The following is a 144,179-nucleotide window of genomic DNA, read 5'->3' on the forward strand; positions in this document are numbered from 1 at the left end:
ACTGCAATAACTTTCAAACCGCGGGGCTTTTTGACCTGATTCTTTTTCTAGAATGCTCTAAATTAAAATTACATTCATCTGGCCAATTTACACCTTCTATTTTACCCAAAATGATGGCCCAATTACATACTCCTATTTTTTAAAGATTTGCACATATCCAAAGGTGTCCAAATACTCTATCTTAGAACACTGATAGTGGAACTGTGAGAGTTGAAACTTTTATTTGACCCAAATGGGTATCCAAAAATGCAAACACATGAAACAGAAACTAAGTCTAAGTACATTTTATTTTTGGGTGACACAGGATTGCCCTTATCCCTCTGCATGCTCCTGCATCATGTATCTATGGATGTATGCATGTATACATAAATGCATACATGTATCTATGCATCTATGCATGCATGCATAGATATATCTATGCATGTATGCTATGTATGTATGTATGCATGGATGCATGCATGTGTGTGTGTCAATACATACAAACATACATGCATACATGTATGTATCTATGTATACACATATACACATCCATACATACATGTATGCATACATACATATACGTATGGATGATGCATGCATGCATGCATGTGTGTGCATGCTTGTGTGTGTATCAATACATACATGCATGCATGTATGTATGTATGTATGCTTACATATATATACTTACATACATACATGTATTTATGGATGTATATATATGCATGCATACATATATGTGTATGGATGCATACATACATGCATGCATCTATGCATGCATGGATGCATACATCTATACATATATGTATGTATATAGATGCATACATATATATGTATGCATGCATGCATCCATACATACATATATCTATGTATACATTGGATGTATACATAGATATATCTATGTATGTATGCAACGTATACATAGATATATGTATGTATGGATGCATGTATATGCATGCATGCATGCATGCATCCACACACACACACACACACACACACACACACACATATATATGCAATCATTGCATACGCATAGATATGCATGCATACATATATATATATCTATGTATACATGCATGCATGCATAGATATATGTATGTATGTATGCAATGTATACATAGATATATGTATGTATGGATGCATGACTGCATATATGTATTTATGTATACATGTATGCATGCATGCATCCATACATACATGTATCTATCCATGCATGCATACATGCATGCATGTATGTATGGATGCATATGCATGTATGCATGCATGTATGTATGCATGGATGCATGCATACATATATACATGTATACATGTATATATCTTGTATGTATGCATATGCATGCATCCATACATACATGTATCTATCCAAGCATGCATACATGCATGCATGTATGTATGCGTGGATGCATGCATAGATACATACATGTATACATGTATATATCTTGTATGTATGCATATGTATGTATGACTCCATGCATATGCATGCATCCATACATACATGTATCTATCCAAGCATGCATAAATGCATGCATGTATGTATGCATGGATGCATGCATACATACATACATGTATACATGTATATATCTTGTATGTATGCATGCATCTATCCATGCATGCATACATAAATACATAGATGCATGCATGTATGTATGCATCCACGCATATGCATGCATGTATTTGCATATAGCCATGCATGCATACATACATACATGTATATATGTATATAACTTAATGTATGCATGCATGGATGCATGCATGCGTCTACATCCATGCATATATATATATATATTGCATAGAACTCTTGATCATAAATAGAATACTTCTTCTTTGCATCATTCAATTTTTCACTAAAATATGCAACAGGCTTACCTTTTTGGCTTAATACAGCCTCAATAGCATTGCCACTAGCATCACAATCCATCTGGAACACTGTTCTAAAATCTAGAAGTGCCAACACAGGTTGATCTATCACATTCTCCTTTAGCCTTTCAAAACTTCTCGTAGCTATTGCAGTCCATTTGAACTCTTTCTATCCCCTCTTATTATGTTAGTTAGGGGTGTACATATGCCACTGAAATTCTTAATAAACTTCTTGTAAAAACTAACCAGACCATGAAATGATCTTACCTCAGTAGCAGACCTTGGAGTAGGCCATTCCAAGATGGTTTTTACCTTCTCTGGATCCATTTTGAGACCTTTAGGTGATATAAAAAACCCCAAATAGAATAACTCCCTTTTTGCAAAGATACACTTCTTCAAATTAATTAGTAGTTTCTCTTCCCCTAACCTTTCAAGGACACTACGAATATGCAATAAATATTCTTCCAAAGTCTTGCTGAAACTTAAAATATCATCCAAATAGACAATAACAAATTTTCCCAAGAACTTCTTAAGTACCTCATTCATAAGCCGTATGAAGGTGCTTGGGGTGTTCATCAATCCAAAGGGCATGACTAACCACTCATAAAGACCCTCCTTGGTCTTGGAGGCCATTTTCCACTCATCTCCTTCTCGTACCCATATCTGATGATAGCCACTTTTGAGATCTTTTTTTGTGAACTACTGAGATCCACTCAAGCAGTCCATAAGATCATCCATTCTTGGCAAAGGAAATTGGTACTTGATGGTTATCCTATTTATAGCTCAAGAGTCTATACACGTCCTCCACTCTCCATTCTTCTTTGGTGCCAGTACTATAGGTACTGCACATAGACTCAGGCTCTCTTGAATCAAGCCCTTCCTCAATAGCTCCTGAACCTATCTATTTAGCTCCTCTGTTTTAGTAGGAGTCATCTTGTAAGCTGCCTTGTTAGGCAAACTAGCTCCTGGAATTAGATCTATCTGATGACTAATTTCAATTACTGGTGGCAATCCTTCTAGAACATTATCAGAGATAATATCTCCAAACTCTCCTAGTAAATCTAAAAGTTCAAGTGGTATTTTAGTACTACCTTTTTTATCTTTCCTAAGAATCAAAGCATAGCACATATGCTGATGTTTCACTCCATCTAAAAACTTTCTTCCATCAACAAGACAAATCCTAGCACTACTACATACCTTTTCACCTTCCTTTTTCATGGGCTTCAATTTGTGGTGAACTCCATCCTTTGTTAGAGGGTATGTGTTTGCATGACCATCATGTACTGCATGCCTATCAAACTGCCATGATCTACCAAACAATAGATGGCAAACAACCATTGGAATAACATCACAAAGAACTTCATCATGATAACTCCCAATTTTGAATTTCACTAGAAATTTTTCACTTACCAGGACCTTATGATCATCTTTCACCCAAGCAATCTGATAGGGCTAGGGGTGTTTCTCCCTCTTGAGCTTTAGCTTAGAGACCATCTCCTCTGACACCAAGTTGTCAGTGCTACCACCATCAATGATCACATCACAACATTTTTCCTTAGATTTGCACCTGGTATGGCATAAACTCCTCCTTTGTCCTAGTTCAATCTCACCACTTAGTAGGACCCTTTCATTCACTAAAGTCTCTCCTCTTTTTGCATCCTCTAAATGTGATGACTATGTATCCTCATTCACATGAGCAACCTTAGCTTGACCCCTAGCTCTCCTATCTGTCCTTCCTTATCATTGAGGGCATTCAAAGGCATGATGACCTTCTTCATTACAATGGAAATAGTTATCATAGAAGCCTCCCCTTCCTTTTCCATGTCCTCTACCTCTTCCTCTCTAATTTCCAAAGTCTTGATCATGGGAGCGGTTGAAACCCTCATTCCTTTTATTTCTGCTAGTACCCACATCTTCATTTTTCTTTTGGGTTTCATTTTGGCCTCTAGATGACCTACCACTTCCCCTTCCTCCTTGACCATGCCCTCTTTGTCCCCCTTCAAACCTTTTATTCAGCTTCTCTTCAACTCGTAGGAAAAATTGGCATGCCTCTTCAATGCTGGTCATTCTTAGCAGACTTGATTCCTCCTAGATGCTAGGTTGCAACCCACTGATATAATGAGCAACCTTCTCCTTATTTGCTTCTGCATGCCCTGCTCTAATAAAAAGTTGATAAAACTCTTCTGTATTCTTGGACTGATCTTCTTGCTTTCTTTAGCCCATGCATCTTCTTAAAAAAATCAAGCTCGTAGTCCATAGGAATGAACTGCTTCTTCAATTTGTCCACCATGCAATCCCACCTTGTGATCTTCTCCTTTCCTCTTCTGTTTCTTTCCAATTGAACCTCTTGCCACCAGATTTTGGCATGGCCTTTTAGTTTGGCCTTTGCAAACTTAACCCTATCTGGGTCCCTGATATCCTCATACTCAAAGTATTCTTCTAGTTCATTGATCCAGTCGATCAACTCATCTGATTTCAGATTTTCTGAAAATACACCCACATCAATTGTAGCTCTTTTTCCAAACTTAGTAATGGCCCTAATGATGGGGACACAACCCAAGAATAGAATGGACAAAATAGGAAAAAAATTGAAATTCTATTAACTAGAAAATAAGCTAGTACATTCAATACAGAGAAAATAAACTTCAAAACATGCCCTATGGGCTTACAATAGCATAAATCTGGAGATAATTTCTCCTTCAGTACCTCCTCTGAAACTCCACTCCGAATTTCATTTTACAATGCTAGAAATCTCCTTAAATAGACCCCGAAGGGTTAAGGACTAGGAATACATTCTAGAAAGTGCTAGTAGGCATCCACTGACCAAATAGAATTCTCCAGAAGTTGCATTAGAAGCTGACGCAAATGTAGAAGAATCCAGAAATGGTAACCGAACTTTTGGGAGGCATAACTTTTGAACCATAGCTCCGATTGACGAACCTTTTTTGGCCCTTTTTGAGGTCATTTAATGCCCCTAACTTGACTTTGAAGCATTCTTAGGAGGTCTCCAAAACCCCAAAAATTGCAATAACTTCCAAACCGTGGGGCCTTTTGACCTGATTCTTTTTCTGGAATGCTCTAAATTACAATTACATTCATCTGGCCAATTTACACCTTCTAGTTTACCAAAATGACAGTCCAATTACATACTCCTATTTTTTGGAATTTATACGTATCCCAAGGTGTTTAAATACTCTATCCTAGAATACTGATAGTGGAACTATGAGAGTTGGAACCTTTATTTGATCCAAATGGGTATCCAAAAATGAAAATCTATGAAACAAAAACTAAGTCTAAGTACATTTTTTTGGGTGACATAGGATTGTCCTTATACCTTTGGATGCTCTTGAATCACGTAAAAAGCCTTTCCTTTGCCTAATTCAGAACTTCCCTGTCAAATTTCCCTTCTGGTCTAATTTCTTCTTCTTCATTGTCATCCTCACTATTGTCACCTGCGACAACATTTGTTCCTCTATGGAGCTCCTCCTGCAATGCGTGTACCTGCCTTTGGAGGGCTCTAACCTCCTCAGGATTAACAGGTCCAACCCTTCCACCACGCTCTCTTCATGGAGGCATCTTCTTAACTCAAACCCACAATCACACAGTCCTGGTGCAAACTACCTCCTGGTGCAAACTGCCTCACAGTCGGTGCTCTGTCTACACACTCAGGAAAACTAGCTCTGATACCACTTGATGCAGACACCACCCAAGCACAAAATGGACATAACAGGAAAGGAAAATTTCATTAACTTTGTAAATAAGCTAATACTTCCAGTACCGAGATAATAGACTTCAAAACATGCCCTATGGGCTTACAATAGCATAAATCTGGAGATAATTTCTCCTTTCAGGACCTCCTCTCAAACTCCCCTTCAAACTGCCTTTTACAATGCCAGAAATATCCTTAAATAGACCCTAAAGGGTTAAGGACTAGGAATACATTCTAGAAAGTGCTAGTAGGTATCCACCAAGCAAGTAGAAGGCTCCAAAAGCCACGTTAGAAGTTGATGCAAATCTAGAAGAATCCAAAAATGGTAACCGAACTTTCGAGAGGCATAACTTTTGAACCATAGCTCTGATTGACGAACCCTTTACATTTTTAGAAAGCTCTCAAAGTGTTCTATAGCCTTGTGGATAGGCTCTGCTTATCTCCCATTTTTTAGTCCTTTTTGATGTCATTTAATGCCCCTAACGTAACTTTTAAGCATTCTTAAGAGGTCTCCAAAAATTTAAAAATAGCAATAACTTTCAAACCGTGGGGCCTTTTGACCTAATTCTTTTTTTGGAATGCTCTAAATTACAATTACATTCATCTAGCCAATTTAAACCTTCTAGTTCACCAAAATGATGACTCAATTACATACTCCTAATTTTTCAGCATTTACACGTATCCCAAAGTGTTCAAATACTCTATCCTAGAACACTAATAGTGAAACTATAAGAGTTAGAACCTTTATTTGACCCAAATGGGTAGCCAAAAATAAAAACACATGAAATAGTAACTAAGTCTAAGTACATTTTTTTAGCTGACACATAATTTTCTTTATACCTCTAGATCCTCCTGCATCACATACATAGATACATGTATGCATGCATGCATATATATATATATATATATATATATATATATATATCTACACATGTATGCATCAAGAAATACATGTATCTATGAACGCATATGCATACATACATATGCATGCATGCATGCATGCGTACATCCATCCATATATACATGTATCTATGTATGTATACATGCATGCATGCATCCATCCATACATACATGTATCTATGTATACAAACATATTGCATACATAGATATATGTATGTATCGATGCATGCATGCATACATAGATATATGTATGGATGCATGCATGTACATATACATACATGTATCTATGTATGGATACATGTATGCATACATCTATATGGATGCATAAATGTATACATACATAGATACATGTATGTATACGTAGATACATGCATGCATGCATGCATAGATATATGTATGCATGCATGTATTTATACATACATACATGTACCTATGTATGTATACATAGATAAATGCATGCATGCATAGATATATGTATGGATATATGTATGGATGCATGCATGCATGCATGCATGTATGTATACATGTATGCATACATATATATGGATGCATACATGTATACATACATAGATACATGTATGTATACGTAGATACATGGATGCATGCATGTATGGATGGATACATACATGTATCTATGTATGCATACATATATATGTATGCATACATGTATGCATACATATATATGGATGCATACATATATATGTATGCATACATATATATGGATGTATACATGTATGCATACATAGATACATGTATGGATGTATTCATACATGTATCTATGTATGTATACATGTATGCATACATATATATGGATGCATACATGTATACATACATAGATACATGTATGTATATGTAGATACATGCATTCGTACATAGATATATGTATGGATATATGTATGGATGCATGCATGCATCCATCCATACATACATGTATACATGCATGCATCCATACCTACATACGTAGATGCATGCATGTATACATGTATGTATGGATGGATGGATGCATGCATCCATACATATATCCATACATATATCTATGCATGCATGCATGTATCTACGTATACATACATGTATCTATGTATGTATGGATGGATGCATGCATGTATAGATATATGTATGGATATATGCATGCATGCATCCATCCATACATACATGTATCTATGTATATATACATGAATGCATGCATCCATCCATCCATACATGTATCTATGAATCCATATATATTGCATACATAGATATATGTATGCATGCATGCATGCATACATATATACATAGATATATGTATGGATACATGTATACATGTATATATATTATACATGTATACATGGATACATATATATATGTATACATGTAGATATATCTATGCATGCTTGCATACATATATATATGCGTGCTTGCATACATGCATATGCATACATACAATATATATACATGTAGATATATCTCTACATGCATGCATGCATATATATATATATATATATATATATATATATATATATATGCATGCATGCATGTATTCATACATACATGTATGTATGAATGCATACATGCATGCATGCATACATATATCTATGTATGTATTTAAGGATGCATGCATGCATGCATCCATAAATACATGTGTGTATACATACATGCATATATATATCTATCGATGCATGCATGCATGCATGCATAAATATATGTATGGATGTATGCATGCATGCATCCATCCATACATACATGTATCTATGTATCCATACATATTGCATACATTTATGCATGCATTCTTCCATACATACATGTATCTATGTATACATACATATTGCATACATAGATATATGTATGTATGTATGCATACATATCATCCATCCATACATACATGTATCTATGTATCCATACATATTGCATACATGTATGCATGCATTCTTCCATACATACATGTATCTATGTATACATACATATTGCATACATAGATATATGTATGTATGTATGCATACATATCATCCATCCATACATACATGTATCTATGTATACATACATATTGCATACATAGATATATGTATGTATGTATGCATAGATACATACATACATATAGATGTATGCATACATGTATACATACATAGATACATGTATGTATACATACATGCATGCATGCATTCATACATGCATATATCTATGTATGCAATATGTATGTATACATAGATACATGTATATATCTATGTATGCATGCATGCATGCATACATGTATATATCTATGTATGCATGCATGCATGCATACATGTATACATACATTGATGCATTCATGCATGCATGCATGCATGCATGCATGCATACATATATCTATGTATGCAATATGTATGTATACATAGATACATGTATGTATGGATGGATGCATGCATATCATGCATAGATATGTCTATGCATGCATGCATGCATGCATGTATATGCATGTATGCATACATGTCTATGTATGGATGTATGCAGACATGCATACATATCTATGTATGGATGTCTATGCATGCATCCATCTATCCATATGCATGCATGCATACATATATAGATACATGTATGTAAGGATGTATGCATGCATACATACATATGTATGTATGCATACATGTATACATACATAGATACATGTATGTATACATAGATGCATAGTCTCATAATTTCTCAAATTTAGTATTACTACAAAGACTTTAGAGAATAGAATCCTATACAACTTGAACAGGCAAAAAAGGAGCTCATATACAAAAGTTACGCTTGGTGAAAGTTTAGGTCAACGAGCAGACTAGAGGGCTAGATAAAGGGTGAAATTAGGCTGTCTCAAATCAATAATGGATTTCAAAATGAAGAGCCCGATGAGAGCTTTCCAATGACATTCATTTCATCAAAAAAGAAGATCAAATGTGAAAGTTATAATAGTTTGAAGTTTAGATAAAAGTGTGGATTTTGATGATGTTAGCATGACATCATAAAATCTTAAAAAGAGGGAAAATTTTCAAATTCAAATTTAAATAGTTATTTAATTCAAATTTAAGAAAAGGGATAATGGGATTTGAACTCCCAACCATTACCCTTCTAAAATTAAGGTCAACCAATAGGTTATTTATGGCACATGTAATTTTAGAGTAAGAGTTGTTATGTATCCATAAAAAAATCTGCCCAACCTTATTTAAATAAGGTTATTTGTTAAAACGAACCCCTATTCATGGAGTAAACTCACAACCATAAATTGGTAAAGGGGGAGATTCGAATTTATGTAACCAAAATAGGGGATTATGTTGGTTAATTTTTTTAGCCCATTTTTGGCTAAATTTCATGTATAAAAGGAGGGGATTTAGAAGAGATGAACAATTAGCTTGGAAGGAAAATTTACTGTTAGGGGAAAGTTTTGTAATTCTTGAGAGAGTTTGTAGGTGAGAGATTATTGTAAGCATGAAGTTATTATTTTCAAGTGCAAAAGAGAGAGAAACTGTAAAGGTTAAAGCTTGGATGTTGTAAGAAGGCGTGTTTTGCTTGGCAACATTAATAAAGCAATCCCCAAATTGAGAAGTGGACCCGGAGACATAGTCCTAACCCGAGCAACTATGTTATCAAATTGTTTGCATCTCTCCTATCTCTTTCTTATTTCTCTCATTTTTTAAAGTTATGTTCTTGATTTTATGTTATTAAAAAAATTGTTAATTTTGAGTGTTTAAAGCATAAATCTTCTTATAATTTCAACGATTTAAGATACAGAACCATGCAATTACTACCTAGATCGGGAATTAAATATGTAATTTGGAGAAATTGCATATGGTGAATGTTAACCAAGTTGAAGTTGAAGCAAGGAGAAGGTGAACTTGAAGAGTTCAATCCAAAAATTGGAAAAAGAAGGATTTTTTCTCAATCAGAGATGGAATCTGAACAACATGTTCTTGAGTTTGGTGCAGAAGCATTCCAAATATATTTTGTGGAATTTAAGGCTTTGGTCAACATTCTTCTCCAAGAGAGACATGAACAAAAATTAAGAAAGGTGGATAAGGCTAAGAAGAAAGAAGTTAAATCCTCAGCAAAAGATGGAAAAGGAAAAGGAGTAGGAAATGGTAGTGACCCTCCTAAACCTTCATCTCCATCCTCTTCATCTTCTTCATCGTCTTCTTCTTCTCAATCTAATTCTTCTAAAAAGAAAAATTCTATGAAGAAATCCTTCTTAAAGCTTGATGTAAAGTTTGATTTGCCTATATATAATGGTGAATTGGATGCTGAAACATTGGATAATTGGCTTAAGCAGATCGAAGTGTATTGCAAGATTCAAAATATTTTGGATGATTCTTCCAAAATTCAGCTAGCTACTTTGAGAATAGGAGGTACTGCATTAGTTTGGTGGGAGAGTAAAATCCAAGATGATCTTGCTACACATGGTAAAATCACTTCATCTTGGTATGAATTTACTTCTGTTTTAAAGAAATAGTTTTATCCATTGGGTTATATGCAACAAGCCATTATGAATTGGAAAAATCTTAAGCAAGGTAAAGGGCAGTCTGTGCAAGAGTATACACAGGTGTTTAGGAAGAAGGCATTAACTCTTGGAATTCCTCTTTATACCCAAGATACTTTATTAAAGTATATAGGTGGAATGCATTCATATTTGAAGCATACAATATTGATGTTTAGTCCTTCTAACTTTGATGAAGTATGTGTTCTAGTGACTCATATTGAAGCAAGTGGAGGAAATGTAAGTTTTAGTTCAAAGAAGGAATTTTCTCCCCCTAACAGCATCAAGAAAGGAAAGAAGGTAGCCATAGTGAAGAAAGAGGAAGTCTGACAAACCTACATGTTTGCATTGTTAGAAGAAAGGACATGTAGAAGAGAAGTGTTGGAAATTGCATCTGGAATTGAAACCAAAGTGGTTTAAGGATCATAAGGGTAAGAAAAAGTCTACGGTTGTTGTTCAGGATCTTGGATCAGATTCTAGTGATGAAACAACAATATTAGCTATGGGTTTGAAAGGTAAAATTTTTGTTGATTCTACCACTGATTTTTCATATAGTTCCACTTCAAAAAGTCATGTTGTTCTTGAAGATAGTAAAAGGTGTAAACTTCTTCATATAAGGGTGATTTCAAAGAACACTAAAATTGACACATTGATAGATAGTGGGTCCCAAGTTAATCTAATTTTAGAAGAAATTGTTAAACAATTGGGATTGGAAACTAAGTCACATAGAAGACCTTATCCATTAGGTTGGGTGTGCAATGATAATAGATTGTGGGTTACTAAGAAATGTAAGTTAAGATTTGCAATAACATCTAAGTTCATAGATGAGGTTGAATTTGATGTGGTTCCAATTGATATCTATGGGATTGTGTTGGGTAGCCCATACTTATATGATAGGAAAGCTATCTTCTATAGCGAACATAAAAAGTATCATTTGTTTAAAAATAGGATTGAATATAGTATAAGAGCTCATCACATGAAGAATGGAGGATCAATTGTAAATACAAGACATTTGAAAATGATTGTAAATGCAAGCAGTAAACTGACTCTCGTGTTTGTAGCAACTAGTGAGGATCAGGTGCAAGTAGAATCAAGTCTTCAACTAGTAATCGTAAAAGAGGATTTGAAAGGCTCATTTTCTAACAATGTTTCTGTACGAGAGGTTCAAAATGTTGATACTCTTTCCATTTCATCAGTTATTTCAATTTTGTTACTTCTACTTCTACTAGTTGATGCTATGTGGGTGATGGATGTAATAGTGGAAACTGGTGGATTTATGGTTGATTATGTCAAAAATGCTATCTCATATGTCTTTATGTTTGTGGTGGGTCATATGTTCAAAGTTCCAATAGGACATACAAATGATACTCGGCAAGTGGGGCAACATTGCCCTTGTTCAAAATGTACATAAAAATAGACTTTCGGAGGTCCAAAAGCTTCTCAGTGGGGAGCAATGATCCAGGTGGATCCAAAAGGAAAAAAATTCAATAGTTTGATAATCTCTCAAATTTAGTATCACTACAAAGAGCTCAGAGAATAGAACCTGATGCAACTTGAACAGCTGAAAAAGGAGCTTGTATGCAAAAATTACGCTCAGTCAAAGTTTATGTCAACACGCAGAGTAGAAGGTTAGATAAAGGGTGAAATCAGGCTATCTCAAAAGTGGTCAACAATAGATTTCAAAATGAAGAGCCTGATGAGAGCTTTCGAATGACATTCATATCATCAAAAAAGAAGATCAAATGTGAAAGTTATAATAGTTTGAAGTTTAGATAAAAGTGTGGATTTTGATGATGTTACCATCACATCATAAAATCTATCCATACATACATGCATGCACCTATACATGCATGGATGCATGCATGCATATATATTCATCCATACATATATCTATGTATGCATCCATATACACATATATCTATCTATACATTGCATACATACAAAGATATATCTTTGCATGCATGTATACATAGATATATACATGTATGTATGCATTCATGCATACATATATATGTATGCATAAATGTGTGGATGCATGCATGCATACATACATACATGCATGTATGCATTCATACATACATATATCTATGTACACATTGCATACATACATAGATATATCTATGAATGCATGTACACATAGATATATACATGTATGTATGCATGCATGCATACATAGATATATGCATGCATGCATTCATACATACATATATGTACACATTGCACACATACATAGATATATTTATGAATGCATGTACACATAGATATATACATGTATGTATGCATGCATGCATCCATACATATATATGCATGCATATATCTATACATGCATACATACATTCATACATATATATATCTATGTATACATTGCATACATACATAGATATATCTATTCATGCATGTATACATAAATATATATATGTATGTATGCATGCATGCATCCATACATATGTATGCATACATGCATACATACGTACATACATACATATATATATGCATGCATACATACATACATACATACATATACATACATACATACATACATATACGTACATACATACATACATACATATATATATATATATATATATATATATATATATATATATACATACATGTAGACATACATAAATACATCTATGTATACATGCATGCATGCATGCATAAATACACGTATTTATGGATGGATGCATGCATACATAAATAGATACATGGTTGTATGTATGTATGCATGCATACATACATATATATGTATGCATACATGTATACATACATAGATACATGTATGTATACGTAGATACATGTATGGATGGATGTATGGATGCATGCATCCATACATATATCTATGTATGCATGCATGCATCCTTACATACTTATATCTATGTATGCATGCAGGCATGCATGCATGCATACATACATATATCTATGTATGAAATATGTATATACATACATACATGTATGTATACATGTATCCATAGATGCATGCATTGATGTATGCATCCATGCATAGGTGCATGCATGTATGTATGCATCCATAGATGCATGCATATACATGTATACATGTATGTATGTATGCATGCATGCATATCTTTGTATGTATGCAATGTATACATAGATATATTTATATATGGATGCATGCATGCATACATACATATATGTATGCATCTATATACATACATACATGCATGCATAGATGATATTTGCATGCATGGATTGATGCATCCATGCACAGATGAATGCATGTATGTATGCATGCATACATAAAATATATATACACGTGTGTATCCATGTATGCATCCATGCATACATACATGCATGCATCTATGTATGACATAGATACATGCATGGATGTTTGCATACAAGCATGCATAGATGCATGCATGTGCATGGATACATAAATCCATGCATGCATCTATGTATGACATATATACATGCATGGATGTATGCATCCATGCATTCATAGATGCATGCATGTGCCTGGATGCATAAATACCTGCATGCATCTATGTATGTATGCATGCATGGATGTAGATGCATGCATGGATGTAGATGCATGCATCAATCCATGCATGCATTCATGTATGCATGGATAGATGCATGGATGGATAGATGCATGCATACATGCATATGCATACATACAAGATATATACATGTATGTATGTATGCATGCATGGATGTATGCATGCACATACATGCATGCATGCATATGCATGGATACATCCATACATGCATGCATCTATGTATGTATGCATGTATGCATAGATGCATGCATGGAGCATATGCGTGGATGCATCCATACATGCATGCATCTTTGTATGTATGCATATATGCATAGATGAATGCATCCATGCATGCATGGATAGATGCATGCATACATGTTTATGCATAAATACAAGATCTATACATGTATACATGTATGTATGTATTCATGCATCCACAGATGCCTGCATAGATGCATGCATGTATGTATCCATCCATGCATGCATAGATGCATGCATGCATACATGCATACATATATATATATATATATGTATGCATGCATGCAATATATACATAGATATATGTATGTTTGTATGCATGCATGCATGCATAGATATATGTCAGGATATATATGCGTGCATCCATCCATACATACATGTATCTATGTATACATACATGTATCTATGTATGTATACATGTATGCATGGATCCATCCATACCTACATTTATCTTGCATGAATTTATGCATGTATGGATGCATACATACATACATACATGTATACATGTATGTATGCATACATGTATCTATGTACATGCTTGCATATGTATGTATGTACATATATATATTTATGTATACAAGCATGCATGCATACATATATCTATGTATTCATACATTATCTATATATGTATGCATGCATGTGATACATGTATGTATGAATGTATGCATCCATCATGCATGCATGCATCCATCGATAAATCCATCCATATATCTATGCATGCATGCATATATCTATATATACATGCATAAATATATCTATATTTATGTATAAATTCATGCATGCATAGATATATCTATGCATGCATACATGGATGCATAGATATATGTATGTATCCATCATGCATGCATGCATGGATACATGTATGGATGCATGCATGTATACATAGTTATATGTATAGATATATGTATGGATGCATACATCCATATATACATGTATCACATGCATTTATACATGCATCCATCCATACATGCATAGATACATGCATGCATCTATGTATAGATGCATACATACATAGATACATAGATGTATGGATGTATGTATGCATGCATACATACAAGATATATACATGTATACATGTATGTGTGTATGCATGCATGAATGCACATACATGCATCCATGCATACATTCATGCATATGCATGGATGCATACATACATGCATGCATATGCATCTATGTATGCATGTATGCATAGATGAATGCATCCATGCTTGCATGGATAGACGCATGCATACATGCATATGCATACATAAAAGATATATACATGTATATATGTATGTATGCATCCATGCATACATACATGCATGCATGGATAGATACATATATGTATGGGTTGATGCATGCATACATGTATACATACATAGATACATGTATGTATGGAAGCATGCATATGCATGGATGTATACATTCATTCATGCATCTATGAATGTATGCATGTATGCATAGATGCATGCATACATGCATATGAATACACAAAAGATATATACATGTATACATGTATGTATGTATGTATGTATGCATCCATGCATACATACATGCATGCATGTATGCATGCATGGATAGATACATATATGTATGGATGGATGCATGCATACATGTATACATGCATAAATACATGTATGTATGGATGCATGCATGCATGCATCCATACATACATGTAGTCATGCATCCATACATACATATATCTATTTATAAATTGCATACATACATAGATATATCTATGGACGCATGCATGTATATATATATATATATATATATATATATATATATATATATATATATATATATATATATATATATATATATATATATATATATAGATATATATATATATATATGGATGTATGCCTGCATGCATATCTATGTATGTATGCAGTGTATACATAGATATATGTATGTATGGATGCATGCATGCATACATACATATATATGTATGCATGTATGCATAGATGCATGCATGTATGTATGCATCCATATATATATATATGTATGCATGCATATATATACATACATATATACATGTATACATGTATGTATGCATAGATGCATGCATGTATGTATGCATGCATACATGCATATGCATACATACAAGATATATAGATGTATACATGTATGTATGTATGCATCCATGCATACATGCATGGATACATAAATACATATATCTATGTCATACATAGTTGCACACATGTAGGCATCCATGCATGCATGTATGTATGGATGGATTTATACATACATACATCCATGTATACATGTATATATCTTTTATGTATTCATATACATACATACAAGATATATACATGGATGCATGCATACATACATGATATATACATGGATGTATGCATACAAGATATATACATAGATGCATTCATACATACATGATATATACATGGATGGATGCATACAAGATATATACATGTATACATGAATGTGTGTATGTATGCATCCATCCATACATGCATGCATGCATCTATGTATGACATAGATAATGCATCCATCTATGTATGAATGTATAGATGCATGCATGTATGCATGTATGGATGCATACATACATACATCCATGTATAAATGTATATATCTTGTATGTATGCATCCATGCAAATGCATGCATGTATGTATGGACGGATGCATACATACATACATCCAATTATACATGTATATATCTTGTATGTATGCATATGCATACATACAAGATATATACATGTATACATGGATGTATGTATGTATGCATCCGTCTATACATACTGTATGCATGGATGCATACATACAATATATATACATGTATACATGGGTGTATGTATGTATGCATCCATGCATACATGTATGCATATATGCATCCATGCATATATGCATACATGTATGCATGGATGCATACATACATACATCCATGTATACATGTATATATCTTGTATGTATGTATCCATGGATGCATCTATGCATCCATGCATGCATGTATGCATGGATGCATACATACATACATTCATGTATGCACGTATATATCTTGTATGTATGCATCCATGCATCTATGCATGTAAGCATGCATACATCCATTCATGAATCTATGTATGAAATAGTTACATGTATGTATGTATGTATGCATGCATTGTAATGTCCCATCTGGAGATCCCTGAAAACAAGGATGAAATACAAGCCAAGATTTTATGAATGCACATTACAACATCATACAGGGATCACAATGATCGCAATGGAAGACTTCACCACATTCTCGACAACCAACGAATCTCCAAATGCCACTACCAAACTGACACACACAAGCAAAGTCAACAAGGACAACGCACATGATGAGGGCTCAAGAAATGACCACTCATCAACAAAACACCAAGTTAGGGTAAATGCAGAATCCTGAAATTTGACTAAGCATGAAATCTTGAAGCCCTGAAAAATTGGCTAAGTCTGGATTTTTAAAGCCTTAAAATTTTCTAAAATCCATAACTTATCTCCCAGAGGTCTAAAACCTATCTCAAAAGATTCGTCGCATATATTAAAATATACTTAAACTTATACTTAAATGATATATTTTAAACCCCCAAGAGACTAAAATAGAAAAATGAAGTTTTATTATCTTAAGTTTTATTACCAGTCACACATTTTCTTTAATTATCACTTATTCAAGCTCCTCTCAGCCATACCCATGGCATAATGATCGTCGAGCTGCGAGATAGAAGCCCCCTCCATATGCTAACCTACCCTACCCATGCTCATCCTACGACAAGTGCTCATGGGCATGCATACTTCCATCCCAACCCCAATGATCATAACTTCTAACAAATCCACAAAAGATTGAGCCTCGCAAGTCACCCAACAAATGTACGTACACATATTGGTGTGTGGCATACCACCATCATGAAGATGATAACCTAAGGATAGGAATGAGAACACAATGCGAAGAAAACACCCAACCGAAAGCAACATAGGAAGGATGGATTCTACATGAATCTCAAAGCCAATAAAACCATACATCATTAAATCACTTAATCGACCTCAATCTGAGAGTATAGATTCTACATGAATCCCAATGATGCAACAAGAGCAAACATCATGAACTCACTCAACCAGCCTCAATCCGAGAGTATGGATTCTACACAAATCCTAGCATTCACAAAACAAAAGCAATGGTCTTAAAAAAAACATAACAGGTAACAAATCACTCAACCGAACACAAAGTCAGGAGTACGGGTATGACACGCATCCCAATGCAAAAAAGGTGATAAAGTGGTCTGACTGATATCCAAATGGATCATCCAAGTCTATGACCCACATTGTGCCAAGAAAACTCAAGAAAATAGCGTGGCAGGTGAAATGAGGTAGAAACTCCAAATTTTAGAAAAATTTCAAAATTAAAACCCATTTGACCTTCGGGTTCAAAAACCCTAAAAATTCAAAAATAAATAGAATCAGATACCATATGCAAAAATGGCCAGCATAACGGCATAAAATCCCAAACCCTCATCACAAAGAAAAGGAAATGTTCATACTCACCCTGTAGTGCCTCTCCCATTTGACTTTTGTAAGTCGTCCTAATGGATGCAACCTTGCTGATCTTTTGGTTGTGATGGGATCATGATTATGACCCTAAGTGGTCTACACCGTTGAGGTGTTTTGATTTTTGTTTCTTTATCAGTTGCTTAGATTATGCTTTTGACTGATCTCTAAGATTATGATGTGATTTTTGGTTCACTGAAGTTTGTGCTAGTGGTTACCAGGATCGATGTGGTATCATGAGGTTGTACCATGATTACCCTAAGATGTGTGCAGAGATTGCACTATGTTCTTTTACCATGCTACACTAGACTAGTTTCTTGTAGCAGTGGTTAGTCATGTTTATGACTGCGTTTGCTTATGTGTTTTAAATGCCTTTTTAATGTAGAGTAATAAATCATTATAATGCTTAAGTAATTAGAATGGATTGTTCTTGTTGGATTATTTGGTTATGTGCTGTAGACATTTACCTTGTTTTATTTTGATCTGAGAGATATCTATTCTTATGTGATGTTTTACATTTGAGATGACCTGAGGGTCAAATGTTACTCTTTGATTCCAGTATCATAGATATTAGACTATTATGATGTTCAGTTAATCATATTGCATGATGATGGCATTTTGAGATGACAGTGTGTTTTATGATGATATCTGGTTATCTGGTATTTGGACATACCTCTGATTATGTTATGTGATGGATTTAATGCTATGGTCATTTACTTCATTCCTGCATTGTTATGCTTTATGTGAACATGAGTGATGTAAATAGATTGTTTTAATATAATTAATTAAATGGTTAAATTAGGTGATTTAATGCATTTATTGCTTCGACTATGTTATTATATGCAATTGCACCTGATCGTGTTGTTTAGTGTGCAGGATTTATATCCCTGGCAGTGGCACATGGAGTTAGTGATTCAACCATTCATATTTTACCAATGTCATCCTTATATGGTCAACATATCCTTTATTAAAATGTTTAAATTAAACCTTTTGGTGATTATTAAATCCGAACTCATTTGCATTATGTGATTAGACCAGTAAGTGCATCTGTGCATTTAGAGGTTCGCATTGTCGCGAAAGTTATTAAGGAGATTTATGTGTTTTTGGGTTTTCAGGATTTTTAATTGATTTTTTTAATTTCTAGTAGCTTTTCCATAGATGAATTCCTATTTATAGGAATAGCCTGTTTTCATTTGGGTGGATTCAGGGTTTAACTAGATTGGTTGGTTAAATGCCCTAATCGATTATTCACTCAAAAAGTGAATAAGTATCCAAAGAGGAATTTAATTCCTCACTTCTCACTTTCAAATTGGAAAGTTGGAGAGTAAAACCCAAAATCCTCTTCATGAGGATTTACTGTTTTGTTTGTTGTGGGAGCTACGAGCGTGGGATCATCATGAGGTTGAGCTCATTGGATCCAACTCGGGGAAACCTTGGATTGCCACAATTTTCAACCACTTCTGCAGACGTTTTATTTTTTGGTTTAGTTTTTTGTTTTGCCCTTTTGGCTGTGAGGTAGGGCTTTCCTGTTTTATTGTTTCTGCTCCATTTTTGCTTCTATTTTTGGTAGCTGTTTGTTTGGCGGCTGAGAACTAGTGTTCCCCTTCGTTTCTATATGTTATTTTTACCCGGTTGGGTGGGTATGAACATTTTCCTATTTTTTGGGATGAGGATTTGGGATTTTGCACCGTTATGCTGACCATTTTTGCATACAGTGTCTGATTCTATTTATTTTTTTATTTTTGGGGTTTTTGAACCCAAGGGCCAAATGAGTTTTAATTTTGAAGTTTTCTAAATTTTTGGGCTTTTTACCTTGTTTTGTGTGTTACATCATTAGGATTTATGTAGAATCCATACTCTCATATTGAGGCCGGTTGAGTGATTTCATGATGTATGATTTTATTGGCTTTGGGATTCGTGTAGAATCCATTCTTCTCATGTTGCTTTCAGTTGGGTGTTTTCTTTCCATCGTGTTCTCATTCTTGTTCTTGTGTTATGATCTTCGTGATGGTGGTGCAGCACACACGAGTACATGTGTGTACATTTGTTGGGTGACTTGTGAGGCTCGATCTTTCGTGGATTTTCCAAAAGTTATGATCATTGGGGTTGAGATGGGAGTATGCATGCCTATAGGCACTTTTCATAGGATGAGCATGGGTAGGGTAGGGTAGCATATGGAGGAGGCTTCTATCTCACAGCCCGATGATCATGGCATCATGGGTTGGCAAAGGAAGCTTTATATAAGTGATAATTAAATAAAATGTGTGAATGATAATAAAACTTAAGATAATAATTTTTTTTGGGGTGCTAGAGCCTTTCCATTGAAGGATGTTGAATCTACACAAGTTCTAGCTTGTGCTTTTTGATGCTAAGTGACTCTCCATGATGTTAGTCCCTACTTAGTAGCCTTTTGAGTGTCTGACCAGGACTTGTACTCCTTGCATTGTCTTAGGTTCTTGGTTGCAGCCATCATACTATTTGGGGTGAGTCTTAGCCTTGGATGTTATTTTGTGTGTTTGTGGTTGGATCATTATCTCCATTAGCATGGCGGGTTTGGACCTATGGATGCCACGTGGTTGGGAGGCATAGCTACCTTCACCACTACTAGGGATCGATGTATAGAGATGATCTTTTGTCCTAGTGCGACCGTTGTTGGATGTCTTCACTTGGTACTTCAGGTTTTAGAGTATGCTTTCTTATGATTTATGCTTTCATTGGGATGCTTGTATATCATTCTTAGATGATGTTATTTTATTTGACGCATTCCCTTATTATGATGTTTAGCATATGATTGGATGATGTAATTTTCTTTAGTAGTATATCTATTGTTTACTATTGTTTAGCATGTGATAGGTGATATTATCTACTGTAGGATTATCTTATGCATTATCACTAGCACGTTAGATTTTCTTATGTTGTTATTGTGCATGTTTTAATAGTGATGTCCCTATTACAATAGTACCAATGATCTATTCAGTGGCTTGGGATGTTACATGCGGGGGATGGCTAGGATCCATGATGGTCTTATGATGTTATTGACAAATGGGAGGATCTGCGTACTTAGCTTGGTTGTTTTGTTCCTGAGATTTATTTCTATACATTTCAATGTTGCTTTTGTTCTCTTCGATGTTTATTTTAGTATGTTCTTTACTGTTATGGTTTAGATGGATAGATGTTCTCTTTTCTATGTTGTTCTTGCACTCAAGTGTTTATTCCTCAAGCCTTTGTGGATCCGGTACTCCCTGGTGTGGAGGTTCTTTGCTCTTTTTTTGGTCCTTTTTTACTTCTGGGAGTGTTTTTGTGTTTCTATGGGTGACATTTATTCAGGATGGTGTGACACTTTAAAAAGTATCGCATGCCCATGCCAACTATGTTATGGATTCTAGGAAATTTCTAGGGCTTCAAAAATCTGGGAATAGCCAATTTTCAAGGCTTTAGGATTTCAGGCTTAGCTAAATTTTCAAGTTTCTGCATTTTACTCCAACTTGGTGTTTTGTTGATGAGTGGTTGTTTCTTGTTCCCTAATCATGTACATTGTTGTTGTTAGCTTTGTTTATGTCTGGCAGTTTGGTAGTGGCATTTGGAGATTCGTTGGTTGCTGGGATTGTGGTGAAGTCTTCTGTTGCAATCATTGTGATACCTGTATGATGTTGTCATATGCATTCATACTTGTAAAAAAAAATTCTTGGCTTGTATTTCATCCTTGTTTCCAAAGATCTCCTAGCAGGGCATTACACGCCCAACTGGGTAGAACTAGCATACAGAAATAGAGGGGAACACTAGTTCTTAGCCTCCAAACAAACGGCTACCAAAAATAGAAGCAGAAATGGAGTAGAAACAATAAAACATGAAAGCCCTACCTCACATCCAAAAGGGAAAAATGAGAATCTGAACCATAAAATAAATATCTCGTAGAAGTAGCTGAAAATCATGGCAATCCAAGGTTTTCTCGAGCTGGATCCAATGAGCTCAACCTTGCAACAATCCCACGCCCGTAGCTCCCACAATGAACAAAATAGTAAATCCTCATGAAGAGGATTTTTGGTTTTACTCTCCAACTTTCCAATTTGAAAGTGAGAAGTGAGGAATTAAATTTCTCTTTGGATACTTATTCACTTTTTGAGTGAATAATCGATTAGGGCAAATAACCAGCCAACCTAGTTAAACTTCGAATCGACCCAAATGAAAATAGGCTATTCCTATAAATAGGAAGTCATCTATGGAAAAGCTGCTAGAAATTAAAACAAATCAATTAAAAATCTCGAAAATTCAAAAACACAAAAATGTCCTTAATAACTTTCGCGACAATGTGAACCTCTAAATGCACAGACATGCTTACTGGTCTAATCACATAATGCCAATGAGTTCAGATTTAATAATCACTGAAAGGTTTAATTTAAACATTTTAATAAAGGATACATTGACCATATAAGGACGACATTGGTAAAATATGAAAGGTTGAATCACTAACTCCATGTGCCACTGCCAGGGATATAAATCCTGCACACTAAAAAACATGATCAAGTGCAATTGCATATAATAACATAGCCGAAGCAAAAAATGCATTAAATCACCTAATTTTAACAATTTATTTAATTATATTAAAATAATCTATTTACATCGCTCACATTCGTATAAAGAATAACAACACAGGAATGAAGTAAATAACCATAGCATTAAATCCATCACATAACATAATCAGAGGTATGTCCAAATACCAGTTATCATCATAAAACACACTGTCATCTCAAAATGGCATCATCATGCAATATGATTAATTGAATAGCATAGTAGTATAACATCTATGATACTAAAAAACTAGGTATACTATCTAACCCTTAGGTCATCTCAAATGTAACATACATGAGTAACAAATATCTCTCTAATAAAAAATATAACAAGGTGAATGTCTGCAGAACATAACCAAATAATCCCACATGAACAATCCATTTAGTTACTTATGCATTTAATAATGATTGATTACTCTGCATTAAAGAGGCACTTAAAACACAAAAGCAAACATAGTGATAAACATGACTAACCACTGCTACAGGAACCTAGCCTAGTGTAGCATGGTAATAGAACATAGTACAATCTCTGCACACATCTTAGGGTAATTACGGAACAACCTCATGATACCACATCAATCCTGGTAACCACTGGCACAAACCTTAGTAAACCATAAATCACATCATAATCTCAAAGATTAGTCAAAAGCATAATCAAAGCAACTGATAAAGAAACATAAATCCAAACACCTCAATGGTGTAGACCACTCAGGGTCACAATCATGATCCCATCACAACAAAATATTAGCAAGGTTGCATCCATCAGGATGACTTATAGAAGTCAAATGGGAGAGGCACTACATCATCTCCCCCAAAGACTATGCTTACTCCTAGAAGCCTACAATCCATGAATAGAAACTAAACACACAAAGAACAAAAATCCAAAGTGAGCAATAGAAATGACTCAACAACTCTCTACAAGTCAAACCCAAATCACTCCAACATTCTCAAACCATCATGTTAACCCCCAAATAGGTTAACCATGAGAGAATGGGTGTCACACAGACACAAGGTCCTCCAACAAGGAGACTTCTATGTGCTACAAAGAACCCATCTAGCCATAGAGTCAGCAATACAAGGTAAGGAAAAACCCTCTCTACCTCATCAACAGGTGCCCAACTACAAGATGCAACAACTACCATAACACAAACAAGGTCAAAACAAGACACACTTCCAACAAGATTTGGAATCTCGAGGAAAAGCCATCCCAAAATTTTCAAGAATACTGTCATGTCACACATGATCATTTTGGAATCCATGTAAACTCACCCTTAGAAAAAAGAGGATGAAATTTTGCCAACAAAAGGACACACTCCAAAATACTGCTCACCACCAAGCGTAGGAGCACAACACCTCACCAAGGCACAAAAGCTCAACTACCACTATAAACTAGGGTAACATAACCCAACTAGACAAGATATGACCTTTCCACAAGGTTGCACAGACTTTCGTCAATGGACAAAATCATCAAATGCCTGCATACCAACTCACGAGATGGTAACATGTGTCCAATGATACTACAGAGTATTAGGACTAAGAGGGAGTCTCTCTCTCAACCTCTACACTAACCAGTCCATGATGCATTAGGAAATTCACAATTTCACCAACCATCAACATACTCACCTGAAAATAATAATTGAGCTAGTGGCATAGCCACACTAGCCTACTCTCACAAGAGAGAAAAGGATACAGAGGTGTGCCCAAGACAATGTCCAAGAAGGAGAATCTAAAATCATCAAAGAACTAAATCACTCCCAAAAGACAAGGCAACATCAACCCTAAGCAAGGAATGCTCACAAACCACACTACACCTCACAAGGGTAGTTCAGTGCAATAGGAAACACAAAAACCCAAGCACAAACCCCAACAAGTACCTAGTAGATTATGAAGACAAGATAACTCTTCCATTATGAATAACATGAAGAGTTAAACTTCTCCAATGGCTATAAATATGATATATCATGATTGAATTGACCTCTACTCAAGAAGGTACTTGGAACAATGATCAGCAACTCCAAAAGCCATAGCTTCATGTCTGGACTCAGATTGGCTCCATCAGAAAAGCGCCAGAAAGACAATGACAAAAACTACAACAAGTGACAGAAAAAATGTCCAAATCCACACAAGAGCAAACATGCCTAAAACAACACAAGACATGGAATGAAAGGTAGTTCACACATTGAAACCATCATTACTCTTCTTTCATAATTTCATTAATTAAACATAATATAAGCACTAATGCACGATGAAACTTAAAGATTTTCAATCAAGGGTCCAAGAGTCACCATAAAACAAGCACATACCTTTGAATTTCTTTAAGAATACACTACATTTACTCATCTTTTAAACCATTCAATAACAATAAAAACTTTAAATCTAACCAAGACACACTAGCATGTTCTCCATGATATTATCCCTTGAACGTACTACCAGATGTTCGAGATGAACATGATAGAGTTACAACACACAATTGGGTAGCATAAAAATACATCCAAAATAGTCATCATGAACAAAATCAAAAGCCAAAATGGGGGAAATTATCAATTCCAACAGTAAGTACCAAAAAGAGCTCATTTCAACAATAAGTCAAATGTGACAACTATCACAAAGAGAGCAATAGATAAAATTTGATGACTGCTCCAAGAGAGGAAAATACTAAAAACCATTGCTAGCCCAACAACATGAGGAAAATACCTCCAGCCAAATAAAATAAGGCATCAAAAAAATCACATTACAGGTGATGACTGAGTACAGTCACACAAGAGGGATAAGTCACTGCACAATGCTAAGGAATACATCATCCTAGAAATGTTAGAGAACACACTCACACACATCAAACAGTATACCATCAGTAACCTCATGCATATGTAGACAACAATAATTTCCATGCAATGCAACATTTAGATATCCATAAAATTAATATAGTTTTACATAAGCTTAAGAAGCAATCAAATTGGGGACCATTTGATCGCCCTAAAGATGAAACATAGAATCACAAATAAGATTCATCTATATACTTGCAATAAGGAGAAAAATAGGGAAACAATGCACCTTACTCTACAAGGAGAAACAAAAAGCAACACTCAAAGCCAAAACATGGACACCAATAAGTGGTTCCATCCAAAAAGGGTCACACAAGCAACCAACAAACAAGGCACACCAATTCCGCTCACAAAATCAGGAAGACTCACTTCCTTCTCCACATACTACTCTAGTCACATCTACTAGACAAGAAAATCCATCACAAGTAGATACCAAAGCAACAAAGATCACGAGTTCTCACCAAGACACTCTCACTCAACCAACGCAGCAATAACTACAAGGGCAACATACATACAAAGATCCTAATGTTTGAACATGGGCTCTGATACCTGATGTAATGCCCTACCTAGAGATCCTTGGAAACAAGGATGAAATACAAGCCAAGATTTTTTTTTTTACAAGTATGAATGCACATGACAATATCATACAGGGATCACAATGATCACAATGGAAGACTTCACCACAATCCCGGCAGCCAATGAATCTCCAAACGCCACTACCAAACTGACACACACAAACAAAGCCAACAATGACAATGCACATGATGAGGGCTCAACAAATGACCACTCATAAAAAAAACACCAAGTTAGGGTAAATGAAAAATCCTAAAATTTGACTAAGCCTGAAATCTTGAAGCCCTAAAAATTTGGCTAAGTCTGGATTTCTGAAGCCCTGAAATTTCCTAGAATCCATAGCTTATCTCCAAGAGGTCTGAAACCTATCTCAAAATATTCATCGCATAAATTAAAATATATCTTAAGTATAAGAAATTTTCTTATACTTAAACAATATATTTTAAACCCCCAAGAGACTAAAACAGAAACATGAAAAATTGATTCAAGAGAAATTAATAGAATTCAAAATGCAACAACATAGGGTCGAAGAACGCCCAAAAGGGTATCCAAAACAACTCTCAAAAAGTTTGGATTATGAAGAAAAGTCCTTGCTGATGGCACACATAGGTTTTTTACAAAAATTGTGTGACACTTTTTACTAAGAGAGGGCGACACTTCTCCTTAAGGCATGCGACACTCTTCCAGTGTCGTACAACATTTCTCAAGAAGGCATGCAACACTTTCCCGCATCATACGACATTTTGCAAGAAGGTGTCTGACACTCTTACAGTGTCGTACGACATTTCTCAAGAAGGCATGTGATACTTTACAGTGTCATGCGACATAGTTTGCATGGGTGTGCGGTACATTTTTTATGTCACACAATGCTGACAAAATGTCGCCTATAGAAACACAAAAACACTCCCAGAAGCAAAAAGGACCAAAAAAAGAGCAAAGAACCTCCACACCAGGGAGTACCAGATCAATAAAGGCTCGAGGAATGAACACTTGAGTGCAAGAACAACATAGAAAGAAGAACACCTATCCATCTAAACTACAGCAGTAAAGAACACACTGAAATAAACATCGCAATGAACTGAACAACCAAACTAAGTGTGCGGTTCCTCCCAACCATCAATAGCATCATAAGACCATCGTGGGTCCTAGCCATCCCCCGTGCATAACATCCTAAGCCACCAACCAGATCGTAGGTACTATCGTAATAGGGACGTCACTACTAAAAATATGCAACAATATAAGCATAAGGAAATCTAAAATGCTAGTAGTAAAGAATAAGATAATCCTATAGTAGATAACATCACCTATCACATGCTAAACAACAATAAGCAAAAGATATGGTAATACAACAATTCACAACATCTAATCATATGCTAAACATCATAATAAGAGAATACATCAAATGAAATAATATCATCTAAATATGATATACAAACATCCCAATGAAAGCATAAATCACAAGAAAGCATACTCTAAAACCCGAAGTACCAAGTGAAAACATCTAGCAATGGTCGCACTAGGACAAAAGACCATCTTTGTACACCAGTCCCTAGCAGTGGTGAAGGTAGCTATGCCTCCCAACCACATGGCACCCATAGGTCCACACTCGTCATGCTGATGGTGATAATGATCCAACCACAAACACACATAAAGCACAACATCCAAGGCTAACACTCACATCAGACAGTATGATGGCTGCAACCAAGAACCTAAGACAATGCAAGGAGTAAAGGTCTTGGTCAAACACTCAAAAGGCTACTAAGTAGGGGCTGACATCATGGAGAGTCGCTTGGCATCGACAAGCCCAAGCTTGGATCATATGTGGAAACACTTGCAAGGTACTTCCCTCTCGAGGTACTCCCTTGGAACCATCACACAAAGTTTTATTTTCTTAAGTTTTATTACCAGTCACACATTTTAGTTAATTATCACTTATTCAATCTCCTCTCAGCCATATCTATGGTGTCATGATCGCCAGGCTACAAGATAGAAGCCCTCTCCATATGCTACCCTACCCTACCCATACTCATCCTACGACAAGTGCCCATGGGCATGCATACTCCCATCCAAACCCCAATGATCATAACTTCAGACAAATCAATGGAAGATCAAGCCTCGCAAGTCACCCAAAAAATGTATGTGCACATACTAGTGTGTGGCATACCACCATCATGAAGATTATAACCCAAGGATAGGAACGAGAACACAATGCCAAGAAAACACCCAACCGAAAGCAACACAGGAATGATGGATTTTACACGAATCCCAAAGCCAATAAAACCATACATCATTAAATCACTCAATCGGCCTCAATCCGAGAGTATGGATTCTACACGAATCCCAATGATGCAACAAGACCAAACATCATGAACTCACTCAACCAGCCTCAATCCAAGAGTATGGGTTCTACTCGAATCCTAGCATTCACGAAACAAAAGAAAAGGTCCAAAAGAAAACATAACAGGTAACAAATCAGTCAACCAAACACAAATTTGGGAGTACGCATGCAACATGCATCCCAATGTAAAAAAAGGTGTAAAAGTGGTTTGACTGATATCCAAATGGATCATCCAAGTCCACGACCCACATTGTGCCAAGAAAACTCGAGAAAATAGGGCAGCATGCGAAACGAGGTAAAAATTACAAACTATAGAAAATTTTCAAAATTAAAACCCATTTGACCTTTGGGTTCAAAAACACTAAAAATCTAAAAATAAATGGAATCGAACATTGTATGCAAAAATAGCAAGCATAATCGCATAAAACCCCAAACCCTCATCTCAAAAAATAGGGAAATGTTCATACCCGCCCAACCGGGTAGAACTAGCATACAAAAATGGAGGGGAACACTAGTTCTCAGCCTCCAAACAAATGGCTACCAAAAATAGAAGCAGAAATGGAGTAGAAACAATAAAACAAGAAAGTCCTACCTCACAACCAAAATGGAAAAATAGGAATCTGAACCATAAAATAAATATCTCGCAGAAGTAGCTGAAAATCGTGGCAATCCAAGGTTTTCCTGAGCTGGATCCAACGAGCCCAACCTCGTGATGATCCCACGCCCATAGCTCCCACAATGAACAAAATAGTAAATCCTGATGAAGAGGATTTTGGGTTTTACTCTCCAACTTTCCAATTTGAAAGTGAGAAGTGAGGAATTAAATTCCTCTTTGGATACTTATTCACTTTTTGAGTGAATAATCGATTAGGGCAAATAACTAGCCAACCTAGTTAAACTCCGAATCGACCCAAACGAAAACAAGCTATTCCTATAAATAGGAATTCATCTATGGAAAAGTTGCCAGAAATTAAAACAAATCAATTAAAAAGCCCAAAAATCCAAAAACACAAAAATCTCCTTAATAACTTTTGCGATAATGTGAACCTCTAAATGCACAGACACGCTTATTGGTCTAATCACATAATGCAAATGAGTTTGGATTTAATAATCACTAAAAGGTTTAATTTAAACATTTTACAAAAGGATATGTCGACCGTATAAGGACGACATTGGTAAAATATGAAAGGCTGAATCACAAACCTTAGTGAACCATAAATCACATCATAATCTCAAAGATCAGTCGAAAGCATAATCAAAGCAACTGATAAAGAAACATAAATCCAAACACCTCAATGGTGTAGACCACTCAAGGTCACAATCATGATCCCATCACAACAAAAGATTAGCAAGGTTTCCATCAAGATGACTTACAAAAGTTAAACAGGAGAGGCACTACATCATCTCCCCCAAAGACTAGGCTTACTCCTGGAAGCTTGCAATCCATGAATAGAAACCAAAGACACCAAGAACAAAAATCCAAAGTGAGCAATAGGAATGACTCAAAAACTCTCTACAAGTCAAACCCAAATCACCCAACATTCTCAACCCATCATGTTAACCCCCAAATAGGGTAACCACGAGAGAATGGGTGTCACACAAACACAAGGTCCTCCAACAAGGAGCCTTCTATGCACTACGAAGAACCCTTCTAGCCATAGAGTCCACAATATAAGGTAAGGAAAAACCCTCTCTACCTCGTCAACAAGTTCCCAACTACAACATGCACCAACTACCAGACCAAAAACAAGGTCAAAACAAGACACACTTCCAACAAGAGTTGGAATCTCGGGGAAAAGCCATCCCAAAATTCCCAAGAATACTATCATGTCACACATGATCATTCTAGAATCCATGTAAACTCACCCTTAGAACAAAGAGGATGAATTTTTACCAACAAAAGGACACACTCCAAAAGACTGCTCACCACCAAGCGTAGGAGCACAACACCTCACCAAGGAAAAAAAGCTCAACTACCACTAGAAACTAGGGTAACATAACCCAACTAGACAAGATATCACCTTTCCACAAGGTTGTACAAACTTTCGTCAATTGACACAATCATCAAATGTCTGCATACCAACTCACAATATGGTAACATGTGTCCAACGATACCATGTCCCTCTAGCACCATGCTAGGAAAACTACACCCAATCTATCACTAAACTCAATCTCTAGCCTTAAGTCAACAGTTAATGAGAAAACTTGACTAAGACAATCCGCCTAAAGATATAAGCTTAGGGAGAAGGATACTATAGAGTATTAGGACTAAGAGGGAGTCTCTCTCTCAACCTCTACACTAACTAGTCGATGATGCATTAGGAAACTCACAATTTCACCAACCATCAACATACTCACCTGAAAATACTAACTGAGCTAGTGGCATAGCCACACTAGCCTACTCTCACAAGAGAGAAAAGGATACATAGGTACGCCCAAGATAATGTCCAAGAAGGAGAATCTAAACTCATCAAAGAACTGAGTCACTCCCAAAAGACAAGGCAACATCAACCCTAAGCAAGGAATGCTCACAAACCACACTACACCTCACAAGGGTAGTTCAGTGCAATAGGAAACACAAAAATCCAAGCATGAACCCCAACAAGTACTTAGTAGATTATGAAGACAAGATAACTCTTCCATTATGAATAACATGAAGAGTTAAACTTCTCCAATGGCCATAAATATGATATATCATGATTTAATTGGCCTCTACTCAAGAAGGTACTTGAAACAACAATCAACAACTCCAAAAGCCATAGCTTCACATCTGGACTTAGATTGGCTCCATCAAAAAAGCGCCAGAAAGACAACAACAAAAACTACAACAAGATGGAGCTTCGAGAGTCCTAAGACCCAAGATCTGAGTCACCACTCAAAACAAAACCACAAAGGCAAAACAACAATCTTGGCCACCAAGACAAGTGACGGACAAAACGTCCAAATCCACACAAGAGCACACATGCCCAAAATGACATAAGACATGGAATGAAAGGTAGTTCACACATTGAAACCATCATTACTCTTCTTTCATAATTTCATTAATTAAAAATAATATAAGCACTAATGCACAATGAAATTGAAAGATTTTTAAGCAAGGGTCCCAAGAGTCACCATAAAACAAGCACATACCTTTTAATTTCTTTAAGAATACACTACATTTACTCAAATTTTAAACCATTCAATAAAAATAACAACTTTAAATCTAACAAAGACACACTAGCATGTTCTCCATGATATTATCCCTTGAACGTACTACCAAAGGTTCGAGATGAACATGATAGAGTTACAACACACAACTAGGTAGCAGTAAAACACATCCAGAATAGTCATCATGAACAAAATAAAAAGCCCAAATGGGGGAGATTATTAATTCCAATAGTAAGTACCAAAAAGAGCTCATTTCAACAATAAGTCAAATGTGACAACTATCACAAAGAGAGCGATAGATAAAATTTGATGACTACTCCAAGAGAGGAAAATACTGAAAACCACTGCTAGCCAAACAACATGAGGAAAATACCTCTAGCCAAATAAAAAAAGCCATCAAAAAAATCACATTACAAGTGATGACTGAGTATAGTCACACAAGAAGGATAAGTTACTGCACAATGCTAAGGAATACATCATCCTAGCAATGTTAGAGAACACACTCACACACATCAAGCAATATACCATTAGTAACCTCATGCATATGCAGACAACAATAATTTCCATGCAATGCAACATTTAGATATCCATCAAATTAATACAATTTTACATAAGCTTAAGAAGAAATCAAATTGGGGACTTAAGTAATTAACCCAAGGATATAATGCAAACCTACTCTTTGCAATGATTCACAATAAACACTCATTTTCAATGAAAGGAACCATTTTATCACCCTAAACATAAAACATAGAATCAAAAATAAGATTCATCTATATACTTGCAATAAGGAGAAAAATATGGAAACAATGCACCTTACTCTACACAGAGAAACAAAAAGCAGCACTCAAAGCCAACACATGGACACCAATTAGTGGTTCCATCCAAAAAGGGTCACACAAGCAACCAACCAAACAAGGCACAACAATTTCGCTCACAAAATGAGGAAGACTCGCTTCCTTCTCCACATACTGCTCTAGTCACATCTACTGGACAAGAAAATCCATCACAATTAGATACCAAAGCAACAAAGATCAAAAGTTCTCACCAAGACACTTGCACTCAACCAATGCAACAATAACTACAAGAGCAACATACACACAGAGATCCCAATGTTTGAACATGGCTCTAATACCAGATGTAATGCCCTACCTGGAGATCCTTGGAAACAAGGATGAAATACAAGCCAATATTTTTTTTTTTAGAAGTATGAATGCACATGACAACATCATACAGGGATCACAATGATCGCAACAGAAGACTTCACCACAATCCCGGCAAAAAAATGAATCTCCAAACACCACTACCAAACTGACACACACAAACAAAACCAACAATGACAACGCACATGATGAGGGCTCAAGAAATGACCACTCATAAAAAAAACACCAAGTTAGGGTAAATGCAGAATCTTGAAATTCAACTAAGCCTAAAATCTTGAAGCCCTGAAAAATTGGCTAAGTCTGGATTTCTGAAGCCCTAAAATTTCCTAGAATCCATAACTTATCTTCGAGAGGTCTGAAACCTATCTCAAAAGATTCGTTGCATATATTAAAATATATCTTAAGTATAAGAAGTAGAAATAAAATTTTTTTTCATATACTTAAACGATATATTTTAAACCCCCAAGAGACTAAAATAGAAACACAAAAAATTGATTCAAGAGAAACCAACAGAATTCAAAATGCAACAACATAGGGTCGAAGAACACCTAAAAGGGTATCCAAAAGAACTCTCAAAAAGTTCAAATCATGAAGAAAAGTGCCCTCTGATGATACACGTAGGGTTTTTACAAAAATCATGCGACACTTTTTACTAAGGGAGGGTGACACTTCTACTTAAGGTGTGTGACACTCTTCCAGTGTTGAACGACATTTCTCTAGAAGGCATGCACCAATTTTCAGCATCGTACAACATTTCTCAATAAGGTGTGCAACACTCTCAAGGTACTCACAAGGTACTTTCCTCTCGAGGTACTCCCTTGGAACCATCAAACAAAGTTTTATTATCTTAAGTTTTATTACCAGTCACACATTTTCTTTAATTATCACTTATTCAAGCTCCTTTTAGCCATACCCATGGTGTCATGATCGAAGGGTTGTGAGATAGAAGCCCCCTCCATATGCTACCCTACCCTACCCATGCTCATCCTATGACAAGTGCCCGTATGCATGAATACTCCCATTCCAACCCCAAAGATCATAACTTCCGGCAAATCCATGAAAGATCGAGCCTCACAAGTCACCCAACAAATGTATGCGCACGTACTGGTGTGTGGCATACCACCATCATGAAGATCATAACCCAAGGACAAGAATGAGAACATAATGCCATGAAAACACCCAATTGAAAGCAACACAGGAAGGATGCATTCTATATGAATCCCAAAGCTAATAAAACCATACATCATTAAATCACTTAATCGGCCTCAATTCGAGAGTATGGATTCTACACGAATCCCAGCGTTCACGAAACAAAAGCAAAGGTCCAAAAGAAAACATAGCAGGTAACAAATCACTCAACCGAACACAAAGTCAAGAGTACGGGTGCGACATGCATCCCAATGCAACAAAAGGTACAAAAGTGGTTTGACTAATATCCAAATGGATCATCCAAGTCCACGATCCACATTGTGCCAAGAAAACTCTAGAAAACAGGGCGGCACGTGAAACGAGGTAAAAGCTCCAAATTTTAGAAAAATTTCAAAATTAAAACCCATTTGACCTTTGGGTTCAAAAACCCTAAAAATCCAAAAATAAATGAAATTAGACACCGTATGCAAAAATGGCCAGCATAAAGGCGTAAAATCCCAAACCCTCATACCAAAAAATAGGAAAATGTTCATACCCGCCCAACCGGGTAGAACTAGCATATAGAAACGGAGGGGAACACTAGTTCTCAGCCTCCAAACAAATGGCTACCAAAAATAGAAGCAGAAACAAAGAAGAAACAATAAAACAAGAAATCCCTACCTCATAGCCAAAAGGGCAAAATGGGAATCTGAACCGTAAAATAAATATCTCACAGAAGTAGTTGAAAATCGTGGCAATCCAAAGTTTTGCCGAGCTGGATCCAACGAGCCCAACCTCGCGACAATCCCATGCCCGAAGCTCCCGCAATGAACAAAACAGTAAATCTTCATGAAGAGGATTTTAGGTTTTACCCTCCAACTTTCTAATTTGAAAGTGAGAAGTGAGGAATTAAATTCCTCTTTGGATACTTATTCACTTGTTGAGTGAATAATTGATTAGGGCAAATAACCAGCCAACCTAGTTAAACCCCAAATCGACACAAACGAAAATAGGCTATTCCTATGAATAGGAATTCATCTATGGAAAAACTCCCAGAAATTAAAACAAATCAATTAAAAAGCCCAAAAATCTAAAAAAACAAAAATCTCCTTAATAACTTTCGCGACAATGCGAACCTCTAAATGAACAGACACGCTTACTGGTCTAATAACATAATGCAAATGAGTTCTGATTTAATAATCACTGAAATGTTTAATTTAAACATCTTAATAAAGGATACATCCACCATATAAGGATGACATTGGTAAAATATGAAAGGTTGAATCACTAACTCCATGTGCCACTGCTAGGGATATAAATCCTGTACACTAAACAACATGATCAAGTGCAATTGCATATAATAACATAGCCGAAGCAATAAATTTATGAAATCACCTAATTTTAACCATTTATTTAATTGTATTAAAATAGTCTATTTACATCACTCACATTCGCATAAAGAATAACAATGCAAGAATGAAGTAAATAATCATAGCATTAAATCCATCAATAACATAATCAGAGGTATGTCCAAATACTAGATATTTTAATTGTTAGCAAGAATTTGGAAGAAAATTTATTGCATATTCATAGTGTCCTTGAAAGGTTGAGGGAAGAGAAACTATTGATTAATCTGAAGAAGTGTATCTTTGCAAAAAGGGAGTTAGTCTACTTGGGGTTTGTTATATCACCTGAAGGTCTCAAAATGGATCCAGAGAAGGTAAAAGCCATCTTGGAATGGCCTACTCCAAGGTCTGCTACTGAGGTAAGATCGTTCCATGGTCTGGTTAGTTTTTACAAAAAGTTCATTAAGAATTTTAGTGGCATATGTGCACCCCTGACAGACACAATAAGAGGGGATAGAAAAGAGTTCAAATGGACTGCGACAGCTACGATAGGTTTAGAATTGCTGAAGAAGAAGGTAACAGAACAACCTGTGTTGGCACTTCCAAATTTGAGAAAGGTGTTCTAACTAGATTTTGATGCTAGTGGCAGTGCTATTGGGGCTGTATTAAACCAAGAAGGTAAGCCTATTGCATATTTTAGTGAAAAATTGAATGATGCAAAAAAGAAGTATTCTGTTTATGATCAAGAGTTCTATGCAATAGTTTAGGCCTTAAAGAAATGGAGGAATTATTTATTGCCAAAGGAATTTGTTTTGTATACTGATCATCACACATTACAGTACCTAAATAGCCAAGGTAAATTGAATCAAAGGCATATGAAGTGGGTAGAGTTCTTGTAGAGCTATACATTTGTGTTGAAGCATAGAAATGAAAAATCTAATAGGGTTGTAGATGCACTAAGTAGGAGATAGATGTTTCTTATAGTAATGCAGGTTGAAGTAGTTGGGTTTGATGAACTCAAGAATCTGTACCCTAAGGATCTTGATTTTGCTGAAGCGTGGAAAGCTTGTAAAGAGCCTGTTGTTGTAGACAGAACTAAGTGGTTAGACTATCTGATTTAGGATGGTGTGTTATTCAAGGGCAATCAATTATGCATTCCAAAGAGTTCCATGAGGGAGAATTTAATTAAGGAGAAACATAGTGGAGGGATGGCAGGACATTTTTCTCGAGATAAGACCATTTCCATTCTCAAAGAACATTATTTTTGGCCTCAAATGTCACAGGATGTGAAGAAGTTTGTACAGACTTGTTAGATTTGTCAAGTTACCAAGGGATTTAGTCACAATATTGGACTATATCATCTATTGCTTGTTCCATCAAAGCCATGGGAGGACATAATTATAGATTTTGTTCTTGGATTGCCAAGGACACAAAGGGGTAATGACTTAGTATTTGTGGTGGCTGATAGGTTCTCCAAAATGGCACATTTCATTCCATGCCACAAAACTCATGATGTTGTCCATATTGCAAACTTGTTTTTTAGAGAGGTAGTAAGACTACATGGTCTTCCAAGGAGTATAGTTTCTGACAGAGATACTAAATTTGTAGGGTATTTCGGGAGAATATTGTGGAAAAGGTTGAGAACAGACTTGAAATTTAGTTCCACACATCACCCACAGACTGACGGCCAAACAGAAGTGGTAAACAAAAGTCTGGGAAATTTTTTGAGATTTTTAGTTGGGGACAAGCCCAAGGGATGGGATTTGATTCTACCACAAGTTGAGTTTTCTTACAATAACTCTGTAAATAGGAGTACTAGAAAATCACCATTCCAAATTGTATATGGAAGTAGCCCAAGGACTACACCAGAATTGAGGAAGATAGAACAAGGGGAGAGGACAAGTGCTAAAGTTGAAGAATTTGCTGAACATATCAAGTGTGTACATGAGGAGGTGGAAGCACACATTGTCAAGATGAATCAAGAATATAAAGCTAGGGCTGATCAAAAGAGAAGACATAAGGAATTCCAAGTAGGGGATCTAGTCATGGTACACTTTGGAAAAGAAAGATTTCTAGCGGGTACTTACAACAAGCTGAAAATGAAGAAATTTGGCCCCTGCAAAATTCTGAAGAAACATGACTCAGGAAATGCATATGAGGTGGAGTTGCCAGATGGTATTCATATTTCTCCTATTTTCAACATTGCAGACTTAACAGAGTATCATGATGATGGTGTAGATGAGGAGCTGATGTTAGAGCCATGTCCAATTCCTTCTTCTAAAAAGGAGGAGATAGAAGACATTCTAGATCATCGTGTGGGTAGGAGTACTAGAAATAGGTAGTATGAAGAGTATTTGGTCAAGTGGAAAGAACAGACGATAGAGGACTCAACTTGGATTTTAGTAGCTAAGGTTTCCCATTTGGGATTTCCTCTACCATTCATAAAGTGACAGGGTCACTTTTCAATCTACCCTGGGTGTCTGATGCAGGAGCATCCAGAGGTATAAGGGCAATCCTGTGTCAACCTAAAAAAAGGTACTTAGACTTAGTTTCTATTTCATGTGTTTTCATTTTTTGATACCCATTTGGGTCAAATAAAGTTTCCAACTCTCATAGTTCCACTATCAGTGTTCTAGGATAGAGTATTCAAACACTTTGGGATACGTGTAAATTCCAAAAAAATAGGAGTATGTAATTGAGCCATCATTTTGGTGAATTAGAAGGTGTAAATTGGCCAGATGATTGTCATTGTAATTTAGAGCATTCCATAAAAACAATCAGGTCAAAAGGCTGCACAGTTTGAAAGTTATCGAAGTTTTTCAATTTCTAGAGACATCCTAAGAATGCTTTGAAGTTAGGTTAGGGGCATTACATGACCTCAAAAAGGGCTAAAAAATGGAGAACGAGTGAAGCTGGTCCATAGGGCTATAGAGCACTTCAAGAGCTTTCCAAAAATGTAAATGGTTCATTAATCGGAGCTACAGTTCAAAATTTATGCCTCCTGAAAGTTCGGTTACCATTTTTGGATTCTTCTAGATTTGTGTCCACTTCTAATGCAGCTTTTGGAGCCTTCTATTTAGTCAGTGGATGCCAACTAGCACTTCTTAGAATGTACTCCTAATCCTTAACCCTCCAGGGTCTATTTAAGAACATTTTTGGCATTGTAAAAGGCAATTCAGAGTGAAGTTTGAGAGGAGGTACTAAAAGGAGAAATTATCTTCAGATTATTACTATTGTAAGCCCTTAGAGCATGTTTTGAAGTCTATTTTCTCTGTACTGAATGTAATAACATATTTACATAGTTAATACAATTTTTCCTTTCTTTTTGTATCCATTCCCTGCTTAAGTTGTGTCCCCATCAGTATGCATGGATGGATGCATGCATGCATACATATCCATGCATATATATATATATATATATATATATATCTATGCATGGATGCAATGTATGTATGTATGCATACATCATATATAGATGCATGTATGCATGAATGCATAGATATATCTATGCATGGATGCATTGTATGTATGGATGCATAAATAATACATAGATACATCCATACATACATGTATCTATGTATATGTATGCAATGCATATATTTATGCATGCATGCATACGTAAAAGCATGCATGCATAGATATATCTATGCATGGATGCAATGTATGTATGTATGCATACATCATACATAAATGCATGTATGCATGCATGCATGTATAGATATATCTATGCATGGATGCAATGTATGTATGTATGCATACATCATACATAGATACATGTATGTATGTATGTATGCATGCATATACATAGATACATGTATGTATGGATGGTTGCATGCATGTATGGATGGATGCATGCATACATACATATACATGCATACATACATGCATATATCTATGCATGGATGCAATGTATGTATGGATGCATATGTCATACATAGATACATGTATGTATGTATGCATGCATATACATACATACATACATACATGTATACATGTATGTATGTATACATAATGCATGCATATATATACATCCATACATACATATATACATGTATGTATGTATGTATGCATGCATGCATGCATCTATGTATACATGCATACATACATAGATACATGGATGTATGCATGCATGCATACATACATTGCATACATACATAGATATATCTATGCATGCATGCATTCATCCATGCATATGCATACATACAATATATATATACATAGATGTATGTATGGATGGATGCATGCATATACATAGATGTATGTATGTATGGATGGATGCATGCATAAAAGATACATTTATATACATAGATACATGTATGTTTGGATGGATACATGCATATACATAGATACATGTATGTATGTATGGATGGATGCATGTACATGCATACATACATAGATAGATACATGTATGTATCCATGCATGAATATCCATGGATACATGTATGTATGGATGGATGCATGTACATGCATACATACATAGATAGATACATGTATGTATGCATGCATGCATATACATGGATAGATGCATGTATGTATGGATGCATGCATATACATGGATAAATGTATGTATGAATGGATGCATGCATGCATATATATATATATATATATATATATATATATACATCTTTGTATATATGCATACATACATGTATCTATGTATACATACATATTGCATATATAGATATATGTATGTATGTATGAATGCATGCATATATAGATATATGTATGGACATATGGATGCATGCATGTATCTATGTATACATACATGTATCTATGTATGTATGCATACATATATATGTATGTATCCATGAATGCATGCATACATATATATATATATCTATGCATGCATAGATATATCTATGGATGTATGTATATGCATGCATGCATATATATATATATATATCTATGTATACATGCATGCATCCATCCATTCATGTATCTCTGTGTGTATGCATGCATGTATCTATGTATGTATACATGTATGCATGCATCTATCCATACATACATGTATAAATCCATCATACATATATATATCTATGTATGGATGGATGCATCCATACATATATATAGCTATGTATGTATGCATGCATGCATCCATACATACATGTATCTATGTATACATACATATTGCATACATAGATATATGTATGTATCTATGCATGCATGCATCTATAGATGTATGCATACATGCATGCATGTATCTATGTATGTATGCATCCATATATATATATATATATATATATATATATATATATATATATATATATATATATATTACATGCATGCATGCATCCATACATACATGTATCTATGTATACATACATATTGCATACATAGATATATGTATGTATCTATGCATGCATGCATGTATCTATGCATGCGTGCATGTATCTATGTATACATACATGTATCTATGTATGGATGCATCCATATATATATATTGCATACATAGATATATGATGGGGACACAACCCAAGCACAAAATGGACACAACAGGAAAAGGAAAATTGTTAACTATGAAAATAAGCTAGTACATTCAGTATAGAGAAAATATACTTCAAAACATGCCCTATGAGCTTACAATAGCATAAATTTGGAGATAATTTCTCCTTGTAGAACCTCCTCTCAAACTCCACTCCGAACTATCTTTTACAATGCTAGAAATGTCCATAAATAGACCCCGGAGGATTAAGGACTAGGAATACATTCTAGAAAGTGCTAGTTGGTATCTACCGACCAAATAAAAGGCTCTAGAAACTGCGTTAGAGGTCGACACAAATCTAGAAGAATCCAGAAATGGTAACCAATCTTTCGGGAGGCATAACTTTTGAACTGTAGCTCCAATTGACGAACTGATTATATTTCCAAAAAGCTCTTGAAGCGCTCTATAGCCTTATGGACCGGCTTTGCTTGAACCCATTTTTTGGCCCTTTTTGAGGTCATTTAATGCCCCTATCTTGACTTTGAAGCATTCTTAGGAGGTCTCCAAAACCCAAAAAACTGCGATAACTTTCAAACCGTGGGGCCTTTTGACCTGATTCTTTTTCTAGAATGCTCTAAATTACAATTAAATTCATCTAGCCAATTTACACCTCCTAGTTCACCAAAATGATGGCTCAATTACATACTCCTATTTTTTTGGCATTTACACATATCCCAAGATGTTCAAATACTTTATCCTAAAAAATTGATAGTTGAACTGTGAGAGTTGGAACCTTTATTTGACCCAAATGGGTATCCAGAAATGAAAACACATGAAATAAAACTAAGTCTAAGTACATATTTTTTTTTGGGTGATATAGGATTGCCCTTATACCTCTGGATGCTCCTGCATCAGACACCCAGGGTAGATTGAAAAGTGACCCTATCACTTTAAGAATGGTAGAGAAAATCCCAAATGGGAAACCTTAGCTACTGAAATCCAAGTTGAATCCTCTATCAGCCATCCTTTCCACTTGATCAAATACTCTTCATACTGCCTGTTTCTAGTACTCCTACCCACACGATGATCTAGAATGATACTTTGTTAAGTCTGCAATGTTGAAAATAGGAGAAATGTGAATACCATCTGGCAGCTCCCCCTCATATGCATTTCTTGAGTCATGATTCTTCAAAATTTTGTAGAGACCAAATTTCTTCATTTTCAGCTTGTTGTAAGTACCAGCTGGAAATCTTTCTTTTCATAAGTGTACCATGACTAGATCCCCTACTTGAAATTCCTTATGTATTCTCCTTTGATCAGCCCTAGTTTTATACTCTTGATTCATCTTGGTAATGTGTGCTTGAACCTCCTCATGTAGATGCTTGATATGTTAAACAAAATCTTTAGCTTTAGCACTTGTCCTCTCCCCTTGTTCTATCTTCCTCAATTCCAGTGCAGTCCTTGGGCTACTTCCATATACAATTTGGAATGGTGATTTTTCAGTACTCCTATTTACAGAGTTATTGTAAGAAAACTTTTCTTGTGGTAGAATCAAATCCCATCCCTTGGGCTTATCCACAACTAAACATCGCAGCAAATTGCCAAGACTTCTATTTACCACTTCTATTTGGCCATCAGTCTGCGGGTGATGTGTGGAACTGAATCTCAAATCTGTTCTCAACTTCTTCCACAATGTTCTCCAGAAATATCCCACAAATTTAGTATCTCTGTCAGAAACTATACTCCTTGGGAGACCATGTAGTCTCACCACCTCTCTAAAAAACAAGTCTGCAATATGGACAGCATCATGAGTTTTGTGGCATAGAATGAAATGTGCCATTTTGGAGAACCGATCAACCACCACAAATACTGAGTCATTACCCCTTTGTGTTCTTGGAAATCCAAGAACAAAATCCATACTTATGTCCTCCCATGGCTTTGATGGAATAGGAAATGGCTGATATAGTCCAGTATTGTGACTAAATCCCTTGGCAACTTGACAAACTTGGCAACTCCGTACAAATTTTTTCACATCCTTTGAAATATGAGGCCAAAATTAATGTTCTTTAAGAATGGCAATGGTTTTATCTCAACAAAAATGTCCTACCATCCCTCCACTATGTTTCTCGTTAATATGATTTTCCCTCATGGAACTCCTTGGAATGCATAATTGACTACCCTTGAATAGTATTCCATCTTGAATCAGATAGTCTAACAACTTAGTTTTGTCTATAGAAATAGGCTCTTTACAATCTTTCCATGCTTCAACAAAATCAGGATCATCAGGATACAAATTCTTGAGTTCATCAAACCCAACTACTTCAACCTGGATTACTGTAAGCAACAACTATCTCCTGCTTAGTGCATCTGCAACCCTGTTAGATTTTCCACTTCTATGCTTCAACACAAATGTATAGCTCTGCAAGAACTCTACCCACTTCATATGCCTTTGATTCAATTTAACTTGGCTATTTAGGTACTATAATGCCTGGTGATCAATATACAAAACAAATTCCTTTGGCAATAAATAATGCCTCCATTTCTTTAAGGCTTGAACTATTGCATAGAACTCTTGATCATAAACAGAATACTTCTTTTTTGCATCATTCAATTTTTCACTAAAATATGCAATAGGCTTACCTTCTTGGCTTAATATAGCCCCAATAGCACTTCCACTAGCATCACAATCCACCTAGAACACCTTTCTAAAATCTGGGAGTGCCAACATAGGCTATTCTGTAACCTTCTTCTTCAGTAATTCAAAACTTCTCATAGCTACTGCAGTCCATTTGAACTCTTTTCTATCCCCTCTTATTGTGTCAGTTAGGGGTACACATATGCCACTGAAATTCTTAATAAACTTCTTGTAAAAACTAACCAGACCATGAAATGATCTTACCTCAGTAGTAGACCTTGGAGTAGGCCATTCCAAGATTGCTTTTACCTTCTCTATATCCATTTTAAGACCTTCAAGTGATATAACAAACCCCAAATAAACTAACTCCCTTTTTGCAAAGATACACTTCTTCAAATTAATTAATAGTTTCTCTTCCCTTAACCTTTTAAGGACACTACGAATATGCAATAAATGTTCTTCCAAAGTCTTGCTAAAAATTAAAATATCATCCAAATAGACAATAACAAATTTTCCAAGGAACTTCTTTAGTACCTAATTCATAAGCCGCATGAAGGTGCTCGGGGCATTCGTCAATCCAAAGGGCATGACTAACCACTCATAAAGACCCTCCTTGGTCTTGAAGGCTATTTTCCACTCATCTCCTTCTCGAATCTGTATATGGTGATAATCACTCTTAAGATCTATCTTTGTGAAGTACTAAGCTCTAGTCAAGCAGTCCATAAGATCATCCATTCTTGGTAGAGGAAACCGATACTTGATGGTTATCCTATTTATAGCTCGAGAGTCTGTACACATCCTCCACTGTCCATCATTCTTTGGTGCTAGTACTGCAAGTACTACACATGGACTCAGGCTCTCCTGAATCAAGCCCTTCCTCAATAGCTCTTGGACCTATCTGTTTAGTCATCCTGTGAGTAGCCTTGTTAGAAAAACTAGCTCTTGGGATTAAATCTATCTGATGACTGATTTGCCTTACTAGCGGCAATCCTTCTGGAACATTATCAGAGACAATATCTCAAAACTCACCTAGTAAATCTGAAACTTCAAGTGGTATTTCACTACTACCTTCTTTATCTTTCCTAGGAATCAAAGCATAGCACATATGCTGATGTTTCATGCCATCTAAAAACTTTCATCCATCAACAAGACAAATCCTAGCACTTCTACATACCTTTTCACCTTCCTTTTTCATGGGCTTCAATTTGTGGTGAACTCCATCCTTTGTTAGAGAGTATGTGTTTGCATGACCATCATGTACTACATGCCTATCAAACTACCACGATCTACCCAACAATAGATGGAAAACATCCAATGGAATAACATCACAGAGAACTTCATCATGGTAACCCCCAATTTTGAATTTCACTAAACATTGTTCACTTACCAGGACCTTATGATCATCTTTGACCCAAGCAATCTGATAGGGCTGGGGATGTCTCTCCCTCTTGAACTTCAGCTTAGAGACAATCTCTTTTGATATCAAGCTATTAGTGCTACCACCATCAATGATCACGTCACAACATTTATTCTCACGCTTGCATCTGGTATGATACAAACTCCTCCTTTGTCCTACTTCAATCTCACCACTTAGTAGGACCTTTTCATTCACCAAGGTCTCTCCTCTTTTTGCATCCTCTGAATGTGATGATTCTGCATCCTCATCCACATGAGCAACCCTAGCTTGGCCCTCATCTCTCCTATCTGTCCTTCCTTGGTGTTGAGGGCATTCAAAGGCACGATGACTATCTTCAATACAATGTAAACAAGTACCATGGAGGCCTCCTCTTCCTTTTCCATGTCCTCTACCTCTTCCTCTTTGAGTTCCAAAGTCTTGATCATGGGAGGGGTTGAAACCCTCATTCCTCTGGTTCCTGCTAGTACCCACATCTTTATTTTTTTTTTGAGTTTCATTTCAGCCTCCAAATGACCTACCACTTCCCCTTCCTCGTTGACCACTCCCTCTTTATCTCCCTTCAAACCTTTTGTTTAGCTTCTCTTTGACTTGTAGGGAAAACTAGTATGCCTCTTCAATGCTATCATTCTTACCAGACTTAATTCCTCCTTGATGCTAGGTCGCAACCCACTGATATAACAAGCAACCTTCTCCTTATTTGCTTCTACATGCCCTACTCTAATCAAGAGTCAGTAAAATTCCTCTATATATTCTTGGACTGATCTTCCTGCTCGCTTTAACCCATGTATCTTCTTAAACAAATCAAGCTCGTAGTCCATAGGAATGAACTGCTTCTTCAATTTGTCCACCATGCGATCCCACCTTGTGATCTTCTCCTTTCCTCTTCTATTTCTTTCTAATTGGACCTCTTGCCACCAGATTTTGGCATGGCCTTTCAGTTTGGCCTTTTCAAACTTAACCCTATCTGGGTCCTTGATATCCTAATACTCAAAGTATTCTTCCATTTCATTAATCCAATCGATCAACTCATCTGATTTCAGATTTCCTAAAAATACACCCAGTTCAATTGTAGGTCTTTTCTTAAACTTAGTAATGGCCCTAAAAAGCCTTTCCTCTGCCTTATTTAAAACTTCTCCATAAATTCCACTTCTGGTCCAATTTCTTCTTCTTCATTGTCATCCTCACTGTCGTCACCTGGGGAAACATTTGTTCCTCTATGGAGCTCCTCTTGCAATGCTTGTACCTGCCTTTGGAGGGCTCTAACCTCCTCAGGATTAATAGATTTGGCCCTTCTAGCATGCTCTCTTCATGGAGGCATCTTTTTAACTCAAACCCACAATCACACAGTCCTGGTGCAAATTGCCTCACAGTTGGTGCTATGTCTACACACTCAGGAAAACCAGCTCTGGTACCACTTAATGGGGACACAACGCAAGCACAGAATGGACACAATAGGAAAAGGGAAATTGTATTAACTATGAAAATAAGCTAGTACATTTAGTATAGAGAAAATAGACTTCAAAACATGCCCTATGGGCTTACAATAGCATAAATTTGGAGATAATTTCTCCTTGTAGTACCTCCTCTCAAACTCCACTCCGAACTGTCTTTTACAATGCCAGAAATGATCATAAATAGACCCTAAAGGGTTAAGGACTAGGAATAAATTCTAGAAAGTGCTAGTTGGCATCCACCAACCAAATAGAAGGCTCTAGAAGTTACGTTAGAAGTTGACACAAATCTAGAAGAATCCAAAAATGGTAACTGATCTTCTGGGAGGCATAACTTTTGAGCCGTAGCTCCGATTGACGAACCATTTACATTTTTGGAAAGCTCTCGAAGAACTCTATTGCCCTATGGACCAGCTTCACTCATCCCCCATTTTTTGTCCCTTTTTGAGGTTATTTAATGCCCCTATCCTAACCTTTAAGTATTCTTAAGAGGTCTCCAAAACTCTAAAAATTGCGATAACTTTCAAACTGTGGGGCCTTTTGACCTGATTCTTTTCTTGGAATGCTCTAAATTATAATTATACTCATCTAGCCAATTTACACCTCCTAGTTTACCAAAATGATGGCTCAATTACATACTCTTATTTTTTTAGCAGTTACACGTATCCCAAGGTGTTCAAATACTCTATCCTAGAACACTGATAGTGGAACTATGAGAGTTGGTACCTTTATTTGACCCAAATGGGTATCCAGAAATGAAAACACATGAAACAGAAACTAAGTCTAAGTACATATTTTTTTCGGGTGACATAGGATTGCCCTTATATCTCTGGATGCTCCTCCATCAATATATGTATGTATCTATGCATGCATACATACATGCATGCATGCATGTATCTATGTATGTATGCATCCATTTATATATATATATTGCATACATAGATATATATGTATGTATCTATGCATGCATACATACATGCATGCATACATGTATCTATGTATACATACATGTATCTATGTATGGATGCATACATACATATATATATGCATGCATACATACATACATGTATCTATGTATGCATACATAGATATATGTATGCATGGATGCATACATCCATGGATACATAGATATATATGCATACATACATGTATAAATGCATGTATGTATATAGATGCATGCATGCATCCATACATACATATATCTATGTATACATTGCATACATACATAGATATGCATGCATGCATATATATATATATATATATATATATATGAATGCATGCATGCATAGATATATGTATGTATGAATGCATGCATGCATACATAGATATATGTATGGATATATGCATGCATGCATGCATGCATACAGACATGTATCTATGTATACATACATGTATCTATGTATGTATACATGTATATATCTTTTATGTATGCATACGCATGTATGCATGCATCCATACATGCATGCGTCTATACATGCATGGATGCAAAGATCCATCCATGCATCTATGTATACATGCATGCATACATCCATCCATACATACATGTGTCTATCCATGCATGCATAGATGCATGCATGCATGTATGCATGGATGGATACATACATACATACATGTATACATGTATATATCTTGCATGCATCCATATGCATACATACATGCATACATGTATATATCTTGTATGTATACATGCATGCATGGATGCATCCATGCATGCATGCATGCATGCATGCATCTATGCATACATGCATGCATACATCCATCCATACATACATGTGTCTATTCATGCATGCATATATGCATGCATGTATGTATACATGGATGGATATGCACATACATACATGTATACATGTATATATCGTGCATGCATCCATATGCATACATACATGCATACACATATATATCTTGTATGTATGCATATGCATGCATGCATCCATACATACATGCATGCATGGATGCATACGTCTGTGCATGCATGTATGCATAGATGCATGCATGGATGGATGAATTCATGCATCCATCCATGCATGCATCTATGCATACATGCATGCATACATCCATCCATACATACATGTGTATATCCATGCATGCATAGATGCATGCATGTGTGTATGCATGGATGCATACATACATTCATACATGTATACATGTATATATCTTGTATGTATGCATGCATGGATGCATACATCTATGCATGCATCTATGTATACACACATACATACATGTATACATGTATGTATGTATGTATATATATGCATGCATCCATATATATGTATGGATGCATACATGCATGCATGGATGCATACATCCATGCATGCATCTATGTATACATGCATACATGTATGTATGTATGTATATATATATGCATGCATACATATATATGTATGTATGCATGCATGCATCCATACATACATATATCTATGAATATATTGTATAGTCACATAGATATGCATGCATGCAGACATACACATATATATCTATGTATACATGCATGGATAGATATATGTATGTATGGATGCATGCCTGCATGAATGCCTACAAAGATATATGGATATATGTATGGATGCATGCATGCATGAATCCATCCATACATACATGTATCTATGTATACATACATATGGATGTATGTATTGATGCATGCATACATAGATACATGTATGTATGGATGTATGCATGCATACATACATAGATATATCTATGCATGCATGTATACATAGATATATATATGTATGTAGTAATGCATGCATGCATTCATATCTATGTATGTATGCAATGTATACAGAGATATATGTATGTATGAATGCATACATACATACATACATGTATATATCTTGTATGTATGCATATGCATGTATGCTTGCATACATACATGCATGCATCTATGTATACATGCATACATACATGTATACATATATGTATTTATGTTTATATATACATGAATACATATATATGTATGGATGCATACATACATGCATGCATATGCATGCATGGATGAATACATCCATACATGTATGTATGTATATAGATGCAGACATATATATGTATGTATGCATGCATGCATCTATACATGCATATATCTATGTATACATTGAATGCATACATACATATATCTATGTATGTAATGTTCTGCTTGGAGATCTTTGGAAACAAGGATTCAAATCAAGTCAAGAAATATTTTTTTTAACAAGTATGAATGCACATGACAATGTCATACAGAGATCACAAAGATCACAACAGAAGACTTTACCACAATCCCAACAACCAACAAATCTTCGAACGCCACTACCAAACCAGATGAGGGCTCAAGGAATGACGACTCATCAACAAAACATTAAGCTGTGGTTAAATGTAGAATCTTGAAATTTTGCTAAGCCTAAAATCCTGATGCACTTAAAATTGGCTAAGTCTGGATTTTTGAAGCCTTGAAATTTCTTAGAATCCTTAATTTTTCTTTGAGAGGTTTGAAACCTATCTCAAGAGATTTGTTGCATATATTAAAATATATCTTAAGTATAAGGAATTAAATATATGTCAACTTATACTTAAACAATATATTTTAAACCCAAAGAGACTAAAACACAAACATGAAAATTAGATTCAAGAGAAGCCAACAAAATTCAAAATGCAAAAATATAAGGTTGAGGAACGCACAAAAGGGTACCCAAAACAACTCTCAAAAAGTTCAGATCACGAAAAAAAATGTTCACTGTTGGGCTGTGCAAGTTTTTACAAAAATTGTGTTATACTATAATGTAGCATAGAAAAGTGTCGCACGACATTTCTCAAGGAGTGTGACACTTTGAGGGACTGGGCAATACTTTTCTTTAAGGCATGCGACACTTCAACAGTGTTGTACGACACTTCTCTAAGAGGTGTGCGATACTAAAAAAGTGTCACGCGACTCTTCTCTAAAAGGCATGCGATATGTCGCATGACATTTCTCAAGAATGTGTGCAATACTTTACAGTGTCGTATGATATAATTTGTATGGGCATGCGATACTTTTTAAATGTCACACATTGCTAAACAAATGTCACCCATAGAAAACAAAGACACTTCTAGAACTCAGAAAGGGGAACAATAGACCAAAGAACCTCCACACCAGGGAGAACTGGATCCACATCTCAAGGCATGAACACTCAAGTAAAAGAACAACATAGAACGAAGAACATCTATCCATCTAAACTAGAACAACAAAGAACATACTAAAATAAACATCACAATGAACTGAACAAACAAACTAAGTATGTGGTTCCTCCCAGCCGTCAATAGCATCATAAGACCATTGTGGGTCCTAGCCATCCTCCGCGCGTAACATCCCAAGCTACTAACCAAACTGTTAGTGCTATCATAATAGGGACATCACTACTAAAACATGCATAATATCAGCATAGGAAAATTTAACATGCTAATGAAAACGCATAAGATAATCCTACAGTAGATAACATCACCTATCACATGCTAAACAATAGTAAGCAACATATATACTACTAAATCAAATAACATCATCTAATCATATGCTAAACATCATAACATGGGAAAGCGTCAAATAAACTAACATCATCTAAACATGATATCCAAGCATTCCAATGAAAGCATACTCTGAAACCCGAAGTACTAAGTGAAGACATCCAACAACGGTTGCACTAGGACAAAAGATCATCTCTATACACCAATCCCTAATAGTGGTGAAGGTAGCTATGCCTCCCAACCACGTGGAACCTGTATGTCCACACCCATCATGTTGATGGAGATAATGATCCAACAACAAACACACAAAAGAACATCCATGGCTAACACTCATGTCAGATAGTATGATGGATACAACCAAGAACTTAAGACAATGCAAGGAGTACAGGTCTTGGTAAGACACTCAAAAAGCTACTAAGTAGGGGCTGACATCATGGAGAGTCACTTGGCATCAAAAATCCCAAGCTTGGATCGTGCAGATTTAGCATCCCTCAATGGAATGGCTCAGCCCAACATTTTACTATCTTAAATTTTATTACCAGTCACACATTTTCTTTAATTATCACTTATTTAAAACTTCACATCCTCCACTAACCCTTGGGGTAGAATGATCACCAGGCTGCGAGATAGAAGGCCACTCCATATGCTACACTACCCTACCCATGCTCATCCTATAACAAGTGCTCATGGGCATGTATACTCCCATCCCAACCCCAATGATCAAAACTTCCAGAAAAGACATGGAAGGTCAAGACCCACAAGTCCTACAAAAAATGTACACACGCGTACTCATGTGTGGTGCACCACCATCGTGAAGATCATAACACAAGGACAGGATGAGAACACAATGCAAAAAAAACACCTAATCGAAAGCAACTCAAGAGGATAGATTTTGCATGAATCCCAAAGCCAATAAAACCATACATCATAAAATCACTCAACTGGCCTCAATGTGAGAGTATGGATTCTACATGAATTCCAATTATGCAACAAGACCAATGATGCAGGACCATCCAAAGGGATAAGGGTAATCCTGTGTCACCCAAAAAAAAAAAAACTTAAACTTATTTTCTATTTCATGGGTTTTCATTTTTGGATACCCATTTGGGTCAAATAAAGGTTCCAACTCTCACAGTTCCACTATCAGTGTTCTAGGATAGAGTATTTGATCACCTTGGGATACATTTAAATGTCAAAAAAATAGGAGTATGTAATTGAGCCATCATTTTGGTGAACTAGGAGGTGTAAATTGGCCAAATGAATGTAATTAAAATTTAGAGCATTCCAAAAAAAGAATCAGGTCAAAAGGCCCCACGGTTTGAAAGTTATCACAATTTTTTATTTTTGGAGACCTCTTAAGAGTGCTTCAAAGTTAGGTTAGGGGCATTAAATGAACTCAAAAAGGGCCAAAAAATGGGATATGAGTGAATCTATCCATAGGGCTATAGAGCACTTTGAGAGCTTTCCAAAAATGTAAATGGTTCGTCAATCAGAGCTATGGTTAAAAAGTTATGCCTCCCGAAAGTTCAGTTACCATTTTTGGATACTTCTAGATTTGCACCAACTTCTAACATGCCTTTTGGAGCCTTCTACTTGGTCGGTGGATGCTTGCTAGCACTTTCTAGAATGTATTCATAGTCCTTAACCCTCTGAGGTCTATTTAAGGACATTTTTGGCATTGTAAAAGGTAGTTCGGAGTGAAGTTTGAGAGGAGGTACTGAAAGGAGAAATTATCTCCAGATTTATGCTATTGTAAGCCCATAGGGCATGTTTTGAAGTTTATTTTCTCTGTACTGGATGTATTAGCTTATTTACAAAGTTAATAAATTTTTTTTTTCTTGTTGTGTCCATTTTGTGCTTGGGTGGTGTCCCCATCAAGTGGTATCAAAGCTAGTTTTCCTGAGTGCGTAGATAGAACGCCGACTATGAGGTAGTTTTCACCAAGACTGTGTGGTTGTGGGTTTGAGTTAAGAAGATGCCTCCACGAAGAGAGTGTGGTGGAAGGGCCAGAGTTGTTAATCCTAAGGAGGTTAGAGCCCTCCAAAGGTAGGTACAAGCATTGCAGGAGGAGCTCCATAGAGGAACAAATGTTGCTGCAGGTGATGATAGTGAGGATGACAATGAAGAAGAAGAAATTGGACCAGAAGGGGAATTTGATGGGGAAGTTCTAAATCAGGCAGAGGAAAGGCTTTTAAGGGCCATTACTAAGTTTGGAAAAAGACCTACAATTGATGTGGGTGTATTTTCAGGAAATCTAAAACCAGATGAGTTGATCGATTGGATCAATGAACTAGAAGAATACTTTGAGTATGAGGATATCAGGGACCCAGATAGGGTTAAGTTTGCAAAGGAAAAACTGAAAGGACATGCCAAAATCTAGTGGCAAGAGGTTCAATTGGAAAGATATAGAAGAGGAAAGGAGAAGATCACAAGTTGGGATCACATGGTGGAAAAATTGAAGAAGTAGTTCATTCCTATGGACTACGAGCTTGATTTGTTTAAGAAGATGCATGGGCTAAAGCAAGCAGGAAGATCAGTCCAAGAATATATAGAGGAGTTTTATCGACTTTTGATTAGAGCAGAGGATGCAGAAGCAAATAAGGAAAAGGTTGCTCTTTATATCAGTGGGTTGTGACCTAGCATGCAGGAGGAATTAAGTCTGGTAAGAATGACCAGCGTTGAAGAGGCATACCAATTTTCCCTATGAGTTGAGGAGAAGCTGAATAAAAGTTTTGAAGGGAGAGAAAGAGGGTGTGGTCAAGGAGGAAGGGGAAGCAGTAGGTCATCTGGAGGCCAAAATGAAACTCAAAAGAAAAATGAAGATGTGTGTACTAGCAGGAAACAGAGGAATGAGTTTTTCAACCACTCCCATGATCAAGACTTTGGAAATCAGAGAGGAAGAGGTAGAGGATGTGGAAAAGGAAGAGGAGGCTTCTGTGGTACCTATTTCCATTGCAATGAAGAAGTCATCATGCCTTTGGATGCCCTCAATGACAAGGAAGGATAGATAAGAGAGCTGAGGGTCAAGCTAGGGTTGCTCATGTGGATGAGGATGCACAGTCATCACATTCAACTAGGTGAAAATTTGAGGAAAATTTTTGTGATGTGCTCATTGATGGTGGTAGCACTAACAACTTGGTGTCAAAGGAGATGGTCTCTAAGCTGAAGCTCAAGAGGAAGAAACACCCCCAACCCTATAAGATTTCTTGGGTGAAAGATGATCATAAGGTCCTGGTAAGTGAACAATGTCTAGTGAAATTCAAAATTGGGAGTTACCATGATGAAGTTCTCTGTGATGTTATTCCAATGGATATTTTCCATCTATTGTTGGGTAGACCATGGTAGTTTGATAGGAATGCAATACATGATGGTCATGCAAACACATACTCTCTAACAAATGATGGAGTTTGCCACAAACTGAAGCCCATGAAAAAGGAAGATGAAAAGGTATGTAGCAGTGCTAGGATTTGTCTTGTTGATGGAAGAAAGTTTTTAGATGGAGTGAAACATCAGTGTATGTCCTATGCTTTGATTCCTAGGAAAGATAAAGAAGGTAGTAGTGAAATACCACTTGAAGTTTTAGATTTACTAAGAGAGTTTGGAGATATTATATCGGATAATGTTCCAAAAGGATTGCCACCAGTAAGGCAAATGAGTCATCACATAGATCTAATTCTAGGAGCAGTTTTCCTAACAAGGCTGCTCATAGGATGACTCCTATTGAAATAAAGGAGCTAAATAGATAGGTTCAAGAGTTATTGAGGAAGGGCTTGATTCGGGAGAGCCTTAGTCCATGTGTAGTACCTGCAGTACTGGCACCAAAGAAGGATGGAGAGTGGAGGATGTATAGAGACTCTCAAGCTATAAATAGGATAACCATCAAGTACCAATTTCCTTTGCCAAGAATAGATGATCTTATGGACTGCTTGAGTGGAGCTCAGTACTTCACAAAAATAGATCTCAAGAGTGGCTATCATTAGATACAAATACGAGAAGGAGATGAGTGGCAAACAACCTTCAAGACCATGGAGGGTCTTTATGAGTGGTTAGTCATACCCTTTGGATTGACGAATGCTCCAAGCACCTTCATGCGGCTTATGAATGAGGTACTTAAAAAGTTTCTGGGAAATTTTTTTATTGTCTATTTGGATTATATTTTAATTTTCAGCAAGACTTTGGATGAAAATTTATTGTATATTCATAGTGTCCTTGAAAGGTTAAGGGAAGAGAAACTGTTAATTAATTTGAAGAAGTGTATCTTTACAAAAAGGGAGTTATTCTATTTGGGGTTTGTTATATCACCTAAAGATCTCAAAATGGATCCAGAGAAGGTAAAAGCCATCTTGGAATGGCCTACTCCAAGGTTTACTATTGAGGTAAGATCATTTCATGGTCTAGTTAGTTTTTATAGAAATTTTATTAAGAATTTTAGTGGCATATGCGCACCCCTAACTGACATAATAAGAGGGGATAGAAAAGAGTTTAAATGGACTGTAGCAGATATGAGAAGTTTTGAAATGCTGAAGAAGAAGGTGACAAAACAACCTATGTTGGCACTTCCAGATCTTAGAAAGGTGTTTCAAGTGGATTGTGATCCAAGTGGCAGCACTATCGGGGCTGTATTAAGCCAAGAAGGTAACCCTATTGCATATTTTAGTGAAACATTGAATGATGCAAATAAGAAGTATTCTGTTTATGATCAAGAGTTCTATGCAATAGTTTAGGCCTTATAGAAATGGAGGTATTATTTATTCCCAAAGAAATTTGTTTTGTACACTAATCATCAGGCATTACAGTACCTAAATAGCCAAGGTAAATTGAATTAGAGATATAAGAAGTGGGTAGAGTTCTTCCAGAGCTATACATTTGCGTTGAAACATAGAAGTGGAAAATCTAATAGGGTTGTAGATGCACTAAGCAAGAGATAGTTGTTGCTTATAGTAATGCAGGTTGAAGTAGTTGGGTTTGATGAACTCAAGAATCTGTACCCTGATGATCCTAATTTTGCTAAAGCATGGAAAGCTTGTCAACAGACTATTGTTGTAGATAGAACTAAGTGGTTAGACTATCTAATTCAGGATGGTATGTTAGTCAAGGGCAGCCAATTGTGCATTCCAAGGAGTTCCATGAGGGAAAATTTGATTAAAGAGAAACACAGTGGAGGGATGGTAGGACATTTTGGTTGAGATAAGACCATTGCCATTCTTAGAGAACATTATTTTTGGCCTCAGATTTCACAAGATGTGAAGAAGTTTGTACAGAGTTGCTAGGTTTGTCAAGTTGCCAAGGGATTTAGCCACAATACTGGACTATATTAGCCATTGCCTATTCCATCAAAGACATGGGAGGACATAAGTATGGATTTTGTTCTTAGATTTCTGAGGACACAAAGGGGTAATGACTTAGTAATTGTGGTGGTTGATAGGTTCTCCAAAATGGCACATTTCATTTCATGCCACAAAACTCATGATGTTATCCATATTGTAGACTTATTTTTCAGAGAGGTGGTAAGACTACATGGTCTTCCAAGGAGTATAGTTTTTGACAGAGATACTAAATTTGTAGTGTATTTCTGGAGAACATTGTGGAAAAAGTTGAGAACAGACTTAAAATTTAGTTCTACACATCACCCATAGACTGACGGCCAAACAGAAGTGGTAAACAGACGTTTGGGCAATTTGTTGAGATGTTTAGTTGGGGATAAGCCCAAGGGGTGGGATTTGATTCTACCACAAGCCGAGTTTGCTTACAATAACTCTATAAATAAGAGTACTGGTAGATCACCTTTCCAAATTATATTTGGAAGTAGCCCAAGGACTACGCCAGAATTGAGGAAGATAGAGCAAGGGGAGAGGATAAGTGCTAAAGTTGAAGAATTTGCTAAATGTATCAAGCATCTACATGAGGAGGTTCAAGAACACATTACCAAGATGAATCAAGAGTATAAAGCTAGGGCTGATCAAAGGAGAAGAGATAAGGAATTCCAAGTAGGGGATCTAGTCATGGTACACTTAGGAAAAGAAAGATTTCTAGCCGGCACTTACAACAAGCTAAAAATGAAGAAATTTGGTCCTTGCAAAATTCTAAAGAAACATGACTCAGGAAATGCATATGAGGTGGTTTTGCTAGATGGTTTTCACATTTCTCCTATTTTCAACATTGTAGACTTAACAGAGTATCATGATGGTGGTGCAGATGAGGAACTGATGTTAGAGCCATGTCCAATTCTTGCTTCTAAGAAGGAGGAGATAGAAGACATTCTAGATCATTGTGTGGGTAGGAGTACTAGAAATAGGTAGTATGAAGAGTATTTGGTCAAGTGGAAAGGACAGCCGATAGAGGACTCAACTTGAACTTTAGCAGCTAAGGTTTCCCATTTGGGATTTCCTCTACCATTCATAAAATGACAGGGTCACTTTTCAATCTACCCTGGGTGTCTAATGTAGGAGCATCCAAAAGTATAAGGGAAATCTTGTGTCACCAAAAAAAAAATGTACTTAGACTTAGTTTCTATTTCATGTGTTTTCATTTTTGGATACCAATTTGGGTCAAATAAAGGTTCCAACTCTCACAATTCCACTATTAGTGTTCTAGGATAGAGTATTTGAACACCTTGGGATACATGTAAATGTCAAAAATATAGGAGTATATAATTGATCCATCATTTTGGTGAACTTGGAGGTTTAAATTGGCCAAATGAATGTAATTGCAATTTAGAGCATTCCAAAAAAAGAATCAGGTCAAAAGGCCCCATGGTTTGAAAGTTATCGCGATTTTTCAATTTTTTGAGACCTCTTAAGAATGCTTCAAAGTTAGGTTAGGGGTAGTAAATGACCTCAAAAAGGGCCAAAAAATTGGGGATGAGAAAATTTTGTCCATAGGGCTATAGAATGCTTTGAGAGCTTTCCAAAAATGTAAATGGTTCGTCAATCGAAGCTACGGTTCGAAAGTTATGCCTTTCGAAAGTTTAGTTACCATTTTTATATTCTTCTAGATTTGGACTAACTTCTAACGTGGCTTCTGGAGCCTTCTACTTAGTTGGTGGATGCCTGCTAGCACTTTCTAGAATGTATTCCTAGTCCTTAACCCTTTGAGGTCTATTTAAGGACATTTCTAGCTTTGTAAAAGACAATTCAGAGTGGAGTTTGAGAGGAGGTACTGAAAAGAGAAATTATCTCCAGATTTATGCTATTGTAAGCCCATAGGGCATGTTTTGAAGTCTATTTTCTCTGTACTAGATGTATTAGCTTATTTACAAAGTTAATAAAATTTCCCTTTCCTATTGTGTCCATTCTGTGCTTGGATGGTGTCCCCATCAACCAAGTGTCATGAACTCACTCCATTGGCCTCAATCCAAAAGTATGGATTCTACATGAATCCCAATGTCCATGAAATAAAGAAAAGGTCTAAAAGAAACCATAATAGGTATAAAATCACTCAACCAAACACAATTTCAGGAGTATGGATGCAACACACATCCTAAGGCAACATAAAAGTGCAAAAGTGGTATGACTGATATCCAAACAGATCATCAATGTCCACGACCCACATTGTGTTGAGAAAAAAGGGCAGCATGCAAAACGAGGTAAAAGCCTTAAATTTTGGAAAAAATTCAAAATTAAAACCCATTTGGCCTTTGGGCACAAATATCACAAAAGTCCAAAAATAAATGGAATCAGACACCCTATGAAAAAATAGCCAGCATAACGGTGTAAAATCCCAAACCCTCATCCTAAAAAATAGGAAAATGTTCATACCTGCCCAACCAAGTAGAACTAACATAAAAAAATGGAGGGGAACACTAGTTCTCAGCCTCCACACAAATGGCTACAAAAAACAAAAGCAGAAACAATAAAACAGGAAAGCCCTACCTCACAGCCAAAAGGGCAAAATGGGAATCTAAACCATAAAATAAATAGCTCGCAGAAGTAGCTGAAAATCATGGCAATCCAAGATTTTTCTGAGCTAGAAATAATGAGCCCAACCTGACGACAATCCCACGCCCATAGCTCCCACAAAAAACAAAAAAGTAAATCCTCATGAAGAGGATTTTGGGTTTTACTCTCCAACTGTCTAATTCAAAAGTGAGAAGTGAGGAATTAAATTCCTCTTTGGATATTTATTCACTTTTCGAGTGAATAATCGATTAGGGAAAATAACTAGCCAACCTTGTTAAACTCTGAATCAACCCAAATGAAAACAAGCTATTCCTATAAATAGGAATTCATCTATGGCAAAGCTACCATAAATTAAAATAAATCAATTAAAAAGCTCGAAAACCCAAAAACACAGAAATCACCTTAATGACTTTCGTGACAATGTGAAACTCTATATGCACAAACATGCTCACTGTTCTAATCACATAATGCAAATGAGTTCAGATTTAATAATCACCGAAAGGTTTAATTTAAACATTTAATAAAAGATACTTCAACCATATAAGAGTGATATTGGTAAAATATGAAAGGTTTAATCACTAACTCCATGTGCCACTGCCAGGGATATAAATCCTACACACTAAACAACATGGTCAAGTGCAATTGCATATAATAACATATTCGAATCAATAAATGCATTAGATCACCTAATTTAACAATTTATTTAATTACATTAAAATAATCTATTTACATCACTCACATTCGCATAAAGCATAACAATGTAGGAATGAAGTAAATAACCATAGCATTAAATCCATCACATAATATAATCAGAGGTATGTCCAAATACCAGATAACCAGATATCATCATAAAACACACTGTCATCTCAAAATGGCATCATCATGCAATATGATTAACTAAACAACGTAGTAGTCTAATATCTATGATACTAAAATCAAGGTATAACATCTGACCCTCGGGTCGTCTCAAATGTAAAGCATAGCATGAGTAACAAATATCTCTCTAATAAGAAATATAAGAAGGTAAATGTCTGCAACACATAACCAAATAATCCATCAAGAAAAACCCATTTTAATTAATTAAGCATTTAATAATGATTGTTTATAGAATCAACAAAAAGACACTTAAAATGCAAAAGCAAACATAGTCATAAACATGACTAACCACTACTATAGGAACCTAGTCCAGTGTAGTGTGGTAAAAAGAACACAGTCTAATCTCTACACACATCTCAAGATAATCGCAAAACAACATCATGATATCACATTGATCCTGGTAACAATTGGTACAAACCTTAGTGAACCTTAAATCACATCATAATCTCATAGATCAAAAGAAGCATAAACAAAGCAATTGAAACAAAAACATAAATCCAAACACCTTGATGGTGTAGACCACTTAGTGTCACAATCATGATCCATCACAAAAAAATATCAACAAGGTTGCATCCATCCTGATGACTTATAAAAGTCAAATGGGAGAGGCACTACAATGTATACATACATATATATATCTATGTATACATGCATGCATGCATATATATATCTATGTATGTATGCAATCTATACATAGATATATCTATGTATGGATGCATGCATGCATGCATCTATCCATGCATACATATATCTATGTATATATTGCATATGCATAGATATGCATGCATGCATACATACATATATATCTATGTATACATGCATGCATGCATAGATATATCTATGTATGTATGTAGTAGTAGACCTTGGAGTAGGCCATTCCAAGATGGCTTTTACCTTCTCTAGATCCATTTTAAGACCTTTAGGTGATATAACAAACCCCAAGTAGACTAATTCCCTTTTTGCAAAGGTATACTTCTTCAAATTAATTAACAGTTTCTCTTCCCTCAACCTCTCAAGAACACTACGAATATGCAATAAATGTTCTTCCAAAGTCTTACTAAAAATTAAAATATCATCCAAATAGACAATAATTTTTTTTTCTAAGAACTTCTTAAGTACCTAATTCATAAGCCACATGAAGGTGCTTGGGGCATTTGTCAATCCAAAGGGCATGACTAACCTCTCATAAAGACCCTCCTTGCTCTTGAAGGCTATCTTCCACTCATCTCCTTCTCATATCTGTATCTGATGATAGCCACTCTTGAGATCTATCTTTGTGAAGTACTGAGCTCCACTCAAGTAGTCCATAAGATCATCCATTCTTGGCAAAGGAAACTGATACTTGATGGTTATCCTATTTATAGCTTGAGAGTCTATACACATTCTCCACTCTCCATCCTTCTTTGGTGCTAGTACTACAGGTATTGCACATGGACTCAGGCTCTCTCGAATCAAGCCCTTCCTCAATAGCTCTTGAACCTATCTGTTTAGCTCCTTAGATTCAGTAGGAGTCATCCTGTGAGTAGCCTTGTTAGGTAAACTAGCTCCTAGTATTAAATCTATCTGATGACTAATTTGCCTAACTGGTGGTAGTCCTTTTGGAACATTATTAGAGATAATATATCCAAACTCACCTAGTAAACCTGAAACTTCAAGTGGCATTTCACTATCACCTTCTTTATCTTTCCTAGGAATCAAAGCATAGCACATACACTAATGTTTCATGCCATCTAAAAACTTTCTTCCATCAACAAGACAAATCCTAGCACTGCTACATACTTTTTTACCTTCCTTTTTCATGGGCTTCAATTTGTGGTGAACTCCATCCTTTGTTAGAGAGTATGTGTTTGCATGACCATCATGTATTGCATGCCTATCAAACTACCATGGTCTACCCAACAATAGATGACAAACATCCATTGGAATAACATCACAAAGAACTTCATCATGGTAATTCTCAATTTTGAATTTCACTAAACATTGTTCACTTACCAGGACCTTATGATCATCTTTCACCCAAGAAATCTGATAGGGCTGGGGATGTCTCTCCCTCTTGAGCTTCAGCTTAGAGACCATCTCTTCTGATACCTAGTTATTAGTGCTACCACCATCAATGATCACATCACAACATTTATCCTCACACTTGCATCTGGTACAGAACAAACTCCTCCTTTGTCCTAGTTCAATCTCACCACTTAGAAGGACCCTTTCATTTACCAAGGTCTCTCCTCTTTTTGCATCTTTTGAATGTGATGATTGTGCATCCTCATCCACATGAGCAACCCTAGCTTGTCCCTCAGCTCTCCTATCTATCCTTCCTTGTCATTGAGGGCATTCAAAGGCACTATGACCTTCTTCATATCAATGGAAAAATTTACCACAAAAACCTCCTCTTCCTTGTCCACATCCTCTACTTCTTCCTCCCTGATTTCCAAAGTCTTGATCATGGGAGTGGTTGAAACCCTCATTCCTCTGGTTCCTGCTAGTACCCACATCTTCATTTTTCTTTTGAGTTTCATTTCGGCCTCCAAATGACCTACCACTACCCCTTCCTCCTTGATCGCGCCCTCTTTGCCTTCCTTCAAACCTTTTATTTAACTTCGCTTCAACTCGTAGGGAAAATTGGTATGCCTCTTCAACACTGGTCATTCTTACTAGACTTAATTCCTCCTAGATGCTTGGTCGCAACCCACTAATATAATGAGCAACCTTCTCCTTATTTGCTTCTGCATGCCCTGCTCCAATCAAGAGTTGGTAAAACTCCTCTGTATATTCTTGGACTAATCTTCCTGCTTGCTTTAACCCATGCATCTTCTTAAATAAATCATGCTCATAGTCCAATGGAATGAACTGCTTTTTCAATTTGTCCACCATGTGATCCCATCTTGTGATCTTCTCCTTTCCTCTTCTATTTCTTTCCAATTGAACCTCTTGCCACTAGATTTTTGCATGGCCTTTCAGTTTGGCCTTTGCAAAGTTAACCCTATCTAGGTCCCTGATATCCTCATACTCAAAGTATTCTTCCATTTCATTGATCCAATCGATCAACTCGTCTGGTTTCAGATTTCCTGAAAATACAACCACTTCAATTTAAGGTCTTTCCCTAAACTTAGTAATGGCCCTAAAAAGACTTTCCTCATCCTGATTTAGAGCTTCCCCATCAAATTCCACTTCTGGTCCAATTTCTTCTTCTTCATTATCATCCTCACTTTCGTTACCTGTGGCAATATTTGTTCCTCTACAGAGCTCCTCTTGCAATGCTTGTACCTAGCTTTGGAGAGCTCTAACCTCCTTAGGATTAATAGCTTTGGCCCTTCTATCATGCTCTCTTTGTGGAGGCATCTTCTAACTTGAACCCACAACCACACAATCTTGGTGCAAACTGCCTCACAGTCGGTGCTCTATCTACACACTCAAGAAAACTAGCTCTGATACCACTTGATGGAGGTATGCTCTACTACTACTAACAAAGGTATGCTCTGATACCACTTAATGGGGACACAACCCACAAGTACAAAATGGACACAACAAGAAAGGGAAATTTTATTAACTATGAAAATAAACTAGTACATTCAGTACAGAGAAAAATAGACTTCAAAACATGCCCTAAGGGCTTACAATAGCATAAATTTGGAGATAATTTCTCCTTTCAGTACCTCCTCTCAAAATCCACTCCGAACTGCCTTTTACAATGCTAGAAATGTCCTTAAATAGACCTCAGAGGGTTAAGGACTAGGAATACATTCTAGAAAGTGCTAGTAGGCATCCACCGACCAAATAGAAGGCTCCAAAAGCTGTGTTAGAAGTCATTGCAAATCTTGAAGAATCCAAAAATGGTAATTGAACTTCCAGGAGGCATAACTTTTGAACTGTAGCTTTGATTGACGAACCGTTTACATTTCTGGAAAGCTCTCAAAGTGTTCTGTAGCGCTATTGACAAGCTTTGCTTGTCTCCCATTTTTTGACCTTTTTTGAGGTCATTTAATGCCCCTACCTTGACTTTGAAGCATTCTTAGGAGGTCTCCAAAACCCAAAAAATTGTAATAACTTTCAAACCATGGGGCCATTTGACCTGATTCTTTTTTTGGAATGCTCTAAATTACAATTACTTTCATTTGGCCAATTTACACCTTCTAGTTTACCAAAATCATGGCCCAACTACATACTCCTATTTTTTTGGCATTTACATGTATCCCAAGGTGTTCAAATACTCTATCCTAGAACACTGATAGTGGAACTATGAGAGTTGGAACCTTTATTTGACCCAAATGGGTATCCAGAAATGAAAACACATGAAACAAAAACTAAGTCTAAGTACATTTTTTTGGGTGACACAGGATTGCCCTTATACCTCTAGATGCTCTTGCATGAAAAATTTTCTCCATAATCAACTCTTTCTTCTTGAGCATAACCCTTGCATACCAGTCTTGCCTTGTTTCTTGTTACCTCTCCATTTTCATTTTTTTTTTCCAAAAACCCTAGTGTTTCCCAATAACATTTTTGTCTTTAGGTCTTGATCTTGGCACTAAATTCCAGGTACTGTTCTTCTCAATCTGGTCAATTTCCTTATTCATTGTTTAAAGCATCTTTTACTATCTTGCCCACTCAAATTCACAAAGTAAGAATGTGTCATCTTTGAGTCTTTTCTTTGTCATAACACTTGATTTAACATCACCAATGGTTTGTCTAGGTTTGTGATGTCTTCTCACATATTTCTCTAGCACAAGTAGTTCCCTTCTTAGTTCTTCTACAAGTTCATCTAGAAAAATAATCTCAAGCTCATTTGATCTTTCTTGTTTAGGTTCCAATTCATGTTTTGCATCCTGAGCATTTTGTATCAGATGGTTAGCATTCCCTATCTATGACTCAGTATCTTTAGTTTATTGCTCAACACCCACTCTGTATTGCTCAATAATTAGTATTTTCACTTCATCATTTCTTGTTTGTTGGGAAATTGTATCTTGATTTTTTTGTTTATTTTGAGTGCTAGTGCTGATCTCGGATTGGTTTTGACAATTGAGTGTCAACACACTTATGTCATTTACTTAGTTCATGCCAAACTAGTAATATATGTCGAGTATAATATGTAAATACAAGATTTTGTCAAGTTGAAATGAGTTTCAATTCACTCATGTGTCAAGTCACTCAAGTGCTGAGCAGATAGACCATGCCGAGTGATTCAAGTGCTAAGTAAATAGCAGATGCCAAGTAGTTTAAGTGTCGAGTCAGAAATAGAATTATAGTATGTGCCAAGCATCAGTAACTTTAAGTGTCAAGAAACACAAATACTAAAATCATTACATTAGATTAGGAAGGATCAAGAAGGACACTATATGGATTTTATCTTTAATCAAGATACCAAAGCTAATCACAAGATCCATGTTGAAACATCCTAATAGGTGATTTAAGTTAAATCTCCTAAATAGAGTAGTCATTACAGACTATTGTAAATCCTTTAATAGGATGACATTCCAAGTGGATATTTTGAAGTCCTTTAGCCAAGAATACTTCTAAAAAGGTGTTGAAATCCTCTAACAAGGTGGAACTTAATAGTCCTTGTAAGCCTTTAATAGGGCATGTCTTTCACTAGGTAGATCATGATTCATGGTCAATCTAGTGTAACCTTAATTGTCTACACTTTATTGCTACAATAGTGAAGAATTGTGGATATCATCCCCACCCCAATTTTACCTTTTTTTGGAGGTTGTCTTGGTAATCATATTAGTTGTCAAATGTGTGATTGATTATATGTTTACATGATTTAGATGTATGTGGTTTACATGTTATTTTAGTTTATCTATTGAATGCATGAGATGGATAAGTGGTGAAAAGTTTTATGGGTTCATGTTTTGACTTCCGATTCACCCCCCACAACCCCCCCCCCCCCACCACCCCTCTAAGAAATTTATCTTTCCTAATTGTAATCCCAACAATTGGTACTAGAGCTAATTTCTCAGAAGAAGAAGCTTTGCAGCTTAAAGAAAAGATCTTGAAACGGAAGTCTACAAGTTCTAAAAGACCATTGAGAACCAAGAGATTGAGATACATCTCATACTACATCAACTAAATAAAGCCAGAGATGCTTTGAAGAGTTCCTTAAAGAGAAGGAAAGAGATTGCTATAGTAGAAAATGACACACAATACAAAGAGGTCAACACCACAAAGCTATTTACAGATGGTAACTCTAGTGAATTTGATGTAGCAATTGTAGATCTAATGGAAAACAATAGAGCACAAGCTAAAGAAATCATAAATCTCAGGTTGGAGTAAGAATCACAAGCTATATTGCTAGGTGAAGTGATTGAACAAAAGAAGAAAGCTATAGAAGATAAGGTCATGATTGAAGAAGACAAAATAATTTTGGCAAATAGATTGGAAGAAAAGTCAATAGAACTATCTAGGATCTCAAACATGCAATTGGATACCTTAATCCAAATGATGAATTCTCATCACGAGTTGAATGTCAAGGACATTGAGATAACTACATTGAAGTTGTAGAATGAACAACTGCAGAATGACCTAAAAAGAGAAAAATAATTTATTGAAAGGTTCAAAAAGCCAAATGAAGCCATCAAGTACTTTGAGAAACTAATAAAATCCCCTAGATCTAGTATAGATACATCAATATTGGGCTACACAAGCACTAAAGAAGGAGAATCATTCAAAGCTATCAAGAAAAGGAACAACAAAGGTAAGAACTCCAAACCTACTTGTCATCACGATGGTAAGAAAGGACATACTGCTAATGTGTGCATGAGCAAGAATACAAATTAGAATGCTAAGCCTAAGAACATGACTCATTGTCATAAGTGCAAAAAACAAGGTCATCAGGGACATGAATGTAGAACTAGAACCATGCATGCACCAAAATTTGAAGGACACTACTACAATTGTCAAAAGAATGGGTGTAGAGCCTTTGAATCCACATCCAAGTCCACCTGATCATCAAGAAAGCCAACAAAGGTAAGAAGCCATGAAAACTCTTATGATTGGGATTACAATACAAGATATAGCTATCACTATTGCCAAAAATATGGATATGTACCTAAAAACTGGATTAGGACTCACTTCAATGGTAACTACAAAAGATGGTTGAGTCAAACTATATGTTTCAGCTATCACAAGACTGATCACATAAGTAAGTATTGTTTAGCTTGGTCCAAGGCACCAAGTTGTGAATTTGATAAAGGTAAAGGCAAGGCAGAAGTTGAACATATAAAAAATGAGATGAACAAGACATGGAAGAAGAAAGATGGTGGCAGTACATCAAATGAAGGGACCACTTCACCCAATGGGTCAAGTGGTCACACTTCATCACACTAAGAAAACAAGAGGTATGTGGGACTGATACTTAAAGTCTTGCATTATACATTAGTTCCAAAAGAAATTATCACTAAAAAGATTACATTAGCATGAATTAAGATGCAAGAAGTTGTGGGAAATTCAATGTTAAATCTTCAAGTTCTAATGTTTTTGTCAAGCATTAAAAGTCTTCTCTATATACTGATTGAAATACTATTGAGTACAAAGCTACTAGTTAAAGATAGTTAGAGCTAAGCCTATAGTAATTGTCAAGTGAGAAAAGTCTCTATAGATAATGAGTGGAACAAAAATTGTGTTGATGTCGAGTTTATAGTTGTACAAGCACCAAGCATTAAATGCAAAGTTTTGAAGGGTATAAGGTTAATTTTCACCTATTTTTTGTTATTACAAATTCAAGCAAGAGTAAGTAGAGAAAAGAGGTGATTCAAAATCTAGTTTGAAGTGTATTTCAAAGATCCTAGCAATAATCAAGCACTAGTTCATCAAATTTTTGAGGTATTCTCCATAAGCCGAGTTACGCAGTTTAAAATTTGTAAAACCCTAGTTTGATAGAATGGCTTCTAGTTCAAAGAATGTGAAGGAGAAAGAAGTTTTTGATGTCCAATCAGTCAGCAATGAGGTCAAACAACTGAATTTGAAAGCCATCCAAGACATAGCCTAACAAAATGGCTCATCGGGTACATTATCCATGATTCCACCTAAGGTTATAATGGTCCAAGATGTAAGAAAATGTTGTAACTAAAAAGTAGGAGGCATAGGTGATATGGAAATAAGGCAAGATTATGATAAGTTGTGTGAAAATGGCATTTTAAAGGATGAATTTAAGATAGTAGAGAGAAAGGGTTTGACCCATGCCCTAGATTTTTCCATGGTGTTCAAGATGGAATGGATCAAGATAGTGTTAAGTAGTATAAATCATGGATGTATATGGTTGGAAGGAGTACCAATCAATATTTCAAAAAGAATTGTTCACAGGGTGACTAGTTTTCCAACCCAAGATCAACCAAAGACCCTATGAAGTGACTCAAAAGAAGTAATTGAGAAGAACACATGAGCTAAATGGAACAAGAGAGGAATGCCAATTGATACCATCATTGATCATCTACTTGAGTTTGTCGTTAGGGTTATTTTTCACAAATTTTATTAGTCAAGCAAGTTAAATAATGTACGATGCATTGTAGTTGATGTTGGCTATAAAATTGTCAAGAAAGATCATACTTATGATCTTGCAAAACTTTAATTGCAATAGATAAATGAGAACCTAGGTGCCATTAGAAAGATAAAAAGTGCACATTGTAAATTTGGATCAATACTTGTATGCATATTTTTCTATGTACATAATGAATTCCCATCCTTTGGAAAAATATGCTAGAAGACCAATAGATTAATAGTTGTATAGATCAATGAATATATTGAGCAGATGGGTGAGAACTTTGAAATAGTTATGAAAAGCTATTTTGAAGACTTTGAGAAGTCTATGAAGTAGAGGTTGAGGATACCTATCTCCTTAGTTGAACAATACTACAATGACATATGTTTTCTTGTAGATATTGATTACACATACATACAAGTAGTAGTACCTAGGGTAAGATTGTTAAGACCTCTAGGATATGAGATAAATGTTGATGAATCCTTAGCTACCATCACTACACTCCTAGCAGAGGAGATTGATAAAGGTGCCAAGATATTTGGTTATTATGATGTTATGAAATCCAAATTTGAAATTGAATTGAAGACTACTTCTACACTAAAGAAGAAAGATAAGTTGATAAAGAAGCTCAAGGCTAAATTTGTTGAGAGTGTAGAAGAGGAAGAAGAAGATGATGAAGAAGAAGAAGAGGAAGAGAAAGAACAAGCCCAAGAACCTCTTTCTTTGACCCAAGGCATGGGTGAGGATATTGAAGAAGAAGGTGATGAGGAAGTAGAGGAAGCACTAGAACAAGTAGAACCAAAGAAGAGAAAGGCCAAAGCACAACCTGTAGTAACGACAAAGGCTAAAAGAATTGTTAAGCCAAGCCAAGCAAATCTTACAACACCAACAGCTAGGAAAAACACAAGGGCCACTACACAAAATGCCAAAGAGTAAGCCAAAGAAAAGGCCAGGGCTACAAAACAAGAAGGGCTAGAGTAGAAGACGCAAAGGAGAAAATGCATTGCATAGCAAGAGACTGATGATGAAAGAACAAAATTTGAAGATACAAGCTAGTTTAGAGTGGTAAGTCATCCACAAAAATATAATCTTGAGAATCTCTATGAAAATGTTAGAAACAATGCAAATTTGATAGATTTGCAAAATATTGATTTTGGGAAAGTTGGTAGAGAAGAAAAAAATTTGATTGAGGAATTAATATATGCAATGATGTCAAAATTCAAGAACACTACACTTGAATTGGATAATACAATGCCTAAGGATCTATATACAACTATTGAAAATAAGTGGTATTATTGTTTAAACCTAGAGAAACAAATCAGAGAATCCACACTAGCCCAAGTGATGCCAGATTTGACAAAAGGACAAATTGTCAAAGAAAATAAGCAATATGGTGGATATTTTGCACCAAAATATAGGGCATTTAGCATCCTTCAAAACAATTTTGAAGATGTTGTCAAGAAATCCACTCAAATGTGGAAATTGATCTATGGGTTGACAACTGTCAAAGAAGGAGAAGAAGATTCCTTTGAGGGAAGAAATAATGATGATGAAAACAATGATAAGGAAGAAGAAGATATAGAAAATGATACTATTATAGAGGAGACATAAAAGGAAAAAGATAACATGGCTACAACCGAAGAGCAGCAAAAAGAACAGAGTGTGCAAGACACACAAATGCCTAGCATGAGACCTCCACATGACACAAGCATACCTGTAGAAACTATAAATGTTAAGGATTTTCCTAATAATTCAGCTCAAAACATCAATCCTTTAATTCCAGAAGATCTCAAGAATATTCTTGACCAATCCACACTACAAGCCAGATTGTGTGAAAATACAGTATTGGTTAGTGTTGATGAACTTCAAAAGGTAGTAGCTGACATTACAAGGGATAAGGTGAATATAAAAGAACCACCTTCTACCATCCCTTTAGCTACTAGTGCTCAACCTTTAATACAAACATCAGTAGACATATCGACAAAGGTTGACACACATGTGAAATTTGATTTGGTTAAATAGCAATAGGCTATAAGAGAAGAGGAAAAGGAAATCACAATAGACAAAATAGGACAGAAAGACACATCTATAGCTACAACAAAAATTGTGGTGTCCCCACTCTAGTATATAAATTAAATAATAAATAAGTATTATATATAAAGTTATATTAATAAAAATATTAAAGTAATAATATTTTATATGTAATATTATATAATAATATCTTCACATTATAATAACAATATGGAATTATGAAATTAATTAAATAATAAGCTAATATAATTATAAATAAATAATTATATTTTAATTATTAAGATATGATTTAATATAGAAACACTATTAATATAAAGTATTATAATATAGTAATATAATTTATTTAGTTGATATATTATTAAAATAATATATGTTACAATATAATTATTATTAATATAATATATCTTATGATATTAATTAATCAAGCTTATTAATATAAGAATATAATTAATATAAATATATAATTATATTATTATTACTAATATAATATAATTAATATTATAAAAAGACGTGACTCCTAGAAATGAAAACTATATATACATTGAGAAATATAATATTGAGGGGGATATGATAAGGAGAAATATAAAGGGAAATAAAAAGGAATCATTCACAATCTGGGAGCAAAAGGAAAAAATATATACACAATAAGGTTATAAACCCTAATGTCCCAAAAGGGGACATTACAGAAACCTAAGGTGAAACTCAAATCATTATAATTGTAAGAATTTGTCTTAGGAAAAATTCACCCAAGATTGAAGAACTCGAACACAAGAACAACTATAGACCAAAAAAGAGTATGATCAATATATCAAAGTATGTCCTCATTCATTGCTTTGTATTGTATGTACAAACACACTAGGAGTGCCTTTATATAAAAGTCTCTCAAGAAGCACCTCGAATGTCTCCAGAAAGAGCTAAGAGACAAGATAAACATGACAACTAAGCACACATCTTATCCATCATTCTAGATGAGAGGATAAGAATGACAAGGTGTATCTCAAGTGGAGATGTTGTAGAGACCATGTGCTTAATTAGTGTGCTAACTCCTGTGTTGTCAAGATGACAACTCACAAGAGTACACATACTCCCAGGTGACTAAACTTAAGTAAGTGTAAATAGTGAATAATTATTTACACCAACACCCCCTTTTAAGTGAAACTTAGGGGAATGCACTCAAGCTCATGAAAACTAGGATGAAATGCAAAATGGGTCCTGGCTACTAGGACATGTTAGGTACCCATGTACATAATAAAAATAAAGTCCCTCATAAAGTGAAGAAAGAGGGAAAATCTCACGGGAAAAACCCTCCACCAAAAAGAGAGATGAAGAGACAAGATGCATGGATGGATGGAGTAATCAAGACCCACACCCCCCCCCCCCCAACTACAACATACATCCAATATATAGAAGAGAGAAATGGGAGAAGGACAAAACCCCTTAAGAGGAAAAACTTCCCCCCCCCGGTAAAGGAGAAGAAGAAGGAGAAAAGGTAGTCTTGCCCCTAAAGGTAGTTTGTTGATCAGTGAGAAATGCTCCAATGTAGAAGCTAATCCATGACCATTGAATGATGTTCCTCCCCTTTGGAAGAAACAATAGTAGAGGTATTGGTGAGACACTTCCCCTTTTTATAGAAAGAATTTCAATCATGTAAGGTGTCTCTAAAACCTATTCAAGTTTCCCTATGTCGATATTAATGATGGCTCCTTCCAAACCTATTGAGAAGAAGTGCAGATCTAGCAAGGAGTGATGTAGAACCTATTTCAAGTAACCATCTATCTCCTCAACTAAAAAAGAGACCATTGACAATTGTTGTACATAATTATCCACAGTCACATTAGCCTGTAAATATGGATCATGTAGAGAATGGACATGAGGCTCAAAGTGAGCCCTCACAACAATTGTAGAAGGATCATCATCATCAAAGAGAAGATGCAAATAATCAAGGTTGTCTCCCAAATATGTTGTGTGTGACTCCATGAAGATACCTACAATGTCTGCCAAGAAGTCATCAACTAAAGCTGGAGCTAGAATACAACATGTACCCTACTATACTGGACCTTTCATTGTGGAAATATAAGCATGTGGACTATATTGATGCCATGACCTTTTGCTACAACTATTGATAGAACCCCATATATCTAAATGTGTTGAAGCACTATCATTGGTGTCAACATTAATTTCCACAGTGTATGAAGTGTGGAGAGGATTAGATGATAAGTTGGGCGAACTTTCCTCAAAGTGAACATCCTTCTCCACAAAAATCTCAGAGTCTCAAGATCCATAATTCTGTAAGCCTTAACACCATCTAGCCTAGGTGTTGGTGCCTTGCATCCCCTAGAAGATAGGTTTTCCCATGCTAGACAACTAAAGACTCTAAAGTGACTCACAACTACTTTTCTACCACACCATTTGTCAAAAGGGATCTTCCCATCTAGGGCATTATGAGGAGACCTACTAAGTATGTGAGTGGCACTGCTAATGGCTTCAACTTCAAGTGTTGAATCAAGAGACTTGGCTTTAATCATGCAACTTTCCATGGACTTAAGAATTCTAATCCTCATGGCTGCAATATTTGTCTTGTGTGGACTGAATGTTGGTGGATTTTGAAGATCAATTCCCTCAAGTTTGGAAAAGTCCTTAAGTCTTCTGTCCACATATCTGCTTCCATTGTCCATCTGTAGAACCTTGATAGCTTTCCTAGATTTGTTTTAAACATGAATCTTAAAGGCTTGAACCTTTCAACCACTTCATTCATTTGATGAAGCAAATAGACCCATGTGAACCATGAAAAGTCATCAAAAAAAGTAAGGATGTAGTAGCCTTGGCTAATTGAGGTCACTACAAAAGGTCCTACTAATACCATGTGAACCAACTGGAGAACAACTGGTGCTCTAGAAGACTTCCCTTTATCATACTTCTCCTCAAGATGCATATCCACTAAACATGAAGAACATTAACCCTTAGAAAAGTTGATGTTAGGTAGACCTTTAACCATGTGTTTTGAGAAAAGTTGCTAAAGATAGCAGAAGGCAAGATGACCAAACTACTCATGCCATATTTTTATTTGTGAATTAGATTGAGTTAACAAGGCATGTGAAGGACACTTAGTCACAAAGTGGGAGAAGGAATAAAGCCTTTTTCCATGATTTACTTTCTCCACTACAACCAATGAATCATTTGTAAGACTTTGCACGATCACTAAATCTGGAAGGAACTCATCTTTATGACCATCTCCAAGGTGAGTGATTTGGTAAACTAAGAGGAGATTGGAGCTAAGGTTTGGAACATAGAGAACATCCCTAAATTCCCCATTTTCCATTTCCACATGTCCTTTCCCTTCAACTTCCATTTTTGTATCATTTCCCATGAAGATGTGTGGTACTTGTGACTGCTTCAATGAAGAAAAGCCTCCCTTTGAAAAATCCATATGATAGGAAGCACCTAAGTCAAGTATCCATTCTAAAGAAGAACTTGTGTTTGCCATAAGTGCTTTCCCTTTTCCCTTTGAAGTGGTTGGAGTTGAATCCTTGGAAGTACTTGGCACTTGAATTTTGTTCTTCTTGAGTAGGTTTTCCAACTCATTGATTCTTTTAGTCTTGCAATGATGCTCATCATGGTTTGGCTTTTTGAAATATGTACAAAAAGGTTTGTCCTTCTTTTAATTACTTCCCTTCTTATTGGAAGAATAATTGTCTTGCTATGAGGAGGATTGCTATGTCTCATATTGTGATTTCTACTTCCACTACTTCTTCTTGCTATAGTTAGAACTTTTCCCTCCTTGACTTGATTGGTGCTCATCACTAGTGACCAATGCTTTGGTCTTTGATGTCATGAGAAGTCCCAAATCTATCAAGTGAGATTGTTCAACAATCAACATCTTTGCAAATGCATCAAATGTAGGCTTCTAGAAAGAACTTCCCATGGTCAACCTCTAAGTATTATAACTCAAAACAAAGGAAGCATACTTTGAAGGTAGCCTCTTTAGGATGTGATGAATCAACTTGTCATCCTTCATGGGATTTCCACAATCTTTAAGTAGTGTCCTATACTCATTGGCTTTGCTTTTGTAATCATGAATTGTGTCAAAGTTCTTTGGATCCAAAAGAAGTAGATCATTCTCAATCTAAAATCCCTTTTTTGTCATCCACCTTAACATACAATGATTCAAGTTTGTCCCATGTAGGTTTGGATTCTGTGAAACTAGCAATGTGGAAGAAGAGATCTCTATCTACATAACTCCTGATAATTCCTAATGCTCGATTGTCTATAATTTTCCAATCAATGAGTTCTTTAGCATTAGTTGGTTTTAGAATTGTACCATCAACATAAAGATTTAGACCTTTTTCCATTAATCTACTCCATACAATATCTTTCCATGTAGAAGAATTGTGTAAAGTTAGAAGAGGACATTTAGGTGAACCCATGATGCAGAAAAGTAAAAGAGCACAAGAGAGAGATACAATACACAATACACACCCCCCCTTTTCACTCAATCAAAAGACAAATCCCACCCGCCCCCACCCCCCCCACCAAAAAAAGAAGAAGATGATTTTGGCACTTTAGATGTAGTGCGTGTACAATAGGCCAGTTGTCAAAATGAACAAAGTGGATTTCTAATTTTTCTTTTTGTACAACTACCTTTTGAGCCCCAAATCTATCACTAAACACTGTAGCTCAGATGTATAACAATTTTGAAAAGTAATCAAAGTAATACAATGCAGAAAAAGACCTAGTTCTAAAAGTAAGATTTTTGTCCAAACAACCCTAGAACCTAACTACAAATCTAGAAAGTAGATGAAAAATAATGCACTTTCAAAAAAATGGAACCTATTTTTGTGTCCAGATGAGCCCGTATGAAGCATTTGAAGTTGCAATATGTAGGATTGAATAGGTACAGTCACCAAAAAATGTAATTTCTAACAAATCCTTTCACCAAAAATAGAAAAGAACACCACCACTAAAATTCTTAGAAAATTCTACCCAAATTCAAAAAAAAAATTGCACCTAATTTGGAATTTGGATGTATGAGTTATGGGCTCTCAAAATCAGAATGCCAAATCAAAAAATAATTTGGAGAGGGATCTAGAAGGAAAATTGTGTGCTTAAATTTGATGGTCAAATGGCCTTCATAGTGGTTATAAAATGCCTAGTTTTGATGGTCAAATGGTCATCAAATTTAACTTCATGTCTGGTTGACATCAGCAAAAAAAGTCCCCTAGGATGACGTGGTGTACAATCATATGGTTGGATGACATCAACTATATGGAATAGTATAGAAAAGTGTGACATGGCTCCTTATTGGCAGTCCTTATGGTAGTCTACAAGTCTGTCTAGCTAGTGTTACGGTTGGTTGAGTTGTCAGTCCACCATGGAAGACAAGTGTCAAACCTGATGTGGGTGGGTCTATTTATATGGCAAGTGAGCTACATTTTGTAGGTCACAGGTGGTAATCTAGATTACTTCATGGTGAGGCTAAGAAATGCCATGTGGAAAATAGTCAATAGTGCCCAAAATCCTCATGTGGTTGCTAGGTTTTTGAAAACCAATGTCGAAAGTGTATTTTCGAGGGTTGAGAAAGGAGAATGGTTGGGAAAATTTGATGGTAGTCTTCAACTTGGTAGGGGCCAGAGCCTTAAAAACTACACTAGAAACATGAAACAAATGACTAAAAAATGCAGTGTTCATGACACTAGATTACAATAGATGTGCCACACAAACAAATGTTGCTAGGAGGGAAATCCATTCATGGGGGCTGAAAGTTGAAACAGTTGCTGTCAGAATGGAAAAAATGTTGCGAAGAGTTGTTACTTGTTGTTGGAAAAGGAGTAAGTAGGCCCTACTTAATAAAAACCAACAGGGTAAAATTTTTATCCCACATCGATGGGGATTTAGGAATGCAAAGGGTTTAAAAACCCATTCCCATAGTAGTAAAATAACAAGCTGCCAGATGTGGAAAGAGCTTCCCAAACTTTGTAGCTTGGTCAACTCACTAGAGCTATGTGTGGATTTGGCCAGTTTGATTATGGAAGGTGGAATGGCCAAAATTTGCAGTCCAATCTAGATTTGGTTTAGTTTGTTGTTTGAAGGGAATATTTTGTGAAATAGGAGGAATATTCCACACATGTGTAGGGCTGGGACATGACTAGCTGGTTTTACACAAAAAAATTGTCTACAAGGCTGCTTAGCCTTAAAAAAATTCAAAAAAATTCAAAAAAAAATGCAAAGAAAAATAAATTATAGATCTGGAAAACAATTAATTAGATCTGCAAAATGACCATACCTAAATTGTAAATCGGAGCCTCTAGGTCCTAATTTCCAAAATAAATTTTCCTCACAATTGACTTTGGCCTAGGGTAGCTGAATTTATAGCCAATCTTCACCAAATTAACATTTTGGATGCAATGGAAATGTCTGTTCTGGCTCTAGATACTCCCAATTTCTGTAGTATTCCAAATTTAGGTTGAGGTTTTGAAGCAATAATGGTCTCAAATGACTATGAAAAGAGAGATTCTCCAAGCTCTGATAGCATATAAGAATTTGGCATAGCTCTAATACTATGTAAGAATTTGTCTTAGGGAAAATTCACCCAAGATCAAAGAACTTGAACACAAGCACAACTGTAAACCAAAAAGGAGTATGATCAATATATTAGAGTATGTCCTCATTCATTGCTCTGTATTGTATGTACAAACACACTAGGAGTACCTATATATAAAGGCCTCTCAAAAAGCACCTAGAATGTCTCCAAAAAGAGCTAGGAGACAAGATAAACATGACAACTAAGAACACATCTTATCCATCATTCTAGATGAGAGGATAAGAATGAAAAGGTGTATCTCAAGTGGAGATGTTGTAGACACCATGTGCATAAAAGAGGTGTGAACTCTTGTGTTGTCAAGATGACAACTCAGAAGAGTGCACATACTCCTAGTTGACTAATAAATAAATATTAAAGTAATACATTAACCTAAGTAAACTTAAGTAAGTGTAAATAGTGAATAATTATTTAAACCAACAATAATTTATCATAGAATATTTGAAGAAAGTAAGGACATACCAAAGGAGAAGGAATAAAAGGCCGCTCAAGCATTGGTAAGATTACCAACATTTGGCACTCCTAAAAAAGTCCTTCAAGAGCGAAATACTGAATCTGTACCATTGTAGATCTCAGTATTGGGCTCAAGTTCCTTCAAAGTTGCTAAGGTAGTTCACTATGGAGATGTAACTCTAGATGAAGAAATAGTGATACCTAAGTATGATTATGCAACCATAACATTAGAATAGATAGGCATAATGCAACAAGCCTTAGTAAAGAAGAAAAATCAAGAAATGTTGAGAGAGGAGTATAGACAGAGGCAAGCATTAAAAGAAATCAAAGACATCTTCTTAGATGCATTCATCTTGAAAACACTTGCTTTGTGGAACTGGTGAGCAATGAAGATCAGGACACTAATGCAAAACTTTTGGAATGGTCTGAAAGGAAATTTCAAGAAAAAGTGAATGAAAAGATATTTGGTTACATAGCATTGATGCAAGTGTAATTGGCTACAAAAATTGAGAAAGTAAATAAGGTACTTGAGAATATTTTCTCATTGTACACCAAACTGTGTGATCCCACACTCTTCACTCAAGAAACAAGCCATAAAATTTTGAGTCTGGAGATAATTTTAAAAGTCTTAGGTATGCAACTACCTTAGAACCCTACTCAGACTCAGAAGTATTTTAACTCATTACTTCAATCACAAATTCAATTAGCTATGTTAATAGAAAAAGAGGCTAATACAAGAGCCAAGCTGATTAATATCGAAGTCTTCCTTACCCCCTTATGGAGATACTCCATAAAGAACTAGGATATGCAAAAAATTTGTTGAAGAAACATCTTAATCTTTCTATGTTAGATGGACTAGTTCACCTTGCAATAGAGCTAGCAATCAAAATAAAGTCAATACATTTTGCATGTGACAATTGGGATATTGTTCTAAAAATAATCATGGAGGTCCACAAATCTTTTTTTGACAAATACACCATAAGTGTATAGACCCTTTGACATAAGTGTCGAAAAGGGTGAGATAAAAAAGCAAAGGGGGAGATAAAAGAAAAGAGAAGGGGGGAGATACAAGTGAATGAAAAGGGGGCGATGAAAAAGGGGGGAAACTAAACCAAAGGGGGAGAAAATAAGAAGAAGCAAGAAGAGAGAAATGAAAGGGGAAGCTAAATTAGTTTTTGACCCCAATTATATATATTTTGAAGAAAACAGATACAGAGACAAATACAGAGCAAAGTATATATCAGATGATAGAGCATCAGATGAAAATACATTAAAGAGAAAGAGTATCAGCAAGGGACAGATCTACTCATAATGGAGAATAGGATTTTGATGTAGATTAGGCACATTAACTCAGAGGGAGTTACTCAAGAATATTAGACAGTTATGTATAGTCAAGTGTTTTTGATACTCGTGAATATATTATACTCAAGAATATTAGATAGTTATGTACTATCAAGTGTTTTTGACACTCGTGTCGAATGGGGAGATTGTTGATCTCAAATTGGTTTTGACAATTGAGTGTCAACACACTTAAGTCATTTACTTAGTTCATGCCGAACTAGTAATACATGTGATGCCTTGCCTGGACATCCTTGGAACAAGGATGAAATACAAGCCAAGATTATCATTTTTTACAATTATGAATGCACATGTAAACATCATATAGGGATCACTATGATTGCAATAAAAGACTTAACCTGCATCCTAGCAACTAGTGGACCTCTTGACACCACTACCGAATTGACACAACACTAAAAGAACAAAAACTCTAGAAACTAACAATAGAAAAAGAAATCTCCAAACTACAAAACACAGGTAAATTGGGTCAACCCCATGGGTATTAGAAACTCAAAAAATTGAAGGAGACATGTCTTGTTTCTTGCCCTCTACCAGGGTTTCATGCAAAGAAGTGCATCGTGGCACATGAAGAAACACATTTTCATGCAAGAAAGTTCATTTTTGCATGAGGAAGTGTTGGCTGTACCAAAAAAACACCTTAGGATTTGCATAGGGTTTGGTGAAAGAAAGTACCAAGCTATGCCAAGAAACCCAACACACCACGTGAAGACTTCCATCCTCGCATGAGAAAGTGCAATCTTGCATGAGATCTTAAATCAACACACAAACACAAAACACAACAAAAAGGTAAGGAAATAAAGTAACATCATTCCTCCACACTAGGGATTGCTGGATCCATATTTCAAGGAGAAAACACTTGACAAGCACTGAAAGAAAAACAATTAGAATCTAACCATCTAATCATACAATGAAGGAAAAGAACAGAAGGAACATCACAATGAACTAAAAGCAATATCGCACTTGGAAAAAAGACTATCTCTATACACTAGTCCCTAGCAGTGGTATGGGTAGCTATTCCTTCCAACCACATGGAACCCATAGGTCCACTCCCACCATGCTGATGGAGATAATGATCCAACTACAAACACACAAGAACAACATCCATGGCTAACACTCACACCAGATAGTATGATAGTTGTAACCAAGAACCTAAGACAATGCAAGGAGTATAGGTCCTAGTCAGACACTCAAAAGGCTACTAAGTAGGGACTGACATCATGGAGAGTCACTTGGTATCAAAAACCCTAAGCTCATATCATACAAATTCAACATCCCTCAATGGAATGGCTTGGCACATGCATTTTATTATCTTTAGTTTTATTACCACCCAATATTTTCTTTAGTTATAACTTAATTAAAAAATTCTTCAATCAAATGGGAAATGGACACCAAAATGCATGATAGAAGCCCCCTCCATATGGTACCCTACCCTACCCATGCTCAACCTATGAAAAGTGCTTGCGGGCATGCATATTCCCAACCCAACCCCAATGATCATAACTTTTGAAAGTACCATGGAAGATTAGGCCTCACAAGTCACCAAACAAATGTACATGCACATACTCATGTATGGTGCACCACCATTATGAAGATCATAACACAAGGACTAGATGAGAACACAATACAAAAGATCACTCAACTGAAAAAAACTTGGGAGGATGAATTCTACACAAATCTCAAAGACATAAAACCATACATCATGAAATCACTCCACCAGCCTCAATTTGAGAATATGGATTCTACTGGAATTCCAATGATGCAACAAGACCAAACATCATGAACTCAATAAACTAGCCTCACTCCAAGAGTATGGATTCTACATGAATCTTAGTGTCCACAAAACAAAAAGAAAATAGGGTGGCATGCAAAACGAGCTAAAAACCCCAAATTTTGAAAAAACTTTGAAATTAAAACACATTTGGCTTTTGGGTAAAAGAAAACCCAAAAATCCAAAAATAATTAAGTTCAAACATCATATGCAAAAATGGCCAGCATAATGGTGCAAAACCCCAAACCCTCATCTTGAAAAATAAAGAAATGTCTGTACCCGCCCAACCAGTTAGAACTAGTGTACAAAAATAGAGGGAAACACTAGTTCTCAGCCTCCTAACAAACAACTACCAAAAACAAATGCTAAAAGGGAGCAGAAACAAAAAAATGCCAAAGCCCTACCTCACATCCAAAAGAGGAAAAATGGTAATCTAAACTAGAAAATAAAAAGCTTGTAGAAGTGGCTAAAATTTGTGGTAATCCAAGGCCTCCCCAAACTAGATCCAACAAGCTCAACCTCGCGATAATCCCATGCTTGCAGCTCCCGCAATGAACAAAATAGTAAATTCTCATGAAGATGATTTTGGGTTTTACTCTCCAACTTTTTAATTTGAAGGTGAGAAGTGAGGAATTAAATTTCTTTTTCAATACTTATTCACTTTTCGAGTGAATAATCGATTAGGGCAATTAACCAGCCAATTTAGTTAAACCCCAAATTGACCCAAAAAAAAAGAGGTTATTCCTCATAATGAGAATTCATTTAAGGAAAATCTACTAGAAATTAATTTCGAGAAGATTTAAAGCCTGAAAACCCAAAAACACAGAAAATCACTTAACACTTTCATGACAGAGTGACCTCTAAATACACATACATGCTCATAGGTCTAATCACATAATTCAAATGAGCTCAGATTTAATAATCACCAAAAGGATTAACTAAACAATTAAAATAAGGATATGTCAACCATACAGGGATGACATTGGTAAAATATGAATAGCTGAATCACTAACTCCACGTGCCAAAGAAATAAATGTATTAAATCACCTAATTTAACTATTTATTTAATTATATCAAAATACTCTATTTACATCACTCACATTTGCATAAAGGATAACAATGTAGGAATGAAGTAAATAACCATAGCATTAAATCCATCACATAGCATAATCAGGGATATGTCCAAATATCAGATAACCATATATCTTCATAAAACACATTGTCATCTCAAAATGGCATCATCATGCAATATGATCAACTGAACAACATAGTAGTCTAATATCTATGATACTAAAATCAAGGTATAACATCTGACCCTTAGGTCATCTCAAAACTAAAACATAACATAAGTAGAAAATATCTCTTGGATCCAAAACATAACAAGGTAAATATCCTCAACACAAAACCAAATAATCCAACATGTACAATCCATTTATGATTATTTAACCATTAAATAATGGTTGCTAACACAACATAAAAAGGCACATAAAATACATTAGCAACCATAGTCATAAACATGACTAACCACTGCTATAGGAACCCAGTCCAGTTTAGCATGGTAAAAGTACATAGTGCAATCTCTTCACACATCTCAAGGTAATCACAGAACAACCTCATGATACCACATTGATCCTAGTAACCACTAGCACAAAACTCAGTGAATCATAAATCATCATAATCTCAAAAATTAGTCAAAGCATAAACAAAGCAATTGATATAGAAACATGACTTCAATCACCTTAATGGTGTAGACCACTCATGGTACCAATCACAATCCCATATCAAGGAGAGATCAACAAGGTTGCATCCATCAAGATGACTTACAAAAGTCAAATGGGAAAGACACTACATCATCCCCCCCAAAGACTAGGCTTACTCCTGGAAGCCTACAATCCAAGAATACAAACCAAAACACACCAAGAGAAAAATTAAAACTGAGCAATAGGAATGACTCAAGAAGCTCTCCACAAGTCAAACCCAAATCACTCCAACATTCTCAAAGCATCACATCAACCCCAAACATGTCAACCACAAGAGAATGGGTGTCACACTAACATAAGGTCCTCCAACAAGGAACTTCCTAAATGCTAGGAAAAAATCCATCTAGCCATAAAGTCAACAATATAAGGGAAGGAAAAAGTCACTCTACCTCATCCACAGGTGCCCAATTAAACATGTGCCTACCACATAACCACAAAACAAGTTCAAAAACACTGCACACTTCCAACAAGAGTTGGAATCATGAGCAAATAACCATCCCAAAATTCCCAAGAACACAATCATGTCACACATGAGCATTCTTGAAACCACGTGAACTCATCCTTTGAACAAAGTGGATGACAATTTACTAACAAAATTGCACACCCCAAAAGACTACTCACTACCACTAACCACCAAGTGTAGGAGCACAATGCCTCTCCAAAGTACAAAAGCTCAACTATTACCAAGAACTAGGGTTACACAACCCAACCAAATAAGATATCACCTTTCCACAAAGTTTCAAAGACTTTCATCAATGGACATAATCATGTAATATTTGCATACCAATTCATAAGATGGTAACATGTGTCCAATGATACGATGTCCCTCTAGCACCATGTTGGGAATACCACACCCAACCTACCACTAAACTCAAACTCTAGCATCAAGTCAATGGTCTAAGAGAAAACTTGACTGGGACAATCCTCTTGAAGAAACAAGCTTAGGGAGGAAGAAATTGCAGAGTATTAGGACTGAGAGGGAGTCTCTCTCAACCTTTGCACTAAATCAACCCAAGGTGCATTAGGGAACTCACAATCCCACCAAACATCAACATACTCATTTGAAAACACTAACTGAGCTAGTGGTATATCCACACTAGCCTACTTTCTCAAGAGAGAAAAGAATGTGGAGATGTACCAAAGTCAAAGTCCAAAAAGCATAATCTAGACTCATCAAAGAACTAAGTCACTCCCAAATGACAAGGCAACATCAACCTTGAGCAAGGAATGCTCACAAACCACACTTCACCTCACAAGGGTGGGATGGTGCTATAGGAAACACACAACCCCAAGCACAAATTCAAACAAGTACCTAGTAAATTATCAAGATTTGTTAACACCTCCCTAAGAATAATCATGAAGGGTTAAACTTCTCCAACAACCATAAATGTGACATGTCGCAATTGAATTGGCTTCTACTCAATAAAGAGTACTCGAAACAATGATCTGCACCTTCAGAAGTGCAAAAGAATTGCTTGATGTTCCCCATGAAAAATTTTGCATTAGCACAATCTCATGTGAAGTTCTCATCAAACCAAGTGAGAAAGTGCAATGAACTAGGTGAGACAGTGCATGACCACTAGATTCTCACATGAAATTTCAAAACAACACAAAACTACCTACACTTTGGAGACCATAACTTTCACATTTAGACTCTGATTGGCTCCATTTGAAAAGTGTTAGAAAGATATCAACAAGGCATACAACATGATGAAGCTTAGAGAGTTATAAGACCTAGGAGGTTTAATCACCACTCCAGACAAAACATCATATGCAAAATCAATAGTCTCAGTTCCCAAAACAAATGATAGACAAAACCTCCAAAAACACTCAAGAAAACACATGCCCAACACAACATAAGGCATGGAATGAAAGGTAGTTCACACACTAAAAGCATCATTACTTATCTTTCATAATTTAATTAGTTAAACATAACATGAGCACTAATACACAAAGAACTTAAAGGTTTTCCAAGCAAGGGTTCAAGAGTCACTTACCCTAAAACAAGTACATATATTTTAAATTTCTTTCAATAATAATATTACGTTTACTCATAATTTAAACCATCCAATTACATAAGAAATTTTACATCTATGACAACCACACTAGTATATTTTCTATGATATTATCCCTTGTACATACTACTAGAGGTTCGAGATGAACATGGTAGAGTCACAATACACAACTGGGCATCAGTTAGAAACACATTCAGAATAGTCATCATGAACCCAAAAAAAGTCCAAATGGGGAATTGTCAATTCCAATAGTAAATGAAAAAGGATATTAGTTCAACAATAAGTTGAATGTGACAACTATCACAAAGAGAGCAATAGAGAAAATTTGATGACTACTCCAAGAGAGAAAAATACTGAAAACCAATGCTAGCCCAACAACATGAGGAAAATACCTCCAGCAAAATAGAATAAGGCATCAAAAAAATCACATCACATGTGACAACTGAGAATAGTCACACAAGAGGGATAAATCACCACACAATTCTAAGGAATACATCATCCTAGAAATGTTAGAGAACACACTCAGACACACCAAGTAGTATACCATCAGTAACCTCATGCATATGCATACAACAATACTTTCCATGAAATGCAAAATTTAGATATCCATCACTTTTAATACAAATTTCCACAATGCTCAAGAAGTAATTAAATTGGGGGCTTAAGTCATTAACCCAAGTATATAATACAAAACCTAGTTATTTGCAATGATTCATAATATACACTTATTTCTCAAAGAAAATAACCATTTCATTAGTATAACGACATAATACAGAGTCACAAATAAGAATCCTTTATTTACTTACAAGTAGGAGAAAATAGAGAAACAATGCACATTACTCCAAAAGGAGAAATAGAAGAGGCACTCTAATCCATCACATGGACACCAATCAGTGGTTCCATCGAATACGATCACATAAGAAACCAACCAAACAAGACACATCAATTCCATATACAGAAGCAGGAAGACTCACTTCCTTCTCTTCACATTGATCTAGTCACATCTCTTGGACAAGCAAGTCCATCACAAGTAGATACTAAAGCGACAAAGATCATGAGCTCTTTACCAAGACACTTGCACTTACACAATGTAGCATCAACTATATGGGCAACATATATGCTAAGATCCCAATGTTTGAACATGGGCTCTGATACGAGAAGTGATGCCCCGCCCGAAGATCCTTGGAACAAGGATGGAATACAAGCCAATATTTTTTTTTAACAAGTATGAATGTACATGTCAACATCATATAGGGATCACTAAGATTAGAATGGAAGACTTAACCACCATCCTAGCAACCAATGGACCTCCTGATACCACTACTAAACAAGTACAACACTACAAGAACCAAAACACTAGAAACTGACAACAGAACAAGGAATCTCCAAACTTCACAACCAAGGTAAATTAGGTGAACCCCATGGGTATTAGAAACTATAAAAATTGAAGGAGACAGCTCCTGTTTCTCATACGAGAACTTTCCTCTACCAAGGTTTTGCATTAAGAAGTGCATTGTGGTGTGTGAAGAAATCCATTTCCATGTGAGAAAGTGCATTTTCATGTGAGGAAGTGTTGGTTGTACCACCAAAACACCTCAGGACTAGCATAGGGTTTCACATGAGAAAGTACTGAGTTGCGCAAAGACTTGTATCCTCGTGCAAGAAAGTGCAATCTTGCTTGAGATCTTAAATCAAAACACAAACATGAAACATAACAAAAAGCTAAGGAAACAAGGTAACAACATTCCTCCACACTGGGGAGTATTGGATCCATATTTCAAGGAGAAAACACTCAACAAGCACTGAAAGACAAATAACTAGAATCTAACCATCTAATCATACAATGAAGGAAAAGAACATAAGGAACATCACAGTGAACTAAAAGCAATATCACAATTAAATAGAATTAACATCACAATGAGCAATACAAAAAAAATTAAGTATGCAGTTCCTCCTAATTGTCAATAGCATCATAAGATCATCATGGATCCTAGCCATTCCTCATGCATAACATCTCAAGCCACTAACTAGATCATTGGTACTCTCATAATAGGGACATCACTACTAAAACATGCTACAATAAAAGCATAGGGAAATCTAACATGCTAGTAATAAAGCATAAGATAATCCTACAAAGTAGATAATATCACCTATCACATGCTAACATCATATGAATAGGAAATCTAACATGCTAAACCAATAAGCAATAGATAATGCAATAAAGTAATTCACATCATCTAGTCATATGCTAAACATCATAATATGGCAATGCATCAAATAAACTAACATCATCTAAACATGATATATAAGCATTCCAATGAAAGCATAAATCAAAAGAAAGCATACTCTGGAACCCAAAGTACCAAGTGAAAACATCCAACAATGGTTACACTAGAACAAAATATTGTCTCTATACATCAGTCCCTAGTAGTGGTATGGGTAGCTATGCCTCCCAACCACATAGTACCCATAGGTCTACTCCCACCGTGCTGAAGGAGATAATGATCCAACCACAAACACATAAGAAAAACATCCATGGCTAACACTTACACCAGATAGTATGATGGCTATAAACAAAAAATTAAGACAATGCAAGGAGTATAGGTCCTAGTTAGACACTCAAAAAGATACTAAGTAGGGGTTGACATCATGGAGAGTTGCTTGGCATCAAAAAGTTCAAGCTCAGATTGTGTAAATTTAGCATCCCTCAATGAAATGGCTCGACACAAGCATTTTATTATCTTTAGTTTTATTACCACCCAATATTTTATTTAGTTATCACTTAATTAAAACCTTATTCAGTCAAATGGGAAATGGACACTAGAATGCATAACAAAAGCCCCCTCCATATGCTAGCCTACCCTACCCATGCTCATCCTATGACAAGTGCTTGTGGGCATGCATATTCCCAACCCAACCATAATGATCATAACTTGTAGAAGTACCATAGAAGATTAGGCCTCACAAGTCACCCGACAAATGTATGTACACTACTCGTGTGTGGCACACCACCATCATGAAAATCATAACACAAGGATTGGATGGGAACACAATACAAAAGATCACTCAACTAAAAACAACTCGAGAGGATGGATTCTACATGAATCTCAAAGACAATAAAACCATGCATCATGAAATCACTCGATCGGCCTCAATTTGGGAGTATGGATTTTACACGAATCCCAATGATGCAACAAGACCAAAAATCATGAACTCACTCAACTATCCTCAATTTGAGAGTATGGATTCTACACGAATCCTAGTGCCCACAAAACAATAACAAGGGTCCAAAAGAAACCATAACACCAAGTAAAAAATCACTTAACCAAACACAAATTCAAAAGTACAAATGTGACACATATCCCAACACAAACAAAAAAGTGCAACGATGGTATGACTAATATCCAAATGGATAATCTAGGTCCACGACCCAACACATCCCAAGAAAACCCAAGAAAATATGGTGGCACACAAGATGAGGCCAAAATCCTAAATTTTGGAAAAAATTTTAAATTAAAACCCATTTGGCCTTCGGGTACAAAAACCACAAAAATCCAAAAATAATTAAGACACCGTATGCAAAAATGGCCAGTATAACAGTGCAAAACCCCAAACCCTCATCTCAAAAAATAGAGAAATGTTTGTAACCACCCAACCAGGTAGAACTAGCATACAAAAATAGAGGGGAACACTAGTTCTCAGTGTCCTAACAAATGGCTACCAAAACAAAAGCTTAAACAAAGCAAAAATAATAAAATGGGAGAGCCCTACCTCACAGCCAAAAGGGGCAAAACAAGAATCTCAACCAGAAAATAAAAAGCTCACAGAAGAAAAAAAAGTAAATTCTCATGAAGAGGATTTTGGGTTTTACTCTCAAACTTTTTAATTTGAAAGTGAGAAGTGAGGAATTAAATTCCTTTTTCAATACTTGTTCACTTTTTGAGTGAATAATTGATTAGGGCAATTAACTAGCCAATTTATTTAAATCCCAAATTGACCCAAACAAAAATAGGTTATTCCTCATAACAAGAATTGACCTAAGGCAAAGCTGCCAAAAATTAAATTCGAGAAGATTTAAAGCCCAAAAACCAAAAAACACAAAAAATCACTTAACACTTTCGCAACAGAGCGAACCTCTAAATGCACAGACATGCTCATTGGTCTAATCAAATAATGCAAATGAGTTCAAATTTAATAATCACTAAAAGGATTAATTTAACAATTAAAATAAGTATAAGTCGAGCATACAGGGATGACATTGGTAAAATATGAATAGCTGAATCACTAACTCCTTGTGCCACTACCAAGGATATAAATCCTGCACACTAAACAAAATAATTAAGTACAATTGCATATAATAACATAGCCAAAGAAATAAATGCATTAAATCACCTAATTTAACTATTTATTTAATTATATCAAAGTAATCTATTTATATCACTCACATTCGCATAAAGCATAACGATGCAGGAATGAAGTAAATAACCATAGCATTAAATCCATCACATAACATAACCAGGGATATGTCCAAATACTGGATAACCATATATCAGCATAAAACACACTGTCATCTCAATATGATCAATTGAACGACATAGTAGTCTAATATCTATGATACTAAAATCAAGGTATAACATCCAACCCTCAAGTCATCTCAAAAGTAAAACATAACATAAGTAACAAATATCTCTCAGATAAAAAAAATAACGAGGTAAATATCCTGAACACAAAACCAAAGAATCCAACATGGATAATCCATTTCTAATTATTTAAGCATTTAATAATGGTTGCTAACACAACATAAAAAGACACATAAAATACATAAGAAACCAGAGTCATAAACATGACTGACCACTGATACAAGAACCTAGTCTAGTGTAGCATGGTAAAAGTACATAGTACAATCTTTGGACACATCTCAGTGTAATCATGGAACAACCTCATGATACCACATCAATCATGGTAACCACTAGAACAAACCTTAGTTGACCATAAATCACATCATAATATCAAATATCAGTCTAAGCATAAACAAAGCAACTAATATAGAAACATAACTCCAATCATCTCAATGGTGTAGACCATTCATGGTCCCAATCATGATCCCATCTCAAGGAGAGATCAACAAGGTTGCATCCATCAAGATGAATTACAAAAGTCAAATGGGACAGGCACTATAATACATGTCAAGTTGAAATGAGTTTCGATTCACTCATGTGCCGAGTCACTCAAGTGTTGAGGAGATAGACCATGTTGAGTGATTCAAGTGCCAAGTAAATAGTAGGTGCAGAGCAGTTCAAGTGTTGAGTGAAAAATAAAATTATAGTATGTGCCAATGTAGTGCCTCTCCCATTTGACTTCTATAAGTCATCCTGATGGATGCAACCTTGCTGATCTTTTGTTGTGATGGGATCATGATTTTGACCCTGAGTGGTCTACACCGTCGAGGTGTTCAGATTTATGTTTCTATATCAGTTGTTTTGATTATGCTTTTGACTGATCTTTGAGATTGTGATGTGATTTTTGGTTCACTGAGGTTTGTGCCAGTGGTTACCAAGATCGATGTGGTATCATGAGGTTGTTCTGTGATTACCTTGAGGTGTGTGCAAAGATTGCACTGTGTACTATTACCATGCTACACTGGACTAGGTTCCTGTAGCAGTGGTTAGTCATGTTTATGACTGTGTTTTCTTATGCATTTTAAGCACCTTGTTAATGTTGTTTAAACAATCATTATTAAATTCTTAAGTAATTAGAATGGATTGTTCATGTGGAATTACTTGGTTATGTTTTGTGGACATTTACCTTGTTATATTTCAGATTAGAGAGATATTTGTTACTCATGTTATGTTCACATTTGAGACGACCCGAGGGTCAAATGTTACACTTTGATTTCAGTATCATAGATATTAGACTACTATGATGTTTAGTTAATCATATTACATGATGATACCATTTTGAGATGGCAGTATGTTTTTATGATGATATCTGGTTATCTGGTATTTGGACATACCTCTAATTATGTTATGTGATGGATTTAATGCTTCGGTTATTAACTTCATTCTTGCATTGTTATGCTTTATGCGAACGTGAGTGATGTAAATAGATTATTTTAATATAATTAATTAAATGGTTAAATTAGGTGATTTAATGCATTTATTGCTTCAGCTATGTTATTATATGCAATTGCACTTGATCATGTTGTTTAGTGTGCAAGATTTATATTCCTAGCAGTGGCATGTGGAGTTAGTGATTTAGCCATTCATAGTTTACCAATGTCATCCTTATATGGTCGACGTATCCTTTATTAAATTTTTAATTTAAACCTTTCGGTGATTATTAAATTTGAACTCATTGCATTATGTGATTAGACCAGTAAGCCTATCTGTGCATTTAGAGGTTCACATTGTCGTGAAAGTTATTATGGAGATTTATGTGTTTTTGGGTTTTTGGGCTTTTTAATTGATTTATTTTAATTTTTGGCAGCTTTTCCATAGATGAATTCCTATTTATAGGAATAGCCTATTTTTGTTTGGGTCGATTCAGGGTTTAACTAGTTGGCTGGTTATTTGCCCAATCGATTATTTACTCGAAAAGTGAATAAGTATCCAAAGAGGAATTTAATTCCTCACTTCTCACTTTCAAATTGGAAAGTTGGAGAGTAAAACCCAAAATACTATTCATGAGGATTTACTATTTTGTTCATTGTGAGAGCTATGAGTGTGGGATCGTCGCAAGGTTGAGCTCGTTGGATCCAGCTCGGAGAAACCTTGGATTGCCGCAATTTTCAGCCACTTCTACGAGCATTTTATTTTTTGGTTCAGATTCTTGTTTTTCCCTCTTGGCTGTGAAGTAGGGCTTTCTTGTTTTGTTGTTTCTACTTCGTTTCAGCTTCTATTTTTGGCAGCCATTTGTTTGGAGGCTAAGAACTAGTGTTCCCCTCCATTTCTATATGCTAGTTCTACCTTGTTGGGCGGGTATGAACATTTTCCTTTTTATTTGGGATGAGGATTTGGAATTTTACACCGTTATGTTGGCCATTTTTGCATACGGTGTCCATTTTTATTTATTTTTATATTTTTGGAGTTTTTGAACCCAAAGGCCAAATGGGTTTTAATTTTGAAGTTTTTTCAATTTTTAGAGTTTTTACCTTGTTTTGCGTGCCACCCTATTTTCTCGGGTTTTCTTGGCACAATGTGGGTCATGGACTTGGATGACCCATTTGGATATAAGTCAAACCACTATTGCACCATTTGTTCCATTGAGATGCATGTCACACCTGTACTCTAGACTTTGTGTTCGGTTGAGTGATTTGTTACATGTTATGGTTTCTTTTGGACCTTTGCTTTTGTTTCGTGAATGCTAGGATTTGTGTAGAATCCATACTCTCGAATTGAGGCCGGTTGATTAGGTTCATGATGTTTGGTCTTGTTACATCATTGGGATTTGTGTAGAATTCATACTCTCAGATTGAGGTCAGTTGAGTGATTTTATGATGTATGGTTTTATTGGTTTTGGGATTCATGTAGAATCTATCCTTCCTGTGTTGCTTTCAGTTGGGTGTTTTCTTTGCATTGTGTTCTCATTCCTGTCCTTGTGTTGTGATCTTCGTGATGGTGGTGTGCCACACATGAGTACATGCACGTACATTTCTCGGGTGACTTGCAAGGCCATGGGCACTTTTCGTAGGATGAGCATAAGTAGGGTAGGGTAGCATATGGAGGGGACTTCTATCTCGCAGCCCAACAATCATGATGCCACAGGTATGGCTAAGAGGAGCTTGAATAAGTGATAATTAAAGAAAATGTGTGACTGGTAATAAAACTTAAGATAATAAAAAGGTTTTGGGTGCTAGAGCCTTTCCGTTGAGGGATGTTGAATCTGCACAAGTCCTAGCTTGGGCTTTTTGATGCCAGGTGACTCTCCATGATGTTAGTCCCTACTTAGTAGCCTTTTGAGTGTCTGACTAGGACCTTTACTCCTTGCATTGTCTTAGGTTCTTGGTTGCAGCCATCATACTGTCTGGCATGACTGTTAGCCTTGGATGTTGTGCTTTATGTGTGTTTGTGGTTGGATCATTATCTCCATCAGCATGGTGGGTGTGGACCTATGAGTGCCATGTGGTTGGGAGGCATAGCTACCTTCACCACTGCTAGGGACTAGTGTACAGAGACAGCCTTTTCCTAGTGTGATCGTTGCTGGATGTTTTCACTTGGTACTTCGAGTTCTGGAGTATGCTTCCTTGTGATTTATGCTTTCATTGGGATGCTTGTATATCATGTTTAGATGATGTTATTTTATTTGATGCATTCCCTTATTATGATGTTAATAATATGATTAGATGCTATGAATTGTTGTATTAGCATATCTGTTGCTTATTGTTGTTTAGCATGTGATAGGTGATGTTATCTACTGTAGGATTATCTTATGCTTTTCTACTAGCATGTTAAATTTCCTTATGCTTTTATTGTTGCATGTTTCAGTAGTTATGTCCCTATTATGACCGTATCGACGATCTGGTCAGTGGATTGGGATGTTAACCACGGGGGATGGCTAGGACCCACGATGGTCTTATGATGCTATTGACAGTTGGGAGGAACCACACACTTAGTTTGGTTGTTCAGTTCACTACGATGTTTATTTCAGTATGTTCTTACTGCCGTAGTTTAGATGGATAGATGTTCTACCTTCTGTGTTGTTCTTGCACTCGAGTGTTCATTCCTTGAGCATTTGTGGATTTGGTACTTCCTAGTGTCGAGGTTCTTTGGTCTATTCTTCGCCTTTTTGAATTTTGGAAGTGTCTTTGTTTTCTATGTGCAACATTTGTTCAGCATGGTGCGACACTTTTAAAAGTATAGCACACCCATGCAAACTATGTTGTATGATGTTGTAAAGAGTCGCACGCCTTCTTGAGAAATGTTGTATGACACTAGAAGAGTGTCACACACCTTAAGGAGAAGTGTCACCCTCCCTTAGTAAGAAGTGTCCCACAATTTTTTGTAAAAACTTGCATGTGCAAATAGTGGGCACCTTTTGTCGTGATCCACAATTTTTGAGAGTTGTTTTGGACACCCTTTTGGGTGTTCTTCGACCCTATGTTGTTGCTTTTTTATTTCAGTCGATTTCTCTTGAAATCTAGTTTTTGTGTTTCTATTTTAGTCTCTTGGCGTTTAAAATATATTGTTTAAGTATAAATTGATGTATATTTAATTTAATTAAATATACGTCAAGTAGAAATTAAATATATGTCAACTTATACTTAAGATATATTTTAATATATGTGACGAATCTTTTGAGATAGGATTTAGAACTCTTGGAGACAAGTTATGGATTCCAGGAAATTTTAGGGCTTCAGAAATCCAGACTTAGCCAATTTTCAGGGCTTCAGGATTTCAGGCTTAGCCAAATTTTAGGTTTCTGCATTTTACCCTAGCTTGGTATTTTTTTGATGAGTGGTTGTTTCTTGTGCCCTCATCATGTGCATTATCATTGTTGGCTTTGTTTGTGTGTGTCAGTTTGGTAGTGACATTTGGAGATTTGTTGGTTGCCAGGATTGTGGTGAAGTCTTCTGTTGCGATCGTTGTGATCCTTGTATGATGTTGTCATGTGCATTCATACTTGTTAAAAAAAAATTCTTGGCTTGTATTTCATCATTGTTTCCAAAGATCTTCGAGTAGGGCATTACATCTGATATCAGAGCCCATGTTCAAACATTGAGATCTCTGTGTTTATGTTGCCTAGGTAGTTGTTGCTACATTGGTTAAGTGTGAATGTCTTAGTGAGAACTCGTGATCTTTGTTTCTTTGGTATCTACTCGTGATGGACTTGCTTGTCCAGTAGATGCAACTAGAGCAGTATGTGGAGAAGGAAGTGAGTCCTAATTTTGTGAGCGAAATTGATGTGCCTTGGTTGGTTGGTTGCTTGTGTGACCCTTTTTGGATGGAACCACTGATTGATGTCCATGTGTTGGCTTTGAGTGCCTCTTTTTGTTTCTCCTTGTGGAGTAGGTGCATTGTTTCCCTATTTTCTCTTGATTGTAAGTTGATGAATGAATCTTATTTTTGATTCTACGTTTTATCTTTAGGATAATAAAATGGCTCCTTTTATTGAAAATGAGTGTTATAATTAATCATTGCAAAGTAGTAGTTTTGCATTACATCCTTGGGTTAATGACTTAAGTCCCCAATTTGATTGTTTCTTAAGCTTATGTAAAATTATATTAATTTGATGGATATCTAAATGTTGCATTACATGGAAATTATTGTTTTATGCATATGCATGAGGTTACTGATGGTATACTGCTTGATGTGTGTGAGTGTGTTCTCTAACATTGTTAGGATGATGTATTCCTTAGCATTGTGTAGTGACTTATTCCTCTTGTGTGACTCTACTTAGTCATCACATGTAATGTGATTTGTTTGATGCCTTATTTTATTTGGCTGGAGGTACTTTCCTCATGTTGTTGGCCTAGCATTAGTTTTCAATATTTTTCTCTCTTGGAGTAGTCATCAAAATTTATCTATCGCTCTCTTTGTGACAGTTGTCACATTTGACTTATTGTTGAAATGAGCTCTTTTTGGTACTTACTGTTGGAATTGATAATTTCCCCCATTTGGGCTTTTGATTTTTTTCATGATGACTATTCTGGATGTGTTTTACTACTGCCCAGTTGTGTGTTGTGACTCTATAATGTTCATCTCGAATCTTTGGTAGTACATACAAGGGATAATATCATAGAGAACATGCTAGTGTGCGAGTAGTAAATGTAAATTTAAAGTTTTTATTGTAACTAAATGGTTTAAATGGTGATTAAACTTAATGTTATTTTTGAAAGAAATTGAAAGATATGTACTTGTTTTATGGTAAGTGACTCTTGGACCCTTGCTTGAAAATCTTTCAGTTCATTATGCATTAGTGCTTATGTTATGCTTAATTAATGAAATTATGAAAGAAGAGTAATGATGGTTTCAATGTGTGTACTTCCTTTCACTCCATGTCTTATGTTTTTTTGGGCATGTGTGCCCTGGAGTGGTTTTGGATGTCTTGTCCATCAGTTGTCTTGGTGGCCAAGACTGTTGTTGTTTTTTTTTCCTTGGTGGTTTTGTTTGAGTGGTGACTCGATCATAGTTCTTAGGTCTCTCTTAGCTTCTTCATGTTGTAGCCCTTGTTGATATCTTTTTGACACTTTTCAAATGGATTCAATCTGAGTCCAGACATGAAAGCTATGGATTTCGGAGTTGCTGATTGATGTTCCGAGTACCTTCTCGAGTAGAGGCCAATTCAATCATGACATATCATATTTAAGGCCATTGGAAAAGTTTAACTCTTCATGTTATTCATAATGGAAGAGCTATCTTGTCTTCATAATCTACTAGGTACCTATTGGGGTTCGTGCTTGGGTTTTGTGTTTCCTATTGCACTGAACCGCCCTTGTGAGGTGTAGTGTGGTTTGTGAGCATTCCTTGCTTAGGGTTGATGTTGCCTTGTCTTTTGGGAGTTACTTAGTTCTTTGATGAGTCTAGATTATCCTTCTTGGACATTGTTTTGGGCACACCTCTATATCCTTTCCTCTCTTGTGAGAGTAGGCTAGTGTGGTTATGCCACTAGCTCAGTTAGTGCTTTCTGGTGAGTATGTTGATGGTTGGTGAAATTGTGAGTTTTCTAATGCATCATGGACTGGTTAGTGTAGAGGTTGAGAGAGAGACTCCCTCTTAGTCCTAATTCTTTGTGGTATCCTTCTAGCTAAGCTTATATCTTCAGGTGGATTGTCTCAGTCAAGTTTTCTCATTAACTTTTGACTTGAGGCTAGAGATTGAGTTTAGTGGTAGATTGGGTGTAGTTTTCCTTACATGGTGCTAGAGGGACATGATATCATTGGACACATGTTACCATCTCGTGAGTTGGTATGCAGACATTTCATGATTGTGTCCACTAACGAAAGTCTGTGCAACCTCATGGAAAGGTGATATCTTATCTAGTTGGGTTATGTTACCCTAGTTTTCAGTGGTAGTTGAGCTTGTGTGCCTTAGAGAGGTGTTGTGATCCTATTCTTGGTGGTGAGTATTCCTTTGGAGTGTGTCCTTTTTTTGGTAAACTTTCATCCTCTTTGTTCTAAGGGTGAGTTTATGTTGATTCCAGAATGATCATGTGTGACATGATAGTATTCTTAGGAATTTTGGGATGGTTTTTCCCTGAGATCCCAACTCTTGTTGGAAGAGTGTCTTGTTTTGACCTTGTTTGTGGTCTTGTAGGTGGTGCATGTTGTAGTTGGGCACCTATTGACGAGGTAGAGAGGGTTTTTCCTTACCTTGTATTGTTGACTCTATGGCTAGATGGGTTCTTCCTAGCGCATAGAAGGTTCCTTGTTGGAGGACCTTGTGTCTGTGTGACACCCATTCTCTTATGGTTAACCTATTTGGGGTTTAATGTGATGGTTTGAGAATGTTGGAGTGATCTGGTTTTACTTGTGGAGATTTTGATGAGTCATCCTTTTTCTCAGGTTTGCATTTTGGTTCTTGTGTGTTTTGGTTTCTATTCTTGGATTGCAGGCTTCTAGGAGTAAGCCTAGTCTTTGGGGGGGATGATGTAGTGCCTCTCCCATTTGACTTCTGTAAGTCATCCTGATGGATGCCACCTTGCTGATCTTTTTTTGTGATGGGATCATGATTTTGACCCTGAGTGGTCTACACCGTCGAGGTGTTCAGATTTATGTTTCTGTATCAGTTTCTTTAATTATTCTTTTGACTGATCTATGAGATTGTGATGTGATTTTTGGTTCACTGAGTTTTGTGCCAGTGGTTACCAACATCGATGTGGTATCATGAGGTTGTTCCGTTATTAACTTGAGGTGTGTGCAGAGATTGCACTATGTACTATTACCATGCTACAATGGACTAGGTTCCTGTAGCAGTGGTTAGTCATGGTTATGACTATGTTTTCTTATGTGTTTTAAGCACCTTGTTAATGTTGTTTAAACAATCATTATTAAATTCTTAAGTAATTAGAATGGATTGTTCATGTGGAATTATTTGGTTATGTGCTACGAACATTTACCTTGTTATATTTCTGATTAGAGAGATATTTGTTACTCATGTTATGTTCACATTTGAGATGACCCGAGGGTCAGATGTTACACTTTGATTTCAGTATCATAGATATTAGACTACTATGCTATTCAGTTAATCATATTGCATGATGATGCCATTTTGAGATGGCAGTGTGTTTTTATGATGATATCTGGTTATTTGGTATTTGGACATACCTCTGATTATGTTATGTGATGGATTTAATGCTTTGGTTATTTACTTCATTCCTGCATTGTTATGCTTTATGCGAACATGAGTGATGTAAATAGATTAATTTAATATAATTAATTATATGGTTAAATTAGGTGATTTAATGAATTTATTTCTTTAGCTAGGTTATTATATGTAATTGCACTTGATCATGTTGTTTACTGTGCAGGATTTATATCCCTGGTAGTGGCACGTGGAGTTAGTGATTCAGCCATTCATATTTTACCAATGTCATCCTTATATGGTCGACATATCCTTTATTAAATGTTTAATTTAAACCTTTTGGTGATTATTAAATCCGAACTCATTGCATTATGTGATTAGACCAGTAAGCGTGTCTGTGCATTTAGAGGTTTGCATTGTCGCGAAAGTTATTATGGAGATTTATGTATTTTTGGGTTTTCAAGCTTTTTAATTGTTTTATTTTTTAATTTTTGGCAGCTTTGCCATAGATGAATTCCTATTTATAGGAATAGTTTTTTTTTGTTTGGGTCAATTCGGGGTTTAACAAGGTTGGCTGGTTATTTTCCCTAATCGATTATTCACTTGAAAAGTGAATAAGTATCCAAAGAGGAATTTAATTCCTCACTTCTCACTTTCAAATTGGAAAGTTGGAGAGTAAAACCCAAAATCCTCTTCATGAGGATTTACTATTTTTTTTGTTGTGGGAGCTACGGGCATGGGATCATCGTGAGGTTGAGCTCGTTGGATCCAACTCGGGGAAACTTTGAATTGTCGCGATTTTCAACCACTGCTGCGAGCATTTTATTTTTTGGTTTAGATACCCATTTTGCCCTTTTGGCTGTGAGGTAGGGCTTTCCTATTTTGTTGTTTGTACTCCAGTTTAGCTTCTATTTTTGGTAGCGATTTGTTTGGAGGCTGAGAACTAGTGTTCCCCTCCATTTTTGTATGCTAGTTCTACCCGGTTGGGCAGGTATGAACATTTTCTTATTTTTTTGGGATGAGAGTTTGGAATTTTGCACCGTTATGCTGGCCATTTTTGCATATGGTGTTCGTTTTCATTTATTTTTGGATTTTTGGAGTTTTTGAACCCAAAGGCCAAATGGGTTTTAATTTTGAAGTTTTTCTAATTTTTGGAGTTTTTACTTCATTTTGCGTGCCACCTTGTTTTCTCGAGTTTTCTTGGCACAATGTGGGTCGTGGACCTAGATGATTTGTTTGGATATCAGTCAGACTACTATTGCAACTTTTGTTGCATTGGGATGCATGTCACACCCGTACTCAAGACTTTGTGTTTGGTTGAGTGATTTTTTACCTGTTATGGTTTCTTTTGGACCTTTGCTTTTGTTTCGTGAATGCTAGGATTCGTGTAGAATCCATAATCTAAAATTGAGGCTGGTTGAGTAAGTTCATGATGTTTGGTCTTGTTACATCATTGGGATTTGTGTAGAATCCATACTCTCAGATTGAGGCTGATTGAGTGATTTTATGATGTATGGTTTTATTGGCTTTGGGATTCATGTAGAATCCATCCTTCCTATGTTGCTTTCAGTTGGGTGTTTTCTTTGCATTGTGTTCTCATTCCTGTCCTTGTGTTGTGATCTTCATGATGGTGGTGCGCCACACATGAGTACGTGCACGTACATTTGTCAGGTGACTTGTGAGGCCTGATCTTCTGTGGTTTTGCTTGAAGTTATGATCATTGGGGTTGGGATGGGATATGCATGCCCATGGGCACTTGTTGTAGGATGAGCATGGGTAGGGTAGGGTAGCATATGGAGGGGGCTTTTATCTTGCAATTTGATGATCATGACGCCATAGGTATGGCTGAGAAGAGCTTGAATAAGTGATAATTAAAAAAAATGTGTGACTGGTAATAAAACTTAAGATAATAAAAAGGTTTGGGGTGCTAGAGCCTTTTCATTGAGGGATGTTGAATCTGCACAAGTCCTGGGTTGGGCTTTTTGATGCCAAGCAACTCTCCATGATGTTAGTCACTACTTAGTAGCCTTTTGAGTGTCTGACTAGGACCTTTACTCCTTGCATTGTCTTAGGTTCTTGGTTGCAGCCATCATACTATCTGGCGTGAGTGTTAGCATTGGATGTTGTTCTTTATGTGTGTTTGTGGTTGGATCATTATCTCTGTCAGCATGGTGGGTGTGGACCTATGGGTGCGATGTGGTTGGGAGGCGTAGCTATCTTCACCACTGCTAGGGACCGGTGTACAAAGATGCCCTTGTCCTAGTGAGACTGTTACTGGATGTTTTCACTTGGTACTTCAGGTTCCAAAGTATGCTTCCTTGTGATTTATTCTTTCATTGGGCTGTTTGTATATAATGTTTAGATGATGTTATTTTATTTGGCGCATTCCCTTATTATGATGTTTAGCATATGATTAGATGCTGTGAATTGTTGTATTAGTGTATCTCTTGCTTATTGTTGTTTAGCATGTGATAGGTGATGTTATCTACTATAGGATCATGTTATGCTTTTCTACTAGCATGTTAGATTTCCTTATGCTTTTATTGTTGCATGTTTTTAGTAGTGACGTCCCTATTATGACAGTATCAATGATCTGGTCAGTGGCTTGGTATGTTACGCGTGAGGGATGGCTAGGACCTACGATGGTCTTATGATGCTATTGATAGTTGGGAGGAACCGTGCACTTAGTTTGGTTGTTCAGTTCACTGCGATGTTTATTTTAGTGTGTTCTTGCTACTGTAGTTTAGATGGATAGATGTTCTTCCTTCTGTGTTGTTCTTGCACTGGAGTGTTCATTCCTCGAGCCTTTGTGGATCCGGTACTCCTTGGTGTGGAGGTTCTTGGTCTGTTCTTCACCTTTCAGAGTTCTGGAAGTGTTTTTGTTTTCTATGGGCGACATTTGTTTAGCATGGTGTGACACTTTAAAAAGTATCGCACGCCCATGAAAACTATGTCGTACGACACTATAAAGTGTCATACGCCTTCTTGAGAAATGTTGTACGACACTGGAAGAGTGTCGCACGCGTTAAGGAGAAGTGTCGCCCTCCCTTAATAAGAAGTGTCACACGGTTTTTTGTAAAAACCTACGTGTGCAGATAGCGGGCACTTTTTTTCATGATTCAAACTTTTTGAGAGTTGTTCTAGACACCCTTTTGGGCATTCTTCGACCCAATGTTGTTGCTTTTTGATTTCTGTCGATTTCTCTTGAAATCTTGTTTTTGTATTTCTGTTTTAGTCTATTGGGGTTTAAAATATATCGTTTAATTTCTTATACTTAAGATATATTTTAATATATGCAACGAATCTTTTGAGCTAGATTTCAGACCTCTTGAAGACAAGTTATGGATTCTAGGAAATTTCAGGGATTCAAAAATCTAGACTTAGCCAATTTTTAGGGCTTCAAGATTTTAGGCTTAGCCAAATTTTAGGTTTCTGCATTTTACCCCAGCTTGGTGTTTTTTTGATGAGTGGTTGTTTCTTGTACCCTCATCATGTGCGTTGTCCTTGTTGGCTTTGTTTGTGTGTGTCAGTTCGGTAGTGGCATTTGGAGATTCGTTGATTGTCAAGATTGTGGTGAAGTCTTCTGTTGTGATCATTGTGATCCCTGTATGATGTTGATGGGTGACACAACCCAACAACCAGAATAGACACAATAGAAAGGGGAAATATATTAACTGAGAAAATAAGCTGGTACAAACAGTGCAAAGAAAATAAACTCAAAAACATGCCCTGCGGGCTTACAATAGCATAAATCTGGAGAATATTTCTCCTTTTAGCACCTCCTCTCAAGCTCCAATCCGAACTGCCTTTTACAATGCCAAAAATCTCCTTAAATAGACCTCGAATGGTTAAGGACTAGGAGTAAATTCTAGAAAGTGCTAGTAGGCATCCACCGACAAAATAGAAGGTTCCGGAAGCTGCGTTAGAAGTCGGTGCAATTCTAGAAGAATCCAGAAACGGTAGCCGAACTTCCGGGAGGCATAACTTTTGAACCGTAACTCCGATTGACGAACCGTTTACATTTTTGGAAAGCTCTCGAAGTGCTCTATAGCCCTATGGATGAGCTTTGCTTGTCCCCAATTTTTTGACCCTTTTCGAGGTCATTTAATGCCTCAAACCTGACTTTGAAGCATTCTTAGGGGGTCTCCAAAACTCGAAAAACTACAATAACTTTCAAACCGTGGGGCCTTTTGACCTGATTCTTTTTCTGGAATGCTCTAAATCTCGATTACATTCATCTGGCCAAGTCACACCTTCTAGGTCACCAAAATGATGGTCAAATTGCATGCTCCTATTTTTTCGGGATTTTTAAATGCACCGATAGTTGAACTATGAGAGTTGGAACCTTTATTTGAGCCAAATGGGTATCCAAAAATGCAAAGACATAAAATAGAAACTAAGTCTAAGTACATTTTTTTGGGTGACACAGGATTGCCCTTATACCTCTAGATGCTCCTGCATCAGACACCCTGGGTAGATTGAAAAGTGACCCTGTCACTTTATGGATGGTAGAGGAAATCCCAAATGGGAAACCTCAACTGCTGAAATCCAAGTTGAGTCTTCGATCGGTCGTCCTTTCCATTTGACCAAATATTCTTCATACTGCCTGTTTCTGGTACTCCTACCAACACGATGATCTAGAATGTCTTCTATCTCCTCCTTCTTAGAAGCAGGAATTGGACATGGCTCTAAAACCAGCTCCTCATCAGTAACATCATCATGATACTCTGTCAAATCTGCAATGTTGAAAATGGGAGAAATGTGAATACCATCTGGCAGCTCAACCTCATATGCATTTCCTGAGTTATGTTTCTTCAAAATTTTGCAGGGACCAAATTTCTTCATTTTCAGCTTGTTGTAAGTACCAACTGGAAATCTTTCTTTTCGTAAGTGCACCATGACAAGATCCCCTACTTGGAATTCCTTATGTCTTCTCCTTTGATCAGCCCTAGCTTTATACTCTTGATTCATCTTGATAATGTGTGCTTGAACCTCCTCATGTAGACGCTTGATGTGTTCAGCAAAATCCTCAGCTTCAGCACTTGTTCTCTCCCCTTGTTCTATCTTCCTCAATTCTGGTGCAGTCCTTGGGCTATTTCCATATACAATTTGAAATGGTGATTTTCCATTACTCCTATTTACAGAGTTATTATAAGCAAACTCTGCCTGTGGTAGAATCAAATCCCATCCCTTAGGCTTATCTCCAACTAAACATCTCAGCAAATTGCCCAGACTTCTATTTACCACTTCTGTTTGGCCATCAGTCTGTGGGTGATGCATGGAACTGAATTTCAAGTCTGTTCTCAACTTCTTCCATAATGTCCTCCAGAAATACCCCACAAATTTAGCATCTCTGTCAGAAACTATACTCCTTGGAAGACCATGTAGTCTTACCACCTCTTTGAAAAACAAGTCTGCAATATGGACAGCATCATGAGTTTTGTGACATGGAATGAAATGTGCCATTTTGGAGAACCTATCAACCACCACGAATACTGAGTCATTACCCCTTTGTGTCCTTGGAAATCCAAGAACAAAATCCATACTTATGTCCTCCCATGGCTTTGATGGAACAGGCAATGGCTGATATAGGCCAGTATTTTGACTAAACCCCTTGGCCACTTGACAAACCTGGCAACTCTGTACAAACTTCTTCACATCCTGTGTAATTTGAGGCCAAAAATAATGTTCTCTAAGAATGGCAATGGTCTTATCCCGACCAAAATGTCCTGCCATCCCTCCACTATGTTTCTCCTTAATCAGATTTTCCCTCATGGAACTCCTTGGAATGCACAATTGACTACCTTTGAACAACATGCCATCCTGAATCAAATAGTCTAACCACTTGGTTCTATCTACATCAACAGGTTCTTTACAAGCTTTCCATGCTTCAGCAAAATCAGGATCCTCAGGGTACAAATTCTTGAGTTCATCAAACCCAACTACTTCAACCTGCATTGTTGTAAGCAACAATTGTCTCCTACTTAATGCATCTGCAACCCTGTTAGATTTTCCACTTCTATGCTTTAACACAAATGTATAACTCTGCAAGAATTCTACCCACTTCATATGCCTCTGATTCAATTTACCTTGGCTATTTAGGTACTGTAATTCCTGATGATTAGTATACAAAACAAATTCCTTTGGCAACAAATAATGCCTCCATTTCTTTAAGGCCTGAACTATTGCATAGAACTCTTGATCATAAACAAAATACTTCTTCTTTGCATCATTCAATTTTTCACTAAAATATGCAATAGGCTTACCTTCTTGGCTTAATACAGCCCCAATAGCGCTACCACTAGCATCACAATCCACCTGGAATACTTTTCTAAAATCTGGAAGTGCCAACACAGGCTGTTCAATCACCTTCTTCTTTAGCAATTCAAAACTTCTCGCGGCTGCTGCAGTCCATTTGAACTCTTTTCTATCCCCTCTTATTGTATCAGTTAGAGGTGCACATATGCCACTGAAATTCTTAATAAATTTTCTGTAAAAACTAACCAGACCATGAAATGATCTTACCTCAGTAGCAGACCTTGGAGTAGGCCATTCCAAGATGGCTTTTACCTTCTCTGGATCCATTTTGAGACCTTCAGGTGATATAACAAATCCCAAATAGACTAACTCCCTTTTTGCAAAGACACACTTCTTTAGATTAATTAACAGTTTCTCTTCCCTTAGCCTTTCAAGGACACTACAAATATGCAGTAAATGTTCTTCCAAAGTCTTGCTGAAAATTAAAATATCATCCAAATAGACAGTAACAAATTTTCCCAAGAACTTCTTAAGTACCTCATTCATGAGCCGCATGAAGGTGCTTGGGGCGTTCGTCAATCCAAAGGGCATGACTAACCACTCATAAAGACCCTCCTTGGTCTTGAAGGCTGTTTTCCACTCATCTCCTTCTCGAATCCATATCTGATGATAGCCACTCTTTAGATCTATCTTTGTGAAGTACTGAGCTCCACTCAAGCAGTCCATAAGATCATCCATCCTTGGTAAAGGAAATCGGTACTTGATGGTGATCCTATTTATAGCTTAAGAATCTATACACATCCTCCATTCTCCATCCTTCTTTGGTGTGAGTACTGCAGGTACTACACATGGACTCAGGCTCTCTCGAATCAAGACCTTCCTCAATAGCTCCTGAACCTATCTATTTAGCTCCTCTATTTCAGTAGGAGTCATCCTGTGAGCAGCCTTGTTCGGAAAACTAGCTCCTGGAATCAGATCTATCTGATGACTGATTTGCCTTACTGGTGGTAATCCATCTGGAACATTATCAGAGATAATATCTCCAAATTCTCCTAGTAAATCTGAAACTTCAAATGGTATTTCACTACTACCTTCTTTATCTTTTCTAGGAATCAAAGCATAGCACATGCGCTGATGTTTCATGCCATCTAAAAACTTCCTTCCAGCAACAAGACAAATCCTAGCACTGCTACATACCTTTTCACCTTCCTTTTTCATGGGCTTCAATTTGTGGCGAACTCCATCCTTTTTCAGAGAGTATGTGTTTGCATGTCCATCATGTATTGCATGTCTATCAAACTACCATGGTCTACCCAAAAATAGATGGAAAACATCCATCGAAATAACATCATAGAGAACTTCATCATGGTAACTCCCAATTTTAAATTTTACTAAACATTGTTCACTTACCAGGACCTTATGATCATCTTTTACCCAAGAAATCCGATAGGGCTGGGGATGTTTCTCCCTCTTGAGCTTCAGCTTAGAGACCATCTCTTCGGATACCAAGTTATCAGTGCTACCACCATCAATGATCACATCACAACATTTATCCTCACACTTGCATCTGGTACGGAACAAGCTCCTCCGTTGTCCTGGTTCATTTTCACCACTTAGTAGGACTCTTTCATTTACCAAGGTCTCTCCTCTTTCTGCATCCTCTGAATTTGATGATTGTGCATCCTCATCCACATGAGCAACCCTAGCTTGGCCCTCAGCTCTCCTATTTGTCCTTCCTTTTCGTTGAGGGCATTCAAAGGCACGATGACCTTCTTCATTGCAATGGAAATAGGTACCACGGAAGCCTCCTCTTCCTTGCCCATGTCCTCTACCTCTTCCTCTTTGATTTCCAAAATCTTGATCACGGGAGCGGTTGAAACCCTCATTCCTCTGGTTCCTGCTAGTACCCTCATCTTCATTTTTCTTTTGAGTTTCATTGCGGCCTCCAGATGATCTACCGCTTCCCCTTCCTCCTTGACCGCACCCTCTTTGTCTTCCTTCAAACCTTTTACTCAGCTTCTCTTCAACTCGTAGGGCAAACTGGTATGCTTCTTCAACGCTGGTCATTCTTACCAGACTTAGTTCTTCCTGGATGCTAGGTCGTAACCGACTGATATAACGAGCAACCTTCTCCTTATTTTCTTCTGCATGCCCCGCTCTAATCAGGAGTCAGTAAAACTCCTCTGTATATTCTTGGACTGATCTTCCTACTTGCTTTAACCCATGTATCTTCTTAAACAGATCAAGCTCGTAGTCCACAAGAATGAACTGCTTCTTCAATTTGTCCACCATGTGATCCCATCTTGTGATCTTCTCCTTTCCTCTTCTAAGTCTTTCCAGTTGAATCTCTTGCCACCATATTTTGGCATGGCCTTTTAGTTTGGCCTTTGCAAACTTAACCCTATCTAGGTCCCTTATATCCTCATATTCAAAGTATTCGTCCAGTTCATTGATCCAATCGATCAACTCATCTGGTTTCAAATTTCCTGAAAATATACCCACTTCAATTGTAGGTCTTTTCCCAAACCTAGAAATGGCCCTAAAAAGCCTTTCCTCTACAGGATTCAGAACTTCCCCATCAACTTCCATTACTTCCTCTTCATTGTCATCCTCACTATTATCATCTGCGGCAATATTTGCTCCTCTACGAAGCTCATCTTGCAATGCTTGTACCTGTCTCTGGAGGGCTCTAACCTCCTCAGGATCAACAGCTCTAGCCCTTCCACCACACTCTCTTCATGGAGGCATCTTCTAACTCGAACCCACAACCACACAGTCCTGGTGCAAACTGCCTCACAGTCGGCGCTCTGTCTACACACTCAGGAAAACCCGCTCTGATACCACTTGATGGGTGACACAACCCAACAACCAGAATAGACACAATAGAAAGGGGAAATATATTAACTAAGAAAATAAGCTGGTACAAATAGTCCAGAGAAAATAAACTCAAAAACATGCCCTGCGGGCTTACAATAGCATAAATCTGGAAAATATTTCTCCTTTTAGCACCTCCTCTCAAGCTCCAATCCGAACTGCCTTTTACAATGCCAAAAATCTCCTTAAATAGACCCCGGAGGGTTAAAGACTAGGAGTACATTCTAGAAAGTGCTAGTAGGCATCCACCGACAAAATAGAAGGTTCCGGAAGCTGCGTTAGAAGTCGGTGCAATTCTAGAAGAATCCAGAAACGGTAGCCGAACTTTCGGGAGGCATAACTTTTGAACCGTAACTCTGATTGACGAACCGTTTACATTTTTGGAAAGCTCTCGAAGCGCTCTATAGCCCTATGGACGAGCTTTGCTCTTCCCCCATTTTTCGACCCTTTTTGAGGTCATTTAATGCCTCAAACCTGACTTTGAAGCATTCTTAGGGGGTCTCCAAAACCCGAAAAATTGCAATAACTTTCAAACCGTGGGGCCTTTTGACCTGATTCTTTTTCTGGAATGCTCTAAATCTTGATTACATTCATCTGGCCAAGTCACACCTTCTAGGTCACCAAAATGATGGTCAAATTGCATGCTCCTATTTTTTCAAGATTTTTAAATGCACCGATAGTTGAACTATGAGAGTTGGAACCTTTATTTGAGCCAAATGGGTATCCAAAAATGCAAAGACATAAAATAGAAACTAAGTCTAAGTACATTTTTTTGGGTGACACATGATTTCCCTTATACCTCTGGATGCTCCTGCATCAGATGTTGTCATGTGCATTCATACTTGTTAAAAGAAATTCTTGGCTTGTATTTGATCCTTGTTTCCAAGGATCTCTGGGCGGGGTATTACATCTAGTATCAAAGCCCATGTTAAAACATTGGGATCACTATGTTTATGTTGCCCAAGTAGTTGTTGCTACGTTGGTTGAGTGCGAATGTCTAGGTGAGAACTCGTGATCTTTGTTGCTTTGGTATCTACTTGTGATGGACTTGCTTGTCTAGTAGATGCAACTAGAGCTGTATGTGGAGAAGGAAGTGAATCTTCCTGATTTTGTGAGTGGAATTGATGTGCCTTGGTTGATTGGTTGCTTGTGTGACCCTTTTTGGATGGAACCATTGATTGATGTCCATATGTTGGCTTTGAGTGCTTCTTTTTGTTTTTTCTTGTGGAGTAGGTGCATTGTTTCCCTATTTTCTCTTGATTGTAAGTTGATGAATGAATCTTATTTGCGATTCTATGTTTTATCTTTAGGATAATAAAATGGTTCCTTTCATTGAAAATGAGTGTTATTATTAATCATTGCAAAGTAGTAGTTTTGCATTACATCCTTGGGTTAATGACTTAAGTCCCCAATCTGATTGTTTCTTAAGCTTATGTAAAACTATATTAATTTGATGGATATCTAAATGTTGCATTGCATGGAAATTATTGTTTTATGCATATGCATGAGGTTACTGATGGTATACTGCTTGATGTGTGTGAGTGTGTTCTCTAACATTGCTAGGATGATGTATTCATTAGCATTGTGCGGTGACTTATCCCTCTTGTGTGACTGTACTTAGTCATCACATGCAATGTGATTTTTTTGATGCCTTATTTTATTTGGCTAGAGGTACTTTCCTCATGTTGTTGGGCTAGCATTAGTTTTCAGTATTTTTCTCTCTTGGAGTAGTCATGAAATTTTATCTATTGCTCTCTCTATGACAGTTGTCACATTTGACTTATTGTTGAAATGAGCTCTTTTTGGTACTTACTGTTGGAATTGATAATTTCCCCCATTTGGGATTTTGATTTTGTTCATGATGACTATTCTGGATGTCTTTTATTGTTGCCCAGTTGTGTGTTGTGACTCTATCATGTTCATCTCGAACATCTGGGAGTACGTACAAGGGATAATATCACAGAGAACATGCTAGTGTGTGAGTAGTAAATGTAAAGTTAAAGTTTTTGTTGTAACTAAATGGTTTAAATGGTGATTAAACTTAATGTTATTTTTGAAAGAAATTGAAAGATATGTACTTGTTTTATGGTAAGTGACTCTTGGACCCTTTCTTGAAAATCTTTCAGTTCATTATGCATTAGTGCTTATGTTATGCTTAATTAATGAAATTATGAAAGAAGAGTAATGATGGTTTCAATGTGTGTACTTCCTTTCACTCCATGTCTTATGTTGTTTTGGGCATCTATGCTCTGGAGTGCTTTTGGACGTCTTGTCCATCACTTGTCTTGGTCGCCAAGACTATTGTTGTTTTTTTTTGCCTTAGTTGTTTTGTTTGAGTGGTAACTCGATCGTAGGTCTTAGGTCTCTCTTAGCTTCTTCATGTTGTAGCCCTTGTTGATATCTTTTCGATGCTTTTCAAATGGATTCAATCCGATTTTGGATGTGAAAGCTATGGCTTTTGGAGTTGTTGATTGATGTTTCGAGTACCTTCTCGAGTAGAGGCCAATTCAATCATGACATATCATACTTATGGCCATTGGAGAAGTTTAACTCTTCATGTTTTTCATAATGGAAGAGTTATCTTGTCTTCATAATCTACTAGGTACCTATTGGGGTTCATGCTTGGGTTTTGTGTTTCCTATTGCACTGAACCGCCCTTGTGAGGTGTAGTGTGGTTTGTGAGCATTCCTTGCTTAGGGTTGATGTTGCCTTGTCTTTTGAGAGTGACTCACTTCTTTGATGAGTCTAGATTCTCCTTCTTGGACATTGTCTTGGACGCACCTCTGTATCCTTTTCTCTGTTGTGAGAGGAGGCTAGTGTGGTTATGCCACTAGCTCAGTTAGTGCTTTCTGGTGAGTATGTTGATGGTTGGTGAAATTGTGAGTTTTCTAATGCATCATGGACTGGTTAGTGTAGAGGTTGAGAGAGAGACTCCCTCTCAGTCCTAATACTCTGTAGTATCCTTCTCCCTAATCTTATATCTTCAGGTGGATTGTCTTAGTCAATTTTTCTCATTAACTGTTGACTTGAGGCTAGAGATTGAGTTTAGCGGTAGATTGGGTGTAGTTTTCATAGCATGGTGCTAGAGGGACATGATATCGTTGGACACATGTTACCATCTCATGAGTTGGTATGCAGACATTTCATGATTGTGTCCATTGACAAAAGTCTATGCAACCTCATGGAAAGGTGATATCTTTTCTTGTTGGGTTATGTTAACCTAGTTTTTAGTGGTAGTTGAGCTTTTGTGCCTTAGAGAGGTGTTGTGCTCCTACACTTGGTGGTGAGTAGTCCTTTGGAGTGTATCCTTTTGTTGGTAAACTTTCATCCTCTTTTTTGTAAGGGTGAGTTTATGTGGATTCCAGAATAATCATGTGTTACATGATAGTATTCTTAGGAATTTTGGGATGGTTTTTCCCCGAGATCCCAACTCTTGTTGGAAGAGTGTCTTGTTTTGACCTTGTTTGTGGTCTTATAGGTGGTGCATGTTGTAGTTGGGCACCTGTTGACAAGGTAGAGAGGGTTTTTCCTTACCTTGTATTGTTGACCCTATGGCTAGATGGGTTCTTCCTAGCACACAGAAGGTTCCTTGTTGGAGGACCTTGTGTTTGTGTGACACCCATTCTCTCGTGGTTAACCTATTTGGGTTAACGTGATGGTTTGAGAATGTTGGACTGATCTGGTTTAAATTGTGAAGAGTTTGATGAGTCATCCTTTTGCTCAAGTTTGTATTTTGGTTCTTGTGTGTTTTGGTTTCTATTCTTGGATTGCAGGCTTCCAGGAGTAAGCCTAGTCTTTTGGGGGGATGATGTAGTGCCTCTCTCATTTGACTTTTGTAATTCATCTCGATGGATGCAACCTTGCTGATCTTTTGTTGTGATGGGATCATGAATTTTACCCTGAGTGGTCTACACCGTCAAGGTGTTCAGATTTATGTTTCTATATCAGTTGCTTTGGTTATGCTTTGGACTGATCTTTGAGATTTTGATGTGATTTTTGGTTCACTGAGGTTTGTGCCTATGGTTACAAAGATCGCTCTGGTATCATGAGGTTGTTTCATGATTACCTTGAGGTGTGTGTAGAGATTGCACTGTGTACTATTACCATGCTATACTAGACTAGGTTCCTGTAGCAGTGGTTAGTCATGTTTATGACTGTGTTTTCTTATGCATTTTAAGCACCTTGTTAATGTTGTTTAAACAATCATTATTAAATTCTTAAGTAATTAGAATGGATTTTTCATGTGGGATTATTTGGTTATGTGCTACGGACATTTACCTTGTTATATTTCTGATTAGAGAGATATTTTTTACTCATGTTATGTTCACATTTGAGATGACCCGAGGGTCAGATGTTACACTTTGATTTCAGTATCATAGATATTAGACTACTATGTTGTTCAGTTAATCATATTGCATGATGATGTCATTTTGAGATGACAGTGTATTTTTATGATGATATCTGGTTATCTGGTATTTGGATATACCTCTGATTATGTTATGTGATGGATTTAATGCTTTGGTTATTTACTTCATTCCTACATTTTTATGCTTAATGCGAATGTGAGTGATGTAAATAGATTATTTTAATATAATTAATTAAAAGGTTAAATTAGGTGATATAATGCATTTATTGCTTCGGCTATGTTATTATATGCAATTGCACTTGATCATGTTGTTTAGTGTCCAGGATTTATATCCCTGGTAGTGGCACGTGGAGTTAGTGATTGAGCCATTCATATTTTAGCAATGTCCTCCTTATATGGTCAACGTATCCTTTATTAAATGTTTAATTTAAACCTTCAGTGATTATTAAATCCAAACTCATTTCATTATGTGATTAGACTAGTAAGCATGTCTATGCATTTAGAGGTTCGCATTGTCACGAAAGTTATTGTGGAGATTTATGTGTTTTTGGGTTTTCGGGATTTTGAATTGATTTATTTTAATTTTTGGCAGCTTTGCCATACATGAATTCCTATTTATAGGAATAGCCTCTTTTCATTTGGGTCAATTCGAGGTTTAACTAGGTTGGCTGGTTATTTGCCCTAATCGATTATTCACTCGAAAAGTGAATAAGTATCCAAAGAGGAATTTAATTCCTCACTTCTCACTTTCAAATTGGAAAGTTGGAGAGTAAAACCCAAAATCCTCTTCATGAGGATTTACTTTTTTGTTTGTTGTGGGAGCTACGGGCATGGGATCATCGCGAGGTTGAGCTCGTTGGATCTTGCTCGGGGAAACCTTGGATTGTCGCGATTTTCAGCCACTTCTGCGGTTGTTTTATTTTTTGGTTTAGATTCTTGTTTTGCCCTTTTGGCTGTGAGGTAGCGCTTTCCTGTTTGTTGTTTTTGCTCCATTTCAGCTTCTATTTTTGGTAGCGATTTTTTTGGAGGCTGAGAACTACTGTTCCCCTCTATTTCTGTATGCTAGTTCTACTCGGTTGGGCAGGTATGAACATTTCCCTATTTTTTTGGGATGAGGGTTTGGAATTTTGCACTGTTATGCTGGCCATTTTTGCATACGATGTCCATTTTCATTTATTTTTGGATTTTTGGAGTTTTTGAACCCAAAAGCCAAATGGGTTTTAATTTTGAAGTTTTTCTAATTTTTGGAGTTTTTACCTCATTTTGTGTGCTGCCTTGTTTTCACGACTTTTCTTGGTACCATGTTGGTCGTGGACCTGGATGATCCATTTGGATATCAGTCAAACTACTATTGCACCTCTTTTGCATTGTGATGCATGTCACATCCATACTCCAGACTTTGTGTTTGATTGAGTGATTTCTTTGCTATTATGGTTTCTTTTGGACCTTTGCTTTTGTTTCATGAATGCTAGGATTCATGTAGAATCCATACTCTCGGATTGAGGCCAGTTGAGTAATTTCATGATGTTTTTTATTTTTACATCATTGGGATTTGTGTAGAATCCATACTCTCAGGTTGAGGCTGGTTGAGTGATTTAATTATGTATGGTTTTATTGGCTTTGGGATTCGTGTAGAATCCATCCTTCCTGTGTTGCTTTCAGTTTGGTTTTTTCTTTGCATTGTGTTCTCATTCCTATCCTTGCGTTGTGATCTTCGTGATGGTGGTGTGCCACACACGAGTACATGTGCGTACATTTGTCAATTGACTTGCGAGGCCTGATCTTCCATGGTTTTGCCAAAAGTTATGATCATTGGGGTTGGGATGGGAGTATCCATGTCCATAGGCACTTGTTGTAGGATGAGCATGGGTAGGGTAGGCTAGCATATGGAGGGGGCTTCTATCTCATAGCCCGGCGATCATGACGCCACGAGTATGGCTGAGAGGAGCTTGAATAAGTGATAATTAAAGAAAATGTGTGACTGGTAATAAAACTTAAGATAATAAAAAGGTTTGGGGTGCTAGAGCCTTTCTGTTGAGGGATGTTGAATCTGCATAAGTCCTAGCTTGGGCTTTTTTATGCCAAGTGACTCTCCATGATGTTAGTCCCTACTTAGTAGCCTTTTGAGTGTCTAACTAGGACCTTTACTCCTTGCATTGTCTTAGGTTCTTGGTTGCAGCCATCATACTGTCTGGCGTGAGTGTTAGCCTTGGATGTTGTGCTTTATTTTTGCTTGTGGTTGGATCATTATCTCCATCAGCACGGTAGGTGTGGACCTATGGGTGCCACATAGTTGGGAGGTGTAGCTACCTTCACCATTGCTAGAGATCGGTGTATAGAGACGACCTTGTCCTAGTGCGACCATTGCTGGATGTTTTCACTTGGTACTTCAGGTTTTAGAGTATGCTTCCTTGTGATTTATGCTTTCATTGGGATGCTTGTATATCATGTTTAGATGATATTATTCTATTTGACGCATTCCCTTATTATGATGTTTAGCATACGATTAGATGCTGTGAATTGTTGTATTAGCGTATCTATTGCTTATTGCCATTTAGCATGTGATAGGTGATGTTATCTACTATAGGATTGTCTTATGCTTTTCTACTAGCATGTTAGATTTCCTTATGCTTTTATTGTTGCATGTTTTTAGTAGTGACATCCCTATTATGACAGTATTGACGATTTGGTCGGTGGCTTGGGATGTTAGGTGTGGGGGATGGCTAGGACCCATGATGGTCTTATGATGCTATTGATGGTTGGGAGGAACCACACACTTAGTTTGGTTGAACAGTTCACTATGATTTTTATTTCAATGTGTTCTTGTTGTTGTATTTTAGATGGATATATGTTCTTCCTTTGGTGCTATTCTTGCACTCGAGTGTTCATTCCTTGAGCCTTTGTGGATCCGGTACTGCTTGGTGTGGAGGTTCTTTGGTCTGTTCTTCACCTTTTTGAGTTCTAGAAGTGTCTTTGTTTTCTATGGGTGACATTTGTTCAGCATGGTGCGACACTTTAAAAAGTATCGCACGCCCATGCAAGCTATGTCGTACGACACTGAAAGAGTGTCGCATGCCTTAAGGAGAAGTGTCACCCTCCCTTAGTAAGAAGTGTCGCACAATTTTTTGTAAAAACTTCCGTGTGTGGACAGCGAACACTTTTTTTCATCATCCAAACTTTTTGAGAGTTGTTTTGGACACCCTTTTGGGCGTTCTTTGAACCTATGTTGTTGCTTTTTGATTTCTATCGATTTCTGTTGAAATCTAGTTTTTGTGTTTCTTTTTTAGTCTCTTGGGGTTTAAAATATATCATTTAAGTATAAGTTTCTTATACTTAAGATATATTTAAATAAATGCGATGAATCTTTTGAGATAGGTTTCAGACCTCTCGGAGACAAGTTATGGATTCTAGGAAATTTCAGAGCTTCAGAAATCTAGACTTAGCCAATTTTTAGGGCTTTAGGATTTCAGGCTTAGCCAAATTTCAAGTTTTTGCATTTTACCCCAGCTTGGTGTTTTGTTGATGAGTGGTTGTTTCTTGTGCCCTCATCATGTGTGTTGTCGTTGTTGGCTTTGTTTGTGTGTGTTAGTTTGGTAGTGGCATTTGGAGATTTGTTGGTTGCCAAGATTGTGGTGAAGTCTTCCATCGCAATCGTTGTGATCCCTGTATGATGTTGTGATGTGCATTCATACTTGTAAAAAAAAATTTCGTGGCTTGTATTTCATCCTTGTTTCCAAGGATCTTCGGGCGAGGCATTATAGCCAAGCATTAGTAACTTCAAGTGTCGAGCAACACATATTGGACATATTTGTTTGAGATTGCACAAATAACGATGTAAACCATTGTTCAGCTGACCAAACGATAGAATACAATCCTTTGAAGATAATGATGAATCTATATGCAGACTCTCTATGCAATTACATGCAGCCAATTAGAAAATAGGAAGGATTAAGTGGCAAAAAGGATGAATCTTAGTAATAGATTCATACTTAACCCTAAGTCTTCTAGTCTTATTAAGGAGGAAAAAACCCTAAACTTTATATGAGCATGTAAGGAATTGAAGGAGAAATATAGAGAATTTTGCATGCAAAAAATAGAGCATTTAATGGAGACTTAGAAGTTATAGAGAGTGAATTGTAGAATTAGTTGGAGGAGAACAAAAAATAGAGGAATACAACAATTGTTACATCAGATTAGGAAGGATCAAGAAGGATACTATACATATTTGATCTTTAATTAGGCTACCAGAGGTAATCACAAGATCTATGTTGAAACATCCTAATAATTGATTTTAGTTAAATCTCCTAGGTGGAGTAGTCCTTATAGACTATTGTAAATCCTTTAATAGGATGGAATTCTAAGTGGATGTTATGAAGTCCTTTAGCTAGGCACACTTTTAATAGGGTGTTGAAATCCTCTAACAAGGTGGGACTTAACAATCCATGTAAGCCTTTAATAGGGCATGCCTTTCACAAGGCAGATCATGATGCATGGTCAATCCATTGTAACCTTAATTGGCTACACTTTATTACTACAGCAGTGAAGAATTGTGGCTCTAATCCCCACCCTAGTTTGACCTTCTCTTTGGAGGGTTTCTAGGTAATCATATAAGTTGTAAAATGTGTGATTGCTTATATGTTTATATGATTTAGATGTATGTGGTTTACATGTTATTTCAATTTATCTATTGAATGTATGAGATGGATAAGTGGTGAAAAGTTTTATGGGTTCATGTTTTTACTTCTAATTCACACCCTCCCCCCCCTCTCAGAAGTTTACCTTTCCTAGTTGTAATTCCAATAGCTAGGAGAATCATCATCCACATAGATGAATGTACTATAATCTTTAGGTTCTTCATTACATGAAATGTCACTTCTTTCTATAAACTTGTCAACTTTCACATTTGCACTTTCCACAACTTTGTTAGTGTTAAAATTTAACTATTTATTTATCATTTCTTTTGGTAGAATATCTTAGGAATATGCCTTCATCACTCTTTGCATCAATTTTTCCGTTCATGTTATCTTTTAGTATAGAACATCTATTTCCAAATGTTTTAAAATATTTCACATTAGGAGAATATACATACCATGGTTCAAAAGGTGTAGCATTTGTACCTTTCTTTACTTGTACTCTATTTAGAGTATAGACAACAGTATTAATAGCTTCTCTGCAGTACTTCTTTAATACACTCTTTTAAATCATTAATGTTCTTGCACAATCTATTATTGATCTATTTCTCCTTTCAGCTATCCCATTTTGAGGAGGGGTCGTTAGTGCTGACATCTATCTTTTAATTCCTCTATCAATGCAAAATGTATCGAACTCATTTGAAATGAATTCACCACCTCTTTCAGATCTCAAGAATTTTAGATTCTTCCCTATTTCTTTTTCAACTCTGGCTAAATACCACTTGAATATCTTGAAAGAATTAGATTAAGCTTTAAGAAACATACGTTAGTATGAACCAATTCCAAAATATCACTAGTAAAGTATATGTTTCTCTTAAAAAAGACTTGATTGTTTTTCCCAATTGACATTTTTTACACATGGCATTGTCAAGCTTCTTTAGTTTAGGCAACCCTCTTACTTTCTTATTTTACTTATATTCACTAGATTGTCAAAGTTCACATGCCATAATCTCTTGTGCCATAACTAAACATTTTTTTGTGCAAACAAAAATGTCTCATTTGATAAATCTAAATATAATGAGTTATCTCTTGCCTAATCACCAGTTCCAATTAAATTACCATCAACATCATGTATCTTGGCCTTCCTATTGTGAAATTCAACTTTGTAACTTAATTTTTCAGCTGTGAAACACTCAACAAATTATAATTAAGTCCTTTAACTCAATAAATATTGTCACATTTTATCTTGTCAGTCAGTTGAATAATGCCTTTATCTTTTACAACACATGGGATATCATTACCAAATTTAACACACCCACCTTTATATGGACCAATAACCTCAAATTTATCTTTATCACTAGTCATATGATAGGAGCATCTACTATCAATTATTCATCTATCACTCCTTTTTATATATGATATTAATTTAGTTTTCTCATCTTCATCAGAATCTTCTTTCATATAAACATAGACAACTTCATTTTTATTACACATAGATTAATTATTAGTTTCTTCTTCAACAATAGAACAAGATTTCTTATGTTTTCCGTCCTTGCTTCTCTTGTAGTCTTTGTCATCTCTTCTTCCTTTGTACTCAATTTCCCTCCTTTCATCTGTATCCTCTTTGTTAGGACACCTAGTAGCAATCTAGCCAACCTTGTTGCATGAAAAAATAAGAAGGAAATTTTACTTATAATTTACCTTTTCCTCTACCACATATTTTTGCAATTATGGCTTCAAGTTCATCAATCTCATCATTAAAATTGTCACTATCACTTTTCATATGTTTACCTTTTCTTTTGCTAAGGACTAATTGTGACTTGAATGCAGATTCAATAGTAGTAGGTGTGTAGTTATCAAAGTTAGACATCTCAAAAGTAGTATGTCTACCATTTACACCTTCTAAGGCTGAAGTGTTACCTAGTGTGTATCTTAGTTCTTAGATTGTAGAAACTCTAATCACATAAAAAAGGAGTAGAGTCCTCAATACCTTTCTTATTAATGTTTCATCTTTTATTTCTCCATTTGTACAATAAATAGCATTAACAATGTGTTTGACTCTTTTGTAGTATTGCACTACGTTCTCACCTTCCATCATTCTCCTATCATCAAATTTTCATCCCAGGATTTTAGACTTGGCTCTTAAGACATTGTCATCATCTCCATATATGGTTTTTAATTTGTCCCACATTTTATCTGCACTATCAAAATCCTTTAAGTCATCAAAGTCAACATAGCTTAGGGCTAAGGCAATCTCCAAAATTTCTTGATTCTATTCATGCTTCTACTTCAATTGATCAATTATTAGATGAATAGTGGTTACCTTTACATAATTATTGTCTACAAAGTTGATACCAGAATCACTAATACTCAATATGTGCAACCTCATTAAGGATTTCCATGTGGGAAAGTTCTCCTTTTTCAGCTTGGATACATCTCTCTTATGAGTCATGATCTTTATCTTTAAGTACTTTCAAAATTTTTTTCATAATCACTACACTCTACTACCAACTATTAGAAATGTTTAGAATAGATGAGGTGGGGGCAGGGTTGGGGGGATGAATTAGTTACTCAAGGTCCTTAAGTACCACTTGAAAAATTAAACACAAACACTCATTATTATGCTTATCCTATTGTTGCTCAGTCTCTATTGCAAAAATATTGTCTTAAATATAACATTCTTTCCTTAGTGAAAAAATCATCAAATGTAAAAATGTAAAGCATGCAACACAAATTTGATACTAAGATTTTATGTGGAAACCCAATTTGGGAAAAACCACCAACAACATGTCACCATTTTTTCACTCTTTCAAAGTGAGCCCTATTAGGAGCCAACACTATTAAATATTTATAAAACACACTATTACATGTGACTTTGTTAAGGATTTAATCACCCTATTAGGAGTCGCCTTATTAGAGGACTTTGGTCATTCCATTTAGAATGTCACCCTATTAAAGGATTTACATAGATTGTTAAATCTTTAAATGACTATTAGGTCAACCTATGTTAAAAGGATTTTAGTACAAATTGTTTACAATGATTAGAAAGAAAATAGTATGTTATTATATGTATGATTACAACTCACTTTGCAAATTTAGATCTCTATTTAGTTCAAGTGTTGACTCATTGATAAACTCTTCGTTATCATCTTTGTTCTCAATTCACTTGGAAACCCTTCAAGAAATCTATCCACTCTTCTCAATAACACTTAAACCTTCTACTTAGATTCACTTATCAACATCAACATCATCTAAGTAAGCAATCTCCTTTAGCTTTGCATTCACTCACTTGTGTGTTTTTGATCCACCGTTGTCTATATGCCTCCCTTACATCTACTTGTACTCACACTCTTTCATTTTTTCAGCTTTCTCCCTCTTTAAATAGGCAATTATTGCTTTATCATTTTTAATCATCACTATAGATCTTAGGGGTTACAATCAAGTTTTATGTGGTTTGTTGTATCTTTCTATCTTCTTGATTATCCTTAGAAACTTCTCTAAAATTAGTATATTAGGTCTTTATATATTCCTCTTCTTGAATTTAATGATCTGACTCATCAATCTTATCTTCAACATGATTTACATCTACCAAGAAAAAAACTAATTCAGCTAAATCTCATGATTTCCTCAAATTCACTCTCATATTATTACTCAACAATCTCTAAATTTTTGCACTCAGTCATCACTAATTTACTTGGTCATTGTAAAGCTTTTGGCTTGGTATCAACTATCTTTCTTGATATCAACCATCTTGCTCATTCAATACTAATACTTAGTCAACACTAGATTTTCTCAACACTAATTGTAGCTCAATTAAGACTAGCATCACTTGCCATTCCTTATTCTTTTACTCTATTGCTCAGCTTGGCTTAACTTTCTTGAAATAAACAATTACTTTGCTTTATCAAAGTCCATCTAATCAAATGTCCATTGTAACTTCCTTTTAATAACTCAACCTTTTCTTTAGATGTTATTGTTATGAGCAATTTCTTGAGTCCTCTTCATCAATCAAATAGATACAATATTTAGATTAGGTGGCAATATCGCTTATCAATAGGTTTGACATCCATGACAAAAAAACAATTGATCCAATTGTAAGTTTCTAACAAGGGTTAGGAATTCCATAATGTATGATGAGATTGCAGATTCTTTCAGTGGTATTGAGTTGGTGATTATGGATTGTAATCAATGGATAATAATAATATTAGACTTGTTGTTGGTGGATGTAGCCTAGGGATTGGGTGAACCACATTAAATGTTTGTGTCTTATGTTCTCTTCTGTATGATTTATTATCTTCTGAGATTGGTTATATTTTCATGTAATTGTTCTTTCTATCCATGGTAGATCCTAACAACATACGTTAGTCACTTCTTATATCAAACTTACCAATGCCATCATCTCTCTTGATATAACATTTTCTTCCAAAAATTTTGAAAATATTTCACTAATAGTGTTTGTCAAAACTAAATTTCATAAGTTGTCTTATTTGTATGTTCTATGATTGGCACTATGTTCATTGTATGGTCAAACTAACTACCAATGTTCCCCTTCAAGATTTGTGGCATGGCTTAACTACCTCTTATGTTCTATAAGTCTAGTGGTCATTTTGAGCATTAATAGGTCAATCTTTTGGTGCAACATAAATTCTATCTTATAACAAGTGGTATTAGAGCTTGATCATAGGTTTGAATCTCCTCAAGTAATGCTAAAGGAAGATTTTTGCACTAATCGCCAATGTTCCCCTTTGACATTCATGACATAGCTTAACCACCTGCTGTGTTTTATAAGTCTAGTGGTTGTATCGAGCATTAACATGTTGATCTTTTAGTGCAACATCAACTCTAGCTTGTAACATGTATATACTACTATATTAATTTATTCTCTCCAAAATATCTTTGATCCATATTTCTCAAACATCATAGCTCTTTTTTTTTTTTTTTGTCATAGACCTATTTCTTCTCTTAGTAATTCCATTTTACTCAAGAGTCTTAGGATTTGATAGTTTAATCTTGATACCATTTACTTCACAAAAGGTGTTAAAATCATTTGAGCTAAATTCTCCACCTATATCAAATCTTAAACATTTAATCTTCAATCCAAACTCATTCTTAACTCTACTCTTAAAGAACTTAAACTTTTGAAATTCTTCAAAATTTTCTCTAAGGAAAGCTATCCACACCATCCTAGTAATTCATCAACATTAATAATGAAGTATCTTTCACCATAGAATCCTCTTGTCTTAGTGGGGCCATTCAAATTTTTATGAACAATCTCCAATATTGCTATTGTAGTGAATGTCTTGCTAGGAAAGGAACTCTTGTTCATCTTTGTCATTAATAATGAATGTCTTTCCTATGAACTATAACTGACATCCCTTATTAGTAAACTATCCAACACTCAATAGATTAAGTTTTAATACATCAACAAAGTAAAAATCATCAATGTTAGTTTTCCCATCAAGAGTAATAGATCACAGTACCTTGATATGAGAAGCCACATTATTACCAACTCTAGCAATTCCTCCATTATGGCTCTTGAACTAACAAATTTATGATCCAATCATTTTTCTTCTCAACTTGTAACACTAGGGATTTCTCTTTTCTAAATTATTTTTAACATTTTCTTATTTTATAGCAACAAATCCTAACTCATCATCATTTTCACTCCAAACTCTTTGATTAGAGTCATCATCTTCATTTGAATACAAACATTCTCTAGGAGTTCTATACTTGAAATTCTTTTTGTACTCTTTCACTCTCTTAGGACATTTAGAAGAATAATGACCAAATTCATCACAAGTCCAACATTTAAATATTTTCCTTCTATCTAGTTCTTTCCTCACAAGCAAGGTAACTCATTCTTTAATCCTTCTATCTTCCTCAAATTTGGATCTACTACTACTAGCATAATCTCCACTGGTGCTTTGCACATCATGACAAGGAAGGGCATGCACTTAATGCACTAAAAGTAGTTTCTACTCTAGGAAAATCTCCAGACTATTTCAACCTTATTTCTACTACTTCCAAAAGAGTTTCTTTGTTAAATTTATTAGTACAAGGTATCACTTGCTCAATCATCTACATTGTCTCCTTGAATGGTGGTGTCAAGGTTTTCAAGATCTTCCATATAATCTCATCTTCATCTTTAGTTCCATTATAGGACTTGATTCTTGCAAAATTTAATAATATTTTCACAATATAACTTCTTACATATTCATCTTCCATCATTTTAGCCTATTGAAAAAAATCCAATTTTGCGATCTGATTCTCTTTGCAGGCTTAACACCTTCAAAAGTAGATTCCAATTCTTTCCAAATTCCATGAGATGTTTTTAAGGATTTTACCTGATTGTATTCATTTTTAGGTAGAGCTGACAAAAGTGTTTATCCAGCAAGAATGTTACACATGAATTCATCTCTTTTAGCTTCACTATATTCTTCAAGTTTTCTTTCTTCCACAATTTTCTTTCTATTCTTTGTCATCAACCAATATCTTGGACCCATGCACAGCAAATGTGTCTTCATATTCTCTTTTCATTTGTCATAGTGATGCAGGAGCATCCAGAGGTATAAGGGAAATCCTGTGTCACCCAAAAAAAAATGTATTTAGACTTAGTTTCTATTTCATGTCTTTACATTTTTGGATACCCATTTGGGTTAAATAAAGGTTTCTACTCTCACAGTTCCACTATCAGTGTGTTTGAAAATCTCAAAAAAATAGGAGCATGCAATTTGGCCATCATTTTGGTGACCTAGAAGGTGTGAATTGGCTAGATGAATATAATTGTGATTTAGAGCATTCCAGAAAAAGAATCAGGTCAAAAGGCCCCACGGTTTGAAAGTTATTGCAATTTTTTGGGTTTTGGAGACCTCCTAAGAATGCTTTGAAGTCAGGTTAGGGGCATTAAATGACCTCAAAAAGGGTCAAAAAATGGGGGACGAGCAAAGCTAGTCCATTGGGCTATAGAGAACTTTAAGAGCTTTTTGAAAATGTAAATGGTTTGTCGATCGGAGCTACGGTTCAAAAGTTATGCCTCTCGGAAGTTCGGTTACCATTTCTGGATTCTTCTAGATTTGCACTGACTTCTAACGTGGCTTTTGGAATATTCTATTTTGTCGGTGGATGCCTACTAGCACTTTCTAGAATGTACTCCTAGTCCTTAACCCTTTGGGGTCTATTTAAGGAGATTTATGGCATCGTAAAAGGCAGTTCAGAATGGAGTTTGAGAGGAGGTACTAGAAGGAGAAATTATCTCCAAATTTATGCTATTGTAAGCCCTTAGGGCATGTTTTAAAGTTTATTTTCTCTACACTATTTGTACTAGCTTATTTTCTCAGTTAATATAATTTTCCCTTTCTATTGGTTCCATTCTATTCTTGGGTCGTGTCCCCATCAAGTGGTATCAGAGCGGGTTTTCCTGAGTGTGCAGACAGAGCGCCGACTATGAGGCAATTTGCACCAGGACTGTGTGGTTCTGGGTTCGAGTTAGAAGATTCCTCCATGAAGAGAGCATGGTGGAAGGGCTAGAGATATTAATCTTGAGAAGGTTAGAGCCCTCCAGAGGCAGGTACAAGCATTGCAAGAGGAGCTTCGTAGAGGAGCAAATGTTGCCGCAGGTGACAACAGTGAGGATGACAATGAAGACGAAGTAATGGGACCAGAAGAGGAAGTTGATGGGGAAGTTTTGAATCTTGTAGAGGAAAGGCTTTTTAGGGCCATTACTAAGTTTGGGAAAAGACCTACAATGGAAGTGGGTATATTTTTAGGAAATCTGAAACCAGATGAGTTGATTGATTAGATCAATGAACTGGAAGAATACTTTGAGTATGAGGATATAAGGGACCCAGATAGGGTTAAGTTTGCAAAGGCCAAACTAAAAGGACATGCCAAAATCTGGTTGCAAGATCTTCAACTGGAAAGACTTAGAAGAGGAAAGGAGAAGATCACAAGATGGGATCGCATGGTGGACAAATTGAAGAAGCAGTTCATTCCTGTGGACTACGAGCTTGACCTGTTTAAGAAGATGCATGGGTTAAAGCAAGCAAAAAGATTAGTCCAAGAATATACAAAGGAGTTTTACCAACTCTTGATTAGAGCAGGGCATGCAGAAGAAAATATGGAGAAGGTTGCTCATTATATCAATGGGTTGCGACCTAGCATCCAGGAGGAATTAAGTCTGGTAAGAATGACCAGCGTTGAAGAGGCATACCAGTTTTCCCTAAGAGTTGAAGAGAAGTTGAATAAAAGGTTTGAAGGAAGACAAAGAGGGCACGGTCAAGGAGGAAGGGGAAGTGGTAGATCATCTGGAGGCCGCAATGAAACCCAAAAGAAAAATGAAGATGTGGGTACTAGCAGAAACCAGAGGAATGAGGGTTTCAATTTCTCCCATGATCAAGACTTTGGAAATCAAAGAGGAAGAGGTAGAGGATGTGGACAAGGAAGAGGAGGCTTCCGTGGAACCTATTTCCATTGCAATGAAGAAGGTCATCGTGCCTTTGAATTCCCTCAATGAGAAGGAAGGACAGATAGGAGAGCTAAGGGCCAAGCTAGGGTTGCTCATGTGGATGAGGATGCACAATCATCACATTCAAAGGATGTAGAAAGAGGAGAGACCTTAGTAAATCAAAGAGTCCTACTAAGTGGTGAGAATGAACCAGGACAATGAAGCATTTTGTTTCGTACCAGATGCAAGTGTGAGGATAAATGTTGTGATGTGATCATTGATGGTGGTAGCACTGATAACTTGGTATCAGAAGAGATGGTCTCTAAGCTGAAGCTCAAGAGGGAGAAACATCCACAGCCCTATCGGATTGCTTGGGTAAAAGATGATCATAAGGTCCTGGTAAGTGAACAATGTTTAGTAAAATTCAAAATTGGGAGTTACCATGATGAGGTTCTATGTGATGTTATTTCGATGGATGTTTTCCATCTATTGTTGGGTAGACCATGGCAGTTTGATAGACATGCAGTGCATGATGGACATGCAAACACATACTCTCTGAAAAGGGATGGAGTTCGCCACAAATTGAAGCCCATGAAAAAGGAAGGTGAAAAGGTATGTAGCCGTGCTAGGATTTGTCTTGTTGATGGAAGGAAGTTTTTAGATGGCATGAAACATCAGCATATGTGCTATGCTTTGATTCCTAGAAAAGACAAAGAAGGTAGTAGTGAAATACCATTTGAAGTTTTAGATTTACTAGGGGAATTTGGAGATATTATCTCTGATAATGTTCCAGATGGATTACCACCAGTAAGGTAAATCAGTCATCAGATAGATCTGATTCCAGGAGCTAGTTTGCCGAACAAGGCTGCTCACAGGATGACTCCTACTGAAATAGAGGAGCTAAATAGATAGGTTCAGGAGCTATTGAGGAAGGGCTTGATTCGAGAGAGCCTGAGTCCATGTGTAGTACCTGCAGCACTCACACCAAAGAAGGATGGAGAATGGAGGATGTGTACAGATTCTTAAGCTATAAATAGGATCACCATCAAGTACCAATTTCCTTTACCAAGGATGGATGATCTTATGGACTGCTTGAGTGGAGCTCAGTACTTCACAAAGATAGATCTAAAGAGTGGCTATCATCAGATACGGATTCGAGAAGGAGATGAGTGGAAAACAGCCTTCAAGACCAAGGAGGGTCTTTATGAGTGGTTAGTCATGCCCTTTGGATTGACGAACGCCCCAAGCACCTTCATGCGGCTCATGAATGAGGTACTTAAGAAGTTCTTGGGAAAATTTGTTATTGTCTATTTGGATGATATTTTAATTTTCAGCAAGACTTTGGAAGAACATTTACTGCATATTCGTAGTGTCCTTGAAAGGCTAAGGGAAGAGAAACTGTTAATTAATCTAAAGAAGTGTGTCTTTGCAAAAAGGGAGTTAGTCTATTTGGGATTTTTTATATCACCTGAAGGTCTCAAAATGGATCCAGAGAAGGTAAAAGCCATCTTGGAATGGCCTACTCCAAGGTCTACTACTGAGGTAAGATCATTTCATGGTCTGGTTAATTTTTACAGGAAGTTTATTAAGAATTTAAGTGGCATATGTGCACCCCTAACTAATACAATAAGAGGGGATAGAAAAGAGTTCAAATGGACTGTAGCCGCTGCGAGAAGTTTTGAATTGCTGAAGAAGAAGGTGACTGAACAGCCTGTGTTGGCACTTCTAGATTTTAGAAAAGTGTTCTTGGATTGCCAAGGACACAAAGGGGTAATGACTCAGTATTCGTGGTGGTTGATAGGTTCTCCAAAATGGCACATTTCATTCCATGCCACAAAACTCATGATGCTATCCATATTGCAGACTTGTTTTTCAAAGAGGTGGTAAGACTACATGGTCTTCCAAGGAGTATAGTTTCTGACAGAGACACTAAATTTGTGGGGTATTTCTGGAGGACATTATGGAAAAAGTTGAGAACAGACTTGAAATTCAGTTCCACACATCACCCACAAATTGATGGCCAAAGAGAAGTGGTAAACAGAAGTCTGGGTAATTTGTTGAGATGTTTAGTTGGGGATAAGCCCAAGGGATGGGATTTGTTTCTACCACAGGCAGAGTTTTCTTATAATAACTCTGTAAATAAGAGTACTGGAAAATCACCATTTCAAATTGTATATGAGAATAGCCCAAGGACTGTACCAGAATTGAGGAAGATAGAACAAGGGGAGAGGACACGTGCTGAAGCTGAGGAATTTGCTGAACACATCAAGCGTCTACATGAGGAGGTTCAAGCACACATTATCAAGATGAATCAAGATTATAAAGCTAGGGCTGATCAAAGGAGAAGACATAAGGAATTCCAAGTAGGGGATCTAGTCATGGTGTACTTACGAAAAGAAAGATTTCCAGTTGGTACTTACAACAAGTTAAAAATGAAGAAATTTGGCCCCTGCAAAGTTTTGAAGAAACATAACTCAGGAAATGCATATGAGGTGGAGTTGCCAGTTGGTATTCACATTTCTCCCATTTTCAACATTATAGATTTAATAGAGTATCATGATGATGGTGCAGATGAGGAGCTATTTTTAGAGCCATATCCAATTCCTGCTTCTAAGAAGGAGGAGATAGAAGACATTCTAGATCATCGTGTGGGTAGGAGTACCAGAAATAGGTAGTATGAAGAGTATTTGGTCAAATGGAAAGGATGGCCGATCGAGGACTCAACTTGGATTTCAGCAACTGAGGTTTCCCATTTGGGATTTCCTCTACCATCCATAAAGTGACAGGGTCACTTTTCAATCTACCCTGGGTGTCTGATGCAGGAGCATCCAGAGGTATAAGGGCAATCCTATGTCACCCAAAAAAAAAAAGTATTTAGACTTAGTTTCTGTTTCATGTCTTTACATTTTTGGATACCCATTTGGGTCAAATAAAGGTTCCAACTCTCACAGTTCCACTATCAGTGTGTTTGAAAATCTTGAAAAAATAGGAGCATGCAATTTGGCCATCATTTTGGTGACCTAGATGGTGTGAATTGGCCATATGAATATAATTGTGATTTAGAGCATTCCAAAAAAAGAATCAAGTCAAAAGGCCCCACGGTTTGAAAGTTATTGCAGTTTTTCAAGTTTTGGAGACCTCCTAAGAATGCTTCGAAGTCAGGTTAGGGGCATTAAATGACCTTGAAAAGGGTCAAAAAAATGGGGACAAGAAAATTTTGTCCATAGGGCTATAGAGTGCTTCGAGAGCTTTCCAAAAATGTAAACGGTTTGTCAATCGGAGCTACGGTTCAAAAGTTATGCCTCCCGGAAGTTCGGTTACCATTTCTGGATTCTTCTAGATTTGCACCAACTTCTAACATGGCTTCTAGAACCTTCTATTTTGTCGATGGATGCCTACTAGCACTTTCTAGAATGTACTCCTAGTCCTTAACCCTGCAAGGTCTATTTAAGGAGATTTCTGGCATTATAAAAGGCAGTTCGGAGTGGAGTTTGAGAGGAGGTACTAAATTGAGAAATTATCTCCAGATTTATGCTATTGTAAGCCCTTAGGGCATGTTTTGAAGTTTATTTTCTCTGCACTATTTGTACTAGCTTATTTTCTTAGTTAATATAATTTTCCCTTTTTGTTGGTTCCATTGTATTCTTGGGTCGTGTCCCCATCACATAGTTAACTTCATCAAACTTAGGAATTTCTTTTGTTGAAATGACATAACATTGATCTCCTTAAGTTGTCAAGATTTTTCTTCAAGGACTTGAAGATCTAATACCAATTGTTATAGAGTAAAGTCCATCAAGATAACTAAGAGGGTAAGGGGAGGGGAGAGGGGTGAATTAGTAATCTCATCAATACAAATTTTATCAACCTTATTAAACCTCAAACATGTCATCAATAAAATTAAAAACTATAAGAAGATACACATACACATCCACAATAACACCAAATATGTTGACTAGGGAACCCTTAATCAGAGGGAAAATCCCAGTAGGGGGAAAGGATAACTGCAATCCGGGGAGAAGAATGAGATCCAACTATAGAAAAAAGGGCAACAGGCCATAGAATTTTATGGGTGCCATAGAATAGTAGGGCCCTTAAAATATAGGGGGGAATAGTAGGGCCAACGAGCGGTAAGGTTAGGCCTAGATTGAGCTCCATCAGTTAGGAGGTGGTGTGTGTTGGGTCTCCATTAGGTATTCCATCAATTAGGTAGGTAAGTGAGGATGATGACAACTTCTCAAATGGGGGCCCGATGGAACAAAGGCAATTCTCGCTCCTCTTCACTAGAGCTTAAGCCTCCCACCGGGGGTGTGGAAGGATAATCACTACCTTCCTAGCTCGCCCTACAATTCTATGGGCAGTATGGGTGGAGTTAACTACCTTGCTCAGCAAAAGTCCCTGGCCCCTTAAAATAGTAGGGGGTAGGGCCCAGGCTGCCATATTAGTGCCTCCCACGCTAGTATTAGTTGAGGGTGACCCTATAGAATAGTAGGGGCCCTTTGCACGCACACATCACCATAAGGAAAGGAGCCCAAGAAGTAATTAGTTTATTAGTGAAACCGGAAGGACTTCTGCCCTACTATTAGATTATTCAAGCTGGATGGTTGAAAGGAAGTTCCCCCCTCCCTCAATTATATAATTGCTGCTTTCTTGAAATCTAGTATTAGAAAGGCCCATGCTTTCGAACTCTCTGATAATCGGTCAAGTAGATAGCATTTATTAGCAGCCCTACCCCTACCCTATATTAAATGGGCCTATATTAAATGGGGGGAATGGGCTGGGCAACTTGAAGACCCTACTAGCCCTACTAGAACTATATTAGCAGCCGGGGCAACCGACCTTGCAACATGGCGCCCTTTTCCACCCAGCGGGGGTAGGGGCCTCCCACCCAATTTCCTATAGAATAGTAGGGTTCCCCTGGAATTGGATGCACTCTGCACGCATGCCTGCTGACCCACCACTCATATTATGTATGTAATAACAGTGCCTCTGCACGCAGGCCCCCCTACCCCCATATAGCATCAACCTCATCCAGGTGGGAGTGCAATTATATATAATTATAAAAAAAGGGCCTCCATCATTTAAGGGGTATCCTCAGTGCCAAAGCATCGGGGTTTGCTTGCACTTGAGGATTTGTCTATTAGGAGTGTTTTGGCATCCTGAGTAGAAGGGAGCACTGGTAGCATAGCCTTGTTAGGCTCTCATACCTACCTGAGCAGACAAGCATGCCTACCTGTCCTTGCCTTTCGGCTGACCTGTCAAGCTTGCCTACTTGATAGAGGGGGGGCACAGGCAACTACGAGAATCTATATAAAACTAATACCATCATAAGGAATCTATAGAATTGTAGGGTGAAGATCAATAGATCGGAGATCCTCAAATTTATGGGGCCAGAGGTTAGATCATAATCAGAATCAAAATTATATCTAATATACATGCCCATAGAATAGTAGGGATTGCCTACTATTCTTTCTAAGGTGCCCTACTATTCTATGGGCCCCCCTATTATTTTATGGTTCTAAGGCTTGTATTCATAAAATAAAAGCACATTTAGTGCTCCTATCAAAATGGTGGGCAAGCACAAAAGGCAGAGGTAATCACAGCAGTGGGGAAGGTAGTTTACCACCTTGTTGACTGACTCAGCATCAAAGAAAGCTAGTGACGGAGGTCACAGTTTAACCCCTGGTATAGTAGTATGATAGGTGGGGCCAAGCCAACTCTATAGGAAGTGGGAGTTGGAGGGACCTAAGCAAGCAACATCTATTCGGCCGGTTTACCTTGGCCCTACAATTCTATGGGGACCGAGCAGCAGATCTAGCTTTTGATGCACCCTGTTGCCCATAAAAAAATTTTCAGCCCTACTCTTCTATAGGCAAGTTGATTTGATACAGTTCCATTTGCCCCACTATCTATAGGGATCTAGAGTTAGCCCTACCATTCTATAGGGATCCACTAGCCTTACAATTTTATGGGCACCACCAGCTATAGAGGTTTCAGATCGAGTCGCAGATCCATCCAGTTTTTTTTTTTTTTCATTTTATCCAAGGGTAGAGTTGACAAGGGCTAGGGTGGGTTACCTAGACCCAATAGTAGATTCAATATATCCTGTTGATGGCCTAAACTAGTGTAGAACACAAACACCATATGGAGCACTACATAATATGGAAAACTAACCACCACATGCACATATGGATAACCACCTAGATAACCAACTAAGGATAACCACATGGCCCTATTCTTTATAAGGCAAGAGGAATATTATGTTATTTGAGGTGAATAGCTTGATGTTTTCCCTACTCTTCTATAGGCCAGCACTACATAATATGGGTAGATAGAGATACAGATGTACCACTAGCAAAGGCAGGTGTATCTACGGTACCTAAAGCAGTTAATAAAGCGCTAGCACCTTTAGAATAGTAGGGCGCAGCAGAGACAACAACAAAGCAAGCCTACCTACTAGTAGAATACCTAGGGAGAGGAACAAAGCATCCCCTACTCTATAATGGGGACCCTCTGAGAAAGAATCCCTCCCAATAGTAGTCGAAGCATTCGTGTTCGTGATCGAGATAAAGACCCAGCTTCCCTTAGTACAGTTCCATATATAGTTCCATATCGAGATCGTTCCCTAGATCTTGTTAGGGAGTCCACAGCATCCTTGGTAGAGGCACCACCAGCTGTTTATTTTTCTTGAGATCAAGATCGAGAGCCATTTGATTCTCCAATTACAGGTCCATATGTTTGTTCTTGTTTACCTTCAATCTGTACCAGTAACAGCTAATATAGTAGCAAAGATTGTGGTTCCATATGCATAGAAGTTCCATTTCAGCTACTGTTCAAGAAGAAGATCACCTATATTTATAATAGTAGCCCTTATACAATATAGGCTAGCAGTATACCTAGGAGCATATCTATAAGCATACCTAGTAGCAGAACCAGCAGAGTAAGCATATGAGCTAGTTCTAGGTCCTATTGAAGCAACACCACCAGCCACTAGAGAGGCAGTATATGGGCAAGCAGCTATAGAGATAGAGGCAGAAGATAGAGCAGCAAAAGTATACCCTTTTATCATCGGTACAATAGTAGTTTATCCACCAGCCTTAACCGATGATCCAGTTGTTTTTGACCTAGCAGTAGCGGAGGTAAGGGCACAACCTTGTCTAGGCCTTCCTTTTCCATACCATATTAAGGATAGGTAAGCCATGATAAACATAGGAGAAATTAGAGCTCATTCTGGTTGCATACTCGCAATCATAACACCTATCACAATCATGGTCGTGTCAGCACCCATTACTATTTTGTTTGGACCGATTTTGTCTTTGGCCGATCCAGTTATTAGAAAAAATGAGAGCCTATAGAATAGTAGGAGAGTGGGACATACCTATTCAAATAAATGATAGCTAGGTTGGACTCCTACAACTAGAACTTACCAATCATTATCAAAAGCATTGGGATCTTTCTCGTCTCTATCAGCCAAAGCGGAACCATTGGCCCTACTATTCGCAACGCCGAAGACCCAAAACTAGGACATGGAACAAAACAAGATTAGTAGGGTGGTGGAGGGGATAAAATTTTCTTATCCTCATCCTAGTGCAAGTGCCTACAATTCTATGGGCACCCCTACTATTTTCCAGGTAAGGGCCCTACAATTCTATGGGGCCCCGGCCCCTTACCCTTACCCTTATAATAGTAGGGGCCCCTAAAATAGATTATTGTAGGGCTATTTGCCCAATTATTATTGGGGGGAGGGCCACCCACCCCTACTCTAGCAGGTTTACATTAATAAGAGGAGGAGATGAGGCTTACTCATCTTTCATCTAATCTAGTGCAGGTGCCCAGGAGCATTATCATTATCAATCGCTATATAGGACAAGAGTGAGTCCCATTATCAAAATAATCTGCCCATACCTAAAAATTATAGGCTAGGGGGATAGAAAGTTGTAGATAACTATGAAACTAGAATAGGGGGTGGTAGGCAATGCCCTATTGTTGAGGGGGGAAACCAATTCTGCATGTAGGGGCCATATTATATACGTAACATGGGTGATAGGCTATAGATTGGGGTGGGTGGGCCAACCCAATGTAGGTAGGGGGGGTGTGTTACGTAGATGAAGACGAGTCTTCATCAAGTTAGTTAAGAGCGGTCTTGGCTATTAAGGAAGGGAGGGCTTGGAATTAGTAGCTAGCCAAAACCTAGGTCATTGGCTCAGTTCCCCAACGCTCTTTTTGGCATCCACTTTTGTATAGTGCGCTATCGTGCTCTAATCTGGTTTCCCCTTAACTTACCCCAGGACCTCATGAAAAAGAAACTTGGTGGGTAGCTTGAGTGGTAGGGGTAAGAGAAGCTTGAATGAACAGTAGTGCCGGTGCTAATGAAATAGAAGGTAGACCTTAGCCCTAGCCACATAGGACTAAGGTAGGCCATAATGTGCCATGTGGATGGTACCTAATTGTTCTCTTGATCTGAGCCCTCTTGCCGATTATAAGTCTCAGTCAGCCTTTCTTGGGAGGGTAGTGCACTTTTTTTAACCGACTTGACTTGACTGAGTAAATAAGCAGTTTGTTATGAAAAGCGAACTCCTATTATCAGTAGGGATCAAATCGGCATGGGTGGTCCCACCAAACACGTGTGTGTTCAGGTGCCACCCATCAAATATCTTGGTGATTGGAGGCCAGATAGGGAGCCAATCAAACTTGCGAGCCAACAAAGATCTTGAAGCTAGGCGCTCCACCTTCGCAGCCCCATAATTTCCCTGGGGTCGGCCTTTGTTGGTGATACTATAGGAACGGAAGAGGGGACCCGCCACAAGTTAGTAATTAGGAACCATGAAAACTCTAGGATCGGAGGATCAGTGTGGAACTAGCTACTGTCAGATATTTCCACACCATTCGTGACAAGGGAACGACAGGGGAGGTGACACACTCACTGGAGATCCATCATTTATTATTGCATTTGCAACTACCGGCGAATGTCCCTCTACACCACCGTGAATATGTAGAGGGACATTGGCCTTAAAATAATAGGCAAACAATTCAGCCTAACTATTCTATGGTAGTGGTGGGCCAACAGCCCCAGCAGGCCTCAATTATAGAAAGGGGGGGCTATGGTGGAGGATGAAGGGGGTGAGTCTGTCAACATTTTTCCCCTATGGTTCATGGGGCCCCTACTATTCTATGGTAGCTCTAGACTATATTGGTCAAAAAAACTTGGAGCTATCCCCCGCTCCCCTCGGGAGTAGGGAAAAGGAGGCCTCAACCTTGCCTTTTTTTATGAACACATCATCTGCAACATCCGCCTAAAATTTTATGGGTTGGTTGGAGGATTTTAGCGACCCGGCTTGAATTGTTCTCACCTGACATGGTTAGTGCATTGGATCAAGCTAGGTATTGACTGGTTTAGCAGTGGTTTTTCCCCATGCAAGCAGATTGGTTCAGTGGCCTGCATATATCCTAGATCTGTGCTCCTGGTAGGGCAATCGATAGGATGAGGAGGGAAGGAAAATTTCTCACGTCATCATTCCCCAAGAGGCAACCCCCTACCTGCCAACGTCGACATGCCTGCCACCCCAGCCAAGAATCGATATCGTCCTGAATGCAGAGTGCCCGTAGGGCTCATGGATCTGGCAGCTGCCTGGCCTCAATCTGGAGCGAGCTTAGCATAACATCACACTGCCCCTTCTTTCTATTCATGTGGGGTATGAAAGAAAGCATAGAAATCCCACAAAATAATGTACTAATATATAAGTTCCTTGTAAGAGGATGGACTCTATTAGGAGCCAATCAGATACATTCAGTACATATCAATCCCTATTAGGAGACTTTGAATCAATGTTAGGAGATTCCAACCCTGTTAGGAGTTGTGCCAACCTTGTTAGGAGTTGTAGAAGATAGATGAACCCATTATTAAAATAGCTTCAAGGGAAAGACTACCAAACTCACTATCCAACTAGTCTTTTTATTATTCATTTTAGAATAATAGAAATGCACTTTATCCCTAGCAACTCAAACTCTTTCTATTTCCTCTTACTATGCCAATACCATACCAAATACCTTTCAAATCTCAATACTAGATCTTTAACTTTACATCTCAATAATCCCTTTGATCACTTGCTAGAATTATATTCATAAATAGACTTCAATATATACTTCATCACAAGGAAAATAACTTTAATTTAAACCATATCCTCAAATTAATTAATTGAGTTGGCCTTGAGGCTTTCCTAATTAATTATAATAGGACCTTATTAAGATAACATAACTCATTTCATCTTTTCACAATTACAAAGTATCGTTGGCTCACTATCTTCACAACTTTTTACATGTGTGACCTTAGACCTCACACACTTGTTGACATCATCATTAGGTTATCTATTGTCACTGTCTAACATTTCCCATCATGATTCTATCTCTATTAAGAGATATAATCCAAACATTGGAAAAGACTTCTCGGGTACTCTATCTACACACTACCTTATGTAAATCACAAATAACTTTCACATATTTTTGAATTCCTATATGTGCACTTATCCACATCATCCATATACACTATAGAACATATCATCAACTCTAATTGACCTTATCACCAATACTCTATTTGTACGACCTCATTCTTTGTCTGTTACTATCAGGGTCTTAATAGATATAATATGATGTTGACATCAATGAAAAATACAGCCATAAATGCAACATTTCAATCTTCCAAATGTTCCATAAATGCTTAGGATACTTCCCCAAAGGAATATCATCAATATTCATGCTAACAAAAGTAGGTGATTGCTAATAATGTTTATGATATTTTATGGTATTGAAAATGTTTGAAGGGACTATAGGATAATTGAACATAAGTGATTAACCCCCCTTCTTAGTTATCTAACATGAATACCTCTTTCCTTGATGGATGACTCCACTATATCCAATAAAGGAAAACACTAGATCTACAGAAGGAATATACACACAATTGTTGGAATTCTTTAGAATAACTAGTGGGTATGAATAAGTTATCCAAGGTCCAAATATACAAATAAAAATTTTTTAGTACTTCAAATATTCATTTCCATAAAACCATATCATGTATACATCCATTAGAACATCCAATACCTTAACTTAGTAGGTCACTATCCTAGGTCAAAATAACTTTGCAGTAATGTAAGCACGAAATACCACAAACTCATTCACACAATTTGACACAAGGATTTTACATGTAAACCTAATTTGGGAAAAACCACTAGTAATATGCTACCAATTTTCACTCTTCTGAAGTGATGCCCTATTGAAGGCTAACCATATTAAAGGTTACAAAGCACATTATTAAATGTGACCTAGTTAAATGATTTAAATCATCCTATTAGGACTGAGCCTTGCAAGAGTACTTTAGAACATTCTATTATAATGTCACCCAGTTCAAGGATTTACAAATGACTACTAGGTCAACCTTAATCCAAAGGATTTATCCAGACTGATACAGTTGTTAGAAAGTAATAGTAGGACTTGATCTAATAATAAAACATAACTCACTTGCAAATTATAGATCTTTGGTTCAATCCTCCATTCTGCTTAGCATTCATATTCTTCATCTCTGAAAACTTGTTTACCCTTCAACATTCATCCTCTTAAGCCCTCTTTCATTGTATGCCAATTGTAGACTCTTCTACTTGGCCACCATATGAAGCAAAACCCTAGACTCCTTCTCTTGCTTAGTTTCTCACACATGAAAATAGTTGCTTCTGGCCTTGTATCCTCTTATAAAGAGAATTTAGGTCTTTTGTTGCTTAACCACAATTGTCCATTTTAGGGTTAGATAAGATTTAATGAATCTACCCACCTTTCCATTTTAGTCCCTTCTAAAAAATTCTTCTACAATCCTCTTTGAATTCACCTCAAAATTATTTATCTTGAATTTTGTGCCACCAACTCATCATACTTATCTTCCACACACTTTACACAATTCAAGAAATCAAATTAGTCAAGTCAAATTTTCAAATCTTTGATTTAACTTGTTTCATTATCACTCGGCATCCACATTGTTTACTAAGAAATAATAGTCTTCTGATGCTCAACCAACACTAGGTTTCTCAACATCTACTAAGTCTTCCTTTCTTGGTCATCAATTTTATTTCCATAACACTCGGCACATACTAAATTTAACTAATGCTCAACACCTGTTGTATTTTTTGACACTCAACACTTACTAAATTATGCTCGGCCTGAACTAAGTTTTCTAGGCTTACACTATTTTCTTAGTCAAGATTGGTAGACACTTTTTATGAAAACTCTTCTTCTTGGCTTAGACAAAAGTAACCATTTACTTTAGCCTTAAGTAGATTAATAATAAATCATATCATCCATGTCTTATTTGGTCTTAGTGATCCTTTTATACACCAAATAATTCAACCTTTCTCTAGGTACTCTTGTTAATCCTATCTTTTCAAATCCTCTTCATCAATCAAACAAATGATAGTATTAAAACTAAATTTAATTATCTTACCATGAAGTAGCAAGTTTGATATCATTGACAAAATAATGATTGTTTCATGATAGGTTCCATCCTTCAAATAATCTCTTATCAACAATCTCCCTATTTGGTGTTGATGGCAAGCCAATCCCAAAAACAACACCAAAAGGAGACTTAATACATTTGAAACTCTCCCTCTATCAATATTTGTCCTTCCTCTATATAGGGAAATGTAATATTTGTCAATCTCCTTCAATGTATCTTGTCCCTTTGACTTCTATGTTATATCTCCTTCTTTAGGTTATCTCTCCCTCTTTGACAACAATGAAAAAGACTTGTCATCTCAATGTGCAAATATAATTAATTCAAGTTCTCCCTCTATCACCTTTTTTGTGAGTGTAAATCTTCTATTTCAACTCCTCCATTACTTTAGTTAGCTCCTAAAGTTAGATCCACTACATCAAATTTTTAAATCTGACATTCAACTTAGTTGATGTAAGGTACTATTCTTTCTTCTTCAGTGCTTTGGATAGGGTTATCACCCTAATTTACCTCTAAGATATTCATGTGAATCCTTAGGTAAAGATTTTGTGAATATATTAGCTATTTGTTCCTTTATATTCACATATTCCATTCTCATTTCTTTGTCTTGAACCAACTCTCTCAAGTAATGATACTTCATTACAATGTCCTTTGACTTTTTATGCATCACAAGGTTCTTAGATATGTTTATAGCACTTGTATTGTTACAATAGAGTATCATAGGTTCAGTAATTTCCTCCTTCATTTCTTTGAGTAATTGTTTGATCCATACCACATTTGTACAATTCATTTTGACAACCACATATTCAGCTTTAGTAGTAGATTGTGATATACAACTTTGTTTCTTACTAGTACATGAGACTAATATTTTTCCTAAGAAAAATGCTTCACCACTTATACTTATTTTGTCATCAATATTTCTAGCCCAATTAGTATTTGTTTAGGCTCTTAATTCAAACTTATCATTCTTCTTGTAGTATAGACCATAGTCTTTTGTTCCTTTCAGGTATCTCATTATCCTTTTAATAGCCATCAAACTATTCTTCTTAAGATTTGTAGAGAATCTTGAAACAATCTCAATAGCTAATGTAATGTCAGGTTTTCTATAAACTACATATTGTAATTTACCAATCATAGACCTATACAATGTTTGATTTACTTCAGTAGAATCATCTATTTTGGATAGTTTGTGTCCTATCACCATAGGAGTACTAACTAGTTTTGAGTCCTCCATACTAAAGAATTTCAATATTTCCTTCACATACTTGGAATGAGTGGTGTAAATACCATGTTTCATCTAACATACTTGCAATCCAACAAAGAACTTTATCACTCCAAACATAGATATTTCAAACTCTTTCTTTATTTCATTTTCAAATGTCTTAGACAATGCATTTTGTCCTCCAAATATGATATCATCAACAAATATTTCAGCTAGTAAAATCCCTTCACCTCCTTCTATCTTCAAGTATAGATTGTTGTTATCATAGGTATTCTCAAAACCAATCTTTACAAGATAGTTGTGAAGCCTCTCATACCATGCTCTTAGAGCTTGCTTCAAACCATATAAATCTTTGTACAATCTACATACCATGTTCTTGTTGTTTGGATCAAAAAATCCTTTTGGTTGTTCAATGTAAACCTCATCTTCTAGTATATCATTTAGAAATTATGATTTCACATCCATTTGATAAACTTTAAATCCTTTTTATGCAAAGTAACCAAGAATATTTCTTACTCCTTCCAATCTTACAACTGGGGTAAATGTCTCTCCATAGTCAATTTAATCTTCTTATGCATACCCCTCGCAAACTAATCTTGCCTTTTTCCTTGTGACTTCACCATTCTCATCCAATTTTTTTACGTACACCCACTTGATTCCAATAAAATTCTTATTCTCTAGTCTGGGTACTAGATTCCATTTTTTTTCCTTCTCAATCTAATCAATCTCTTCTTTCATGGCTTCACTCAGGTCTTCTTTCTCTAATGCATCCTTCACTCAGTTAGGGTTATGCATGCTTAAAAAAAATGTATCACTTCTTAGCCTATTCCTTGTCATTGATTTGGCTTCTTTGTCTCTAATAATTTTTCCAGTAGGGTGATGTCTTCTGACATACTTTGACAATCTTGGTCATGCTCTTCTTTCTACAATGGGTCTATCAACATCAGAGTCATTATGCACTTCTCTATCAAGTAACTTGGCTGGTATAGGAGCACCCTCAAAAAATGAAGTTTCCTAATACACTTCAAGGAATTCTTCAAGGCCCTAAAACCTTTAGGATAGGTTAGGAATAGTGGTTTTACATTTGGACCCACTTGTAAGGCCTAGTTCTGGCACAAATATAAGCCCTTGGTCAACTATTATGAAAGGTGTCTAATAGCCCAAAATCTTAGGATAGATTGTTATTTTCATCTATTAAAATGTTTTGGTTCTTTTTGGATCACTTTGATAGGTTTGAAACCAAGTTTGGTTATTAGTTACAAATTTTCATAATCAGTTGCATTGTTGCTAAAAAGTTGTCAAGCAACTTTTAAGAAACATTTTGCAAATATTGTAAAATCATTTCCAAATGGCCAAATTAGTTTAAAAAATTGTTGTGACCATTGTAAATTCCTAAATATCCCTCATAGGTGGGTGGTAGGATCATTGAGATGTGATTTTTCTTTTCAATCAATAAAACACAATGTTTTCCCTATAAAATTGATGTTCAAACATCATCTAAGGATAGATTGATCTGAGAGGGTGACACATTTTTGGATTCTCTAGTGATTCACCTTTCTAATGCATTTTTTTGGAAGACTTAAATCAACTTACAATTTGAAATATTATAATTCCCCTAACTGCTACTCTAGATTTTGTTGTAACCTAGGATAGTGCATAGTCCAAGAGAGGTACACTGACACCCCCCTCTCCACCATTATGTGAGCTGGCGACCAAGTTTCAATGGGGGAAAAAAAAGACTTTTAAGAAAAATTAAATCTCCTAAGCATGGTCTGCAAAAAACAATGGAGGGGACAGGGGGTGACATCATCCTATGTGAAGACCAAAGACTTTGCAAAACACTTTCTAGTAAACCTTTTTTTAAAAATTCATTCCAAGAGCAATGCCCAAGGGGAGATGGTGACACATTTAAGTCATAAAGTTTATTAGGTAAGTTTAGGATATTTAGTTATGTTTTTTTTTATGGTTATTTTATTATTGTTTTTTCATTTTAAATATAATTTTTTTATAAAAAAGCAAAAAGGATATTTAAGGAATCATTTTGATTCTCTATTACCAAAGGCCATTTAATTAGTTTCTCCCATACAAATTCTAGAGCCTATTTGGCTCTAGGATATTAATTTTTTTTGTCAATTTTTTTTCTAAGTGTGGACTTACAAAGTAATGTATTTTTTTTTTCAATGTGTATTTTTTTTTTGGATGGATTTAAAACAAAGATTTAATCATTGTGACACAATAATACAAGATTAATTGATATCTTAAACAACTTGAATCGAACTAGCAACCATAACCATTTTTCTTTCTTTAACATAGTTTTTTCATATTTAACATATAAGGAACTTGAAAATTTTTCTTAATTAAACCATCATCCTATCATCTTATTTTTGATGTGCATCCATCTAATTGAAAATTACGATTAAATCACATGATAAACAAATATACTTAATCACCATTTTTATTGGCAAACCTTATTCAAAGGCTCAACCGGAAAAGAACCAGGAAGAAAACCTAACATTGTTGCCATTACAACAAATTTTGAAATAAAAATTACATAGGATTTCAATCTTGAATTACAACAATTTAATTGAATTTCCTTCATGACCCTCATCAAGGGTTCCAGAACAATTTCTGTAACACATTTCTAAGAATCGTGGAGAGAACAGAATCTGATCAAGTGACAACAAGCATGACCAAGAGACAAGCAAACATGCATATTCATACAAGGTTTACACAATAGGATTCATAGTGAATCAAAACTAGGGAAAGGTGGATTCTTCTAATAGGAGAAGTTAGGCACAACACCAAAATAGATGCCCAATCGAAGCTATAAACCAAGAACTTCCGTTCTTCCATTTTAACATACCAAACTCATACAAGTTTTGTGCTGACAGGTAGGGACCCATAACACCCTACCCTCTCTCCCTCTTCTCATTCTAAGAAGAGACTCTACACTGGTTGGAGTCCAACTAAAAAGACCTTTCCCAAAATTGGTCACTTCTACCCTATCCAAGGGTGAGTAATATCAAAACACCCATGCAAGAAAATCTCAAAATTCAAACATAAACATGAAAGGAAAACATTCAAGAACATGGTTTTCAATCCTTCCCAACATACCCACATACATACAAGCATCGAAACAACAACAAGGTAGCATAAGCATGAAGCAAGCATGAAAATCTATACAAGGGAGATGAAGAACTCCTACCTTCACAAAGAGGTAATGGAAATTGAACAAATTTGAGTAGAGCTTCTCCCTTCCTTGCTTCAATCTTCCAAGACTCTTCTATAAATGTAGAGATTGGGTAACAACCTAAACTACTCCAAGAAGGGCTTCTAAATAAGCCTCAAACTCACCCACCAAAAGGAGCAATAACTTCTCCCACCCACCTACAAATATAGAAGTTCCTAACTCAACCCACACTATGGTTAATCACTAGGTGGAGGTGAGGTGATGCAACTTATGGTAGCCATAGTCAATTTTGGCACAAAGGTAAAAAGAGACTTTTTGAGTGATCTCAAAAGTCAATAAAAGGGGCTTAGGGGTTGGAAAAGACCCCCAACCCATACCCATACCCCTTGGGTATAAATATTTCATGTTTTAAAGCTTTAAGAATTGGTTTGGAACCAAAAAAAACTTAAGAAAAAATTTAGGACCATCTAACAACTCTAACAATGCAGATCAAGCACTAATTCGGATTAGGGATGACTAAACTTGATTAAGAACCAAATTAGCAAAAAGACACTAACTTAATCTGACTTAGGTCCAAAGGTTACATAGCTAACCCTAATAGGCATGTTAAAGATCACAAACAATTCATGAGTGTCAAGCAACACTAAAAGAACATAGTTATGAACATTAACATTTACTGATCATAGAAAGATACATACATACATCTCACAATAAATTTGATTACGAATAACAAGGTTTTGACAGTTAGCATATAGGAAACAGTTAGCATATATCTTGCATGTATGTATGCATACATGTATCTATGTACATGAATGCATATGTATGTATGTACATATATATATTTATGTATACAAGCATGCATGCATGTATCTATATATGTATGCATGCATGCAATACATGTATGTATGAATGTATGCATCCATCATGCATGCATCCATCCATCCATATATCTATGCATGCATGCATGTATCCATACATTTATCCATCCATATATCTATGCATACATAGATATATCTATATTTATGTATACATTCATGCATGCATAGATATATCTATGCATGCATACATGGATGCATAGATATATGTATGTATCCATCATGCATGCATGCATGGATATATGTATGAATATATTTATGGATGCATGCATGCATGATATATGCATGCATGCATGTATACATGTATCACATGCATGCATACATGCATCCATCCATACATGCATACATACATAGATACATAGATGCATGGATGTATGTATGCATGCATAAATACAATATATATACATGTATACATGTATGTATGTATGCATGCATGAATACACATACATGCATGCATGCATCCATGCATACATACATACATGCATCTATATATGTATGCATGTATGCATAGATGAATGCATCCATGCCTGCATGGATAGATGCATGCATAGAAGCATATGCATACATACAAGATATATACATGTATATATGTATGTATGCATCCATGCATACATGCATGCATGCATGGATAGATACATATATGTATGGATGGATGCATGCATACATGTATACATCTATGGATGGATGCATGCATATGCATGGATCCATACATACATTCATGCATCTATGTATGTATGCATCTATGCATAGATGCATGGATAGATGCATGCATACATACAAGATATATACATGTATGTATGTATGTATGCATCCATGCATACATACATGCATGCATGTATGCATGCATGGATAGATACATTTATCTATGGATGGATGCATGCATACATGTATACATACATAAATACATGTATGTATGGATGCATGCATGCATGCATCCATGCATACATGCATGCATACATCCATACATACATATACCTATTTATACATTGCATACATACATAGATATATTTATGTATGTATGCCTGCATGCATATCTATGTATGTATGCAATGTATACATAAATATATGTATGTATGGATGCATGCATGCATACATACATATATATGTATGCATCTATATACATACATACATGTATGGATGTATGCATCTATGCATGGATATATGCATGCATGGACGTATGCATCCATGCATGCATAGATGCATGCATGGACGTATCGATCCATATATATATATGTATGCATGCATGTATATACATACATATATACATGTATACATGTATGTATGCATAGATGCATGCATGGATGTATGCATCCATGCATGCATAGATGCACGCATGTATGTATGGATGCATCCATACAAGGTATATACATGTATACATGTATGTATGTATGCATCCATGCATACATGCATGGATACATACATACATTTATCTATGTCATACATAGATGCACACATGTAGGCATCCATGCATGCATAGATGCATGCATGTATGTATGGATGGATGCATACATACATACATCCATGTATACATGTATATAGCTTGTATGTATGCATATACATACATACAAGATATATACATGGATGCATGCATACATGCATGATATATACATGGATGTATGCATACAAGATATATACATGGATGCATGCATACATACATGATATATACATGGATGGATGCATATAAGATATATACATGTACACATGGATGTATGTATGTATGCATCCTTCCATACATACATG

Source organism: Cupressus sempervirens, chromosome 4 (genome assembly GCF_028749045.1).
Source record: "Cupressus sempervirens isolate cs-2001-9-10 chromosome 4, ASM2874904v1, whole genome shotgun sequence".
Classification (NCBI taxonomy): Eukaryota; Viridiplantae; Streptophyta; class Pinopsida; order Cupressales; family Cupressaceae; genus Cupressus; species Cupressus sempervirens.